Here is a 105,692-nt window from a genome sequence, read left to right on the forward strand (position 1 = left end):
AACCCCAACCCCAACCCCAACCCCAACCCCAATTAAATTAATTGATAAATAAATTGATTAATTTTTATTCTACTTTCAAATTATATAAAAAATGCATATTGTGTCTAAAATTGAGATATCTACTAACAATTTATTTCATAAATAGTTAAGTTAATTATTTTTAATTCAATTTTTATCAAAAATTATTAAATAAATAACATAATTATATCAAATGGAGCAAGAAGAAGATAAAAAGAAACTTTTAGAACAGAGCTTGTTTGGGTAATGCAGATTTATAGGTGAGTTCACTCAAATTCATTAATTAGGAGAAGGAACTTTTGGTAAAGTGTACAAAGCCTAAGATAAAAAAAATAATGAAATAGTTGCAGTCAAGCAAGTAAAGACGTAAAATTATCATGAATCAAGAAATGATTTTAAAATTTATTTTATACAATTAAAAGGTGAAAATCCATGATGAGCGAGAAGGTTTTCCTGTTACTTCTGTGAGAGAAATTAAACTTCTAAGTGAATTACAAAACCATCCTAATATTGTATAGTTTAAAGAAGTAGTCGTAGGTTAAAATTAAAATAGCATATTCTTAATTTTTGAGTATTGCTAAATGGATATTGCAAATCTTATTTTTAGAATGGACTAAGAAAGAGAATATTTCTCTGAATCTGAAATAAAATGCATCATTTTATAGCTACTGAATGGAGTTTAACACATGCATAAATAGTATTAAATGCATAGAGACATTAAATTATCAAATGTTCTTATCAATGACAAAGGTGTGGTCAAAATTGCTGATTTTGGTCTAGCTAGGGAATATAATAAACCAAACAAGCCATACACACCAAAAGTTGTAACTTTGTGGTACAGATCACCAGAATTATTATTAGAAATGGAATAATACACTACTTCAATAGATATATGGTAAATTTAATATCTAAATTTAAAGAAATTATATTAAATTTAATAGGTCTGTTGGCTGTGTATTAGCAGAGTTATTAAATAAAGGATAACCAATATTCCCTGGAGATACAGAAATGAAGTAGTTTTAACTTATTTGTGAATTAATTGGCTATCCAACAAGGTAAATAATAAAAGATGCTTAATTTGTATTAATTATTTGATTTTTGAATTAAGGTATGAGTGGAACGAATATTATTCACAAGTTAAAAAAGAAGTAAGAAAAGAGCTTGAAAAATTTTCTGGATTTAAAACAAATAACTTGTAAAAGTAACTTAAATGCTCAGAAAATTGCCTAAAGCTTCTTTAAAAAATGCTTGCTTGGGATCCAAAAGTATTCAATTAAATTATTATTTTCTCCTTACTAATAATTTAACTTATTTTATGAAATTATAGAAAAGAATTTCAGCTGAAAAGGCTATGTCTCATCCTTATTTTAGTGAAAATCCAAAGCCTACACTGCCAGGATAAATAAAAATTTTGGAAAGATTAAACTATTATGCCAAAAAAAACTAAGAAGCCTAAGAGCGTAAAAAATGAAAATAAAAAAGTTATTTAATAAATTAAAATAAAATATAAAAATATAATTAATGTTGCTACTATGACATCGATCATCTATTGTATAGCTTTATTCAAAATTATTAGTGCTTGATTGTATTCCAAAATTAAATTGTAAATATTTTGAAAAATAATCTATGATAAATCATATGTTTAACTTAAATAACTATTTAAAAAGATTCTTTTCGCCAAAAAATTTTATTTATTTATTTAAAATAAAATTATTAATTATTAATATTTTAAAATTTAAATAAATTTATTTGAGCACAAATTTATTGTAAATAATTTAGATCTATTAAGAATTATAAAAATTTAATATAAATATCATTTTACTAAAAATTAATTTAGTTTTGAAATGGTTATGTATGTTTGTTTTTAGGTGAAAAAACTTTGATCTGATTTAGAAAATAGATCTTTGGTTTTTATTAAATGAGAAAGCTACATCAATGATATAGATTTTTAATCTCGTTTTAAGAATTAATATATTCTATATTTATTAAGCAAAAGAATTAGTTTATAAAGTTATTATCAGAAGGAGATGAAGACACTTTCTGATAACTCCTTATTAATGATTTTTATATGAAAAGAAGCTATTAAATTAATATCTTCTTGATGGCTATTTAGGATACTCAAAATAAAAAATAATTGATTTTACTTATAAATAACTTTTCTATCAAAAATTTAATTCAGAAAAATACAATTAATTATTGTTTGTATATTTACAATTTTTTGATTAAATAGATACTAATATTCAAAATAAAAAAAATAATTATAAATGCTTGGCGATATGTTTGATACTCCTGAGGATATCCTCGGAGGTGTTTCAAATGCATAGATTTTGAATGTCTAATAAAGAAGACCTAAAAATTGCGCTAGTTTTATGGAGTTACCTTAACTTAGAAGAGAAGAAAACGGATTTGTAGGATTGAAAAACCAAGGAGCAACTTGTTATTTAAATAGCTTAATTCAATCGTTGTTTATGTCTCCAGAATTTAGAAATGCGATCTATTAGTTACCTTTATGTGTAAAATCATTTTAGAAATAAAAATATGGTAAAATATTTTTTTATTTAACTGATTAGGATGAAGACATTAGCAAAAAAAGTGGTTTTGTTGATTCGCAAAGCAAATAAAAATTATTGTTAGGATTTTAAAAGCTATTTGGTTAAATGCAAAGTTTAGATATATCAAGCATCAGGTAAAATAGCAGCTAGCTTTTTGAATTAATAATTTAATATAAAATATTTAATAGTACTGAGGAGTTGACTTCTAGCTTTGGATGGGAAGCAAATTAAAGTTTCTAGCAATAAGATATTTAGGAAGCCAATAGGTAGAAATAAAATTACAATATAGAAAAATGTAGTTAAAATTAAATAATAATCAATATTTAGAGTTATATTCGATGTATTAGAAAGAGCCTTATTTGGAACTGCTGTTTAAATAGATCCTACCTCTTTTTATAAGTAATTTATTTAAATCACATATTTTTAGAGTAAATTTTTTAGTTTTATTGAAACTTTATATTAAATGTAGAGGAACTATTGTCAATCATATAACATGCACTGAATGCTAAGTTCCAAGAGAAAGAGAAGAAAACTTTTACGACTTAATGCTTTAAGTAGAAAATATTTCTTGTGTTGAAGAAAGTTTTATGGCTTTTATCACCCCAGAGTTGCTTAATGAAAGCAACTAATTGTTTTGTGAAATATGCAACAAGAAGGTAAAATATAAAATTTTTTATGTATTTATAACTCATTTTTAAAAAAATTTTCTTAGTGTGATACTCTTAAAGGCTAAAAAATAAGAAAGTTTCCAGATATTTTAACTTTGAGTTTGAATAGATTTACTTTTGATTATGATAAACTTGAAAGAGTTAAGTTAAATTAAAAATATGAATTTGGGCTAGAGTTTAACATAGCTCCATTTCTTGAAAACTCTGACATTGATGACAGCAGTGATGAATACAATTACGAGCTGTTTACTGTTCTTATTCACAGAGGAAGTGCTCATGGAGGTATTTTAATTCAATATATTCAAATTGTTATTTAAAATAAAAAATTTTGTAGGTCACTACCATACATATATCAGAGACTTCTTAGGAGAAGGAAATTGGGAAGAAAAAATGAAGCAGTACAGTTAAGAAAGAGAGAAAAGAGAGTAAGAATAAAAGGAAAAGTTAGAATAGTAGCAATAGGAGGAGCTAGAGAAAAAATAGAAAGAAGAGCAGATTAAGCAGTAAAAATAGATTGAATAGCAAGAATAACAAAAGAAGGATTAAGATGAAGAATTATAAGATGTAGATGAGTCAAATTTGAGTGCTTAAGAAAAGAAAGATCTTAAAAAGAAGCAAAAATAATAAAAAAAGCAGTAAAATTAGAAAAGTTAGCCTATTAAAAATGATAAAAAAAAGCAAAATGAAGAAAAGTAAAATGAAAAGAAAAAAAATTTTGTAGCAGAGGAATATGAATTTGATGATTAAGATTTCCCTAGAATGTTCACAAATAGTGATCTTGCTAAAAATTGGTATAACTTTAACGACTCATAAGTAAAGTCCATCAATGTAAACAGATTGTAAAAGTAGTATGGTGGTTCTGGAAGTGAAAATGCTTATATTTTGATTTACAGAAAAAAAACTCTTGCTAAAAATATTCCAAATCCAAGTCTCCCTAAATACATAGAAAAGCTGATTTAAGAAGAAAACTAAAAATTATAATAGGAGAGATAAATTTATGAAGAAGCTTCGAGACACATCGAAGTCTATGTTGATTCTCATGCAGTTTTCTAAGTAAATAAATACATTTAATCCATTTTTTAAAAGGTTTTTTGAACTAATTAAAGGATATTTCATATACTTACATCAATGGATATGACTTTGAAAAAAGCTCTTAGCTTTTAAGAATAAAAACAGATTGCACTTTTAAGCAGTTAATCTAAAATATTTCTGAAACAACTTAAATTAGTCTTGAAAATTTAGCTATCCTAGAACTCTATGAGCATCCAAATAAATACGTTTAAACTGTTAGACTGATAGATGTTTCTAATTCAGTAATTATTGCTATTATTATTTTTTTAAATTTCACAAACATTAATAATATAAAATTTTTAGGATTAAACTCTAGAATAAGCTGAAGTTAGTCATTTTTCATGTTGGGTATACTACGATAAATCTAAGCATTAAGAAATTCTAGACAGACTGAAACCTCATATTGGATAAGATCAAATACCCTTGAAGCTTAATATAATATGCCCAGGAAAATCTTTTAGCATTCTAGCATTTAGCCAAGATAAATTGATTGATTTGAAAATATAAATGTAAGAGTTAACTAACATACCTGAAAATGAATAATACCTTTAAAACGAAGATTTATAACATATTAACGATTCCTTAGAAAAAGAAGAAATGACCCTAAATTAATTAAAAATATAAAACGATTACGACATTATCATCAAGCAAATAGATCATGTATTAATATTTCATTTTATTTATCTTTGTTTTTATATTAAATTTTTTTTTTCACAGAGCCATTAATAGGAAAATCAATAAAATCCTAGCCAATAAGGTAAAACTGCATAACTCTCTGAATATCAATAAGCCTAACTTTAAGGACTTGTCTCCATCTTAGTAGAAAACTCTGATGAACCTGGAGTTAAAAGATTTTGTAATATTTTCATCATTAAATAAATTATTTTTTTATTTTAAAAAGGTGATAAATTTTAAAAAAATAAAAATAAAACAAACAGTTATTCAATTTAATTTTAAAAGTTAAATAACAAGCTTCAAATTCTGATTTTTTTTTTTTTAAATAAATAGTCATTGATTACAAGTAGTTAGATTTGTAGAAACTCCTTGCTTTTATTAAAGAAAAATTTTCTATTGAGTAAACTTCTTTGAGAAGACTTAGAAATTTAGAAAATAAATAGATTTACTTCAAGGATGAATATTCTAAATCACTTGAAGAACTTGGATTCTAAGAAGGAGGTACCAGACTTCTTTTAGAAAGAGGCGAGATACCTGTTTCGGGAAATATTCCTATAAAAATAAAGAACTCATCTAAACATAAAGTTGCAGAAACTTAAAATATGATAGAAGTTCTTATTTAAGATGATTAATCTCTTCATTAGCTGTATTTTAAATTAATAATTTAAATATAGTATTTATTTTTTTAAAAGAAAATGCTAAGCTTGCACAACTCTTAAGTTGGATCCTGAATAGCACAAGCTTTACAAGACTGATTGGATGGAAGAGCCTATTTAATTGATAACAAATGAAAACTAGCTCATCAGAAATATGAACTTTAAACAGTAAGAAGTACTCGTTTTAAGAGATAATGAAAGCGTATATTCTATTCTATTTATTTATTTATTTACTTATTAATCTCTCTACATTTTATTTTAATTTTATAAAAGCCAATAGATAAAGAATTTGAAAAATTCAGCATTTATCATACCATTAATGGTAGCTCTGAAGACACAAAATATGTTGGAGACCTTAAAATTAAAAAAGATGAGCTTATTTAGGATCTCAAAAATACTATCTTAGCCATGCCATATTTCCTGAATTTGAATAAGGAATCAGGCGAAAATGTACATTATAATAAAATAGGAGAATTAATTTATTTTTATTTATTTACTAAATAATTTTATAGAATACTGCATGTTTAAGAGTAAGAGATATGAGAAAAGATGGTCTTTTTGGATAAATCTATAGAAAGAATGACAAGAAGATATCAGGATATAACTATTCAACAAATAATATTGCTGTTTAAGTAATTTCAACTCTTTCAAATTTATTTTGAGTTATTAAATTTTATTTCATTATGCAGTAACTTTCGAAACCAGATAATTTAGAGGAAGATGATCTTTCTTTGATTTTGAGAAAAAGAAATTGTAAAGCAAAGACATATGAAGGAAATACAGAATTTATATACAAAAGCTCTAAAAAGCCAACAGTTGATGAACTCAAACAATAAATAGGAACTAGTCTTGGATTAGCCGATATGAATTAATTTGAAATAGTTAAATATTTCCCATATGAGTTCTGCTGGAAAGTGATTTCAAACAAAGAATATGATAATCTTAAAGAAACAAAAAAGAAATAAGATTAAAAATCTCATAAAAAAAACAAAGATGGTAAAAAATAAGAATAAAGCGAATAGAAAAAGGATGATAAATAGTCAGATGTAGAATAAAACTTGAAAAAGGCTCCTTATTTACTAAAAGATGGAGGTATAAAATAATATTATAACATAGAAATGATTTTATTAATTATATTTATGTAATAAAGACATTATTGGGTATGTTTTACTTGAAGAAAAAGAAGAAAATGATGACTACCAAACTGAAAATGATTAAAAAGTAATTTTAGATTTATTGATACATTAATAAAAATTATTTTGAATTAGATGAAATTATGGTTTGAAGAAGAAAAAAGATAGAAAAGATAAATTTCTACAAGTAAAAGCAAACAGGAATAGCATGGATTTACAATTAACTTAGATTTTTGAATTAAATAAACTAAAAATAAATAAAAAATTTTACTACTATTAAAATTGTATTTTTAATTATTAAGGCTAAGTATATATATTATATATATATATATGAGACAAATATTATAATGATTTATCAAAAACATTAGAAAATAGAATAAATCTGGTTAATATATTCTTGGTTTTTTGAATTATAAAATTATGAAGAAAAAAAATCAAAATAGATATTTCTCAAATTAATTCTAAATTATTCTTCTTGGATATTATTTAATTAAATATTTTTTACCATAAATTGTTTTTTATAATTGATAAATATTTCATTTGTGTATTTTTTTCATAAACTTAAAATGAAATAAATTAATTTAATTTTTTTTTAACAAAAGTATTAAAGAATAATTTAAAAATAAAATTTCATCACTTAATTAATTTCAGGATTTCTTTCTTGTAAATTATTAAATTAATTTCAACTTTTAAAAAATTAAATATTTTTATCAAACATTGACTATTTATTATTGATTTATATTTTCACCTATTTATTTTTTGTTTAATTAAAATCAAAAAATAAAATTAATAAAAAAATTTATTGATTTAAATTTTTTTTAACAAAACTATTAAAAATATTAAAGAAAAACAAAAATTTAATTTTTTGATAAAATTAAAGAGATTAAAGTTATCATAAATTATTGAATGAAATCTATTTTTTTTAAATTTTATATTTTGATAATGAACCTACAAATATAATTTATTTACATATTTAAAAATGTATTTTTTCATATTTACTTAAAATCAAATAAATTAATGCAATTTTTTAATAAAAATATTAAAAAAAATAGAATTTCATTATTTAATTTAATTTATTTATTTACTTTCTTGTAAATTGTTAAATCTAGTTTAATTTTTATAAATTTTGATATTTCTATCACATGTATTTATCATTCATTCTTTCATTTATTCATTTTTTTTTTTAAATGAAAATTCATTCAGCAATTATAAAAAATTTTATTTAATTTTAACAAAAATAATAAATACGAAAAATAATGACAAAATAAATGCAAAATTTTATTTAGGTTCAATAATAAAATTTATTTTTTTTTAATTTTAAAGAATATAATTAAAATAAGTTAAAACTATTTGAATCCAATAATTTTTTTATTTGATATTTTCATAAATAATTTAAGAATTGAATTAATTAATTTTTATATAAATACAGAAAGATATATTATTTTATATAATTGATTACTTTACTTTTCATAAAAATATGTTATTAATTGGTTCAGCTTTTTAGATTTTCACACAAGCAATTCTTTTTTTATTGAATCTACTTCAGCTGATTATTCTCCTTAATTAAATTGATATTGACTATTATCAGGTCCATATTTATGGATCATAGTCATCTGATTTGATTGGTTTAATGCTTGTTACTATGTATAATTTCTTGATGGTTAGGCTGGGATTCTTTGTTCTGATATCGAATATTACTTTTAATCTGAACCTTGTTAGGACTATGGTATTTAATGATAATAACTTTCAGAGTGAGAATTTTGATTTTAAATTTCTCTTTGCTAGTAAAATTGTTGTCTTTACTTTTAGAATTATGAGATAGAGGTATTTTGTTGTTTTTGAATTTCTGGAGATTCATGTTTGGAGATATGGTTAATAATTTGCTCATCTTCTCTGTATCCAGGATTTTGATATTCGTCTTAGCTATGGTTGTGACTCTTGGAAGGGATGCTTTTCTATTTGTTATAATAAAAATTAATTTCAACTTTAAATAAATTTAAATAATTTACATTAATTTAGACCCAATTAGGCTAATAAAAGGCGTTATTAGATGTAGGAACACCTAGTGTTTAATAAACTACTTTATTTTTATTGTCATCATTGTTTTCAGAAAGGTTGTTGGATGACTTTATGTGATTGAAGTTATTTTAATTTTTAAGTCCATTTTATACACGATTGCTGAGATCGTAAACTTCTTTGTGTATATTTTATAAGTTCTAATCTCTCAATTAAATGTTTTTAATTGTATCAAATTCTCTTGGGTATATTTAAGTATAATGAGATCTATCGCTTAAAGACCCATTGTTGGCTTATTATTATAAGTGCTAAACAAATATGCGATTCATTTGTTCGCTTTGATTTTTATCGCTTTAATTATTCTTAATATCATATTTAAGATGGTATTGTTTTTTTGGACTCTCTTAAATTTGATTTGTAGGTAAAGTTGGTATTTCAATAGTCGATTTATAGATTTTTTCATTGTTAGATTTATAAAGGGCTATCGATTTTTACATGTCTTTCATTCCAGTTTCTAATTATTTTGTCTAATTAGTAAGTTTTTAAGTTATTTATTAGTTTTTTGTTTGTGTCCTTATTTCAGAATCAGGTTTTCTGTCCCAGAAAGTACGAGCACCTGCATTATTTGTTTTATCTACGATTGTTTTTTCTTATACCCATTTTTAATTGTTGGAGTAACTTTTGTGATCCTTGTTTAGGTAAAATTACAGATTGTTAGGACTGTAATGGGATTCTATATTTTAATATTTCTTAGGAGTTTTGAATCTTTCATGCTCATGGTTAGCATCACACTAGTGCATTTTAGAAATATGATAATTTTCTAAAAGTGACTAATCATTTAAGAGGATATTGCTGTTATTACTTAAAAAGCTATTCTCATGATTTTAATTGTTTGCGTTATTGGGATAATTTATTGCAGACATATTGTTAAAAAGATTTTATTCTTGGAGTTATTATTAGTTCATAATCATGTGGAATTAATCTTAAACTACATTTTGCGATGAAGAAGCATTCAGAGGTTTGTAAATTTACTTTTAGCTTGCAACTTTATTGAGATGCTGTTGCAAGTAATTATTGTTGTTATTGCTTGCGCCACTATTTTTCATAGATGTTATATTGTTTTATTTATTTATTTGAATTATTTTAGAACCTTTTCTGTTTAAAGCATTAGTACTTGTATTATGTTATGTAATATTGTTTTATTAGCCAGCTTTAACTTTATTTAATTTAACGTTACGGTAGACCTGAATATCATTACCCTTTTTCTAGAGACGCTCTTTGCCAATATAAACATTAACATTATTCTTAGAGAGGTAAGATTCGTTTACTTGTGAGGTATTTTGTGGAACTTAAAGTTAGTAATCTTCTTCATTTTCATAATTTTAAGTCTAGTAATTTTGTTAGTAAGGTAATAAATGAGTACCATCCATGTTCGTAATGTAAGATTCCTTCATAGGTTGGTTAGTATTCATAGAATTCTTCATAGTTTAGATTTCTGAATGTTAGAGAGAGGCTCTTCTTTGTTTATTTGCTAGAGCTACTTCAATTTCTTTTCTGATATTTCTTGTGGTTGCTGGTTAGACGTTTATCTAAGAAATGTTGGGTTATTATTGCTGCTATTAAAAATTTTATAAATTAATTTAATTTGTTAAATCAGATGCGAATACTTATTAACTATTAGGGGTTAAACTTCTCGGATTTGCTGGGATAATATTTACTTGGTAGTTTTGATCCTCTTATTATTACTATTAATATTGATTAAAATTATTGCTTTTATTTTCAAATTAGTTTTGATTAAATTAAGGATTTGAAAGTTAAACTGAGCTTTAGCTGTGAGGTATTATACCTTGCATATTTTAGTTATTATAAGAGGTGAAATTTTAACCAAATTAATTTCTTGTTGAGTTGTTTTAGAATTTACCTGTTTCTTCAATTAAGTTTACTTAATTAATTTAATTATTTTCATTTGAGTTGAACCATTATTTCCTTTATGATTTGTATTCGCTATCAGCAGCAGGATTTTATTAATCCTGTTAATAAAGTTACTATTGATTGAAATTTTATTCCTACTAAAATTAGTTATTAGCAGATTAAAATCTCATTTACTAGTTGGTATTAGCAGAAGATGGTCTAATTTATTCTGACTTAAAAGCATTTGTATTATTTTAAGTAGTGTAAAATTGATTTTAATTTTAATATCTATTTTCTACATCAGGAGAAGTATTATTGCTCACTGGATTACTAAATTATGGAAGATTTTATTCTTAGAAATTATTGTTCCTATTCTATTCAAACTGAGGTTATTAAAGTTAGCTAAAATGGGGTAAACCTTAATTAATAGATTACTGCATTTATTAGTTTATATTTTCTGTTACAGAGTTAGGTTTGGCATTTTATTGGCTTTAAGGATAATAACTATTTTGGCTTAGGTTAGATTAAGCTTGCTAAATGGCAACTGAAGTAGATCCGTTACTGGCTAAATTATGCAGGGAGGTATTTTTATTTTATGAGTTAGCTTCTTGAGAATTTATTTTAATTGTGCTAGCCATAGGGTTATTAATTAAATTAGAGCTTAATTAAAAAGCATATTCTTTTTAGCGTAGTTAATCTTGCAATTATGCTGATGAATTATTTTTTAATTGCGATTACAACTATTGTTATTGTTGAGATAACTGCTTTACAGAGGATTTATTGCCATCTTATGGCTATTACTAAAAATTAGAAACAGAGTTTTAATTAGATTAATGTTTTTACTAAATATTTTTTTAAGAAGATTAAATACCAAATTATTTGTCTTTTTATGTACTAGATTTAAAAGAGTTTTGATACTCAGAGTCAGTATTTTAGATAATTTTATTTAAATTATTATTGGTACTGTTATTATTGTTGCTAATAATGTTATTTGAAAGCTAACTCTATTATGAATTGAGCCTTTTATTACTTTCTTTTTAGATAGGCTCTACTTCAGCAAGCATTTCTTTTAACTATAAATTTGGGTGAGAGTTTTGTTTTTTATGTTCTCCATACTGTGTTTGGCTTAAGGAACTGATATCCTGTTTGAGGATATTTTCTAAAGATTATTCTCTATTTCTTACCTATTCTTTTTCTTTAATTAAACCTGTGTAGTCTATCTAGCTCTGATAAAAAAATTCGTCTTTCTTAAGCTAATCCATAATTTTAATAATTTAAACTGATCTTTCATATAATTTTTATTTTTCGTTTAATTTATCTTAATTGTTTTCACCTTCTTTAGCCATTTTCTGCAATTCATTTTATGATTCATTTCTTAAAAGAATGAATGTCTCATAATTGTTTAGATTTAAAAGCATATTCGCTTATGAATTCAGTTGAGACTCAACCTATAAATAACAAATTATTTAGAAATTAATTCATTCATTAAAAAATATTTTAAATCTTTACATCAAAAAAGTTAACTGCATTTGCATAATTCTGTACAAACTAAATTGCCTTTTTAACTTGGTGCATCTTCTTAAGAGTGTATTCTTTTTCTCTTGTTTGCATAATTTCCTGTTTAATCAGACATAAAATATTATAAAGTTATATATTTCAGATAATAAATATTTCTTCGTAAATAAATTTAAATTGGCTTAAAATTTTTTTTTTCATACATTTAAATTTAAAATTAAAATAAAAACTATTCGTTTTTATCATTTTTTTATAATGAAAAATAAAGATTAAATAAATAATTTTGCATATTTTACCTTCTTTCTTATATTTGACAACATCATTTAAACCTCTTCTTTTGGTGGAAATAATTTATTAGGACTTACACTTCTCTTTTAGTCTACTCTCATTGAGATATCTAATCTAGAGTTATTTTAATTAATCATAGCGCTTTTATACTGCCTGTTTATATTTGCTCTATCTGCAACAGATAAAACATAGCTTCTATTTGGATCTGCTCCTTATTGCTAAAGAGGTTAACCTACTATTTGGTCTTATAATCTGATATTATCGTTAGTTGCTCCATATTTAGACTAACCCATTCTGGGTGGAGGAGTGATTGCAGATCTATTTAATTAACTCTAGTTGAGCATATTAGAGCTATTCATTTAACTTCTTTACATTTATTTTATTGGATCAATTGTTGGAGTTACTTTAACTCCATAAACAGAGTTATTGCTTGATGGAACCTTCAAATATGGGTCAGCGCTTTTGCTTCTTTAAGCATCTTTCATTTAGTTGACAATTTAAGCTTGCTAAGAAATTTCCTTTATTTTCTATTATTTTTACTACTTATTTCCCATTTCTGCTAGTTTTCTATGGTTAAAGCTTCTTCACTATGACTACTAATTTATAAAATGTACTAAGTTAGCTATATACTTATTTTTGAGTTATTTTCTTGTAGCTAAATCTAAATGGTGTTATATGACTTAATAAATAGATTTTAGATTTAATTGATTTATTTTTTTTTAAGAAATTAAAAAAAAAAATTGGGCAGTGATAATTAATTTAATTGTTTATGCATTTAATATTATAATTGAAGTAAGTATAATCAAATTAAAAATATAGCAATCTCCTATTAGAATTAATTAATCAATTATCTTTTTAATTTAATTTTTCAAAACAAGATATTTTCAAATTTATAAGAATTATAAAATTCATAATTAAGATTCAAGTTTTTTTTGCTTTTTTTGAGTAATCCTATTCATTTTCTTTTTTTGTTATTCTTGTAAATCAATTAAAGAATTTTAAATAAAAAATTAATTAACTTCTTCTATCTAACTAACTATCTATCTATCTACAATATTTTCTATCTCTCTTTATGCTTTATAAAAAAACTCTTCTATTTCAATCATAAAAAAAGAGAATAGATAACATTTACATTTATTCTACTCTTCATTACCAAATATGATTATTATTCAAATAAACAAAGCATTTTTTTAATAAAATTAAAATTTTTATTAATTTTTAATTATCAAGTACTCAATCAGACTATATAAAAATAATAAAATCCTCATAAATTAATCTCTAAAAATACTAAATAAATATATTTTTTATAAATAATCTATTTCTTTTAAATATATTAAATCATATTTTACTATTTGCTTTTATTAATTAAGATTTTAAATTTTGTTAAGTTTATTAATTTTATTTTTTTAAGTATTAGGGTGATATTAAAAATATCAATTAATAAATTCATCTTAAGTATTCTTTAACTTATGTTTTTTAAATATAACTATTCAAACAAAAAAGTTATAAATCAAATTTTAATATGAAATTAAATAAATTCAATAAATTAAAATATTTACATTTAAATTTTTTATGAAGAAATTATTATTATTATATTTTTAACAACTTATTTATTCAAAATTAAATAAATAAATTTAATTTTAGCTTAAATACATATGAAAATCATTCTAGTTTAAGTTTATTTTTTTGATTTTATTATTTTTTAATCCTATATTTCATAAAAGATTTTTTAAGATAAAAGACTGCTTGAGAGTTTATTTTTATTTACTAAAAATCAAATAAATAATTTTAAAATATTTAATGTTATATTTGGATATAATTAGAGTTATTATTCTAAATTAGAAATGACTTTTGATTGAAATTTATTTAAGTAGTATTTTAATATTTTAATTAAATATTTTTATAATTTTAATACAAGAATTTAAAAAATTTTTTATTAATTTTAATATTATTTATAAGTTTTGTTTTATATTTAATTTAGATTATTTTCTTTATATTTTTTTATTTGTTTTTTAGACAAATAAATGATTTCTTGATTGAATATTGCTCAGGAACAGTTATTAGAATATCTTTTATTTGCAAGAAAAAAATTATATATTGACCTGACTAAATTTTGAAATACAAGAAAAGTATTTGATTAATGTAAAAAATATATTAAAAAAACAAATAAAGAGACAACCTATATTTATAAGCGATAAAAAGAATATAGTTAGTTATAATTAGAAATGTACAATTAATATTAAAATTAAATTATATATCCCAATTAAAATAGTTAGAATTTTAACAGCTAGTAGCAGTATCAATAAGGAGGTTATTTTTATAATAATATGAATTAGATGTAAGTTTAACCTTCCTTTCTTAATGAAGATTTCTTTGGATTGACTGATCCAGATTTTGGAGCTTAAGATTTAATAAATGAAATATTATTTGATGCATATAATGCATGTGTTATATTTAAAGATAGGAAACAATAAATTGAAAGCTTAATAAAATCATTGTATGAAAAATATGAATAATAGAATATTAAAAACCAAAATAATTTCAATAGTATACTATCTCAAGATTTATAAGAAATTGTAAATGATATAGAGAAAGATACAATCAAAATCATCATTGAAAAAAGAATTATCAATACTAAGATTGTTGAAAAGTTTTAGGAGCTTGCAGATAGCTTTGAAAGATCTAACTTAATTCAAATAGATAAAATAAAAAGTAAATACTAGGCTTTAGGATTGCTGAATATCATTCCCGAAGAGTATGTTGATTGGATAAACATTATCAAAGAGTCTTAATAAAAGCTCAACATTATTACTGGATATTCCAACATAATATAAAATACTTACAATAATATTTTGGAGTATGAATAAAAAATAAACCCTAAAAGCATTGCTTAGAAGTTAGATTAGTTTGAAGAAGACACAATAAAGTTTATATAAAACTATTCAGATTGACTTTTTTAAAATGTAGTTTTTATATGAAATAATTAATCTTATATACAATTAATTTTTTACCTTAAAAGAGTGTGAATTATATATGTCAAATTTTTTAATTTCTGTAATGATTTAGAATTTAATTCAAAAATGTTTAAATTTTATAGAAATTGTTTTTTAAATTATGTTTTAAATATGGAAGGAAACTTATTGAACATTTTAATTAGATTTTACACTGTTTAAAATTAATAACCTTTAGAGATAGATAGATAAATAACTTAGATATATGATTTAAGACACATATATAAAAGCATTTTTATTTATATAAAGGGATTGAAATAAATTCATCATAACTTTTTATTACTTAAAATAAATAGTGAGTAAAAGTCTTAAAGCAACCAAATTCTTTTAAGATTTAATTTAATCTTTAAAACAGACCACATTTACTAGTTGTTTTTCATCACTTTTATTGACCTCTCTTTAAATAGATTTATTTATTCTACTTTTTATTGATTATTTAAGTGTTAATTTTGAATTTTAATCAAAATTAGTTGAATGACTTCAAAATTTTTTTAGATAAGTAAGTTATATTATGAGTATTTGAGTGTAGATAATTATACATTTTTATTTATTTATTTAAATAATCATTTTATTTTTAAAATTTAAAATTTTTTTTATTTTAAGATGTTTGTTTGATAAATTATTTAAATTCATCTATGATTTTTCTTTCATTTAAATATCCAAAATGTTTTTTTCTTTTATGATTGCTGCACACCGACTTCATAATTATCTGCAAATACAGAGTTTCCTCCCACACTTCCTCCTGTACGGCGTTATTTTAATATATTTTTGAGTTTTGTATATTTCTGCTGGAAGTAGTCTTTGTCTTGACTTAATTTAAGCATCTACTCCCTATTTTCATTAGCTATTTTCTCCAATACGCGCACTTCTTCTTTATAGAAATGCAACTCTTCTGTAAGCTACAATTTTTAAGTAACAAACTAAGTTTCAACTCTGTGGCAGTGAGCTTTAAAGGAGTTCAACTCGTTGATCAAATCTGCTTCTTTGTTTGTCAATACTTTTTCTTTGCGAACTTCTTGCAGCTATTTAAGAGTTTGCTTAGCTTCATTCTAGAGCTTTTCAATAGTTACTTCAAGTCCATTTATAGAGCATTCAAGCTTCTAGTTTCTTAGTTTCAAATCTATGTTCTCGTTTACTAAATCTTAAATATTGATGTTTTCTATGTTATAGCCTCTTGCTATTTAATCGTATGTCAGAGTATCTCTTTAAGGAGAATTGTTGGTTTGGTTTTGTTAGGGGAACATAAATTACTTTTTGAATTAGTTTCTAGCGCTGTTTCTCTAAGGCTACAGTGGATTTATAGATGCTTCAGTTATATTAAAGGACTCCTTCTTTCTGCGATTTTAATTGCTAGAAGAAGATTAAATTGATAATTTTTGCTCTGGAAGATCTCCAATCGAATTTTAAGACTCATAGTTGTTAGGTGATAAGTCTTAGTCTAAAATTTCTTGGCTTTTTTCTTAATATCCATTTTATTCTGAGTTTAAATTAGCTTTTTCAAGTTTATCTGTCTTTTCCTCCTCAATACTGAAGTCTTCATCTTCGAATTCGAACCCTAGTTGAGTTTATTTTGGATTTGAGGTTCTCGGAGCGCTAGCGTTAGATTTTCTTGAGGACGATTCTTTGCTGTTAGCATCTTAAGCTTCTTAATTAAAGGACTAAACTTAATTAGATGAATGCAAATGTTCAATCTTTTCCAAATTTTATGAATCTTTTCTTATTTACTGAGGTGTAACTTATCTAAGAATCTCCTAAGAAGGTGTAGATTTTATAGCGCCATTGTTTGAATGAGATGAGTATTTTCTAATACGATCTCCTTAGTTTCTAAGCTCCTATTCTAAAACAGTTTTTTCTTTTTCGTACCTTTCAGTAATCTCTTTGATTCTGTAATGAATATCACGTGAGCTTTCATCAATTTTTTCTTAAAGCTAGTCATTCTATTCTTCCAAATTTCTTATTGTCTACTTACTGTTCTCCAAGTTTTCTTTTAGCCTTTTATTTTCAGAATCTAAATTTATCTGGACTTTCATCAGTTCGTCTCTTTTTTACTGAAGCTTTTCTAAGGAGATTAACTTCTCAGTATTATCTCTTTCAGTTTATTTACGGTAGTCATCAAATTCCTTTGAAACTTATTTTAACTAACGACTAACTTCATCTAATTACTCAGCTTGCTTAGTCAAGTTGCGAATCTTAACCTCATACTGTTCTCTCTCTTTTCTAAACTCTTCGCGTGTATTTTATAGTAACTTTTAAGAATCACTTAAATATTTTTCCTAATTTCTTAACTTTTCTTCAACAATTTGCAATTACTGCATTAAATCAGCTTCAACGCTCTTAGCACTGTCTATATGTTACTGCATATTTTCAAGTACTCTCTCTGTGATTTGCTGTTCTAAATTCATCAATTGTTCTTCATGCTGAAGTTAGTCCTATTCAAGGCGCTAAGCTAAATCCATGCATCTTTCTTCTAAAAACTGTATTCTTTGATCATATTCCCTGCGGATAGACTCAATCTCTTCTTGGTGAATCTCATTGTTTGTATTCATCATATTTTAGTCCATGTTTTGCATATTATATGTAAGTCCATCTAGTTACTCCTATAGCTCAATAATTATTTTCTCCTTTTCGACAATAGTATCGATGGCTCCTCTCTTTATCTATTCTACCTCAGTTTACAATTCATCATTACGTTTTTGCAACTCCATGCATGTACTGACTATTTTATCCTTAATAAAAATAATTAATTAAATTTAGATAGAGCCTTCCTTACATTATTGAAAAAGAAAGTAGCTTAAAGCTTTAATTTCATTACAACATAAAGTAATACAAATAAATTTATTTTTTTTACCACATCTATATCTTCATTTTAATTTTTTTATGGCGAAGAAGACGACAGTCTCTCAACTTCACTCTTTAAATATTCATTTTCTTATTCCATATCTGTTAACTAACGAAGCATTTCATGAGCAATTTACTGCTTTTCAAATAACTCATCTTCTACTATTGTTAATCGTTTTTGTAATTCGTCGGCCTCCTTATTTTCCTTAATGTCAGCTAATTTTTTCTACAGGATATCTTATAATTCTTCTACTCTCTATTTCTCATTTGCCAGCTATGCATTCATCTTTAAAATTAAATGGTAAAAAAGTAAATTTTATCATACTTTAAGCCAACTTTGGCAAATAAATAATTGCCCTAATTTTCATTAAGATGAAAAACTAATTATACCTCTATTTCCTTCTTCTTGAAATCAAGATCCATGTACCTTATTTTTTTGCTGAGCTCTTCTATTTCTGCCTATTTTTGCTAAATCTTCTAGGAAAGCTTTTTGCATAAAAATGATAATTTCAGAATTCATGAGATTTATTCAATACAATTAATCGTAAATCTATGTAAACAGAAAAGTAGAAAAGAGAATGAATTAAAACCAATTTTGGTTCAGTTTGATATCCTGATCATTCAAAAAAAATAAATTAAATGCCTGCCTACATCAAAATCTTAGTCATCCTCCTCAACCTCGCTATCTTGATCCTATATTTTTTTATCCTTTAATTTGTTCATTTTATTTATACACGCTTTCTTTTTAATTTCAGAAAGAAATATATGTTTCTTGTTAAATTCTGCTAAATAAAGTAAATAAATAAATAAATAATATTTTTTTGATAAATGGGTACTAAAAATTTATTCTTCTAGTTTTTTGCAAAAGAAACTTTCACTATAAATTACATTTGTTTTAGTTTCACACATTCACCTCTTAAAATGCATACATATTCATTTTTCATCATATAGTGTAATAAAATTAAGTAATTTTTAAAATAAATTTTGATAATCCTTCAACATTTATATCAATATATGATAAATTGCATAATATTTGTTTATTTATTTTACATTAAAATAATAGAATACTCACTCTGTAAGTATTTATTAACACATCCTTTTAAAATAGTCCATAGAAATTTAATTGTTTCATTAATAAATAAGAAAATATAAGCAATCTATATTAATTTCAAAATCTTCATACTCAGTAATTATTGTATAGGAAGTGATAAATAAAGATGTATTTAAATAATAAAAAACGTTAATAAAATTTTACTGTAATATTTATTAGAGAATAAACTAAAATAAAAAAGAGAAAATATTATATTTTAGGTTGTTTCTCTAATTGTATCAAATTTTTGGATATTTTAAAATATTAAATGTATAAAAAATTATAATATTTTATCACTTTTTATGTTTATCTCCTAATCGTTTTTATAGAACATAATTAACATAAAAAATATATAAAAGTTTAATTTGATTTTAATGCTTAGCATTATTTTAACAAAATTAACTTTTATTATTTAAAATAAAAATAATACATTTTATATTTTTTAAAATAACTTATTTATTATAAAATTCAAAATATAAAATTAATAAAAATAAAAATCGATTTAGAAAAATATTTTAGTTTAGAAAATGTAACTCATTATTTTCAAGCAGCAATTAAATAATTTATCTTGAAATGATTATTTCTATTAATTCTTCATACAAGAATTTAATTAAAAAAATAAAATTAATCTCCCTATTAATAATATGAATATAAAAAAAGAAATGATTAAATTTTTAAATCAATTAAAAATATTAAAAAAATAGCTTATAAAATCAAAAAATAAAATAAATAGATAAATAGATAGATAGATAGATAGATAGATAGATAGATAGATAGATAGTATTTTTATTCTTTTTAATTTTATAATTTAAAAGTTCAAAATATAAAATCTTAAACTCTTTTTTATATATTAAGTTATATATATGTTTCTATTTAAAATAATCAATAAATAATAAAATATATTTTAATGTATTTTTAAAATGCATAATTTTACTTTTAAATGAAATTTAAGAATCAATCAATATAATTTGATAAAAATAATACGTTATTTAATTAATTTTGATGTAAAAAGTAAAAAATTTTTTTATTATTAAGAGTACTTAATAGACAGAAGCTGAATTTCTTAGAATTTTTTTAAATTTAATGATAGTGTATTTATTTATTTTAATTTAAATAAATATTTAATTAAGTAAATATGAGTTCTTTTATAGCTATTAACATGAAATAAATAAATAATCTTCAATTAATTTTCATTTTTAATTAACATTTTTAATTTAATTTTTTAATTTTTTGTTAATTTTAAAGAAAACTTATTATAATAGTTTGAAAGGGCTTATTAAAAGATCTTTTTCAATTATGTAGTCTGTATAATGCTAAGAAGACGCATATTCTAATAGCTTGTAATTAATTATAGCCTATTTATTATTTTCTAACAATTTATCTTCAAACAAAAAATCACTGTGAGTATACAATTCATCATCTAATTGAAGATATTTCTTTAAAGCTTTTATCTGAAGATGATAAAGGATATTATATTTTGAAGATTCGATAAACCTTCTTTATATCTACTATATTCTACCATCAAACTCTTGTTTTAATAGCCCAACTTATGCTTCTATTGAGTGTCCTATAAATTTTTACTATTTTTTTAATGAGAGAAAGTCATAATCTATGCAGATTTAACAAAATCTAAAAATAGACATTCCATAAATAAAATCCTTTTATATTCCATACTCTATCAATTATAGATGTGTAAACTTTTAAAGAAATGCGACTGACTCGTCAAAAATCCCATAAAATTTATTAGAATTAGCAATCGAAAATTGCAAATCATGCTCTTGCATAAATATTTAGGTCAGTTCCTCTTTATTTAATTAATCTTCCAAAGGTTCAATAGAGTAATATATAAAGAAAAACTAATCTAAAGTCATGAAATTTATATCATAAATATCTGCAATAAAATATAAATCAAAATAATTTTAACAAAAGTTTTGCTTAACTTCCTAAGTATATATTTTCATCATAAAATTAATAGCTTCGTCAGCATTTATCATAACTTTGTTTGTTTAAAAAGTTTTATTTTTCATTTGTTGTATTTGCCTGTCATAAGCTTAATACTATTTTAAAGGTATTACTTAAGCAAAGCACGACATAAAAAATTCATAAACTTTTGACCATCCTATAAATATTTTTTCTCCTGTATTTTAAAAAACACCAGCTCCATTCTAATTAGAATCATCTATCTTCTAAATTAACTCCAATAAAAATTTATAATCAATATAATCTATCTCTCCAACCAGCAGATTGAAAAACATATTTACTCTTGTGTGAGAATTTTTTAGCTAATAACAACAATAAACTGTTTCTTTGAATCTCTTCTCAGTAGATTAGCTGTAACCTAAATAATTTATCATGTTTATTAAAACAACTTTGTTGCAAGAGCAATTTTTATCCAAAAAATAAAAAAATATTTTCATTATTTTTTTTTCTTTAAAATAAATTAAAAAAAATCTTTTAACAAAATAAAATTTTTTCAATAAATCTTTGAATAAAAAGATTTTCTTTGATAAATATTGAAATAATAATAAAACAATTTATTAAATTATTTCAATGCATTTTTCTCAATCTAAAAGATAAAATTAATTTTAAAAGAAATTAATTTAAATTGATTTGTATAAGTTAATTACCATAGTTATTGATGAAATAATCAAATGAGAAGGCATGAAAAAATGGGAAGGTGTTGTTTGTATTTTTTTTAAGATATTTCATTAACTCAACCATAATATTTCCAAATACTTTAAGAATATTATTAATCTTTTATTCTTTCAGGTCTAAGGCTTGATTTGGTTTTTTATTTATTTTTTAAATGACTTTTTCTATTATTCTAGTAGATTATCTTGTAATTTTATTAGAATTTATAGAGACCCTAAGTCTCTTAAAAATGTTTTCAACAGGAGTAATTAGTTTTAACTCTCTAAGGAGTTGCTAAGTTGATATTTTTTCGTTAGCTTAATTTTTTTGATTTGTAATTTTTAGAGCTTTTGGAGAACTTTTTGATAATTAAATATCCTCGTCTTCGTTGTTAATTTAAATTTCAGGTATTTTTTTTGGAGTTTATTCCTGTGAAAATGAAGATGTTTTATTCCTAATATCTAAGGTTAATGAAACTCTAGCATTATCTATTATTTAAGACAGTACACTAGACCTTCTTTTTACCTTAAAAAAATAAATTTAACTAAAATACTCACTATAAATGTGAAAATTACATAGAATTCTTCTTCTTCTTTTATTCTTGAGATATTTTTAGAAATACTTAGCTATTCAAACTAAGAAGACTCGTTATTTTTCTTTATTATAAAAAATAATTGCAAATTTTAATTTAATAGAATAATAATTACATCAACTGTGTTTTTCTTATCCAATTTTATTGGACTAAGCGAAATAGACTCTTTTTTCTAATTTTAAGTAAAGTTCATATTTAAATTATTCGCTTCACCCTTTTATTCTTCTTAATTAGTTATAAACTAAAAAAAAGACTAGTTTTACGTATTTTAATTTTATATTTATAAATTTTTTTAACTTTTTAAATTGATTTCAGTCAAAATAATATGACTAGATTTTTTTTAGATTTCAGAAGATTCATTACTTTCATCACTTTGACTACTCCCGCTTGATGATTTCTCACTCTCACTCTCACTCTCGCTATCTGATTAATCTGATTCTGATAATTCTTCTTTATTCTTTGTATTTACAATTTTATTTTAAAAGCTGCTTAATTTTATGTTTGAGGTATTACTTTCTTAAATAAATGATTTTTCAATTTTATTTAATTGAATTAACTTCTCATCTTTTTTTTCATAAATTAACGAGTTTTTCTTTTATATCTCTTATTTATTTTCAAAATCTTAAGCTATTTGTTAGTATTTATTTTCAAAATCCTATGCTATTTGTTAGTATTTGTGATAATTATCAATTTTTTCTTCTTTTTCTTATCCTTTTTTAATTGAAGCTTCTTTTAAAAACTAAAAACCAACTATTAAATTTTTGGATGCTCTCTGAAGTTTGTAAAAAGAGCTCTTTTAATGTGACAAAGAATCTGATAAATTTGAAGGTGATTTGATTATTTTATCCATTTCCAAATTATTAAAAGATGTCACACTTACTTTTTTTGAGATATTTTTGAAAAAATCATCCTAATAATATTAAGGAAAATATGTTTATTTAATATATTTTCAAAGAAAACCTTACATTTTATTCAGAACTGGTATCATTTTATATATAATTCTAAACATTTTATTTAATAAATTTCTAATACATGTGATATAAGACAACTCTATTTGCATTCACTAAAATTTCCATATGATTTTGTTTAACACCAATTTATAAATTTTTTGAAATTTTTGTTTGAGCATTTTTTGTAGCAAAAATTGAAGTGATAAATTTGTAAATTTTTGAAATATTGCCATCAATATAATCAGCAATATTATTAGAGTCTTGTTAGCTGTATTCTTATTTAAGTGGTATCTTAGATAAAATTTATTAACAACCTTCTTTAAATTTTAAAAAATCTAATTAAATAAGATTTAAATCATTTTATTTTTCTAGTTTGCTATAGTTTAAATAAAATTAGTTTTAAATGAAGCCTATAAAATTTTCATTAATTAACTGAATCTACTGCTGATCTTATAAACTTAAACTCTAATTTTAAAATAATCAAATAAATTTTAATTGATTTCTTTATGATTTTAAATTACTTCATTATTTGTAATTAATGTTCTAATATCTGCCTAAATCTCTCTACTCACTATTTTCGGTGCAACTTATATTTAAACGGACACTTGCTTAATTGGGGCAGGAGTAGCTTAGATTTCTGCATTTTCATATTTTACAAGCGATGAAGTATCCACACATTTACTATCAGTTTTAAATAAATCTGAGGTATCTACGCATTTATTGTCTAAAATATTATCATCAACAGATTCTTAGTCCATTTTAAGTTTATTTTTTAAGTTTTTTTAGTACTCTTCGTCCTAAAATAAATCAAAACAGAAGTAAATCAATAAAAATATATTATTTATCTTAAATCCAATTTATTTAATTTAAATTCATATTTAAAAAAAATCAACCTCCTCTTCAATTTTTTGAGCTAAAAGAATTTCCTTTTCTTTCAAATTTTATCTGAGCTGATATGCTTCCATTAATTTAGATTTTTACTCATCGTAAAGATTACTAAAGTATTCAAATAATTTTGTTCTAATTTTTTCTATTTCATCTTGGAACCTATCTTAGATATCATTTCGACTAAACTAATCTAGGTAATCGTTTTATTATGTAAACATAATCCCTTCTATTCTCATTTTTAATCCCTTAAAAAAAGAAAAACTAGAATAAAAAATTGAAAATTTTATTTACTTAATTTTCTTTGACAACATCTTCATACATCTACATATATTATTCTAAATGCTACTATTAATACTCATTTCCCTTTTCTAACTTCTGCCACTTCTTTCTCAAATATCTAATTTAATATTTTAACAATTTTATAATTTATTGTTTATTAATGAGAATTAATAAATTAATTTTTAAAATTAACTAAATTTAAAATAATTGAAAACAGTTTAAAAATTGTGTTTGAGATTAACAAAATAAGCAAGTAATTCAAAAACTTAAAAAGATGTTTAATTATTTTCTTAAAAGTTGATTGGAATAAGTTATTTGAAGAACTTTAAAATTGAAAAAATTTATTAAAATAATACATACCTATTTTCAGACCTCAGCTTATTCATGTAGTTTTCTTTTGTTTCTAACTTTTCATATAACTCTTTGATCTGCTAGTTCTACACAACTATATCATTAAGATACATTTTATGTACATTGTTTACTCTTTTAAAATTTTCTGATTCAATTTTTATGTTAGTTTGTTAAGTTTTTTAGAAGAATTCGCTTATTACTGTTGAATAAATGCTCCAAACTTTAGTTAGCAGCTAAGCTCTTTCAGAGCATGTTGATTTCAATTGGCGAGATATTTCACTAATTATTCCATCGAAAATCAACTCAAATTTTTCATAGAAATCATAATAAGAAGTTATTTATTCATTATAAACTTTATTTATCATATTGTCAAGCCACTCAGATAAAATCTTTGTGTCCTTTCTCTCATCAGGTTTTTTAAATTAGCTATTTTATGAATTATGATAAACCAATCGATGAGATTTTTGCAAGCTATCGGTCATATTTTTAACTTTTTCTATGTCTAAAATAGAGCCATCTTCTAGCTAAATTAAAAAAGGGTTTTTTTAACCTGAAAATTAGTTTTTTTATTCTTATTTTAAACTTTCAAGATATTTTTCTCTTCTTATTGAAGGAAATTCTTTTTCATACTTTGGTAGAGCTATTTCATCATTAGAGATAAGCTGCATATAAAAGTTCTCTTTCTTCTTTAATTTTATACCTTACTATCTCAATTAGATTATTTTCTCCACGTCTTTAGATTTTAGAATCTAACTACTTGATTCATCTTGGTTATTTTTACCTACTGCAAAAGTGATGATATTTCCTTTATTTAAAGGGGATTAGTTAGGACATGATTACTTAGCATTTTCTGAATTGTAAGTTTAATAATATTCATCTTTTTAAAAATTTTATTAAGAATGTGAGTTGGATTTCTAATGTAAATCTCTTAGAATGCTACTATTATTTGGCTAAATCGATTAAGATTGTCTTCTCTTAACACCGTCTAAAATTGAATCTTCACGAAAGGTATTACTATTATATTATGTAAATAAAAACTATCCACTTTATTAGAATCTTGCACTTTCAGATTTTTGAATCGATAGTTATCCACTATTCTGTAAAGTTGTGTTCATCGAGTCTATTTTTAAAAATTTTAAAATGTCAATGTTCTAATTAGTTATTGTTCTACTTTGAGATGTTCCAAATTGGTTTTGATTTAAATACTCTTTTATACTTGAAGAATCAAAAAAAGTGCTTTAGTACTAAGAATTCTTTCTTTCTTTTGTCTGTTTGCTAAACCTCATATGATTTTAAGAAATAGCTTCTATACTTGAATAATCATTTAAAATACTATTTTAATCCCCTTGTTCGATGTTAGTAGATTTTAATCTACTAACTTTTATAGGTTATGTTTTTCTCAGCTCCTAGCTATCAAATGATAATCTACAATTACTGTTTTTCTTTCTAAAATCGCTGATGAATTATCGCGCTGTTAAAGTACTAATCTTTTCAGATACTTTTTTCTATTGGCTCATTATTTATTTTAATTAAAAGTAGAATTAATGTAATTTTTTTTAATTATTTTCAAATGAGAATCACCTAATTAATCTTAAATATTACTTTTTTGTTGTTGTTGTTATATAAGTTCATTCTTACTAGCTAAATTGAGTATTATATAATTGTTATTTTGAAAACTAATTGAGTAGAGTTTTCAAATGAAATGCCAAACAAACTTTTATATGTTTAATATCTGTAAAGAATAATTTAATAGAATTGCAATTGAAATTTTATTAAAATATTTTTGTTATCATTATATATTTGAATTTTTTTAATGTTCAATTAATTTTAAAAATTATCAAATTTCTCATACCACTAATAAAAAGTAAAGACATATTTTAGCTAAACATTTTAAAGTACGTTATTATATTTTTTAATCTCCCATAGTAATGTATCAAAAGTTTACTATATTTTATGAAATTATTCTATAAATATGTTAGTGCTAGATCGTAATTATAAATAATTTTTTTTTAATAAGTAATTTATATTTAAAGCTTTTAAAAAAAAGTAAATTGTTTTCAAAACACATAAAAGTTTTAGTTTAGAATTACTAGAATATATAAGTCTTCTTAACTATAAATACCATGATTGAAATTCTTGTGGATGCTAAGATTCAAGATCTTAATTCATAAATAAGCTTTTAGTAAATTAGATAACAAAATAAAAGAATATTTTTTAAATTTTTACTCTAAAATCTTATTTTAAAAAAATAAAGTAAAATTTATAATTTTGAAATAAAAAATAGTTAAATTAAATAAATTATTTTAAAAACTAAATTGATTTAATTTTAAAAATGTCTCTGTCATTAATTTTTGAAAGTTTTTCACAAATTTAACTTAATCACAAAATAAAAATATGAATTTAAATAGATTATTTTTTATAATATTATTTGAATTAATTAATTTGAAGTAGAAATTCCACTTAATTTTAAGCAATCTAAAATGTAAATTTTTTTAGATGAAAAAAACATGAAAAAATAAAAATCATAAAGCATTTTTTGTTTAATTTTAATTTTTTTAAATTAGATATTAAGATTTCTTTTATTTTTAATACATAATAAGTAGAATGGAAATTGCTATAAGAATAATTTATTTTTAAATTATTAAGAAATACATATGTTAGTTATGCAACAAAAAAAAGATAAATAATTAGAATTTTATATAATTAATTAATTAAAAAGAGTATCTATTGATCAATCACTCAATTTAGTTTTAATTAAAGCGAGTTTTTATAGTGTTAAGATATTTGTTAGAAATAATTAAAAATTATTATGGAATTAATTATTTTAATTGCTCTTCTACAAGCAACTCTTTTGACTCTTATTGCAATAATTTAAATATGAAATGAATTGTCCTAGCTGAATGGCGAGACTTATTACTATCATTCAAAAAGATGTCTATTTCATTTAGCATTTTTCTTCTTTTAATATCATATTTTTTGACCTTAATTAGTCTTAACTTTATGTTGTATTGTTCATCTTACCAAATCTTTTAAAGTTCACTGATGAAATCATTTGATGGTTAACTTAAATATTTAGATTAAATATTTTGTGAAAGTATTTTATTTTATCTACATAATGTACTAAATCTATTTAAACTAAGTAAATTTTCTCCATCTAAAATTTTGTCACTTTCTTTATAAAATAAGTTAGAAACAGCAACTGAATTTTATCCCTGAATATTTTCTAAAACTATTTTAAAACTTTCGAAGTTAAAATAATCTTTTTTATCAGTGTCCTAACTATAATATAAGTCTTTGTATTCTTCATTTTTAATAGTTTTTACTTCATTAATGAAATTTTCCATGATTAGCTCTAAAATTTAATCCAAATCAAAAACAAATTGATTCTTTTAAGCTCCTTTATAAATTAAAAAAATATTTTATAAGTAAGAAAATTTGAAAACCAAATAAATTTGTTTTTACCTTTTATTTTTATTTTATTTACATATTTCTCAATATTTTCAATTTACTTTTGATTTAAATTTTAATACAAGAAATGATTTAATGCCTCATTGCACTTAGATTAGCTTATCAATATTTTATCTTCGCTGGTCTAAAGTTCAGGATACAAATAAATACAAAGTTTCACAAATAGTTAGAAATCACTTAAATCATACTCACCAGTGAGGAATTTAGAAACCAAGTTTATCCTAGGATGCTTTTTATACTTGAAAATTCCATTTATAATTCTAAAAAATTTTTTAAACATCATCTAGCCAGTACCTATTTATTTTAATACAAAAAAGCACAATTAAAACTAAAAAATTATATTGTTTTTGGTTATTTTTAAAGATAAGAAAATAATTTCTATTTATTTTTGTAAATTTTTATTTTCAGTAAAACAAATTATTTTTTATTTTTAGTATTATTGAGAAAGAAAAATTAACATAATCTAAATTTAAATTTAAAAATGAATTTATTACCATATGATGTCATAAGATTTTCAAAGAGATGAATATGGAAATGATTGATTAAATGGTATTTAGTTGGATTTGGATTACTATACTTATTAGTAGGGCTATGGGGAGTAAAAGGATTGCCTTTGTTGATATCTGAAAGAATTGTGAAAATTATTTTTAATATTTGAGTTAATTTAAAGAAAAGATTTGAATTTTTCTTTTTTTTTATTTCCTTAAAAGATTTTATCAAGTATTCAGTTGCCATATCTGTAAATTTACTATTTGAGACATGAATTCTCATTCTTGAGTGAATGTTTGGATTTGGTTAAACTGTGTTGACACTAGAATCTAAATTTTTTAAAGCTATTTCGAATTCATCATTTTCGGCATGTTCACGAAGGACCTCTTCAACTGAAGCTTCATCTAAATATTTTTTATCATACATTTAATCTTAAATTTATTCTTTATTAGTAACATATGGTTTATCTCTTCCATCATCACTATCACTTGATAAATCACTACCAATATTTGCTTCATTATTTTATTGGTTTGATATTGTTAGCTACTTTTTATATTGTAAAGAATTTTAATTAGGTAATTTTTATTTCTGCTTATTGTTCGCCTATTAATTTTAATTCAACTTCTCATCTTCTTCCATATTTTATAAGGTATTTTAATCCTAGATTACAGTTTTAGATTTATCTTCTTGTTGATCTACTAATTTTTTTGAGCTTTCGCTGGTAAATAACTATTTTTCTGTTTTTTAAAAAATATAATTTTTAATTTATTTAATCTTATTTTCCATTAAAAATATTTATCTTTATAAATAAAAATTTAAACAATTATCTTAAGGTAATTTTTATATATTTAAATCTCTTCTCAAAAACTTTTAAATGAAGTTTTTACAATAGGAAATATTGAGGATTTGAAATTTTTATTATAATTTGCTTCAAATTTTAATTAGAAAATTAAAAAAATTATAATTTTATGAAATGAAAATTAATAGCAAAAGTGTTAGTTACTTGATTGAGTGTTTGGGTTAAGTTTATTGATAGGAGTAGTAATAGCTTCGTCTGGTTCTGGTTGTTCTTGTATGTTAGGTAAATTACTATTTAAGTTATTTGGCGGAATTAAAAATAATTTTATTTAATTATTTTTAGTGTTATCAATTGAATTTAATTGTTCATCGATTTAAAACTCATTTAAAGAAGAATTTTTAGATGCTGCTGCTAAGTTAGCATCAATAGATATGTCAATAGGTTTTTCTATTTGAGTTCTTTCTTCAGAGTTGGATTAAACAGATTAGTGAAGGGATGAAGATTTGTTTTATTTATTTTCTAGGGAATTTATTTATTTAGTATATTTATCATTTTGATAGAATCCATCTTAATTGATTGACCCATTTAAATCTTCATTATTAGATTTGTCTAACATATTATTTTACTCATTATCAGATATTATCTGACTTGGAACAGACTTTTAAGCAATTACTTGATCAGTTATGGAAGCAATACTAACTATTTCATTTTGATGGTTTTGATTAATCTGATATTCTTCGTTTATTTTTTAAATTGCATTTTTCATCTTGTTTATAGCTTGTTAATTTACTACTTCTATTTTCTTATTTGTAGCATTCTAACTTTGAATTGAGGAACTACTTATATTTGTTTAACTTTTTTGCTTAAATAGCATTGATCCACTTTATTTTAAAGGTGATGATTACTCATTTTATTTTAGAGTGCTGTGACGTTTTGTGTTTCTTACAAAACCGACATTTAGAGAAGTCATTGATTCAATTTACTTCTTTGAAGGTTTACGATCAGGAGAGTCAGTATATGGCTCTAAGTAAGTTATACTACTTGATTGTTTGCCAAACTATTAATATGGAGTATGTGAAACTCTTCTTCCACTTAAATTTTTGTTTTAATTCTAACTTGTTTGCAATAAGGTTTAAACCTAAAACTAGCTCAGAGTGTTATTTTCTTTCTTAAGTTCGTTGTACTTGGGTATGATCTTCTTTAAAGTTTAAGTTTAAAAATTCATTTTTTCTTAAACAATTTAGTTATCTAATCGCGTTTCAAATGTTTCAATTTTATACTATAGACTTGCTTGTTGTTCATGCTGGAGAGCATTCATAGATTCTGTAATAAACTGCTTAGATTTCACTGCATTTTGCTCTAAGTAATTAAGTAAATATTAATAATCGTTAGGCGTGTATTCATCTTTAGATTAAAAGGCTAAAACAATATCTTTATTTTAAGATGTCCATTTTTAGAACTCGAATTCTAACAATTAATTTAATTTATAGTTCTTATTCTTTAATTAATCAATAGGAAGTTTAATTTCATCAAATTCACTCATTATATCTTGTATTGATTCACTAACTTTTTTTCCTGACTATTTGCCATTTTCTCCAATTATTTTCTTTATGTCAGCTTAAGTGCTTATTTCTTTTGTAGTAGATGTAGCTTAAACTTCTGTTTCTGATGTTTAAATCCAAGTGTTTGTACTTTTAGATTCTTTTTTGAATAAATCTGAAGAATCTGTACATGTTTCTACCATGGTAATCAAATCTTCAGTTGAGGTCTCTTGATCATTCATTTGTATTTATCCATAATTGTCATCTAACTAAATATCTTCAGCATCTGCAACATGGATATCCAAATGACCTTTTTTTTCTAATTTCCCATTTTTAAACTATCAAAAAAAAAATACGTTGATAAATAAATAAATAAATTAATTATTTTTAAAATTAAAATTACTTCAAAATCAAGGTTTTTTTCTACAACTTAAAGTTTTTCTCTTGCAGATTTTCTGATTTCATAAAGCTCAATAAGTGTATTTTTCTAATCTTCTAGTTGTAAAATAAATTAATCACTTAGATTTTGTGCAATTTTGTTTATTTCTTCTTTTATTTTCAATTTAGGATCTGAGTCTTTTATATACAATCTCTCTTGTGCTTCTAAAGCTGAAATTCTTTACTTCATCTGTAAAGTTTGGAAGTTAAATTTATCTAAATATCTCTCAAGAAACTCAAAATCTTCATACAACACTGCGTGCATTAATTCATATTTTTTGTATTTCTTTTTGATAGACTCTTTTTGTTGATATAGTTTTCTTATTAAAACATCCTTTTGTTCAATAACAATTTATTGATCTTAGCTGGCTTTCTGATAAGACTAAATTTAACTTTAATAAGATTGATGGATTCTTCCATATTCTTGTAAGTTAAGCAGTTCAGTAGCTTTGTATTTCTAGGTTGCCTTTTTGATGAAATCCTTAGTAATAAATAAAATAATCTTCCACAGCTTTTCTAGCAATTGACCTCTTTCAAAACAATCGTTGCTTACTTGCCTTGAAATTTCTCCTAAGCATCCATTGTAGATAATTTCAAATTCTTCAAAAAAGGATTCTAAAGTAAAATTTTCTTTTTCAAGCAATTAAAGAGTCATTTAATCGAATAATTAAGATAGCTCAATAACATCTTTTCTTTCACCTCCTTTTTTCATTCCGTTTTATGAATTTTTAATATAACTAAAGTCTTTCTAAATGTGATTTAAGATATCTCTCAATTCACTTTTTGAGAGAATCTCCTTCTTTATATCGTCTTTGATGCATTGAGTAATATAAGAATTTCTTTTAGATAGCTACTCATTTTTTGTAACATTTACTGGTGAAATAATAGATGGCGATCTAAATTCTGAATTACCTCTCACTTGCAAAGGAGATTTAACAAATTCGCTGCTTTAATCCAAAAAATCAGTAAAATTTCTCTTAAATGATCTTTATTATTTTAATAAGCCATTATCTTTATTTTAATCTCTTGAAGCAGACTGTATATTATTCTTATTACTCATTATCACCACTTTATTTATATTATTGCTTAAAGGCGTATGATTTACTGAAATACTTACCTTAAGCTCTCTTGCTGAGGAATTATGCTTTCCTTCATTAGATAATTAAATATTGCTTCTAATCTTCTACAAATCAGTCTCAATGTTAATTTATTTATCTTTTTTGAAAAGCTTTTCAGAGATACTGTCTTTAAATTCAACTTTTTTTAGACCAATAATATCATCAGTGTTTCTTTACAAAATTGGGGCTTTCTAATTATTAATCATCTAAGAGACATTTGTAAATGATTTACCATCACTATTATTCTTAAATTCTGCCTCTGAAATTTAGGATATGTTACTAGGTTTTTACGAAAATCCCCTTTTATTATAATCAAGAAGACTATTGCTCATATGATCATTTTCGTTTCTTATATTTGATTAGAATCCGATTTGTGAATTATGCAAATTGTTAAAAGTATTATTGTTGTTATTTTATCCAATCAAAATAGAATGCTATAGATTCTTATTTGCATTAACCTAAGGACTTTGATTTATTGTATTTAGTGAACTTTGCTTTTAAGCTGGAGTCTAATGCATAAATGACTTAGTACTGTAATAATGAGTGGTGTAATTAACTTTTTCTATCGAATTTCGACGACGTTCTACTAATTATTTGTTAGGATTTACATGCTACCTTTTTTAATATAACTCTTCAAGGATTGAACTTGGAATAGTTTACTTTTAAGCTAATTTCTTTTATCGAGAGCTATCAATTTGAGGGAGTTAGCTTATATTTATACTATTTATTTAGTTTTGCTTTTATACTTGCCTACTATTATCATTAGATTCTACTTACTCAATAAAAGTGTTTGCAGAAAATAATCCTGCATTAAAGCTCTGTGGGTAGAATTTTCCCTTAACAGGTGAGAGATCTTTAAAAGACATACTATAAAGTGAAGTGATAAAATTTTTATTATAATTACTTTAAAAAATAAATATTTTAATGTAGATATTTATTTATTAATTATGAGCCAATCTTCCTACTTTAACACTTATAGCTAAACTACAAACAAACAAACAAACTAACTAACTAGCTAACTTATTAAAAAAAGATAAAGAAATTGATTTTTACTGTCTCTTAACAATTTTTAATTAATTTATGAGATTAAATTAATACAAAAATTTTGTGTTTTTTTTATTTATTTTCTAATTGGTTTATAAAAAGTTAAGTAAGTGGCTAAAATTTATTTTTATATTTTCGTAAGATTCTATTTTAGAGAATTTTAACCAATGTATTAATGTTTATTCCAAATATAATAACTAAATTGAAGCCAAAACCATGTATTCAGTCATTCCAACTTCCGAATGTTAAGAAATATATTTTTTAACTCTAAATTAATTGGTAAAATAAAATGAGTTGGAGTTAATTTTAAACCACAAAATACATTGTTAGAACTGTAACAAACATCAGTAAATTTATATCAAAGATAATAACATACATAATAAAAATAACATAAAAGTAAGCAAGTAAATTTCACATAAAGGTAAAGTAAAATTTAAAAATTAATAAAAACTATTGTGATAATTTAAAATATTTTGTATATTAAAATAAATTTATATTAATGGTCAAGTAAGAATTTAAACCCTCAAAAATAGATGGAAGTAAATAATTATTATTTCGAAATTAAATTTTAAGAAACTAGCTAGATCTAAAATGTTTGAGATTGTATAAATAAATAGTTGTGGTAAATTTTAAAAATATTTGATAAATTAGGAAATTTGATTATTTAAGATTATGGTTATTTTTTACTAGTTAGTATTTATTATTAATAGTTTTAGTTAAAATTATTAAATAAGTCACAATTTATTTTATATTCAAATTATTAATATTTTAGAGAAACTAACAAATATTTAATATGTTTTTATGAATTCATTAACAAAAAAAATTCAATTTTTTTTCGTTTAACTTAAGATAGTTTATTTTTAATATTATTTTCATGAATATTTTAACTTATTTGGCTATTGTTAATTGTATATATTTTTAATTATAAACTAAATAATTTAATTTAATTCTTTTTAATTACTATTTTAAGTTTTAATTTTTACAAAAGCTAATTTTATCTAAACGTTTTTTTATTAAAAATATTCACATTAATTTAAAACATAAAAATTATTATATTATTATTAAAGTTATCAATTTATCCTTTTAAATTTAATACTTTTAATTGTTATCTTAGAATTTAATCTTCATAATAGCTAATTTTTAATCTTTTAAATTTATCCGTCTATTTTTTAAATATAATTTATTAATTATTTAAAAACTGAAATGATATTTAATAAATATTTATTTTATTTATCATTAGATTTAAATATTATTTTAAGGTTTTTTTTGTTAAAAAGAATTTAAGTTACTCGAAATATTCCAAATTTTAAAAGTAAAAAACTAGTTAAAAATAAGGCTTACACAAAAAAAATACCTTTCTAAATTTGACTTGAAGAAAGCCAGCATAAATTAATAACAAATTACATTAATATAATTCTAATTTTTATTATTTTAGAAGAAACAAAGTATTAATGTATTTAATTATTTATAATATTTTTGATGGTATTTATAGCTTCTAATAATTTGCGAAGATATTTATTACAATATTTTTCTTGTTAATTTGATTTTGGTAATTTACATTTGAATTATTATTTGCATCGAAATATCTATTGAAATCGATCTAAATAAATATAATAAAGTAAATATTAAGCTCTATGGATGTGCAAAAATAGATGCAATCAAATAATACATTACAAATTGATTAAAAGCAAAAAACAAGTATAATATGTGGGAAGACATATACTCGAGTAGAAGCAACTTACCGCTCATTCGTATCTTACATAAAAAACGAAGGTTAGCTTATTTAGTTATTTTTATTAATAGATAATATATTTTATATTATTTACAATCTAGCTTAGGTAAAAAAAATAATAGAAAGATTGAAAAAGCTGGAGAAGTTTGACAATTTTTATAAATACTCCTACGCATATCGCTACTAAGTTAAGGATAAAACGAAAGATTAAATTGAAGTAATAAAAAATTAAATTATTTATCAAGGCATATTTAATTTTATATTTATTATTCAATTAAAAAGGAAGAAGTCAATAGCTAGCAATAAGCAGTAAAATATTTTTTTGATATCTAATTTAATAGTCATCTTAAATTCAGTAAATACAAAAAAGTGTAAAAGAATGCTTTGTAGATGAGTAAGGATTATAAACAGTTGGAGAATAACTACTGAATCTGCTTCATAAAAATAGTAGGCTAATTCTTTAAGACTTTTAAAAATTATAAATAATCTATTTCTTTTTTTAAAAAAAGGCCTAGAAAATATATTAATTATTTCAGCAGTTGATAAAAGAGATATTTTGTTAGATTTGAATTAGCAAAATTTAAGTTTTATGGTTGATAAGGCAGAGGTAGTTTTTTCATTTAGGTTTAACTAATAATTAAATATTTTAATATATAGGAGTTATTATCATAAATATTCGAAGCTTCTGATGCTAGTTGTAAGAAGAACTAAAGTTTAATAGCTAAAAAATCTAACAATTCTCCTATTAGAACTAAAGAATTTAAATTGCCTTTGGTTGAAAATTAAGCATTGTAAACCAATTAGAACTCTTAGAGAAATTAATTTTCTCCTTCAACAGACAGTATTCAATAATGTTTTAGAGATAGCTTTGTTAAAGGTCGAATTAATTATGTATTTTAAAATGGAAAGCCTGCATTTTTGGCTAAAAAAATTAAGGGAGAAAAAGAACCTAATTTAAAATCTTTCAAGCCTTCTTTCCTTGAAAAGTAATTTTGTAATAAATTGTTTCAAAATTAAAAGCTTTTTAAAATTATAATTTTTAAAAATCTAAAACAAAACAGAAAGTCAGCTAACAAATTATGCTTTAGAGATGTAAGAAATAATATCTAGTTTCACTTAATAGAGCTACATGAATATGAGATTTTCTATTTTATATGATGACACACCAGCTGTAATTATAGTTTAAATAAAAGCTTAAATAAATAAATTTAATTTAATTTATTTGCAGATAAACAGGTTGCTTTCAGTGCTTAAAATTATATTTGATTTAAAGAATGAAAAAGAACTTGGGCATTAGCAAGGAGACCTTGAAAAAAAATTATTTAATTTAACAGTTGAAAGACTTAACTAGCATAAAATAATGTAAATCAAAGAATTGATGATAAAAGACGATGTTCTTTCAGTCAAAAAGCTTAAAGATGAAAATAAATATCTTGCAAGTGTTTTATAATTGGTTTTAATCCTTATTAAGAGTTATGATGCTTTAGAAAAGCTAAAAGACATGTAGGTATTTCATGAGAAAGTTGATGAAACAAACAGAAAAAGTTCAAATGACTCATAAAATGGTTACAACCCCTCCATATAAATTTATTCAGAATTTTTAGATAGACCATTTATCCCTAGAAATATACAAACAAATCATATCAGAAATTCCTTTAAAGAAATAAAAAACTTAGAAAAAAACATAAAAAAGCTTAATTTTACTCCAAATAACTATAAAGTTCATTCAATTTCAGGTTCTTGCAATTCATCACCTAGAGATAGATATCATCCTACAGCATAAAGTGTCAATAACTATAGAATTTTATCAAAAGCACCTTAAACTCATCGAAATGTATTTTCACAGCAAACAGGTAATAATGATGATTTGAATCTGCAATAATAATTATTTTTACTTAAAATAATTAGCTTTAATTTAGTTTTATTAAAAAAAATAGTCTTTTGTTTTAAAATATAAACAAGTTTATTAAATTTATTTTGTAATAGAAATGGTAGAATAATCTTTAGATTCAGCCAGACTTCCAAAAAATGTAAATACAAGTTTGAACACCTCTTAATATCTGAATTCTTAAGTGAATGAGATGAATTAATATAAACATGAAGAAAAAAATAATATAAATAACAAATCAGACGTGATGAAAGATCATTTACCAAAGTTATAAAAATAGGTAATTTGATTTAAGAATTTGACATAAATTATCAATTTATTTTAAGATTAAATAAAAGTTAAATTGAAATTTGAAGTAATTTATTTGATAGTAATAATAGGATCGCAATTAATTTAACATGAGAAGGCCTATATCTTTGCATTCAGAAATAAAAAAACAGTGATTTTCTATTTTAAAGTCACTATTTTTAATTATTAATTTATTTACCATGTTAGCTTGTTATATGGGTAGCTTATTTTCTAAAAAGTAGAAAGCAAATAAGTAAATAAATATAAAATATGTATTGTAAAATTTAAAATTATTTAAATTTAATGCTTTTAAACGGACAAGATATTTTGCTTAGAAGGAAGGTTTATTTACATAGCTAAAAACGAGAATTTACAAATATAGAAGAAATAAAATGAATATTATTTATTATACATTAAAATTGATAATGTGTTTTAATTCAATGCTGGATGGATGGATAGACTGAGATTTAATGCTATCTATTATTTGAATTAAAAATGTATTTCTCCTATTTCTTTCATTCTTTTTGACTAAATGTACTTTCTTTACTAAGACATTAAATAATATTTTGTCACTTTCGTCTAATAATTACTAGAAATGCACATGCTTCTTCTTGATTTATTGATTGATAATAGTGGTATGTTTTAATAGTTAATAATTGATTAGGATTAAAAATTAATTTGATTTGTTTTAATAGCTATATCTCGTATGTATTTAAATGTTTTGTTATGTTATTAATTGATATAACTTTAATAAAATATTTTAATATTTTTATTTTATTTTCATTTTCTTATTATTCATCACTCGTTTTATTCTTCCTCTTATGGAGGCAAACTATCAATATTCAATGAGCTTCTTCTACGCTTTTATAAAACTTCCACAATATCTTCCTCATCATTGTCTTCTATATCTTCGTCTTACTAATTCTCATTAATTTGATTACTAGCCATATGTGAAGTCATACCACTTGTTTCTGCCATATGAACAAGCTTCTCTCCTTCATGGATAGTATCACCTCTAATTTGTTAAAGCAAGAAAATTATTAAAAGCTTTGAAAACCAATATCATTATCGAAACTACTGTTTCTAAAAATTATTAATAAATAAATAAATAAATAATATTACTTGACTATTTTTTTTATGTATCCCATCTCTTACTCTCTTTCTTGTTTGGCTTTAGAATATTTTAAATATAGAAAAAGGTTAATATTTAGACGAATTAATTAAATAGTTTTTACAATTATAACCAAAAATTTATAATAGTAGAAAATTAATTCTTTTTATAAGATTTACCTGTCTAAAACTGCTTATTTCCTTCGACAAGATCTTCTTCTTTGGTTTCCTCTATAATTGGGACAGAATTTTCCATATAATTAATTCTAGGGGTGAATTATTTGCTTTTATCTGTATCGATTTCATCGACTTTTATCTTTATTTCTTTATGGGAACTAATTCTAGCAACATAAATACCATCAGTCTCCTTTTCAGGATCTTCGGTGATAGTTTCTTCTTTTTGATTAAATTAGGAATACTAAGTTTATGAGCTAACTTTCTTCAATAGCGAAGAGGGCTTAGGGCGAGTTGGTGTGCTGCAATCAAACTCGCCTTTATCAAGAAGAATTGCCTCTTCAATAGGGTGGTTCATAATACCTAATTTGGAAGTGCTTAGCTTACTTGGAGAGTTATTCACCTCAGATTCTTCTTCTATTTTATCTTCCTAAATGCTTTCTCCAAAAGCTTGATCAGAACTAGTTGATCTAATTCGCTGAATTTGTTAAGAAGACATCATGGTATTTGTTTATTCGCTAACCTTGTGCTAATTAAACTCATCACTATCAGTTATGATGTTTACGTGCTTAAATTTTGATTTTGTCATACTTTACTTTATATTTATTAAAATATTTATTATTAGGATTCGTCTTATTTATTGGCAAATTTCGTTAAAATTGTCTTTCAAAATGAGCAAAGACTTTGATTTCATCTTGAAATAGAGCTTTTTGGGTGAAAAACTCGTTTATGGAATTATTGTCTTTAATTAGTTTTTAATATCTTAATTTATTTACTGCCATTTCATCTTTTTCAGATTCATCTTTATCTATTTCTTCTTGCACTGTATCGCTAAAGCTAGAATTTCTGCTGATTTTATTTTAGCTTTTTGTCATACCGCCTACAGTCTTTAAATCCATCTTAGGATAAACTGAATTAATTGCATCACTTTATTATATAATTCAAAAGTTATTTTCTGTTTTTAAAAAACTTTAGATTTTGCTTAAAAATCGATGTTAAATTTTTATGGATTTTCTTAGTTGTTTGTTAACCATGAACCTAAATGATGAAAACAAATCCATTAATACATATAGTTTAGAATAGGTCAAAACTAAGGGAAATTGGTTTAATTTTTGTTAGGTAAATTTGAATAAATGCAATTTATATACTTTCTTTGCTGAGCTTTCAAATTGTCTTCTTATTGATCCATTTTTAATGGTTTTCTGCTACTTATACTTAGAACTTGCTTTATTCGTTGTTTATTTATTTATGCTTATGATTTATCGTAATTTACAAATTTTTTAGTAAATAATATTTCTTATCTTCAATTACTTTATTCAAATCACTAATCTTTATTTAGTTTTCTTTTTATCCGATTGTCAAACAATAAAATACAATAGCTTTATATTTATTTATTTATTCATTCATTTATTGGACTGATTGCATTTTCACAGCCAATTCTAAATCTTGGCTGGCTTGCTTGCTGAACTCATAAAACTACATTCATGTCTCTCTCAATTCAATTTACTTCTATTGAATAAATAAATAGTTATATATAAACATACACACATGCACTGTATAATATTAAAATTTAGAAACTTATTTTGCCTATCTACCCATTCATTTAATATTTTATATCTGCCATTTAAAATTTACATAAATTAATTAATGCCAAATTAATTAATTAATAACTATCAATAAAAGTAGATTTGATATTTTGATAATTTTTGTATGTTTTAAATTTTTGTTTCATATTTAATTCCAATAAAACCAAATTAAAATTTAAAATTTAATAACAGATATGTTTTAAAATAGACAAATTAATATTTGTCAAACAATAAAATTTGTCAACATTTACATACAATCATTATATAATAAAATATAATATTCTTAAAAAAATAACTAACTAATTTTGTATTAATTTAATTTTTTTTATATTTTTAACAAAAAAATTCTATAAATTATGAATAATTGTAATTTAATTTTATAAATTCAATTTAAGTAAAAACATAGATTCAATTATTTCATCTTCAAACACTTCTTCTCTTAACAAGGAATATCCAACCTATTTAGAATATCTACTCACTTTAATAGCTTGTTGAAAATATACTAAAATATTTTTTTATTAACAATATTAAGTTAGGATAACCTTATCTCTAAAATTTTTGAGAATATCAAATATGTTCCAAGAATAATTTTCTAAAATATTCTATATTCTTTCAATTAATGATAAAAACCGTATCAGTTCTAAGTTAAGGTGCTTTTCTAAATTAAGGTGTATTTTTTTTAAAAAATTAAAAATAAAAAGTGAATAAATCTTTTTTTTGCGAATTTAGGGTATTCTCTGGTATATACATACATACACATATACATTTAAATCATAACTTAAAACTAAAAACCCTTAAAATATTATAAAAAAAAAGTTGTTTTTTATTTTTAGAATATAAAAACTCATTTATACAATTAAAAATAATTGAACATTTATTTCATATAATTAATTTAAAAGAGTATTAGTTGAATCAAGAAATAAATATTTAATTTTTATAATAAATTTTAATTTATTTTGATTTTAAATTGTTATGAGATATTTTTTATAATAAATTACAGTTTTTTATTTCTAAACTAAATAATAATAATAATAAATAATTGATTTATGTTTCACTCTTCTTCTTAGTTTAATTTTTATTTGATTTATTCTGGAGTGTAAATAATTGCTTATTCAGCGTTTGTACTAGACAAATCTATATAATCATTAATATCTAAATTGAATTTATCTGCTAATTATTTAGCGTTTTAAGGGATATCAGAAAGCTCATTTCCATTAAAAATTTTCTTTGTATATTCATTTAATTCATTATAAAAAACAGCATATCTTTTTAATAGCTCTTCTAATATTTTTTATTTTAATTTATATCTTTGTTGCTCATCTTAAATCAGATAACGATCTCTAAATAAGATTTCTTTGATTAAAATAAGATTAATTTTAATATTTTTTAAATAAATTAAAAATTTACTCTTAGAAACAGGTGTTTGTAGATTTAGTAAGAATACAAAAGCACGTTTTGCATTCACAATAAGTAATTTGAAACTTTCTTCTTGGTCTTTCTTGTTAACTCTTTCTTAAACATTGTTTTCGAAATTTTCAATTTTTCCTAGCTTGAGAAGCTCATGCAAGTTGCACAAACTTATGAATGTAAGATAGTCGTCTACTTGAGTTTCATACTCGTTTAGTCTTACTTCTAGCTCTCTTGAATTAGCTGCATATTAATTAAGTTCTTAAACTAAATACATATAAACGTTAGCACTAAAAATACAAGTAGGAATTGATTTTTTGCTCACTTTTTATTCAATTAAATTTTCTAATGGATGTAAAAACTACAAAATTGATAAATCTTGATATCTTTATGGTTCTTAGAAAATGATTTTAAAGACATTATTAACCTTTTCGACAAGATCAACAATACATTAATAAGCTGCAATTCTTTGGATATCAAATTTAGTATTTAATAGAATATCAGCTTCGTTGCTCAAGTTGTGCCTAATGAGCGAATTAGTTTGGTTTATTAATTTTTAGACAAGTAAAATACTTAGCATTTTCCTATCATTAGAAAAACTTATCTTTTCATCAGATATTTTTTGCTAAGAGTTTTAGTTACTATTAGAAGATGATGATTACTACTAAAGTTAAGGTACTTAACCCAAAGATGTGGTTCTTTCTCTTAATTCTTACTAAATTAATTCACTATCTTTCAAGTCTTCCTCAGTAATATTCATGCTATTCATAAAATTAATTTTATTTCTTTCCAAGCATTCTCTAATTTTAAACACTAAATAAATTGTAAAAATGTTTAAGTAAAACTAAATTAGATTTTCAATGAATTTTATTATTACTTTCATAAAAATCTTTTTCAACAATTAATGATCTTTCTACTCTTAAAAGTATCTCAACAAAAAGCTCATCAGCTACATCCAAGGCTTTCATAATAGCTTAGTTTTCATCAAATACATCTAAAAAATATTTATATTTTGTTAAAATTTAAATAGCTAAAAATCAATATATATTTACCTCTCATAAAGGCCTTTTCATTCCTAATAATTTCAAAAAATGATAAAAATAACTCATTCAAAAATATGTTCATCTTTGTTGTCATTGAATAATTGATTTTATTTTTTAAAGGTGTTAGCTTCTCTTTAATTATTTATTTTCTGTGTTTATAAAGCACTTCTAAAAATTTCAAATATCCCTCTTCATTTTCTTCTAAAGATTATCTAAATAGCTTCAAAGATTATGGCTATGATTTTTATATGCTTGTATGCAATGCTTTGATCATTCTACTCAAACCAACACTTCTAATTTCATTAAAATTCTTCATTAAACTATTCCTTAATCCTTATTCAGGCGAATCAACTATTTTTTTAAAGTAGAAATTAACAAAAGAATTCAAATAATAAAATAAAATTATAATACCTTTGCCAAGTTCATCATACAGCTATTTAAGAGCTTCTATTGATTGGAAAGCCTTAAAAAACTTCTCATCAATAACTTCACTATGTAGTAAATGCCTAATTAAATCGCTGTCTATGTGAGAATCGTCAAATAATTTATCTAAAATTTTTTTCTTTTCTTAAAGTTCATCTTCTCTCAATTAAAGTTTTTCAATTTTAAAGAGATGAGATCTATTTTAATATTTAAGGACAGAGCTTAAATCATCAATTTTATTGAGACTGTGATTTAATTCTGCAGAATAATCGCTTATTTGCTATATTGTGTCATATAGAGGCTTGTAATTGCTTAAAAACTACTCACAGCTATAAATGAAAATTTATTACAAATTATCATTAACAGTTTCTTTAGACAGTTTCTAAGAAACATCTATATCACTTTAATTTATGTTAATCAAAAACTATTCAAAATCGGAATCATCCAGATCTATATTAGTAAGATCTTCTGTTCCTATTTCCCTAATAGCTGCCATTTATACTATACTTTAAAACCTTTAAAAACAATAAAAACTTGCTAATTTGTATTAACTTACTACTTTGCAAAATATCTTTTTTTATTTGTAATTTGATCAAAACAAATAATTGATTGATCGAATCTAATATTTTATAAGTAAAAAATAAATAATTTCGTGGAGATACTATAATTAATCTTAATATTAATAATTCTAAAATATAAACCTATTTTATATTTATTTTTCATAGAAATATTAAAACTTTAAGATATTAGAGTAAAAAATATTTAATTTCTAGCACCTTTAATTCTATTATTTTCCTAATAAATAAATTTAATTTAGATAAAAATTAATTTAAACAAAACAAAAATTTGAACAATTTTATTGTAGCATATTGAAAGGTATAGTTAATTATTTATTTCAGTGATTTAAATTTGTTTAAAAAAAATAATATTTTAATGAATTTAATAATTAAAAACTCATTATTCAAAAATAAAAATCTAAAAATTTCATTTTAGTTTTATATTTAGATAAAAATAGTTGCATAAAAATATAATTTAATGGTTATAATATAAATAAAATATATTATTGTAATTTTTTGATTTCTTTTTTTATTAAGCATTAAAAAATATCTATTATTTCTTTTTTTCAAACTTTAAATTAAAAAAACTGGCATTCATTTTTAAGTAATAATATTTTTTGAACAAATTGATCTTGTTACTATTTCTTATTATAAAATGAAATACAATACAGCATTAACTATCTAATAAAGACTATTTTTAATTATCTCCTTTTTTAAAAATATAATTATTTGTAAATCATTTTTAACTGTAAAATAAAAAATTTTAAATAAATAAGAATATTTAGATTTATATATTTTTTATATAATTAAAGTTAATTCTTCTAATATATTTTAATTTATTTAAATTAAAACTCTTTGGTAGGTTTTTTTGGATTTAAAAATAATTAGAAAATAAAATTTGATCGAAATTTTAAAAGTTGAGATATCTTTTTTAAAATTGATATGGATTGCTTTTTTAGAATGAAAGGTTAACGATGTAGATGATTGGCAATTAAAATCTTAAGAGATTTACATTCATTTGCCTATAAGTAAAAAAAGAAAAATATAACTACGAATTGATAGATAAAATAATTCAGTTGTTTATAATGTGACTGATTGTTTGTTTGTTTGTATACTAAGAAAATAAATATCATTTAGATTATTTAAAGTAAAATGAAATGATTGATTTGTTTATTAATTAATTGATCAATTGATTGATTATAATGAACGAATGATTAGAATGATCTATATTTATGTATTTGATTTTTGTATTTTTTTTTTTGAAATTTGTTTAGCTGTAAAAAAATCAATCAATCAATCAGTTTTAAAGAGAAACTGTTTTCGAAACAACTAAAAAAATATTTGTAAATAAAAATAAAAATAAAAAGAGATTCTTTATTATAATTCAAAAGAAGACATCACATTAAAAACAAACAAACAAACAAACAAAAATTTAGTAAAGAGTGCAGTTATATAATTTGTAATAGATTAAGGTATAATGGAGAAAGAACTCGATATTCAAGCAGTTATTGGTTTCACTGGTACAAAATCATTTTTTCTCTTTTTAATACTAAATACTTAACTCTTAGTCTTATTTTGTCTCATGCATAGGCCTTCATTGAGGAATAACTAAGCCATTAAATTTGAATTATTAAAATTTTAATCAAATAAATGTCAAATATGATGATAAAATTTTATCGATTAAATGAGTGTTTCAAGGAAACTTATCAAAATAATTAAGAACAATCTATTAATTGCAACCATTTAATGTATTTTGCGTTTATAATTTATAGGTAAAGTCAACGAAGGTTTGATTTTGCACCCTGATAATGAACATTTGATTTATCCCTTAGGTTCAACTATTGTTGTCCGTCATATTATTTCGCGTAGCCAAACATTTTTGAGAGGTCATGACAACCAAATCTCAATTATCACTGTCTCTAAGACTGGTAAATATATCGCATCTGGCTAAAAGACTTATATGGGATTTTAAGCTGACATTATTATTTGGGATTTTGAAACCCGCAGTCTTATGCATCGTCTCAAGCTCCACAAAGGTAAAAATAACAAATACAAATATTTTTTCATAGATAGCTAAAATGGATCTAACAGTTCAACTGATTTATTACATTTAGCAAAATATCCAAAAATGAATTTATTTATTTGCTTATTATTCGCTTCCTTTTATTAGCTTGCATTTTATAATTTCTAAGTTATTTTTTCTAAGAATAATTGTTTTATTATTTTAAATAGTTCTCATTCAAAGTTTGTCATTCTGCTGCAATGAACAATATTTAGCTTCTCTCGGTGGATAAGACGATAAGAATATGATGATTGTTTGGGATGTAGAATAAGGAAAAGCCCTCTATGGAGCTCCCAACAGAGATGTAGTAAATCAAATCAAATTCTTTAACAATTCAGATGATAAAATTATTGCAGTTCTTAACAATGGTGTACAAATTTTAACAATCGATAAGGCAAACAAGAAGGTAATTAAATTCAAACTTAAATTTGGATATTTGCAATAGCCTAGCATAAAAAGCTTTTATTAAATGCAACTATTAAAAAATAAAGTGTTCTTGAATGTAATTAAAATATTTTTGATTATTAGGTCAAATCTTTAGATGTTAACTTTGGTAATATTAAGAGACAATATACCTGCGTTGCTATTGATCCTAGCGATACTTATTGTTATTGCGGTACTAAGACTGGTGATGTTTTTGAAGTAATACTTTTCAAACTAAGTTTTGCAGTTTTTGAAATTATTTTTTTTAATAATAGATTAATATTGAAAGAGCCATCTTCAAAAGACTTGGTCCTGTTAAAAAACTCTTCTCTCTCGGAATAGGTACTCTTGGTCTCCTTCCTAACGGTGATATTATTGTTGGTGCAGGAGATGGTACTGTTGCTAAATTAAGTATTCAAAATATGTAAGTCTTATCTCAATCTGAAGTTTTGGGTGCAGTTACTTCAATTTCATTTACAGGAGACTATACTCACTTCTTCTGTGGTACATCTTAAGTAAAATGAATTACATTTATTAGAATTAAACATAAATTAATTAATAAAATATAAAGTCTAACATATATTGGATCGATACTGAAAAGTTGAATCCTGAATTGAGAAATACTTGTCACTATGAACGTATTAATGACATTGCTTTCCCTTATAATTATTCTGATGTTTTTGCCACTTGCTCCACCACTGATATTCGTGTTTGGAATGCCCGTAATCGTTAGGAACTCCTCCGTATTCAAGTTCCTAACCTCGAATGTTATTGTGTAACCTTTATGAATGATGGAAAATCAATCATTTCAGGGTAATTTTTATTTTCTTTCATTAAATAAAACTTTTAAACTAAAATTATTCTTTTTTAAAAAGTTGGAATGATGGTAAAATAAGAGCTTTCTTACCCTAATCTGGTAAATTATTGTATGTTATTTCTGATGCTCATATTCACGGTGTAACTGCTCTTTCCACTACAAGTGATTGCTAGAGGTATTATTTTTTATTAATTTACTTATCTACATACTTTTAACATGCAAACTTATATTTAAAAATTATTTAATTTTAAAAAAGAATTGTTTCTGGTGGTAGTGAAGGAGAAGTCAGAGTTTGGGTAATCAATAAACAAACTCAAGTAATGAAGGCATCCATGAAAGAACACAGAGGCCGTGTCTGGTCTATCCAAGTAAAGAAGAATAACGACTAGGCTGTTAGTGCAAGTGCTGATGGTTCTTGCATTATTTGGGATTTGAAAACTTTCACTCGTTTAATGTGTCTCTTTGAATCTACTCTTTTCAAGCAAGTTCTCTATCACCCTGAAGAGTCTCAATTGCTCACTACAGGTTCTGATAGAAAGATTACTTATTGGGAAATTTATGATGGCCAAGCTATTAGAATGCTTGATGGATCTGAAGAAGGAGAAGTTAATGCTCTTTCCATTACAAAGTAAGAATTTCTTTTAATTTACATCAAATTTTGATTAATTTATTTTATTTTAAATTTTTAAAGGGAAGGTGAACATTTCGTTTCAGGTGGTGAAGACAAATTAGTTAAGTTGTGGGGATATGATGAAGGTATTAAGTATTATTCAGGTACTGGTCACTCAGGCGCTATCACTAGAGTAAAAATTCATATTAAAAATATTAATTTAACTTATATATTTTAAAATAAAGCTTCAAATCAGCCCTGATCAAAGAACTGTAGTTTCAGTTGGTGCTGAAGGTGCTATTTTTATTTGGAAGATGCCCGAAGAAGTTGTCCATGCCAGAGCTGATAACGAATTACCAACCATTTCAAAGGAAAAGCATAATAATACTTAGAATCAAGGTGATAATAAAAGCTCACACTCTCAATAACACTCTTAAGTATCTGGAGCATCAAAGGGATCTCAAAAGCGTTATTGAAAAATGTTATTAAATTATTTGAAGCCAAGGAAGCACTTAAAACTTTTTAAGCTCCAAAATTTTTATATTCTGGTTTTAGTTAATGAGTATGTCAGGATAATCCATTAATTATATATAAATTATTAAAAATAATTCATTAAGCTGAAAAGGAAATGAGCATAGATAATTAATATCAATTAAATCTCTTAGTATGATACAAAATTTACTTACTCTATTACTTTTTGTATTAATTTATGTAACTCTGTATTATTATCCACAAATATTTTTCCTTTCATCATGAGATATTAAAATCACTAAAACCATTTATTCTATTTCTTAATTTATAAAATTTAAATTTATTCATATTTCAATGAATTATTTATTAAAAATTACCTTATGATTATTAAATCTTTTTAGTATTGAATGCTTCTCAGTAAATTTCAAAATAATTTCAGACAAATCTTAATCAAAAAAATAAAGAGTTATTAAAGATTTTTTAAAATTTTAATTTTCCAAAAATTAGCTTAAATTTAAGTATTACTTGATATATGTATGATAATATTCTTAATTTTAACTCGAAATGTTATAAAAAAACAAATTATGGTATTAATTTTATAATTCCTCTAAAATTATACAATAAAAATTAGTAAATATTTTCAAAATAAAAAATCTATCAATTTTAAATTAACTAAAGTAAATAAATTTAATTATAAATATTTAAAGATAAACTGTGAGATGATTCAGATTGGATATATAAAAGAAGCAAATTTTGGATTAATCAAGTTTAAATTAATTATAAAAGTGATTAATTAAATAAAATATTTATCATTAAATGCTGTTTGAAGTATATTAATAGTAAAAATAAAATCTTTATTTTGGAAATTTCAATTAAAATCTTCTTGATCAGATATTTTGATAAAAATTTTTATTTACTTTATTTAAGATTTGTATCTTATCGTACTTTAATTCAAATATAAACATTAATTAAATTGCCATAAATTAAATTTTTTATTTATTTCTCAATGAACTTAATAAAACAACTTAATCTAAAGTCTAATTTTAAGTTGAAAGTTGATAAATTTTTAGATTAAAATAATTTATTAAAAAAAAATGAAGTAATGAGGAATAGAATTAATATATTAAAAGAATTTTCTTTGAAATGTATTTAGATTGAAGATATTCGATATTCATTTAAAAATTAGATATATTTGATTGGATCCGTTTATATTAATTAATATATCTATCTATCTAATAATAATAATTATTTATTTTTTAATGAATTAAAAGAAAATAACTAAGAAATAGCTTCATATTATATGTAAAATAAATGCGAATTTCTTGTTTGTAATTTGTGTATCTTCTCATTATCATAAAAATATGTTTTGATATTATAAAATAAATGAGTAAATATTCGCCTTTATAATTAATATCAAAATGATATAATGCAGGAGAATGCAATAAACAATATATTGAAAGCAAACAAGCAAGCAAACAAACAAGCAACAGAGGAAAAGAAAAAGAAAAATCAAAAATAAAAGAAGGAAAGGAAAGACTCAGCTGAGATTAAAAAAACAAAAAATAAATTAATAAAATAAAAGCAACAAATTTTAGGAAGAAAATAAATAAGGAAGAAATGTTCACCAGATTCGTTACTTAGCCAACTTTACTCACCCAAACCCAAAGAGCTTTGTTCTCTGCTTTGACCAAGAAGCAAAAAATGGAAGTTACTTTGAGAACTCCCTACAAGGAATATTTAGCCAACTTTGACGGCTTCAGCAGAATCACTGCTAAGACCAACGAAGCTTCTTTAGTTATTCAAAATAAAACCCCTGCTTCCTTGTATGTTTTACCTCCTGGTCCTCTTAAGATTAGATTTACTTCTGAAGTCAAGAATGTTTCAGGTGATTTCCTCCACACTGGTGGTTGGGTCATTGTCCATGCGTAATAATTTAATAAGAGATAACACAAAAACATTCATACAAACATATAAAAATTTATTTCCAATCTGATAGCCGATTTGCAGAAAGATATTCAATAATAGGAAAAACAAATTTGCAATTAAAAAAAGGAAAATTGTGAAGCAAAAGTCTAAAAATTTAATAGTTAATAAATTAAAATGATGAATATAAATATTATAAAGTCTACACAAATGTATGCGAAATTATTTTCATCTTATATCCTAAAAAAATAATTTAAAAAGAATTAATGCAATTTCGATCTTTTAAAAACACTCGAAATGTACAGATAATTTTTTTTTTGAGAAAGGAGCTAATAGAATGAGTAAATAAATGAACAAATAAAAATATTTGATGTTATCTAGAAAAAGATCTGATGAATTTACATTTAAATTTTCAAAAATTAAAACTTTGGAAAAGATAGATTGAAAATTACTAATAAAAATATCAATCGATCGACTGATTTATGTGGAAATAAAAAAGATATCACTTTTATTACAATAGCAATAACAATTGCTTCGAGAAAAGATTTATATGATTAAAATTATTTATTTTTTTATAATATTAACCAAATTTTTAACTTAAATTTTAAATTAAATTAGCGATAATACTTGTGAAATCAATGTTATGGATTTATTCGATAGAAAGGAAGTTAGAGCTGATCAATTCGAAAAGGGTAACATCTAAGATCTTGATACTTTGGCTGGTAAATACGCTGCTAAGTCCAGAAAGAGCACTGTTAGACTTTTTACTAAGGCTACCACTTAATGATCAAACTGTTTGATTAATTTTAAAGCAAATTTAGGCTCATAATTTAAAAATAAATTTCAAGCAATCAGCCATTAAATAAGCACTAAATAACTAGATAAAGGCAAAGATTTATATATATCTAACACTGATCTTAGAATAGTTTATCTAAAATTTTGTGATTATGATTTGTGTTGCTCGTTTTTAGTATTTCTCTGGTTATTCTATCATCAAAATCAATTTAGTCTTCCACCTATATCTACTTAATATTCATTATTCTGCTAAATAAATTCGGAAATAAAGTTGAAAAAATTAAATTAGAATATTAAGCATAGATTATTATCTAAATCAGCTTTAAATTAATATTTTTATTTTCCTATATAAAATTTAGCACTATGTTAAAATATTAAATTAAATGAATCAACTATATTAAATTTAAAAAGGATCATCATAAGTAAATCAAAAAATTAAAAACCATTTTTGACTTTATTTTTAAAATAAAAATAAACCATCCATATCAATATCTCTAATACTAAATTATTTATTAAAATTAAAATTTTAAATAATATAAATAAATTATTTCAATAATCAAATTTTTTAAAAAAAATAAAAATAAAAAAAATTCAATTTTTTTTTTTTTCAGTTAAATAAAATAAATAAATTGTTTAAAAGTAAAAATGTTGCTGAAAGATCAAACTTCTTTATTTAAAATATTAATATTGATAATTATTTTTAATTTTTCTCATTCGCTTTTGGTAAGAAACATAGAAATTTTCTAAATATGGAGCTTTAATTTTCTATATTTTGTAGATACAAAGAAAAATAATAAAATACTAACAAACTCTAATATAAAATTTAAGTTATTTTTTCTATTTTTTAATTGAAATGAGTTTGTTTTCATATAAATTTTTAATTTTTATATTATCACTTATTTTGACAAATATTTTTAAAATACTATTCAACTATTAAATTTGAAAATCTAATTCACTTCATCCAAAATAATATATTTTTACTGGTATCTATCTATCTTTAATTTAAAAAATAATAATAAATTGATAGTTTAAAATGAGTAATTTACTTTAATTTTTCTACATTTCGAATATATGTTTTTTATATTTATAATAATGATTTTATATTCTGTAAATTTTTAATCATAGAATAACAAAAGCAATTTTTGTAAATAAAAGTAGTATCACCTTTACAATTATGTCAGAATCATTTATATTTTATCTTATTTTTATAGAAAGTATTTACTTTTTTTGGATATTTTGAAAAGAAAGTAATTTTAATTTTCTATATTTTATAAATTGAAATTTATTAAAATCAATCAATTTAATCACAATATATTAACAGTTATTTTTACTTGTTCAACCTTTTTTTGTAGTTTTAAAATTAAGTTAAGAATGATGTATGTATATTTTATTTTATAGAAATTATTTACTTTTCAGATACTTTAATTATAAATTAATATAAATTTTCTAAACATTTTTAAACTGCAATTATAACTCTTAAAGAATAAGTCTTTAATCAAAATATAATAAAAGTAATTTTTGCAAGACAACCATTTTTATCAGTTTAATATTTATATCTGCATTTTTTACATTTTATTTTATAGAAATTATTTACTTTTTAGATTCTTTAATTATATATTGGTATAAATTTTGTAAACTAAATAAAAGGCTATTTTATAATCAAATAATAATTAATAAAAAAAATTAAAGTTGGGTTGAGTCTTAAAATAGAATGAAAATACACATTAAATGCAATTTGAAATAGATATTTTAATTCATATAAAACACTTTAAAAATTTAATCAAAAATACATTTAATTACTTTGGTAAATTCAACACAAAAATACGACTAGCAATTATCATTTTTAAATTGTTATTAGCTATGGAAAATTATATATATGAGGCACATAATTAATATTTGAGATTCCTAAATATTCTTTTACCTTTTTTAATTGAAATTTACAAAATTTAAAATAAATAAATATTACTAAAAAAATAATTTAGATTTAATATTCATGAATATTAATTATATTATGATATTAAAATATTTAATAATTTGTGTGCAAAACATAAGATAAAGAAAAATAATTTAATTGTTCAAAAACAATACATTAAAAGTATTCATAAAATTTTTTTCTAGTTTTATTGTAAATCTATTCATAACTTAAGAAATTTAATCAATTAATAAATTAATTTATTCATAGATGGAATAAGGTAAAATATTTTTTGATGATTATAAAAATTGTAAATTAATATTTTTTGCATTTATTAACATTTGTAAAACTTTCTATCAAGTAGAAAAATTAATAAAAAAAGTTTTCGCCTAGAAGTGTTTCTTTTTTTCTTCTACTTCATAAATCTACGATCTTAATTCTTAATATAAGTTTATTATATTTTTATACCAAATATTTAAAAAATTTTTTGTAAATTTTTTACAAACAAGCAAAATAAGAGAGATAGGAAGAAAATATATCTATTTTTAAATTAACTTATTAAAAAAAATAATTTTTTGCTAAAAATATATTTCATGAATAAAATATAATTAAATCATATAAAATTTGTATTTAAATGAAAATTTTATTTTTAAATTAAACAACAATTATAAAACTAAAAAAACGTTTTTTATAAATACAACTAACTTCATAAAAAGTGCTTCAAAAAGAATAAGCTATATTTTCTTCTATTGGTTTAACTCCAAAAACATAATCTTAATTATCATTCTGATACCTTAAGAAAACTAATTTTTTATAAAGTGACTTGCCTATTTTTAAATCATAACTTTGCAATACGTTGGTAAATTAGAGTCTTAGTGTGTAGTAGTTATCTATTTTTTTCATAAACTATTCTGCTGTATATTAGAAATTAATTACTCTTTCTTTTTCTAGTTTTAGTTGCAATCCTAATGTGAATTCGTTAATAATACTTGACCACTAACCAGGATGGTTTACAGTATACACAGAAAGGTCAGGTAAAAGTCGCTTCTCGTTAATAACATCATAGAAACATTAAAAGTATGTGCTACTGAGAATCAAATCTTCATCATCCATAGTAGGATCTACATATGTTCTTATGTTTTAATGAATAATTTTACCACAAAATTCGATGTTAAATTAAAAGTAAGTTTCTATTGAGTTAATACGATAAGTTTCATCTACCATTAATTATTTAAATAGAAATGGAATCATTATTTTTTCATAACCGGAAATCACAAAATGGTATTTATTGTCAGAGCCATAGTAAAATGAAGAATCTCTGTTTTCTATTTTATTTTGCTGATATAAAGATTCGTATATTGAAGCACGTTTAACATTACGGTACTTTCCGTATTAAGCCAAACCTATACCTTAAGAAATGTAAACAAGATCTTTTTCATTTATGTCAGCCTCAATATCTTTGACATACATTACATTATTAAAATAAAACTATTTCTAATTTATCTTGAATGGGAAGTTTATTATATCACCATTTGCAATAAATTAACCTATAGCTTCCTTTTGAAATGTTCCTGTTTTTACACAGTTGTTTTCTTCTTTACAGACAAAATTTATTAATTTCTATTTACTAAAATATTAGCACAACCTGCACTCTTAAGATGTAAAATAGGTATTAAAATCCTGTATATTAAACTAGATATTAAGACTACCAATACCTTCAATGATTGCTTCACTTTTAAATTGATCATCCAATATTATTTCTACCTGTTTAGTAGGATCATCACTATAAGAAGCATTTAGAAAGGTAAGATTACAGCTTGTTATGCTTATTAACAAAGCAAGCAAAATAATTTTTATCATATCTAATCTTTAGATTCTTTCTTATTAAATATTATTATCATTAATTAATTAAGAAAAAAAAATTTTTATTTGAATTGCTAAAGGTATTGTAAAATACAAAAAACCTCAAAGAAATAAATTTAATCTTCTGAGAAAAAATATTTATATTTCTTTTACTTTTAAGCTTTTAATTTTTTTATTTTTATTTAAGATTTAATATTAATAAATTAGCTTATCAGAAATTTTATATTTAATAGATTTTTAATGTTAATTAAATAGCTGATCAGAAATTCCATTTATTTCTGATATAAAAGAATTTTTTGTGTATTAGATTAAAGCTAAGTTAAAATCAGAAAGTATTTTCAGTAAAATAAAATATTAAATTAACAATTACTTTTATGAAAATTATGCAAATATAGCACTTCCATGAATTAAATTCTTGTGAACGCGGAGATGCAAGAATTTAATTCATGGATAAGCTATAAAGTAGATTAATTTAATAAACAAAAAATTATTAAATTTAGCCATTCAAGCCTTTTTTTATTTTTTTTAAAATAAAATTTATAATTTTAAATTACCTGATTTATTTTTTATAATAGTTTTTTGATTTATAATATTACATTTTTAATTTTTTTTTAACTCTAAAATTTTTAGATATATATATAAATTAATAGCAATTAAGGAGAAAAAACTTACAGTGCATTATATTTTTGAAAAAATAATGATAAAAAAATCTACTTTTATAATACAAAAATATTTTTTTTAGTATAAATATTAATTTATTGTTTATTTACTAACATTTTATCTTACAAATTCTACAATAAACTTATTTAATTTTCTTTATTTTAAATTAAATAAAAATGATTCTTTGCACCAATATGAACTAAGTAAATTTAATCAGTATTCATATTCCCTATTTTGAAGTTTCTTTTAAAATAAGAAGAAATTGCTTATATAAAAGAATAATAAACTTGTATTCTAAATATTTAAGTAAGAGTAAGTGAGTACTCATTCTTATCTTAATAAAATTTAATATTTTGTAATCAAGCTTAATTTATTACCCTAAAACATTTAAATACTTAGTAAATAACACTTGTTTTTTTATCTGATACAAAATGGTGAACCAAAATTATAAGCCCTCTATTAAGTGTTTTTGCTTCATAGCAGTTTTTCCTAGTAAAATCAATAATAATATTTATTTTAAACATAAAAAACTAAGCATTAATTTATAAACAGTTTAAATTTGTATTTTTTATACTTTTTTAGCTGTAAAGAAAATAAATTAAATAGTATTTTTATAATTTAGTGTTGAGTAAGAGTTTATTTGATCATTTATTACAGTAATTACTTCAAAATTAAAGAAAATTGGATTTTTATTTTAGATATTTTTTTAAAAGTATTATAAAAAGCTAAATGTTTCTTCATTAATATTTAGATGTTCCAAATAAAATAATCATATTAATTTTTTTTGTTATGTATTGCAATTAAATAATTATTAGAGAGAGATTCTTTAAAAAAATGATCATTACAACCTAAATGAATATTATATACAGTAATTCCTCATTAATTAAAGCAACCTTTATTTAAGGTTATTTTAGAAAATTTTTGGAAAGGGCCATTTTTTTTTCAAAAAACTTTGGGGGGAAAGCAGCCTTATTTAATAAGGAATTACGGTATCTTATAAAAAGGAAAAGTGTAAATAATTTTTAAAGTATTTTGATATATTTTGAAATAAATACGTATTTTTATTAATTAAATTCCTTAAAATTTTAACACAAATATATTTTGAAAAATTTTAATAGCCTCACAATATGTTTAATAAAAATAATCTACCATGTTAAATAAATCAGAAATATTACACAGATAAAAATTAAATCATTAATATTAATTAATTCCAATCCATTCCTTTAATATACAATATTTAAGACTAAGTCTTTCATTTCTTTATAATACCAAATTAATTAAATAAAAACCATACAAATTTGATAAATAAATCAAAATCATTTCATTTTGCTTAAGAGATTTTGTTTGTCCTTTTAGATTTTTTAAAGTTCAAAAACAACTTTTTACTCTGAATAACTCCTCAAAAAATGAATCAACTAATTAAATTTACCTAATTAATAGTTATTTCATTTAAAAATAATATTTATTTTTAAAAATATTTTGATTTTTCCTTATTAAAAACATGGTTATAATTTATTGTTTATATATATACAATAGTTTTTAAATAGATAAAAATATGTGGAAATAGATGATAAATATCAAATATTAAATAGAATTATTTAATTTTATCAATTTCTTACTTTAGAAAACATGGTTTTTATTTGATTAAATCAATATGTTTGAGCTATTTTATTTTTACACATTTATATTTTATAATAATCTCTTTTGTTAATTTATCACTTAACTTTTAGCTTAGATTGATTTTCCAAATAATTTTTACTGAAAGCTTGAAATTTATAATTAACACATATCTTTACTGAAATTTTTCTAAATCAAAAGATTTAAATTAAATCTAAATATATGGTAATGCTAAAGCTGATCAATTTTTAATATTTGACTGTAAATTAATATTAAAAACTACTTTTTTTTATTAAATAAAAGGTATTTAACAATATAAAACTAAAATATCCAATAAATGAATTTATACCATTAAATATCTATTCAACTTAAAGTAGGTTTATAAAATTATTCACTAAAATTATATTATAACTTTAAAATTAATTAATCAAGTAAGTTGATTTATTATTAAGTTTAAGAAGTTGCAATAAAAAATTTATAATAAAATGAGTATAAATTATTATGGGTAATATAGTCAAGCATGATTTTAATTTACTTTAATTTAAATATTGCTAGATAATATTGAATTCCATATAAAATTATTAGTTTAAGTTACTATTTTTGTTTAATTTATTTTTCTTCTTTTATTTAAGATTACAAAAAAAAACAGGCTTTTTATAATTTATTGCTAATTATTATCATTATTTATCATTCAATAATCGTATTAATCAAAATATTAAAACTTTTAATTTGAAGATACAAAAACTAATTAATTCTATTCTTAATATAAACCAACCATAAAATGTATGGTTTTTTAATAATTTAAAGAAGATGTACGATTGCCCATATTTTTTATTTGGTAATTTAAATTTTGGACAAATATATCTTACCCGTTATCAAAAATAAGATATATTTTATATAATTTACAAATATCTTACCCAACTAATATTTTTATGTATCAAGAAATATTTTAAATACTCTCATAAATTAACAAATAATTATAATAAATAATTTATGATAAATTCAATTAATACATTGAAGAAGGGAAGAAAAAAAAACAAACATGCTACTTAGGAAATTCTTAGGTAAAAATATTTATCCGATACTAAGTTATTTAAATATTACCTCTATATAAAGCTGCTATTTTACTATTTGTAAGATATGTCTTTGCCGATTGTACATCTTAAGATTACATAAATTATTTAAGTTAACAAAACTCTCGCCCCTATTATGGTATAAAACATAATGTGTCTTTAAAATTTAAAAAATTTATCATTTAAAGAATATTAGTGTCTGTATGAGTTAAATAGTACCTCTACAAAAGAGTATATTGAAAAAAACTCTAACTTAGCTTTTTTTAATGGAAAAGAGTATGTAAAAGGAGATGTAATAAAAAATACTAGTTGTGGAATAGAATATTTTGGTCTTGGTGATACTAAAATCCGTTCTAAAATTTAAATTTAATCTAGCTTGTAACATTTTACTTTTAATTTTAATATTATGACATAATTTTTAGTAAAAAAAAAGGATTTAACGAGCTACTAATATAAATAAATTTACTAGTATAATTGTTTGGCACAAATAAATTTTCTGGAAAACTTACTATTGTAAAATTAAATGACGCATATTAGTTCTGTAATGTTGTACCTTTAAAATGCAGCGAATAAATGTATTTAATTTAATGCAAATTAAATGGATAAAAGTTTATTGATTAAGCTTAAATTAATTATACCTTAGAATGGGATTAAGTTCAATAATCAAATCTTTACTTAGTGGACTATACAGCCATTACCTATGCCGTTGTAATTAACTATTTCTTAAAAAATTATATTTTATTCATCTATTTTAAATAAATTAAAAAATAAAATAATAATAAAATCCTTTACAAATAATAATTTATCCTTAATCTACTAAATAAAGGTCATCCCCCTAAAATTGTTAAGTTGAATACATTAAATTCGATTTTTAAAGTTTTTAATAATTTAAGTATTTATCATTAATAGAAATTTTATAATTTTATTCTCTTTAGTTTTTTTAAAAGACCAATTTTTTTCAATATATTATTTTTTTTATAAAAGTTTAATTTGTTAATTTTTACAATAAATTTGATTTTTACATTTAAAAAGATAATTAAACCTATTATCTTTTGCATGGTTAAAAGAGAAATGATAAAAATATGATTTATGATTTAACTCTTAATCTAATAGTTAAAATCTAATTAATTTCTCTCTTAAAAAATTATTTACTAATTATCTTACTCTAGCTTATCCTTAATTAATCAAGATTTATAAATATAATTTTAATTTTTTTTATTTTTAATAATTTTTTTATTTAGTGTTAAAATTAAGATGATATGGGATATTGTGATTATAATGGTCTTAAAAGTTGTGTGGATGGTTTTGAATTGTAATCTTAATAAAATGGATTAAATATTTGCTTATTTAATTAATCATAATGTAATAAGGGAGAAACAACTTTTTAAAATATTATTGGTTGTCTTAATTGCCATTCTAGTTGTTTATCTTGTGATGATGGCGTTGGCTGTATTTGCTAATAAAATTAATTTCTCATAAATTATAAATAGAATGAAGATAGTTATGTTGGCTGCTTAGACTGTATGGAAAATTGTTTAAAATGTACAAGCTAATATAATTGCGGATAATGTAAAAAAGGATTTTTCTATGATTATTCATTTAGTAAATGTATCTAATGTAATTCGGTCAATTGTGATTAGTGCTATGATTTAAATACCTGTCTGACATGCTCAAAAGGGTACTTAATTGAAAATGGATAATGTGTATAAAAGAGTTAAATGCAATAAATAAATTCTGGTAATTAAGTTTCTACTATTTAAAACAAAGAATAAACATAATTTTATGAATTTTCCTTATTTTGGATTTTAATATATCAAACCATTTTTTAAATCTTTTTTTAAATTTATGGATTCCATCTTGATAAATAACAAACCATTTTCAACAAATAATAACTAAAAAACTAAAAAAACAGAAATACAAATGATGGAAAATTAAATGTTAGATAGCTATCTTAATTACCATTAAATCAAGTCGAAGTCGGAGATGAAATATTTTTAAAAACCAAACAAAAAAGTACATCTTTATAAATAGAATAATAATAACAATCTCATTAACAAGAAAACTTGTAAACTAATTAAGTTGCAACTGAAAATTATTGTGATTAAATTTAAACTAAAATCGATTTGGAAAAGTAGTATTAACAAACTAACATCCAAGAATAAGTAACTAAACTCAATATTGATAATCAAAGCAATTTAGTCCTCTAAAGCAAGGATAGTAAAATAAATATTGATGTTTTAGGTGGAAACAATAGGCCATAGAATATTCAAGAAGAATAATTAAATGAGCAACAAGGTTAATCAAATCTTGGCTAAACTAAATCTTATGCTGATAAAAATAATTAAAAAGAGTAGGAGAATAAATTTATGATGCAGAATAACCTTTTAAAGTTTCTTTGCTTCCATAACTTTATAAGTATTTTCTTAGTTTTTGACTCAAAAATACCACGCATGTAAAGATCATCAATATTCTACTTAAGAGTTATTCACGCTTTATCAATTTCTAGTATTTTTGGTTAATATTACAGCTCTAGAGAAATGGTATTAACTTGCTTTGTGAGCTCAATAATTGTAGCTATATTTATACCAATCGCCAAGCTAATGTACAGTATTAAAAGAGTTGGTTAATACATTTATATAGGAGTGTTTCTTGGTTTATTAACCTATTACATTTATATTATTTCTTTCATTTTGACTGGTAAAGAGAGTTCATATACCAATTATATAATTGGCTGGTTTTTTATAATGCTTATTTTTGACTTAATTTTAGTATCAAGTATACAAGCAATGTTCTAATTGGCTCTAGTTAATCATATGATCTCAAATAATTATCCAAAAAAATCACTGATTTAGATATTGTTTTACTTTTTAAAACTATAAGATGTCCTAGGAAATATTAATTTATGACTTATGTTTATATATGTTTGCTTGTGTCTTTTTTTAAGTTTATTATTTTTAAATTAACATTATAATATTACTTTAAAAAAATAAGTTTGAAAATTTTAATTTTATTCTTAATCAAAAGGCAAAGCTATCTTAAGGATATCTTGAATAAAACACTCCAAAAATCTTCTTTTTAATTATTATTAGTATACAATTAGAGCTTATGTTAGCTAGCTACAAGTAATTAAGATAAATAGTAAAAGAGAATATAACATCAGTCAGATCTTTTCAAGAGTACAAAATCAGCATATTTGACTCATTTTTATATTAGTATTTTTTAAATTATTTTTTATTATACATACCTTCAATTATCCTTTTATATTTTCATTTATTAATTTATTTTTTAAATTTAATATTTATGATTCTCTCTAAAATTTTTAGATATATTTATAAATTAATAGCAATTAAGGAGAAAAACTTACATTGCATGATATTTTTGAAAAAATAATGATAAAAAAATCTACTTTTAAAATATAAAAATATTTTTGTTAGAATAAATATTAATTTATTGTTTATTTACTAACATTTTATCTTACAAATTCTACAATAAACTTATTTAATTTTCTTTATTTTATATTAAATAAAAATGATTCTTTGCACCAATATGAACTAAATAAATTTAATCAGTATTCATATTCCCTATTTTGAAGTTACTTTTAAATTAAGAAGAAATTGCTTATATAAAATAATAATAAACTTGTATCCTAAATATTTAAATAAGAGTAAGTCAGTACTCATTCTTATATAAAATTTAATATTTTGTAATCAAGCTTAATTTATTACCCTAAAACATTTAAATATTTAGTAAATAAGACTTGTTTTTTTATCTTATACAAAATGGTGAACCAAAATTATAAGCCCTCTATTAAGTGTTTTTGCTTCATAGCAGTTTTTCCTAGTAAAATCAATAATATTATTTATTTTAAACATAAAAACTAAGCATTAATTTATAAACAGTTTAAATTTGTATTTCTTATACCTTTTTAGCTGTAAAGAAAATAAATTAAATAGTATTTTTATAATTTAGTGTTTAGTAAGAATTTATTTTATCATTTATTACAGTAATAACTTCAAAATTAAAGAAAATTGGATTTTTATTTTAGATATTTTTTTAAAAGTATTATAAAAAGCTAAATGTTTCTTCATTAATATTTAGATGTTCCAAATAAAATAATCATATTAATTTTTTTTGTTATGTATTGCAATTAAATAATTATTAGAGTGAGATTCTTTAAAAAAATGATCATTACAACCTAAATGAATATTATTATTCAGTAATTCCTCATTAATTAAAGCAACCTTTATTTAAGGTTATTTTAAAAAATTTTTGGAAAGGGCCATTTTTTTTTCAAAAAACTTTGGGGGGGAAAGCAGCCTTATTTAATAAGGAATTACGGTATCTTATAAAAAGGAAAAGTGTAAATAATTTTAAAGTATTTTGATATATTATGAAATCTTCACGATATGTTTAATAAAAATAATCTATCATGTTAAATAAATCAGAAATATTACACAGATAAAAATTAAATTATTAATATTAATTAATTCCAATCCATTCCTTTAATATACAATATTTAAGACTAAGTCTTTCATTTCTTTATAATACCAAATTAATTAAATAAAAACCATACATATTTGATAAATAAATCAAAATCATTTCATTTTGCTTAAGAGAGTTTGTTTGTCCTTTTAGATTTTTTAAAGTTAAAAACTACTTTTTACTCTGAAATAACTCCTCAAAAAATGAATCAACTTATTAAATTTAATTAATTAAAGTTATTTCATTTAAAAATAATATTTATTTTTAAAAATATTTTGATTTTTCCTTATTAAAAACATGGTTATAATTTATTGTTTATATATATACAATAGTTTTTAAATCGATAAAAATGTGTGGAAAAGATGATAAATATCAACAATTAATTAGAATTATTTAATTTTATCAATTTCTTACTTTAGAATACATGGTTTTTATTTGATTAAATCAATATGTTTGAGCTATTTTATTTTTACACATTTATATTTTATAATAATCTCTTTTGTTAATTTATCACTTAACATTTAGCTTAGACTGATTTATCAAATAATTTTTACTGAAAACTTTGAAATTTATAATTAACACATATCTTTACTGAAAGTTTTCTAAATCAAAAGATTTAAATTAAATCTAAATATACGGTAATGCTAAAGCTGATCAATTTTTAATATTTGACTGTAAATTAATATTAAAAACTACTTTATTTTTTATTATTAAATAAAAGGTATTTAGCAATAATAAAACTAAAATATCCAATAAATGAATTTATACCATTAAATATCTATTCAACTTAAAATAGGTTTATAAAATTATTCACTAAAATTATATTATAACTTTAAAATTAATTAATCAAGTAAAACCATTTTTTTAAAATATTAAGTTTAAGAAGTTGCAATAAAAAATTTATAATAAAATGAGTATAAATTATTATGGGTAATATAGTCAAGCATTATTTTAATTTTACTTTAATTTAAATATTGCTAGATAATATTGAATTCCATAGTAAAATTATTAGTTTAAGTTACTATTTTTTGTTTAATTTATTTTTCTTCTTTTATTTAAGATTACAAAAAAAAACAGGCTTTTTATAATTTATTACTAATTATTATCATTATTTATCATTAAATTCTTGTATTAATCAAAATATTAAAACTTTTAATTTCAAGGTACAAAAACTAATTAATTATATTCTTAATATAAACCAACCAAAAAATGTATGGTTTTTTAATAATTTAAAGAAGATGTACTATTGTCCATATTTTTTATTTGGTAATTTAAATTTTGGACAAATATATCTTACCCGTTATCTATAATAAGATATGTTTTATATAATTTACAAATATCTTACCCAACTAATATTTTTATGTATCAAGAAATATTTTAAATACTCTCATAAATTAACAAATAATTATAATAAATAATTTATGATAAATTCAATTAATACATTGAAGAAGGGAAGGAAAAAAAACAAACATGCTACTTAGGAAATTCTTAGGTAAAAATATTTATCCGATACTAAGTTATTTAAATATTACCTCTATATAAAGCTGCTATTTTACTATTTGTAAGATATGCCTTTGCCGATTGTACATCTTAAGATTACATAAATTCTTTAAGTTAACAAAACTTTCGCGCCTATTATGGTATAAAACATAATGTGTCTTTCAAATTTAAAAAATTTATCATTTAAAGAATATTAGTGTCTGTATGAGTTAAATAGTACCTCTACAAAAGAGTATATTGAAAAAAACTCTAACTTAGCTTTTTTTAATGGAAATGAGTATGAAAAAGGAGATATAATAAAAAATACTGGTTGTGGAATAGAATATTTTGGTCTTGGTGATACTAAAATGAGTTCTAAAATATAAATTTAATCTAGTTAGTAAAATTTTACTTTTAATTTTAATTTTGTGACATAATTTTTAGTAAAAAAAAAGGATTTAACGAGCTACTAATATACATAAATTTAGTACTATAATTGTTTGGCACAAATAAATTTTCTGGAAATGACATTTTTGTAAATTTAACTGATAACGATTAATAATCCTGTAATGTTAGACCTTTAAAATGCAGCGAATAAATGTATTTAATTTAATGCAAATTAGATGCATAATAGTTTATTGATTAAGCTTAAATCAATTATACCTTAGAATTGAATTAATTTCCATAATTAAATCTTTACTTAGTGGACTATACAGCCATAGCGTATGCCACTGTAATTAATTATTTCTTAAAAAATTATATTTTATTCATCTATTTTAAATAAATTAAAAAATAAAATGATAATAAAATCCTTTACAAATATTAATTTATCCTTAATCTACTAAATAAAGGTCATCCCCCTAAAATTGTTAAGTTGAATACATTAAATTCGATTTTTAAAGTTTTTAATAATTTAAGTATTTATTATCTTCATTAATAAAAATTTTATAATTTTATTCTCTTTAGTTTTTTTAAAAGACCAATTTTTTAGATCAAATTTATTGTAAAAATTAACAAATTAAACTTTTATAAAAAAAATAATATATTGAAAGTTTGATCATTCATTCATTCTAATTTTAGCAATTTTAAATTTCAATAACCATTTTTTACATTTAAAAAATTAATTAAACCTATTATCTTTTGCATGGTTAAAAGAGAAATGATAAAAATATGATTTATGATTTAACTTATAGTCTCATAGTAAAAACCTAATTAATTTCTCTCTTAAAAATATATTTACTAATTATCTTACTCTTAGCTTATCCTTAATTAATCAAGATTTATAAATATAATTTTTATTTTTTTTAATTTATTTTAATAATTTTTTTATATTAGTGTTAAAATTTAGATGATATGGGATATTGTGATTATAATGGTCTTAAAAGTTGTGTGGTAGGTTTTGAATTGTAATCTTAAAATGGAATAAATATTTGCTAATTTGATTAATCATTATGTAATTAGGGAGAAACAGCTTTTAAAAATATTTTTGGTTGTCTTAAATGCCATTCTAGTTGTTTATCTTGTGATGGTGGCGTTGGCTGTATTTGCAAATAAAATTAATTTCTCAAATATTTTAGATATAACTCAGATTAGATTGTTGGCTGCTTAGACTGTATCGAAAATTGTTTAAAATGTACAAGCTTATATAATTGCGGATAATGTAAAAAAGGATTTTTCTATGATTATTCATTTAGTAAATGTATCTAATGTAGTTCGGTAAATTGTGATTAGTGCTATGATTTAAATACCTGTCTGACATGCTCAAAAGGGTACTTAATTGAAAATGGATAATGTGTATAAAACAGTTAAATGCAATAAATAAATTCTGGTAATTAAGTTTCTACTATTTAAAACAAAGAATAAACATAATTTTATGAATTTTCCTTATTTTGGATTTTAATATATCAAACCATTTTTTAAATCTTTTTTTAAATTTATGGATTCCATCTTGATAAATAACAAACCATTTTCAACAAATAATAACTAAAAAACTAAAAAAACAGAAACACAAATGATGGAAAATTAAATGTTAGATAGCTTTCTTAATTACCATTAAATCAAGTCGAAGTTGGAGATGAAAGATTTTTAAAAACCAAACAAAAAAGTACATCTTTATAAATAGAATAATAATAACAATCTCATTAACAAGAAAACTTGTAAACTAATTAAGTTGCAACTGAAAATTATTTTGATTAAATTTAAACTAAAATCGATTTGGAAAAGTAGTATTAACAAACTAACATCCAAGAATAAGTAACTAAACTCAATATTGATAATCAAAGCAATTTAGTCCTCTAAAGCAAGGATAGTAAAATAAATATTGATGTTTTAGGTGGAAACAATAGGCCATAAAATATTCAAGAAGAATAATTAAATGAGCAACAAGGTTAATCAAATCTTGACTAAACTAAATCTTATGCTGATAAAAATAATTAAAAAGAGTAGGAGAATAAATTTATGATGCAGAATAACCTTTTAAAGTTTCTTTGCTTCCATAACTTTATAAGTATTTTCTTAGTTTTTGACTCAAAAATACCACGCATGTAAAGATCATCAATATTCTACTTAAGAGTTATTCACGCTTTATCAATATCTAGTATTTTTGGTTAATATTACAGCTCTAGAGAAATGGTATTAACTTGCTTTGTGAGCTCAATAATTGTAGCTATATTTATACCAATCGCCAAGCTAATGTACAGTATTAAAAGAGTTGGTTAATACATTTATATAGGAGTGTTTCTTGGTTTATTAACCTATTACATTTATATTATTTCTTTCATTTTGACTGGTAAAGAGAGTTCATATACCAATTATATAATTGGCTGGTTTTTTATAATGCTTATTTTTGACTTAATTTTAGTATCAAGTATACAAGCAATGTTCTAATTGGCTCTAGTTAATCATATGATCTCAAACAAATATCCAAAAAATTCACTGATTTAGATATTGTTTTACTTTTTAAAACTATAAGATGTCCTAGGAAATATTAATTTATGACTTATGTTTATATATGTTTGCTTGTGTCTTTTTTTAAGTTTATTATTTTTAAATTAACATTATAATATTACTTTAAAAAAATAAATTTGAAAATTTTAATTTTATTCTTAATCAAAAGGCAAAGCTATCTTAAGGATATCTTGAATAAAACACTCCAAAAATCTTCTTTTTAATTATTATTAGTATACAATTAGAGCTTATGTTAGCTAGCTACAAGTAATTAAGATAAATAGTAAAAGAGAATATAACATCAGTCAGATCTTTTCAAGAGCACAAAATCAGCATATTTGACTCATTTTTATATTAATATTTTTTAAATTATTTTTTATTATACATACCTTCAATTATCCTTTTATATTTTCATTTATTAATTTATTTTTTAAATCTAATTTTATTGTTTGGTTTACTTGGAGGTTTTTAATTATAATTTGCATAAGAGTAAAAGAACAACGGAAGCATAGTATATAATAAGAAATATATTTTATTTACATAGTAAGAAAATCTATCTAATTTAAAATTAGCATATAAAAAAAGAATTATTTGCTAAAAATATATATACTTAATGAATAAAATTAATTTAATTTAAATCATATAATATTTAATTTTATATGAAATTTAATTTTTAAATTAAACAATTATAAAACTAAAAAGATGTTTTTTATAAATATTACTAACTACATAAAATGTACTTCAAAAAGAGTAAGCTAATTTTTGTTCAATTGGTTTTATTCCAATAACATAATCTTTATTTTCATTCTGATACTTTAAGAAAAGGAATTTTTTATAAAGCGACTTACCTATTTTTAAATGATAAATATGGTTTATGCTGGCAAATTAGAGTTTTAATGTGTAGTAGTTATCTATTTTTTTCATAACTTCTTCTGCTGTATATTAGAAATTAATTACTTCATTATTTTCTAGTTTTAATTGCAATTCTAATGTGAATTCGTTAATAATACTTGACCACTAACCAGGATGGTTTGCAGTGTAAATAGAATGGTCAGGTAAAAGTCGCTTCTCATCAATAATTTTATAGAAATCTTAAAAGTAAACGTCACTAAGAATCCATTCTTCATCATCCATAGTAGGATCTACATAAGTTATTAGGTTTTTATGAATAAATCTGTCACAAAATTTGATGTTAAATTCAAAGTATGTTTCTATTGAGTTTATATAATAACTTTCATTTACGATTAATTATTTAAATAGTAATGGAATCATCATTTTTTCATAACCAGTTATCACAAAATGGTATTTATTGTCAGAACCATAGTAAAATGAGGAATCTCTATGGTCTATTTTATTTTGTTAATATAAAGATTCGTATATTGAAGCACGTCTAACATCACGATTATATCCTTTTAAAGCCAAACCTATACCTTAAGAAATATAAACAAGATCTTTATCATGTATGTTAGCCACAATATCTTTGACATACATTACATTATTAAAATAAAACTATTTCTAATTTATCATGAATGGGAAGTTAATTATATCACCACTTGCAATAAATTAACCTATAGGTTCCTTTTGAAATTTTCCTGTTTTTACACAGTTGTTTTCTTCTTCACAGACAAAATTTACTATTTTCTCTTTACCATAATATTAGCACAACCTGCACTCTTAAGATGTAAAATATGTATTGAAATCCCATAAATTAAACTAGATATTAAGACTACCATATCCATCAATGATTGCTTCACTTTTAAGTTGATCATCCAATATAATTTCTACCTGTTTAGAAGGATCATCACTATAAGAAGCATTTAGAAAGGTAAGTTTACAACTTGTTATGCTAACTAACAAAGCAAGCAAAATAATTTTTATCATATCTAATCTTTTGTATTCTTTCTTATTTAATATTATAATCAAAAATTAATTAAGAAAAAAAAATTTTTATTTGAATTGCTAAAGGTATTGATAGTAATATACAAAAAACTACGAAGAAATAAATTTAACTCATGAGAAAAAATACTTGTATTTCTTTTATTTTTATTTAATGTTTAATATTAATAAAATAGCTTATCAGAAATTTTATCAATATTAGATCTTTAATATAAGCTTAATAGCTGATCAGAAATTCCATTTTTTTTTTGATGTAAAAGAATTTTTTGTAAATTAGATTAAAACTAAATTAAAATCAGAACATATTTTTAGTAAAGTTAAATATTAAATTTTACAATTATTTTTATGAAAATAAAACAAGCGTTTATTCTTTTTTATAATTTTTATCTTTATTTTAAACATAATTTGTCATGAATAAAAAAGTAAAATTATTTATGTAAAAATCAAAAAAATATAAGAATAAATTAAATTTTTAATATTTATTATTTGTGTTTGTAGATAAATATTAATGATTTTATTTGTATTTTTTATGAAATCAATATTTAATTTTTAAAAATATTATATAAAAAAGAATTTTTTTAAAGAATTTTTTAACTAAATTCAATTAATAAAACACAAAAAATATAAATTAAAATTTTCAATAATTTTTTTAAGAAATTAGAAATTATTTTAAACTAATTAACATATATATTTAAATAAATAAAATTAAATATTTGAAATTACATATTCAAATTAAAAATCATAAAAAAAGGATTTTTATTTTAATTTAATTAATCTTCTTTATTTCATGTAAAAAATAAATTCTTAAATTTCTGCTTTCACAATAATTTAAAACCTGAGAATGGTATGAGGGATCATATTTGTAGTCTAGTTTTAATAATTTGTAATTATAAAAAATATTTTACTTACAAATATATGAAAATATTTTAAATTAGTAATAGTTCAATTTATTTTATTTTGGCTTTGCTTATATATTAAATTAGGATAAAAAATAACACACATAGAATTTTTTATCTTTTTAAGATTTAATGAAGCAATTAAGAGTAGAAGGAAAAATCTGGTTTGAAAATGAAAATGAAAAATAAAGTAATTTATAAAAATATATTTATTTATTTTAAGTTAATTTATTTCTTGCCATATTTATTTTATCAGTTATAATCTTTATCAAAATATTTATGCAAATATTGAAGAATTTTATTAATTCTATGAATTTAAGATTTATTAGCAGAATAATAATAGCATTTAAAAAACCATTTCTTGTTAATTAGAAGTAAAAATAAATCATAATAAATAATATATGAAAATATATTTGTATTTGATGTAATTCTAACCATTTTATTATATGTTATAAGTATTATGGAATTGCATACTATATGATTTTAGGTATTAATAAATTATTATTATGTTTAATAGAAAGCTTTAACGCATTAGGATTTATAACCCTAAAAATTCAGAAAAATAGTTGAAATAAATTTTTGATTAAATTAAAAAAGTTTTATAAATAATTCTTCTAAAATTGTGCTTTTGATCTAATTGAGATAAATCAAAATATTTATCTACAATTTTTATTTTCATATTATCTATGATTCTTAGCTAATATTATTAAAATATTGAATTGATTAATGAAACATAAGCTTTTTCATTTTATTTTAATTTAGAGATTATAGCACTTTGCTATTTAAAAAAATGGCTATTGCTGCTAAACAGCACATAGCCATTAGGTTTTAAAAGTAAAGAAAATCAAATTTAATTTGTAAAATAAGGGCACAATTGAATATTTTAAGATTTAAAAAAGGAGGGTAATTATATAGCAAGATTCCATTCAAAAATTCCGTCGTTTGGAATTAATGGCAAAATAAATGAAAAAATTAATATGAGTCAAAAGTTAATTCTTATGATTTTAATTTATAGGTACCTATTAATTTTTCTCTGAATATAAAATATTTTTGATAGCATAAATATTAATTTATTGTTTATTTACTAACATTTTATCTTACAAATTCTATGATAAACTTATTTAATTTTCTTTCTTTATAATTAAATAAAAATGATTCTTTGCAGAAATATGAATTAAGTAAATTTAATCAGTATTCATATTTCCTATTTCGAAGTATTTATAAATTAAGAAGAAATTGTTTTTATAAAAGAAAAATAAATATGTATCCTAAATATTTAAGTAAGAGTAAATGAGTACTCATTCTTATCATTATAAAATTTAATATTTTGTAATCAAACTTAATTTATTACCCTAAAACATTTAAATACTTAGTAAATAAGACTTGTTTTTTTATTTAATACTAAATGGTGAACCCAAATTATAAACCCTCAATTAAATGTTTTGCTTCATAGCAGTTTTTCCTAGTAAAATCAACGATAATATTTATTTTAAACATAAATAACTAAGCACATAAAAATGATAGAAAAACATACTGTGTATAATCAACTAAAAATAAAAATACAAAATTATTTATTCTAATGTATAAAAGTTTAAATTTTTATTTTTGTACCTTTTTAGTTGTGAAAAAATTAAATTAAAAAGTATTTTTATAATTTAGCGTTAATAAGAGTTTATCTGATCGTTTATTACAGTAATTACTTCAAAATTAAACAAAATTTGATTTTTATTTTAGATATTTTTGTTTAAAGTATTTTAAAAAGCTAAATAATTGTTTCATTAATATTTAGATGTTCCAAATAAAATAATCATATTAATTTTTTCGTTATGTATTGCAATTAAAGAATTATTAGAATGAGATTCTTTAAAAAAATGATGATTACAACCTAAATGAATATTATACACTGTAATTCCTCATAAATTAAGGAAACCTTTAATTAAAGCCATTTTAGTAAATTTTTGGAAATCATGGCCATTTTTTTGAAAAATTTTTGGGGGGGAAGTGACCTTAACTAATGAGGAATTATGGTATCTTATAAAAAGGAAAAGTGTAAATAATTTTTAATGTATTTTGATATATTATGAAATAAGTACGTATTTTTATTAATTAAATTCCATAAATTTTTAACACATATTTTGAAATAAATAATTAGCTTTACAATATATTTAATAAAAATAATCTATTGTATTATATCAGATATATTACACTGATAAAAATTAAATAAAAAAATATTAATTAATTCATTATCATCCATTCTTTTAATAGACAATATTTATGAGTAAGTCTTTCATTTCTTTATAATACCAGAGCAATTAGATAAAATTCATATTTGATAAATAAATCAAAATCATTTTATTTTACTTAAAAGAGTTTGTTTGCCCTGTTAGGTTTTTTAAAGTTCAAAAAATAATATTTTATTATATATAATTTATATCTATTTTTTATATTAAAAATAAAAATTAATAAAGATAATTTTATCAACCAGAATTATTTAAAAATATTTTGCATGCGATAATTATCAAAGTATACATCTTTTACATTTTGAATATTATTTTCTTTTCCTTTATTAAAATTAAGATTTATTATTTAAGTTGTAAAAAATCCTATTTCCTCATTAAATATTAGTTGTTTTTTCATTTAAAAATAATATTTATTTTTTAAAAATATTTTAATTTTTTCTAATAAAAAAATTAGTTAAAAAAAAATATAATAGTTTTTAAATAAATAAAAATATGTGGAAATAGATGATAAACATCAAAAGCTAATTATAATTATTTAATTTTATCAATTTCTTATTTAAAAATACATGGTTTTTATTTGATTAAATCAATATGCTTGAGCTATTTTATTTTTATACGTTTGTATTTTTATAATAATCTCATTTTGTTAATTTATCACTTAACTTTTAGCTTAGATTCATTTATCAAATAATTTTTACTGAAAGCTTTTAAATTTATAATTAACGCATATCTTTACTGAAAGTTTTCAAAATCAAAAGATTAAAATTAAATCTAAATAAATTTTAAAGTTAAAGCTGATCAATTTTTAATATTTGACTGTAAATTGATATTAAAAAATACTTTATTTTTTTTTATTATATAAAAGGAATTTAACAATAATAAAACTAAAATATCCAATAAATGAATAAATATCATTAAGTATCTATTCAACTTAAAGTAGGTTTATAAAATTATTAAATTATTATGGACAATATAGTCAAACATGATTTAAATTTTACTTTTAATTAAATCTTGTTTTTTAATATTGGATTTCATAGTAAAAGTATTAGTTTAAGTTACTATTTTTTGTTTAATATATTTCTATTATTTAACATTACTCAAAAAAAAGTGCCTTTTTATAATTTATTACCAATTATTATCATTACTTATCATTAAATATTTGTATTAATCAAAATATTATAACACTTAATTTAAAATTTGTAAAAAAACTAATTAATTCTATTCTTAATAAAAATCATCCATAAAATATATGGTTTTCTAATAAATTAAAGAAGATATACTAAACTACCGATAATTTTTGTTTGATAATTTAAATTTTGGGCAAATATATCTTACCCATTGTCTATTATATGATACATTTTATATAATTTACAAAAATCTTACCCATCAAATATTTTTATGTATCAACAAATATTTTAAATACTGTCATAAATTAAAATAATTTATGATAAAATTCAGCAGTTTTTCCTAGTAAAATCAACGATAATATTTATTTTAAACGTAAATAACTAAGCATATAAAAGATAATATAAAAACTCTATATAATCTAACTAAAAATAAAAATACAAAATTATTCATTCTAATTTATAAACAGTTTAAATTTTTATTTTTGTACCTTTTTAGTTGTGAAAAGTTAAATTAAAAAGTATTTTTATAATTTAGAGTTAAGTAAGAGTTTTTCTGATCATTTATTATAGTAATTACTTCAAAATTAAACAAAATTTGATTTTTTTTTATTTGTTATTTTTTAAAAAGTATTTTAAAAAGCTAAATAAATGTTCAATTAATATTTATATGTTCCAAATAAAATAATTATATTAATTTTTTTTGTTATGTATTGCTATTAAATAATTATTAATGTGAGATTCTTTAAAAAAATGATCATTAAAACCTAAATGAATAGTTATATATACCGTAATTCCTCATTAATTAAGGCAATTTTATAAAATTTTTGGAAAGTTTTTAATTTAGGCCATATTTAAAAATAATATTTATTTTTAAAAAATATTTTAATTTTTTCTTATAAAAAAAGATGGTCATAACTTATTGTTTAAAAAAAAATATAAAAGTTTTTAAATAAATAAAAATATGTGGAAATAGATGATAGATATCAAAAACTAATTAGAAATACTTAATTTTATCAATTTCTTATTTTAAAATCTATGGTTTTTGTTTGATTAAATCAATATGTTTGAGCTATTTTATTTTTACACACTTACATTTTTATCATCATATCTTTTTGTTAATTTATCACTCAACTCTTAGCTTAGAATCATTTATCAAATAATTTTTACTGAAAGCTTTTAAATTTATAATTAACGCATATCTTTACTGAAAGTTTTCAAAATCAAAATATTTAAATTAAACCTAAATATATGGTCATATTATAGCTGATCAATTTTTAATGTTTGACTGTAAATTAATATTAAAAAATACTCTATTTTTTTTTTATTATATAAAAGGAATTTAACAATAATAAAACTAAAATATCCAATAAATGAATAAATATTATTAAGTATCTATTCAACTTAAAGTAGGTTTATAAAATTATTAAATTTTTATGGACAATATAGTCAACCATGATTTAAATTTTACTTTTAATTAAATCTTGTTTTTTAATATTGGATTTCATAGTAAAAGTATTAGTTTAAGTTATTATTTTTTGTTTAATATATTTTCTATTATTTAACATTACTCAAAAAAAAAAGGCTTTTTATAATTTATTACCAATTATTATCATTACTTATCATTAAATATTCGTATTATTCTAAATTAAAAACATTTAACTTAAATTTGTTCAAAAACTAATTAATTTTATTCTTAATAAAAATCATCCATTAAATATATGGTTTTCTAATAAATTAAAGAAGATATACTAAAATGCCCATACTTTTTGTTTGGTAATTTAAATTTTGGACGAATATCTTACCCGTTATTTATAATAATATACATTTTATATAATTTACAAATATCTTACCCAACTAATATTTTTATGTATCAAGAAATATTTTAAATACTCTCATAAATTAAAAAAATAATTATAATAAATAATTTATGATAAAATTCAATAAATACATTCAAAGAAGGGAAGGAAAATAAAAAACATGCTACTTAGGAAATTCATAGGTAAAAATATTTATCCGATACTAAGTTATTTAAAAATTACCTCTTAATAAAGCTGTTATTTTACTATTTGTAAGATATTCCTTTGCAGATTGTACATCTTAAGATTACATAAACTCTTTAAGTTAAAAAAGCGGTCACCCCTTTTATGGTATAAAACATAAAATATCTTTCAAATTTTAAATATTTATCATTTAAAGGATATTAGTGTTAGTATGAGTTTAATACTACCTCTACAAAAGAGTATATTGAAAAAAGCTCTAACTTAGCTTTTTTTAATGGAAAAGAGTATGTAAAAGGAGATTTAATAAAAAATACTAATTGTGGAATAGAATATTTTGGTCTTGGTGATACTTAAACCAATTCTAAAATATAAATTTAATCTAGTTTGTAACATTTTACTTTTTAATTCTAATTTTGTGACATAATTTTTAGTAAAAAAAAAGGATTTAATGCGCTAAATTTTTAATTAAATTTAGTATTATAATTGATTGGCACAAATAGTTATGATTCAAGCAAAATTAATGTAGATATAAATAATTCTGGTATTTTATGTGATGTTGAACCTTTAAAATGTAGCGAATAAATGTATTAACTTTACTGCAATATTGATGAAATATAGTTTATTGATTAAACTTAATACAATTCTACCTTTAAAGTAAATAATTTCGAATAATATAATCTTTACTTAGTGAACTATACAGCTATTACCTATGCCCAAGTAATTAATTATTTCTTTAAAAATTATATTTTATTCATCTATTTAAAATAAATTAAAAAATAAAATAATAATAAAATGCTTTACAAATATTAATTTTTCCTTATCTACTAAATAAAATTCATCCCCCTAAAATTTTTAAGTTGAATATTTTAAATTCGATTTATAAAGTTTTTAATAATAATTTAAGTATTTATTATTTTCATTAATAAAAATTTTCTAATTTTATTCTCTTTAGTTTTTTTAAAGACTTATTTTTTAGATCAAATATATTGTAAAAATTAACAAATTAAACTTTTATAAAAAAAATAATATATTGAAATTTTTATCATTCATTCTAATTTTAGCAATTTTAAATTGTCAGTAACCATTTTTTACATTTAAAAAGATAATTAAACCTATTATCTTTTGCATGGTTAAAAGAGAAATGATAAAAATATGATTTATGATTTAACTCTTAGTCTAATAGTAAAAACCCAATTAATTTCTCACATAAAAAATTTTTTACTAAATATCTTAAGCTTAGCTTATCCTTAATTAATCAAGATTTATAAATATAATTTTATTTTTTTTAATTTAAATCATTTTTTTATATTAGTGTAAAAATGATATTGCTTATGGATTTTGTGATTATAATGGTCTTTAAAGTTGTTATTAAGGTTTAGAATTAAAATCTTAAAATGGATAAAAAATATGTTATACAAAATCATGTTAAAAGGGAGAAACAACTTTTTACGGTATTGGTTGTTATAAATGCGATTCTAGTTGTTTATCTTGTGATGATGGTGTTGGCTGTATTTGCTAATAAAATTAATTTCTCAAATTTATGTTAGGTTATCCTAGTTAAGTTGGCTGCTTGGACTGTATGGAAAATTGTTTAAAATGTATGAGCTATATAGATTGCGAATAATGTAAATAAGGATTTTTCTTTGATTAATCTGCTAGACAATGTATCTAATGTAATTTGGTAAATTGTGATTAGTGCTATGATTTAAATACTTGCCTGACTTGCTCAAAAGGGTACTTAATTGAAAATGGATAATGTGTATAAAACGGTTAAATGCAATAAATAAATTCTAGTAATTAAGTTTCTACTATTTAAAACAAAGAATAAACATAATTTTATGAATTTTCCTTATTTTGGATTTTTATTTATCAAACCATTTTTTAAATCTTTTTTTAAATTTATGGATTTCATCTTGATAAATAGCAAAGTATTTCCAACAAATAATAACTAAAATACTAAACAAACAGAGACACAAAAAATGGAAAGTTAAATGTTAGATAGTTATCTTAAATACCTTTAAATCAAGCTGTAGATGAAAGATCTTTAAAAACCAAACAGAAAAGTACATCTTTATAAATAGAATAATAATAATAATAAACTATTTAGCAAGAAAACTTGTAAACTTAATTTCAAGTAAACCTGTAGACTGAGTAAGTTGCAACTGAAAATTACTTTGATTAAATTTAAACTAAAATCGATTTGGAAAAGTAGTATTAACAAACTAACATCCAAGAATAAGTAACTAAACTCAATATTGATAATCAAAGCAATTTAGTCCTCTAAAATAAGGATAGTAAAATAAATATTGATGTTTTAGGTGGAAACAATAGGCTATAATATATCCAAGAAGAATAGTAAAATGAGCAATAAGGCTAATAATCAAAGATTGACTAAGCTACATCTAATTCTGACAATGATAATTACAAAGAGTAGTAGAATAAATTTATGAAGCAGAATAGTCTTTATAAACTTTTTTGCTTTCATAATTTTATAAGTATTTTCTTTGTTTTTGACTCAAAAATACCACGCATGTAAAGATCATCAATATTCTACTTAAGAGTTATTCACGCTTTATCAATTTCAAGTCATTTTGGTTAATATTACAGCTCTGGAGATATGGTATTAACTTGCTTTGTGAGCTCAATAATTGTAGCTATTTGCATACCAATCACAAACCTAATTTACAGTATTAAAATAGTTGGTCAATACATTTAGACAGGAATATCTCTTGGTTTATTAACCTATTATATGTATATAATTTCTTCAATTTTAGCAAGTAAAGAGAGTTCATATACCAATGATATAATTGGCTGGTTTTTTATAATGCTTATCTTTGACTTAATTTTAGTATCAGGTATACAAGCTATGTTCTAATTAGCTTTAGTTAATCATATGATCTCAAACAAGTATCCAAAAAATTCACTAATTTAGAGATTGTTTTAATTTTTAAAGCTATAAGATGTCATAAGAAATATTAATTTGTGATTCATGTTTATATATGTTTTTTTATGTATTTTTTTTAAGTTTATAATTTTTTAATGGACATTCTACATTGATTTAAAACAAATAAATATGAAAATTTTAATTTTATTCTTTTGCAAAAAGGTAAAGAAAGCTATCTTACCAATATCTTGGAATTTTAAATAAAACACTCTAGAAATCTTCTTTTTAATACATAAAAAAATACATAACATAGATCTTATGTTAGTTATAAGTAATAATTAAGACAAAAGTATAATATATACAGATAAAAAATATTAATATTTTGAAGGATTTACAAAAATTAAAGCCTAAAAAAATATGCTAAAAAATTTGATACAATTTTCAAAAATTTAACATAGTTAACTTTTAAACAACTCTAAAAAGTTTCCATCTAATTTCATTAAAACTTCTAGGTATACAGCAGTTTCATTCTTACCTATGAGCTTATTGCTAGTAATTATGATTTCTTAATAATTAATAATAAAATCATTTTATTTGTAATCATCTTTTAATAAAGTGAATTTTAATAGTTTTTTACTAATTCTTGAAAGAGAGTTCTAAACTTATAATAAATCTTATGAGAAAACTCATAAAATTAATTTCTTTTATTTAAACAATTTATTTTTAAATTCGCTTTGGATTTGCTAATTTTTGTTTAAGAATTCATTTTATAGTTAAAAAATTATGAATTCTAGAAGATTTATTAAGTTAATTACATAATTTATAAATAAATAATCTTCAGATCTTATTAGCATTTTATTAATTAGCTATCAACCCACTAAAATTTAATTAAAAATAGCAGAAAAATAAATTATTCCGATATTTATTAATAAAAGAAAAATTATATGATGTATTATATATTTTAAAGTTTAATTTTATTTTGTTTATTTTTTGATATATTTATTTATATTTCTTTCTTTTTTGCATTTTTTCTTTGGATTTATTTAATTAATGTTGAGGATATTTTATTTTATAGATATCTTATCTGATTAGTAAATATGTTAGTTTTATGTGATTCAATTATTATATGTTTTTTTATTAAATGTTTTATTTTTATTTTATTTATATTTGTAGATTATTTATTCTTTTTTATTTATCATATTATTTATTTTTATTTGATTGAGTCTCTCTGCAATGTTTTATGCCTAATGCTTAAAAAATACTTTTTATATATATTTGGAAAAAGAACTAGTCTAATCTGCTTTAGAATTTTTTATTTTTTTATTTTAATTTTGAAAATGTTGTGGTATAGATTTTGATGAATTTTCCATTTTTTTAAGGGTTCGTAATTCGACTTTTAAAAACTTATTTGCCTAGGATTTTGGTTGGTTTGGATACAAAGCTTGCTAAATTAACTAGACATTATGTGGAATCTAGTTAATACCGGCCGCCCATGTTAAAAACACCTCTCCTTTGGAAAACTCATCAGATTGTCGTATACCACGATACAATTGCTGTATCAAATTATTTAAAGCTTTTTTTTTTCTTGCTTTTGATTTTAATTTTGAAAAATTAATTATGAAAAAATAAAAGAAATATCCAACTTACAAACAAACAGGAAAATTAATTAAGAAAAAATACAAATTAATTTTTCATTTAAATAATAAAATACAAATATCTTAATTAAGAAAAAATCAAAGTTAATATTGATTTTGAAAAATAACAAAAATAAGAATTTAATTAAAATAAATGTTTTGCTTTTATTTGAAATAATAAATTAATTTTCACAAAAAATCAATCAAAAATTCTATCTATCTAAATTTTTATTTATTGAACATTTCAAATTAAATAAATGAAAATTTATAGCTAAATAATTTAAATTTGCAGCAAAAATATTTCATTTACTTCTGCAGTAATCTAAACTAAAAAAATTAAATTTTTACTTGCAAATTCAGAAGAAAATAATTTCAACAAAAAATTCTTTTAATTTGATTAGGAATCTAGTTTTGAAAAAAGTTTAATGGATAATTAACAAATTAGGTTAATTTTTAAAAAATTCATATTTTGTTTTAGCTTCTTTTGAATATATGGAAATAATTTAAAATAAATAAACTCAAAATTTAATAAATTTTACACAAATCATATTTTAATATAATACACATATCAAAATATAGGTGTTAAGATTTATATATTAAAATCTTTTACATTTAAAATAATTATGAATTTGAAATATTTTTACTAATTTTTCAAAGATTTTCTTTAGATCTCTATAATTTTTAAGCAATTTATTCATCCACTTAGGTTTACTTTTTTATGTATTCTAAGAATAGAATTTATCTAATATTTTAAATAAAGTCTTCCTTACTCATTCCTTCAATAAGAAACTAACTGTATTCTTATAAAATTTATTAGTCAGTAAGTAAATTTTAATTAATAGGCTCTTCTTCGATAACCATATGCGTTTAGGTTTAATTAATTTACTAAGATATTTATTATTATTTTACTTAATCAATTTATTAAGGAATTTATTGATCAAGTATTGTATTTAAATTTAATATATCTTTTTAACTACTAATTGGTAATTTTTCATTATTCTATTGAATATCATTTATTTAATGCATTTCATCATTTACTTAAAACTCTCCATCAACTTATTGCAATTCTTCATTCTGGTTTTTTTCCTCTTGAGCAGAATATTCTTATTCTTCCATTTTCTCATCAATATCTTGATTTTATAAAGATTCTACTTCACTTTAATCAGAATCAGTATTATTAATTTTAATTAGTGGTTCATCTTTTATGATCACTTCTTAAATATTAGGTTAATTTTATTAAGGCTCTTATTGCTAATTATAAGGCTCTGTTTAGATTTCTTGATCAGCTTTGCTTAATGTTTTTTCCTTTTTTTTAGATTTTTCATAATCACTTTATACAATTTAGAATGATTTTTATAAATTAATTACCTAATGTTTGATGAGCCATTATGTTTTTTTTTACAATTTGTATCTTTTGCTTTGGTTTTAATATTTATTTTTTAACTTTATAATATTTTACTGATTTTTACTCTCAAGTATTTTAAGTTTTTTTTTTAATTATTATATGGATTATTAAAGTTTTTAAGTATTTTAAGTATGAGACTATTCAAGATTAATTATTTCTTATTTAAATTTTGAGTTTTCTTATTCAAAAATTTCTTTTTCTTGCTGTAATATCTCATTTTGCTCAACTAACATTTTTATTTTTTCATCTTATTCGTCTATGATCTCCTTTTACTTTTTAGCTACATTGAAATACTTTTAATTATTTTGAAAAAGAATTTCAACCTATTCTTCAAAACCTTGTCCAGGCTAGTTTTTAGATGTTTATTGGATCTAAAGAAGCATAACTTAATCTTCTAAAATTAAAATTCTTTTATCCTTTTCAGCCATAGACTAATTTAATTATTTAATTATATTATCTTTTTAATCTATTAATTAGTTTTTTATTTTTAGCTTATTTTTTTAATGTACTATCTTTTCATCTTTACCATTTAGCAAATCCAAAATAATTATTTCTTTCTTTAAATATTCTTCTACGTTATCATTTTCTTACTCAGTTTTTATCTAATCTTAGGATTCTTCTGAAGAACTAACATTTGAAGGATCTATTTAATTATTATCAATCAACACACCAGCTTTGTTACTGTTAGAATTTAAAGTTTAATGCATTTAATTATTATTTTGTTAATTATTTTAATTTTATTTGTGATTTATTGTATTTTAAGCCACGTTATCCTTAGACATATTTGGATTTGGTTATTGCTATATATTTTTATTTGTAAAAGTTGGTATTTCACTTTCATCATGCATATCAGTCTAATTGACAGAAATACTTTGTTTTTTGTTAGTATTTTGAATAATAGGTTCATTGTTTATCAGAATTTAATTTAAATTTTATCTTTAGTTAAATTATTGCTTTATTGGATCATCTAATTATATCCCAATGCTTTCATCTTCAATGTCAATAAAACTTTTTCCTTACTAATTCTTTATAGGCTAATTTTATGGTGTTCTATATAAATTTGAGTTCTATTGATTTGGATTGCCTTACTAATAATCTTAATAATTTTTAAAAAATTATTTTTCATCTACAATATCTTTAAAACCAGCTCTTTACAAATTCATTTCTTATATTGTGGATTAATTGATAAATTAATTTTATGGATTCCTTTATAAACTTTTATTCTATTGATTTTGTACGCCTAACTAATTATCTTCAAAATTTTTTTACGACTCCCATGACTTTTCATATGCTGAATAATCAGTCTATGAAGAATATTATATATGTTAACTATTTTCAGAAATAGTTTAACTATTTATAGCTAATTCTAAGTTAACTGTATAAATTAAATAATGCTTTTTGAGCTATTATATGTTATATCTCTACTCTGCATATCTATTCTTAAGTTTGATGATTCTTACCATAAATTAATTTTTAGTGTAACTTTTAATATCAAATAGAGTCCAACTAGGCAATTAATTGCTGTCTGATGCCATCTTTAAATTTAATTTGGCTTGCAAAAATTTTCTTTGAGAATAATCCTGCTCAGAGACAAAGTACCATTTATTCACTTAAGGAATTTCTTTTGGATTTCCTGAAATAATCCAATCACTAAATTAGGGGAAATTTTGTAACCACTACTAAGAAAGCTAATAAATTTTTGAATGGAAATCATCTGGGGATTTTAAACTTTTTAATTCATTAAAATCTATGCTTTTAATAAGCTAGCTATAATTTTCAATAGCAAGTTATTGGTAGCTTTAATTTAATAGGTTCATAACTCTTTTTTTTCTTAAATTAATAATAAATGTTCTTCTACTTTCAGATTTCTATGCTAATTATTAGAAATAAAAAGAATATCAAATATAATACTTTCTTTTAATTATCAAATTACCTATCAAATATAATATTTTCTCTTCAATTAATCAAAAAGATAAATTCAAACAAAGATATTTACAACAAAAATTCTTTAAAAAAGAAAATAAAAAGAATTTTATTTTTAATATTTTTTAGATAAAAAAAAACTCATATTTTAACGAAAATTAGTTATAAAGTTAATTGTTTTTTTAAAAAAACAGAGCTTATTATTATTAAAATAATAATTTAGTAAATATTTATAAATGGCGGATTAATTTCAGAATTTTTCAGATTATTATGATTTATTTTTTTTTAATTATTCTTTATTTTAGATGTGATATTTAGTATTCCTTACAAAAACAATAGTCATTATTAAGATATTCATTAAGTTAGAATATATATATATATTAGTAGATGATAAACTTCAGAATTATTGAGTGAGAATAGTACAGTTTATTCTTTATTAAATAATCCTTTATGTCTAGATATCGTTATTATTATTACTCTTAAAAAATCAATAATTATTAAGATAATATTTCAGTCAAAATATTTATAAATAGTAGGTACCTATTAAAATTATTGATATTAATAATGTTCAATTCTTATAAAATTATTGATTAAGTTTAAATTTATATAGTAGTTTCTATTCCTTATAAAAACAATAAGTAATTAATATACTCATAATATCTATAAAAAGCAGATATAATTCATAATTATTGAGATTTATTTAAACATTCCATATAAAAGCAATAATTAAAAATCCATTCATAATATTTACAAATAGCATTTACTTTTCAAAAATATTGAGATTTAAATTTTATTTTGAGATAAAAATATTTTTTGATAAAAGAAATATTAAAAATAAATCAAATTGATTTTGCTCTTTTAAAAATTCATAAATTATTTAGTTTTTTATTTTAAAAATAATACATTTCTTGATTCAATATAAATAAATTATGATTTTTAATTTATTAAATTATGTAAAGTATTTATTAAAAAATGCAAAATATAAATAAAACTGAAGCTTACAATATATAATATCGAGATAAATTATGTTTATTTATGCATAAATATTCTAATATTAAATTATTATGTGGCTTTAAATTTTGATAATCTTGATATTTATTTAGTAAATTAAATTTTTTAAATATTTTAATTTAATCAAACTTTTTTTTTATTATGATTTTTATACCTTTAATATAAGTGATTTAATATAATACATATGGAATTTTTAGCTTTTTATTTAAGCTTTCATTCAAATTAGGCTCAATTACTAGGAGTATTTAAATAAATATTTTCTACATAAGCTGTAAAAGATTGAGTTTTTAAAAATTCTTAAATAAAATCACAATCATCTTTAGATTTGCTATAGACTATGTTTTAGATTTATCTAACATCTCTTTAGTATTTCTAATTTGATGGAAGTGTCTGGATAAAGTATTTCTCTAAGCAAGATCTTATTATTTCTAAAAACAAGCTCATGGAATTATATTATTCATCTGTAACTTAATACAAAAGCTCATCTTCTTGATTTTAAGTTTAACTTTTTTGATTGTAGATAGAGTTTTTTCTTTTGAGTGAAGAGCTTAAAAATTTAAATCTGTTAGAACTACGAGGATTAATTAAATAGTAGTTTTCAATAATCTCTTTTTAGCGACTTATAAACTATGGAATATTCTTTTCTACTTAATTACTGCTTTCGTCTGTGCATATGATAACTTGACGATCAAGATCTACTATTAATTTATCTGATAAATCATTTCCGCTCTACTCTAATTCATCTTTGAAGGAACTATCTTTATTTATACCAATAATAAAAGGCACAGGAGCGTCAAGCATTCCAAGCATTTCAACTGGCAAATTAAATATAACAGGAAATACATATGTAAATGGTTTGTATATAGAATAGAACGTGAGAATTACGCTTGTAAGGAGTGATTTGTTTGAAGAAAAGAATATCATTTTTTTTTCAAGTGCAATAGCAGTGAATATGAAGAGGAAATCTTCAAGTGGTAGACATGACATCGCCAAACAAGCTCCCCACTCTGTTTCTATTTAAACAATTCTATTCTAAGCAGGTACCATGTAGTTTTTCAATGTGTATTCATTGTTATTTCTAAATTTAAACCTCAAATCTCCTTAATATTCTACAATTTGCTTTTAAGAATTTAGCAATGCCTTTCTTATATTTGCAAAGCTCTCTGATTGGAAAGTTTGAATCTCATTTTCAATATCAAGCTCAAGTATTTTAGTTAAAATATTTTTATTTCTTCTGCAAGTGCATTGTTATTTTTATTCGTTGCTTAACTTTCGATTGTTGTCTGAGTTTTAAGTGGAATTGCTATCTCTGAAAGAATTTTCTGAAATTCTTTCTCTAACAGGTGAAAGATCTGTTTTCGAATCTTTCTTTCCACTGTTTCTTTGGCTGTGAGGATTTTAACAATAAGAACATTTATTTTAATCTTACTGTTAATAATAATTAGCATATTAATTTGCTCTTTTTATTTTGATATTATTAGCTATTTCAGTGATAATGTCTAAAAAATGACTGATAAATGGATAATATGTCATAAAGCAATAGGTAATTGGAACTAAATAAACAGCATTTTATTCATCCTTGCCTGCTCCTGGTGTTGCTGGAACTGTTACAAAGTTCTCAGTGGTATGACAAATGAAGTAAAGTGATAGATTTGGATTTGCATTCAAAAGTACTGGGTTTAACTGAGATGTATCAGTAACTTAAGAGGTATCTCCTAACATTGAAAATACAAATGAATTCGGACTATTCTTTGAGAAATTATTTTTAAAAATTTGCAAATTGAGGATGTCATCAACTTTTCCTTCATGGATACTTTTCACCTCATGCTTTTGGAAATTCACATTAAAAGGATAGCAAAAATTTTTCAATGATTGTCTTTGATTTTAGCCACTGCTTGTTTTTCCTGGAAAGCAAACATAAATTTCTGGATTTACAGTATCTTCAGTTATTGAAGGATGATTTTATGCAATAGTTTCAAGTTCTGATAAAGAAGGCCCAATTATAAAAAAATCTTCAAAAAATAAATCCCCAACTTAGGTAGAATTCTAAGATTCACAAACAGGAGAGTTTTCAACAAGCTAATTGTTAAATTAGTTGCTAATCAGCAGGAACTAGTTTTGAATAATACTTGGTGCGTAATATTGAGAATTATGATTTTCGTCTTAAATTTACTGCATGACAAAACTTTCTTTTATATTATTTTTTCTTTCTATTAGAGGTGCTTACCTGGGTTTTTTAAGTAAATTATCACGTTTTAAAGCACTATCATTCTTTTGAGACTTTTATGCACTTTAATTTTACTTATTAAAATTTGATTTTATATAAGTTATTTTTTCAGCTGGTTCATGATGAATATTTTAATCTTCATAGCTATTTTCTTGGTTTTCATCTTGCGGAATAATCAAGTAATTGCTTGATTAAATAGATTTATATAAAAAGTCATTATTGCTTCTGTTATTTGCTGATTTGCCTGTTTTTGTGATCGTTTGCTACTAAGTAGAAAAAGTTAAGAATTATCCTGATTTTAAGTCCTGATCATTATTCTAAGGAGTGACCTCAATACTTGGTGTGGTATTTACTGAATTTATTTTAATCTAATATTATTCTTCAACATCAGCTTTTACCTCTTCTTCCTCTATGATACAGCTATTTATAAGCTCTTTTTCATCTATAAATAATTATTAATTAATATTGAAGTTCACTTGATTCTAGTTCTAAGAGTTATTTGAATAATTTTTCAGAATGGGTTTAGTTTCTTTTTATTTAACTTTCTCGAACTCCTATTTTAGAAAGTTATACTTCTAAGTGAGTATGTCCACTTATTTCTTTAAGGATTCCTCTGATTATAAAAGCTCATTTATCATTTCCTTTTATGTCTCTACTTAATCTTTGTATGATTATCCCAAATGCTTAATTGATTGCTAGTATAAATAATCTTAGTCTGCTCTCTCCTCTTGCATTTAAATAATAATTTGCCTTAATTTGTCAGACTTAAACTTTGAAAGCTACTCTAAGCTGTAATTTGCACTCATTTTTACTAATTCTGCCTTTCAAAATTATCAGAGAAATTAAAGTTTAATCAATGTATTTAGTATAGTAGAGATGATAGAATTCAAATTGATTTGGTTTGTTACTTTTTATTTTTGATATATTTATTATGTATCTCAAATCAAATTTTTTTTAATAATATTTTTATAGAAGAGTAAGAAAAATTTTCAAAGAAAAATAAGTGAAAAATTCATCTAATATCTCATTATTTATATTTTCCTTGATTGATAATGGATTAATTGCAAACATTAAATAATTTTATTTAAAAAAGTCGATGCAAAATCCAAATCAAAACTATATTTTTAAATATAATTTATAAGAGTAAATGAATAATCTCTCTTATAAATTAAACATTTCTTATTTTAAAAAGCTAGTTTTTTAAAAATTTATTCAGTTTATAACTTAAAAATAAACTTTTTCTATATTCAAATCAAGCTAAATCTAAATATTTCAAATCGAAACAATTTTCAACTTTGCTTACATTTTTTTCAATAAGCAAATGTTGTTTAAATTTTAAAGTATCACAAATAAAATTAAATTAGAATTATTTTAAATAATAAACAATACATACAGAGTGCTGCTAATTTCAGAAATAAATCATTTTTTGTATTTTATTTTTAATAGTTCAGTAAGATTTACAAACATTCAAAACAAAAATAGTATTTTTATTAAAGAAATATAAATAGTCATTGTAAGTTAAACTCTATTAACTTACTTAAATTTTTAAATATTTTAGAAATAAGAGATTGATTTCAAGAAAGGCATTTTAATTTCTTATTTTTAGCTTAAATTCAAGCTAATAAATATATCGAAGAAATGATCTAAAATATTTCTAATGGTATAATAGCTAAATAAATAAATAAGAAGTCAAATTTTTATATTAGAATCTTAAATATTTTTCACAAATTGAAGTTATAATGTTTTCTATTTCATAAATTAATATTTAATATAAACACGATATTTCTTTTACAATATTGAAATTTAAACTTTGTAACACATTTATTATGCAATGTAACACAATTTTTTTAAATAAAGATATTTAATAAATTAAATTTATGAAAGCACTTTTATAATAGTGCTTCATTAAATATTCAAATAAAATTTAAAATTATTAAAAATTATAGAAATTTCTAATTCAATATTAACTGATACATTTGTATTTAACAGAGTTAAATGTCTATTTGAAATTTATTCTTTTGATACGCGTTTAAATTTTATATTATAAAATTTTCTATTAAAAACTGACAATATTAAAAACTTATTTAAATTAATTAAAATTTAATCGATTTTTTGATATTAGCAAACAAACAAACTAGGCTTGGTTTATAATAAACACCAAAAAAACCAATAGGATTTTAAAATAATTTTTTCTAAAGAATGAATTTAGATTTAGTTTAGTTATTTAATTTTAAGGCATCAAGCGATTTATTGACAAAGCTAATGGAAAGCTATGACAATGAAATAAAAGAAGATGAAAAAACTCTAAAAGAGCTATCTGAAATAAAATAAAGATATGAAAAGAATGCTTCACCTGATTTGCTTATTCCTTATGACAAGATTTTAAGAGAAGCGGATGACTATAAATCTTTACTCATTTTGGCAGCTAATTGCAGTGAAATTTAAAAAGAAATAACCAATTATAATAAAAAATATAAAGAATTTTTCAATACTTACATTGAGATAAAGAGAATCAAAAAGTTATATGAATTCAACGAAGACACTTATAACTTAATCAATACTACTAAAAATCTTTGGGACCAAGTTAAAGCATTAGATTTATAGTTTTTAGAAACTGGCAAGAGTACATTTTAGGCATTTATGTACAATTAGCTTGAAACCCTTTTTAAAAATTTTGAAACTCCAAACAACAATGTTTTGAATTCTGTTTTAAAAATGATTAATCTGCCTTACAAAAGGTACTAAATTCTTTATTTGTTTGAATAAGAATATTTTTAGCAGTCAAGTAAAGATTGTAAATTTTTTTTATAGTTCAAATAAAAAGGGATAGGAAGATTAAGAGGAAATTTTAATTGATAAAGAATACTAGTAAATAGTCCCTTATTATATAAGGAAACTAGTTCAAATAGATCATGTTATGAATGGTATCATACCAGAGAAAATGTTTTTTACTCGTGTATTAAGTGAATCAATTATTGTTGCAATTAATTTTCACTTTTTAGGAGAAAAAGAAACCAATGAACCTTCAAAGCCAGAGTGGTTCTTTGATTACCTCTAAGACACTTTTCAAAATAATGTTTAGAGATATGCAAGCATTTTCAAAAAAGGAAAAAGAGAAGAATCTGTTTTGCTTTTTATGCAAAATTTGTTTTAAAAAATATGTTTGAATCCAATTATAATTCGTTTCAAGTAGGACAAAGAAACATTCTTGATGGATGATGACCTTTTGAGTCATTTTATCACCAAGCTTGAAACTCTTGAAAGTTATCTTGAAAAGTATTGCTAGAACTTTATAATTTAATAAGAAAACGCTCAATTAGCTGAATAAAGATTCCTTCCTTACATATTAGAAAAAGTTTTATTGACGAATGAAGAAAATATTTTAAATTTAATAATTAATAAAGAATTTAAAATATTTGATGAGAAAATTCTTTAGGTAAAATAAAAGCATCTAAAAATAATAAATAATATTTATTTCAATAATTTATTAGCCAATCCTGAAGGTAGACATGAGAGAGCTTCAGCCAAGATATGCAACAGAAAAAGTAAACTAAAATTATTTAATATAGAATTTAAAATGAATTTTATTCATTAATTAGAATTTTGAGATTTTTCCTATAGTTGAAGATTACACTTTACTATTTGCCAAAACAGTTAAAAAATATGGATTTATTAAAGATGCCACTTTAAAAGACAAAGTCAAATAAATACTTTAAGAATAATTCTTTAACAAATTTATGGAAAATTTGCATACCATTTTTGAATAAATCTTAGACAACAGTGATGATATTACTCTCCAGTTAAGTAAGAAAATTGATATTTATTTATTTTTATGATTTGTTCTAATTAAATAAATATAGATGAATACTTCAGAAAAGTTTATAATATTTTGCGTTAGTACTAAGAGAATAATCCTTTAGGTGGTAAGGAAAATGACTTGAAGGTATTAAAAAAATTTAAATAAGAATGTATAGAGTAAGTAGTATTTAAGTTTAGTGATCCTATTATAAAAAGCAGCTTAAGAGATGCTAAAAAGTTAATTAATTCAACTTACTTTAAATATTTTACTCACCCCAAAATTGTAGAAGAAACAGATGTAGATGTAAATGAGTTAAAAACATAAATATTTGATTCCCTAGTTAATCCACTAAAGTAATTATAGAAAAAAGTTAGCATAAAATCTTTTAAGTACATAATTAATAAATTATTGAAAGACTTCGAAGATTTTGTCTTTAATTAAATCTTCAAAAGCTATAATAAATTCTCTATATTTGGTATGGAATTTTTAATAGACAGTATATTTTTCGTCATACTTGACACAGTTTAAACTTCCATTGAGAATCTACCAAATGTAGACTTTGAGAAACCCAAAGAAAAGTAAATTAATCCCATTTATATTTTTATAATTTATATTCTTTTTTAGATTGACTGAAATAGAAAAGTGTGCCACTATGGATAAAAAAAAGTTAAATCTTATGCTTAGTGCAGAATAAGTCGAAGTTTTAAGTCTTCATTTCAAATTATTGAAGAAAGAAGAGATCCAAATATTAGAAAGAATTAATTTGATTAACGTCTGAGAAAAAAAATTATTAATTTTATTTAAATAATATTTAAATTATTCACTTTTGTTTGCTTTAAAATATTTTTCTCAAATCAAAATAGTATTTTCTAAAAGATATTATTTCATAATTTATTAATTGTTTTCAATATTTGAATCAATTATTAAATCAAAACAATATCAATAAAAAATTTTATAAAAATAACAAATATAAATTTACATTAAAATGAATTTAAACAAAAGTAAATTAATGAGTGAATAATATTCAATTGAAATACTTTACCACGATTACATAAGAGCCCTTACTAATTTATTAAAATTTTCTTTAAAAATATTATCGCCTTTTTTTCATTTTTTAGCTTTTCAATAATAAAATATTATGAATCTTACCTTGAAAATGATAATTTATAATATTTATATACTATACATTCTCATTAATTATTATCTACTTAATTAAGATCTAAAAACTCATTTTATAAAATTATTTTAATTAAGATTTGTAAACAAGGATAAGAATATTTTCAAAAATCTGAATTAATGAGAATATAAAGATAAAATATCATATTTATTATAAGTAATTTAACTAAGTTTAGAAAATTTAAAAAGTATTCTCTTATTATAATTTAATTTATAATTATAAAAATTGTCATAGAATAATAGTATTAATATATTGGTAATTAATTATATTGCTTTTATTTGTTAATTTTTTGATAACCTTATTTATTTTATGAAAAATTATTATCAAGTTTTGCTTTCTTTCTTGATATCTATATTTTAATTTAATTTATCTAAATATTTTCATTCTATTTAGTCTTAAAAAATATATTGTTTGATTTAAGTAAATTACTAATGAATCACGATAGAAAGTATGCTTTGATAATAATTGATCTTTAGAATGATTTTTTAGAGGATAACCATTTCTCTGATTTAAGGGGTGGAGATTTGAAATTCAACAGGTCAATTCTTCCAAGAATAGATTAAATGTGCTAAGTATTTAGAAAAAATTAATTTCCAATTATATGGATACATTCTATTTATGGTGAAGTAGAAGAGTTAAAATTATCACCTCTTTTCTTCAATCCCACAGAAGACAGGATTTAAAGAGTACCATTAAATAACCATCTCTTAAGCGGAAGTCATAACTAAGGTTAACCTACTTGCTGTAAAAGAGATACAACTGGCATATAATTTTACAAAGAAGTTGTTAAAATGTAGGATTAAGAGTATGATAGGATTATTTAAAAATAGTATTATTCAGCTTTTAGAAAAACAGCTCTACTAGATTATTTAAAAGAAAAAAATATCTAACAAGTTGTTGTCTGTGGAATAGCAACCAATTATTGTTGTAGAGCTACAAGTGTTGACGCTTTTCATTTAGGTTTCGATGTAACTATGCTTTCAGATTGCTTAGCTGCATCAACTTAAGAAAGACATAACACAGCTTTGAATGAGCTTAAAAATACAGATTTATAAATAATTGATTCAAGTTAATTTCTACTTATTTTAGATTAAAAAAATAAATGAATTTATTTAATATCTAAAATGATTATTTATCATTTTAATTTAAAATTTTAAAAAGAAATATTTTAAATAATATTTTCTATTTTAGTTTTTGAAACATTTATTTAATGATAAAACAAATAAATATTTATTAAGTCCAGTTATTCATTTTTTTAAATATTTTAAAATATTTTTAATAATTTCTACTTTTTTATCTAATTGATTTATGGATTTTTTACTAATAAAATAAGTTCATTAATAATATTTATTATTTATTTTTAAATTATAAAGTTATCAATGTGAAAAATGTTTAAATTTATTTGTTTAATCTTTAAATATTTATAAAAGTAAAATATTATTTACTTACTGTTTGTTTTCTAAGATTTTATAATCAGTTTGATAGTAAAAAATATTCAATTTTTAATTTGTATTAAATAGAAATTCAATGCCTTTTCTTCTAAAATTGTTAAATATAAATAATAATTTATATATTTCTTTTCATTATATGGAGGGATATTTGCCATCTCAAAAATCTAATTAAATTTTTATTGGGATTTATTTAAAACTATCTCTTTTTAATATTATATAAATAATTTTAATCAATATAGTAAGTTTTATGAATTTTTTTTTAATTTTAGGATATATGAATTATTATTTTAGGTTCTTTTTAGGTTTATTCTTAATTATTTCTGATTTACTTTTTTGTGTTATTATTTTAATTTAGATATTTTAAAAATATTTTTATTTTACTAAATAGTTTGAATATTCCATTATACAGGTATTGTTTTAGTCAAAATATTATTAATAATTTAAAAATTTTTTTCTTCATATATGAAGTACTGCAAGATTAAGAATTTTTTTATCCGGTAAATTAATTAAATATTTGCTTAGTTTTGTATTTTTTCTTAAAAACAAAATCTGATTTATTTATTATCTATCAAAATGAAAAGAAAGAGTAATGTGGTAGAAATAACAAAAAATGAATGAATTAAGATAAATAAATATTTTCATGTAAAATAAAAAGATTTATTAGAATGTAATAAAAAATTTTAATTGATTGAAAAGTAATAAATTAGTTAATGAATGAATAAGAGAAATAAAAAATAAAGATTTGGAGGATATTAAATAATTAAAAAAAAGGATATCTACCTTATTTAATTAGCGGAAAAATGGAAAGAAAACACGTATTTGATAATATTGATTTGAATTGGTAAATAGCTACAATGAAATGTTTATTTTGTTTTTTGCTTGATAAATTCATTGAAGAAAAAGAATGAATGAATGATTGACTGAAATAAAGATAGAAAGAATATATACTTGCTTGCTTTTTTGTTAGTATTTATGAATGTATCTTTTTTGCTTCAATAAAATAGAGATTGATATTTATTAATTAACAAATCAATATATTAAAATAGCATATCTGATATCTTAATTGTTTGAATAAAGAAAAATTAAATATTAATTTCCAAGCATAAAATAAAATAGGAAACAAACACAAACAAACAAACAAATTAATTAATTACTCATCAGCAACTTAAGCAGCGATGAATACAATTAAGGCATATTCATATTTATTCCTTCTAATTTGCTTCCTCACATTCACATAGGCATAAATTTCTTAGGAATATATCAAATAAAGCGAGGTTTTTGTAAGAAATTCTATTGAGAATGGTCTTTTGAACTTTGAAAACTTATACAAAGAAGGATTTAATTATAAAGCACTAGCTGACTTAAACGTAATTTAAAGCGCAAATGCTTGCTCGTTTTTGCAAAAGTAAGGAGATATCCAAAAGCTTCTCACTGATTCTAAATCTATATATTACTTCTTGAAGCTTAAGTAAATGATTCCTAAATGCAACATAGAATACTCAACAGTAATTCATTACTTAAAATGATAAGTTTAATCAGATTTATTTCTAAATTTTATTTTGATTCACAATAATTCTGATGCTCAGCAATATTTTTTTACATATTTTAATAGGCTGCTATCAAGGAAGTCTTACAAAATGAAAGCAGCAGTGTTGATACTCCAGAATAAGTTTACTACACAACAGCTTTGGCATTTGAATTAAATATGGAAAAGATCTACTCTTAAACATGCGGTTTATATATGATATACCTCCAATAAGATGGTACTTCTAGAGTCAGATCATAGGATTAAGTAATTGAATTTATTCTTTCATGAGTTTAAAAGAAATAAATATTTTAGCTTTTTGAGTTAGTAAAAATTAATAATATTTAATAAAAGGAAAATAGAAATAATATTGCAACTGGATATATTTTGGATACCTTGCAACTTTGCTTGTTGTAATAATAGTAAGGTAATTAAAATCAAATCAAAAAATCCTTTAACGAAACTGAGGTTCTCAAGTTTATTGATATTCCTTTAGAAAGTATCTTAGTTAATTCAGTTTAGGTAGAGAATAGATAAATATGTATTTTGGAGAGCACTTTAACTTTGGAAGTTACAGCAAAAATTTATAAATTTTTCACAACTGTTACAGCTATTTAGAATCTTTAATCTTATAAAACATTCCAAAGCAAATTCAAAAATGGAATTCTCAGCTTCTTAAAGGAAAATGCTAATTCTCAAATTCTCAACCCTAGTGAAAAGTTTGAGCTCGTCAATATTTATTTGGTAAATTTAATTTTTTAAAGCTAATTTATAATGAACTAAACATTTTTTCTTTAAAAAGAATGCTAAAGATTCAGATGTTGTCACTGTTAAAAAAGCCCTTTATGATTTAAAGACAAAATAATCCTCTATTTTAGTTCATTACGAAAATATTCTTGGTGAAAAAACCCAAAAAACTCAACCTCTCAAGGCTGCTCTTTACAGACGTGAAAAATTAGTCCAAGCTGATATTTTATCTACAAATAGCACAAATGAATAATGGCCACTTGAATTTAAGATTAACAATTCATTAATTACTGAACCTGGTTTCCATTATTTGAAAATTTATAATAACTAAGAAGAAATACTATCAGAAAAGGTGCTCTTTACTACCACTTTAACAGTTAAAAACATAGAATTTGAAGTTGCTTAAGGAAAGGGAAAAATACCTAAGAAATACACCCACTCTTACAATCTTAAGACTAAAAAGGTTGAAAAAGTTCAGGCAAACCAAAACTCTTTTGTTTATGTTCAATTCGCTTTTTCTTTTGCAAATGAAAAATATTAATTCTCTCCCTCTCAAGTCGCTATTCGTTTGAGACACCCTACTTTTAAAGGTGTTACCCATCTTGTTAATGCAGAATATGATGAAATTTCCAATTCTTATCTTGCAATCGTAGACTTTGGCGATCCTTTAATTATTTTACCTTACTCAGCCACTTATGAAGCTGAATTAATCATTGCTGACCAAAGACTTACTTAATAAATTGTTCATAATTTTGTAACCCTTGAAACCACTTTCAAAACTAACCGTAATGACAAAAACCCACCTAATGATGCAGATTACATACTCCCTAAGCCAATTTCATATGTAATTAATGACGAAATCAAGACTCCTCCTATCCTTTTCATTTATGCTGTTGTCTTTATGATGGCTTGCTGTTTCATTTTCTTCTTTGTTATGCTAAATAAGATAGACTTGAATTGGGATAAATACAACAATTTATCTGGATTATAAAAAATCTATGTTCAAATCTTTATACTTTCAATATTAATAGCTTTCTCCTTACTTCTACTTTTCTGGGTATAGATTAACCTCATGGAAACAGTTACTTATATTTGTGCAGGAATCATCCCATTCTTAATAATTGGTAACTTAGCACTTAACAGTTTAACTGGAAGTAAAAAGTAAAACTGATCAATTAGTATTTCAGATTTCATAATATCAAATAAAATTAATTGATTCTGTAAAAAAACTATATTTTTTATGATTTTGTATCTTTGTATGTTTCATTTACTCATAATAAATACTCTATTTTAAAACTATGATAAAAATAAAAATTTTAATAATAAAGCATATTTGTTCTTCAGACATTTATTTTTTAATATTTTTTATCTATTTATTTTAGTTAGTTTAATCGAACTGAGTATAAAAAAATATATGTTTAAATCTTCCATTTTAAAAATTTACTGATAAAATTTGATCCATACCAAATTTAATAATATCTTTTCATGAGATATTTAATTCTTTGAACTTTCACTATGTATTTTACTAAGAGTCAAATTTTTCCTTTTTACGTTTTTCGAATTCATTTTTTAATTAAAAAATTGAAATGAATAACGCAGACCTCTATGAATAGAATTTATATAGAGCATAATCTAAAGAAATTAATTAAAAAATTAGAAAAATTACCAAATTTGTTGAAAGAAAAAAAAATTTATAGCACATCTAATTTAAAAGAAATAGGTTTGAAAGTTAAAAAAATCTAGTATATAAAATGGATAAGGAAAAGTCATATGATCTATTATATAAATTTATAATTATTGGCAATACAAGCACTGGCAAAACATGCACTTTACACAATTTTCTTGAGGGAAAATGTAATATTATATTTTTTTAATATATTGCATAAAGTATGACAGTTTAATTCTTACAAATATCATGCTTTGTGAGATTAAAAATACAAAATTTATTTTAAATCAATGATAACTAAATTATTCTTATATTAAAATAGTTAAAAAAAACTCTTCTTACACAATTGGCGTTGAGTTTGGCTCAAAAGTAGTGACTGCAAAAAATAAAAACATTAAATTATAAATTTGGGATACAGCTGGTTAAGAGAGATTTAAATCAGTAGCAAGAACTTATTATAGAGGAGGATTAGGTGCTATAATCGTTTATGACATTACAGAGTAGATATTTTATTTTTAGATATTTTTGTTTAAACTAAAATTAATTTTAGTGTAGAATCATTTCACTCTGTAAAATAATGGATAGCAGATGCAAGAGAATTAGCTAGAAGTGACATTTGTATAGCAGTTTGTGGAAATAAATGCGATTTGAAAGAAGAAAGACAAGTTTCTTAACAAGATGCTGAAAACTTCTGTAAAGAAAATAATGTGATGTTTTTTGAAATATCTGCCTTAACTGGTGAAAATGTTGAGAATGCCTTTTTAGAAGTCACTAAAGTTATCACTGAAATGGTTGAAAAAGGTAAAAAATTAACTTAATTTGAATAAATCATAAAAATTGATAATTTTTTTTACAAAAAGGTTAAATTAGTATGTCTGATTTAAAGCCAAGAATTACTGCAGGTTTAGGAGAACACACTAGAAAGCCAGACTTATAAGAATAAAATTAAAATATGTGTTCTTGCTGACTTTAATTTTTAAATTATATTTAGTTAAATCTAATCAATCGATCAATCAACTATGAATATAAAATAATAATAACTTTTTTTGATGAAATATATTTAAAAATGAATGAAATAACTAAAAAAATAAATAAACAAGCATTATTAGTATAAGAATTAAGCTAAAATAAATTAAGTAAATAAACAATAAATAAATAAAATATTTTCCTATCAAATCTAATTATATCTTTAAACATACATACATACATCCATCCATCCATATTTGTTAATATTTCTGTTTAATCTTAATCAATCAGTTTCTCAAGAAAATTTATTAACAAATTAACAATCTTTTATAATTTAATTAAATAATTAACCTTAATATCTTGAAAAGAAATAAACTTATTAATTAATTTGTTATTATTTCTTCATATTATAAGCCAAATTAATTAATCAAATATTTAACTTAATAGTTTATTAGAATTTTGAATTTGATTTGATTTTAGATTTTATGACAGAAATTATAGTTCAATAACTTTAGAATAAATAAATTCATAAATTTTAATTAAACTTTCAGGAATTTAAAATAATGTGAATTTTACTTTTTTAAATGTTTTCATATGAATTGATGATAAAATATTAAAATTTTAAATTTATAATACTTAGAAAACATAAAAATATATATAAAAAGTTAAGCTTATATAAATTATTGCTTTTTTTGATTAGTATTTTCAATAATAGAAAACACATAAAACAATCAGGCTAAAGGTAAATGCAAGCCATGAACCAAATGTACTTGAAACACAATACAATCCATCTGCTGAAGCCAAAGGAGTTTAGGTGTTGCAAAGAGAACAGTCAAGATTAGTCCATTTAATAGTTCTAGCACTACCACAAGTAGCTTATGTTGGTACACATGAAGTACCGTTATTATTTGCCCAAAAATTATTGTTATTGTATTGAATTGCACAAGCAGCACAAATAAAATCGGTAAAATTGAATGATACTTAGCAATTAATTGATCTACTTGAAACACATTTTGAACCATCAAGGCTTGCAAATGGAGCGTATGGAGAGCATAGTGCACAGTCTGAATCACTCCAAGAATTAGGTACTCTATTTATGCCACATGTTGCTGAAGAAGCAACACATGAGTTACCAAGAATATTTACATACACTCTGTTATTAACAATAGTGACATTCTAGTTGCTAGTTGAGTTTGTGCTATTATTATTTTATGGAATAGTACTGTTGTTGTTACTGTCGGTATTATTAGAGTTACTATTCGTGTTATTAGATACCGTAGCATTTTAATTACTCAACTAAGCGCATTCAAAGCATATAGAATCCGTTAAATTGAAATTCGCTGTACAATTACTTGGTGAAAAAGAGAAGCAATAGTCACCTCCACTTGATGCTAGAGGCTTGTCAGGAGAGCAAAGGGAGCAATCTCCGTCATTCCAATTAATAATTCTATTACTACCACATGTTGCATTAGAGGCAACGCAAGCTGTTCCATTTGCATTCGCAAATATTTTTAGGTTTACACTTGTATTATTAGTACTGTTGGCATTATTGGTTTAATTGCCATTATTAGCATTAGTACTGTTGTCTGTACTGTTGCTAATTTGAATGTATTAAGCACATGCATAGCAAATTGAATCAGTTAATCCTTAAGTAGAATTACAATTTTTATTCTAAACACCAATACAAGAGACTCCTGCACTTGAAGAAATGGGAGTCAAAGGATTGCATAGTGCGCAATCTGAGTCTGTCCAAGAATTTAGAGCTCTGTCACTACCACATGTAGCAGAAGAAGCAACACAAGCAGTACCATTTAGATTGGCATACAGCTTCAAGTTCATACTTGTACTATTGTTATTATTAGAATTTGTGCTATTTCCATTATCAGTACTATTGTTAGAATTAGTGCTATTGTTATTGTTAGTACTATTGTTGTTGTTCTGTTAAGCACATAGTGAGCAAATAGAATCTGTTAAACCAGAAGTTGCATTACAAAGGTTCTACTGACCAATTATACATGAAGATTTGTCACCAGAAGCTAAAGGAGTTAAAGGATTACAAAGGGCACAATCTGCATCAGTCCAAGAATTTAGAGCTCTGCCACTGCCACATGTTGCAGAAGAAGCTACACAAGCTGTACCATTTAGATTAGCATACAGATTCAAGTTCATACTTGTACTATTGTTATTATTAGAATTTGTGCTATTTCCATTATCAGTACTATTGTTAGAATTAGTGCTATTGTTATTGTTAGTACTATTGTTGTTGTTTTGTTAAGCGCATAGTGAGCAAATAGAATCTGTTAAACCAGAAGTTGCATTACAAAGGTTCTACTGACCAATTATACATGAAGATTTGTCACCAGAAGCTAAAGGAGTTAAAGGATTACAAAGGGCACAATCTGCATCAGTCCAAGAATTTAGGGCTCTGCCACTGCCACATGTTGCAGAAGAAGCTACACAAGCTGTACCATTTAGATTAGCATACAGATTCAAGTTCATACTTGTACTATTGTTATTATTAGAATTTGTGCTATTTCCATTATCAGTACTATTGTTAGAATTAGTGCTATTGTTATTGTTAGTACTATTGTTGTTGTTTTGTTAAGCGCATAGTGAGCAAATAGAATCTGTTAAACCAGAAGTTGCATTACAAAGGTTCTACTGACCAATTATACATGAAGATTTGTCACCAGAAGCAAAAGGAGTTAATGGATTACATAGAACACAATCTGCATCAGTCCATGTATTATTAGCTCTGTTACTTCCACACGAAGCTGAAGATGCAACACATGCAGTTCCATTTTAATTAGCAAACACAGGTTCGTTAGAATTTGTGCTATTATTAGCATTCGTACTGTTGTTATTAGAATTGGTGCTATTAAACTATTAGTAACAAGAGGCACAAATAGCATCTGTTAATCCTGAAGTTGCATTACAATTGTTCTATTAGGTGATTACAATACACGTAGAATTATCAATGGAAGCGACTGGAGTTGAAGGATTGCAAAGGGCACAATCTGCATCATTCCATGTATTAGGAGCTCTGCTACTTCCACATGAAGCTGAAGATGCAACACATACTGTTCCGTTATAATTAGCAAACAAAATTTAAGTAGAATTGGTGCTATTGTTATTATTAGCATTCGTACTGTTGTTATTAGAATTAGTGCTATTATTGTTATTTTGTTATGAGCATGAGGCACAAATATCATCTGTTAATCCTGAAGTTGCATTACAATTATTCTGTTAAGAGCTTAAAACACAAGAAGATTTATCGCTGGAAGCAACAGGAGCCAAAGGATTGCAAAGAGCACAATCTGCGTCAGTCCATGTATTAGGAGCTCTGCTACTTCCGCATGAGTCAGATGATGCAACACATGCAGTTCCATTATTATTGGCAAATAAAAGCTAATTTGAATTAGTACTATTACCTCCACTTGGATTTGTGCTATTTGTGCTGTTATTATTATTTTATTAGGCACAGGAGGCACATATAGCATCTGTTAATCCAGAGGTAGCATTGCAATTATTTGATGAGGAGTTTGCTTAGCAAGAAGATTTATCACTAGAAGCAAAAGGAGCTAAAGGATTACAAAGAGCACAATCAGCATCTGTCCAAGTGTTAGGCATTCTATTGCTTCCACAAGAAGCCGAAGAAGAAACGCATTAATTACCTGCTAAATTAGCAAATTAGTTATTTATTTATCCACATGATTAACAGAATAAATCAGTTAAACCTTATAATGTAGAATTATAGCAACTGCAGTCAGATATAATGCAAGAAGACGTAGAATTACCAGCACCAGCTGTAGAATTGTTATCTGAATATGCTGCCCATTAGCAACCAGCTCCACTTGGTAAACTTCCACAGTTTGAATCATCACATGGATTAGATGGCTATAAGCATTGGACTGGATTGCCAGGACTTGCAGAAATAGCAACGATGGCAAAAGTCTAAATTAAATAGAGAGCGCTTATTTTAAATTTCATAAGTTTTGATTTGATTTGAAGTAAGGTTTTATCCAAAGTTTTTAATTTAATTAATTTATATAAACCTCAATGAATATAAATAGACATATAAAATCCAGTTGATTCGATAAAGATTATATGTTGACAGATTCTATAGTAATTGGCATTCTTATTGTAAATATAATTAAAAAGTAATTGATAGCTTTTGTAAAAAACTATTTGGGAATAAACAAACAAATTCTAAAAATAAAGTGTAAGCCTTATTCATCTAGGAGGATTAATCTAGTAAATACTACTTCAAATTTTAATAAAAATTTCAAATATTGCTATTTTAGTTTAGAATGTATATTGTGATGTAGAGTTTTAATGCATTCCCTAGAAACATTATAAAAGCAGAAAATACGATGAATTCTAACAACAAAAAAATTTTATTATTTTTATAATAAATCTATAACTATTTAAAAATCTGTTTACCTTCAAAAGAATCATTGTCTAATAAATATATAAAATATCTGTTTATAAAACCTTATAAAAATGTTCTTAATTTCTAACTTTTAATTTTAAAGATTTTTTTTTAAACTGCAAAGATTATAAGTTAGAACTAAAATGTTTAAGAAACTCATATGATTGATTACAGTTATAATAAAATAAGAATCGTATTAATTATATGGAGTGTCAGCTTGAATCAGAATTGATTATAATTTAAATTTTATAATATATGAATTAATTTAACATAAAAAATAACTTCAACATAAAAATTATTTTTTTCTTATATTAAATTTCATTTAATCTAACAGAAAAAATATGTAAATACATTATTTTCATCAAAAATTATTTCAAAATCTAAAAAATTCTATTAAAAAGATATCTTTTGAAAAAATTAATGATTGTCTGACTGACTGAATAATTATAAAATCAACAAATCTTAACAAATCTATTATATGGATAATTTAAATTGTCTACTTTGTTTTTACTATGTTTATAGTAATTGCTTAGATAATTTTCGATACCAGATTCAATAAAAATGGCTTAGGAAATAAATTTAATTCTGCATTCTCTCATAGTATTTACAATTTTACTAAAAAAATCAGAATATCTCACTAAATAGTAAAATTTATCTAGGAATAAGAAAATGTTTATAATTTATTTTATTATAAATAGAATGAAACAAAATTATATTAATTTATATTATAAATATTATTTGAATTAATTAAATAATGTATAAAATATAGAAAATAATTTAACAAGTTAATTTTTAGAACAGCATAATACTTTTCTAAATAAAATATTTACTTCTGTTATTTATTAGCTTGTCTGCGTCAAAATATTTTGATTATAAGATTAATCTACATCATCTTCAAAATTTAAAATTAAACAATATTAGATATATATATTTATATATCATTTAATTTGTAATATAATAGAAAAATTAATTAAATTTTAAATTTGAAAATGAAAATTTAAATAAATTTAAATTATTATTTTATGTTAGTGAATATTTTTGGTTGTCACAATCATTTTAATTCTCTGTTAATAATTGATTTAAAATATATAATAAAGTCCTCTGTTTAATTTTCTGAACTTAAATAACAATAAACTAATCACTTAAATGAATAATTATGAAAAATTCACAATACATTAAAGGATATTAAAGAAAATATTTATTAATTAACATTTAAGAGAGTCTTTTATTATATTTTTATCAAACACTATTTGATAAATTGTTTTTCTATTGATCGTCAAATATTTCAATTTTTAATGTTGTATGAGGCAATTTTAAATTAATTCTAGAATTAATCACATTTTTTACTTACTTTTAATCAAAAAAATATGTAAATCAAAAACATTCCTCATCATCAACAAAATTTAAAATAGCAATTTACACAAGCAATTTTTTTGAATTTTTAATATTCAACTTCCTTAAACAAAAATGCGAATAGAAATATTAAACAAATTAATCGTTAAAATTAATCCCAAATACTTTTAAAAATGAAATGATTTTAACTATTTTTAGCCTTAGATTATTATTTAAAGACTTAAAAATAATATAAATGTTATAAATATAATTTACAATTAAAACTTTAAAGTTGTAATTATTTTTGTTGTTATTATGCAAGTATAAAATATCTTTGAGAACTTAAATAATCAGTAATATATACTGATTAATTGTAATAGCAAGTAAGTCTTTAATATTTTTAGAAATATTTTCAAAATAATTGATAATATTTTAAATATTTAAATAAAAATATAAATTCACTTTGATAGATAATTAATTAACAAATGTAAAAAAACAAATTCAATTGATATTAAATTATTTTTTTTTTATGTTTAATATAATAATATATTTACTCTCAAATTTAAATTTAAAAGAACATACTAAAACTAGTTAATATATACAATATCATTATAATAAAATGTAAATAATAAATTTAATAATTTTTATTTGCTTCAAGATGAGTTAAATTTATTTTAGAATCTTTTTAGCATTACTTGTAAAACACATAGTTTAAAATTCTAAATTTTTAATTCCAAAATTAAATAAACAAAGTTTTTATTTTCAAAAAAAGTTAATTTTTACATTTTTATTATTTTTGAAAACAGATATTTTATTTTTTATAGAATAATGAAAGGCAAATCAAATCAAAAATATTGCTGTTGAAATAATATTCAAATTTGGATTGTTTTTTTAAATAAAGAAAAAATTAATTTAAAATCTACTTCCAAAATATTATGAAATTACGTATAGTTAAAAGAAAGATTATTGAATAAATAATAAAAAAAAAGATTAGGAAAATCAGTTTAAAATAAAATATTGTGGTATACATATATTAGAGAATACAGCTCAAAATAGAAAAAAAAAATCAAATTTATAATAATATCATTTAGTTTCATTCAATATTAAATATTAATCAATACTTTAATGTTTAAATTTTGAAATTACTGTCATTGCCATCATCAAAATAAATGGATTTTAAAATATTTCATCTCATAAATAAGTAAAAAAAATTTAAGATTTTTTAATTTTATAATTTATAAGCCAATTTTTTTAGAAAATATATTGATTTTATTCAAGTTTTCTCAAACTTGACACTTCTAATAAAAATATAATAACACCATTACTATATATTTTTGATCTACATTATCTTAGGTACTTCAGGAGCTTTAAAAAGATAAATGTTTTTTTGAAAATATTACTTTATAATTTATAATAACTAGAATTTCTATGGTATATTATATAAATCTAAAAAACTATTTAAAATTTAAATTAAAAACAATATTAATAATAGTATTAAAATATAGTTTTTAAATTACCTAATTTTTTCTCAAGTTTATATTTAAAAATTAATAAAAATCACTTTTTTGAAAAAAAAAAATTTTTTATTTTGAATTAATTGAAAAATCAAAACACAAATATAAAAAGATAATTAATATAAATATTTACTAAGCTAAAATATTTTTTTTACAAAAAAATTGAATTTTAGGCTTAAAAATTTAAATAGATAATAATCTTAATTATAAAATTAAAAGAAATAAAAATATTTTAATGGGGTTGGGGTTGGGGTTGGGGTTGGGGTTGGGGTTGGGGTTGGGGTTGGGGTTGGGGTTGGGGTTGGGGTTGGGGTTGGGGTTGGGGTTGGGGTTGGGGTTGGGGTTGGGGTTGGGGTTGGGGTTGGGGTTGGGGTTGGGGTTGGGGTTGGGGTTGGGGTTGGGGTTGGGGTTGGGGTTGGGGTTGGGGTTGGGGTTGGGGTTGGGGTTGGGGTTGGGGTTGGGGTTGGGG

The 105,692-nt window shown here is 22.1% G+C and overlaps 24 protein-coding genes across 24 annotated transcripts; 13 read left to right on the forward strand and 11 right to left on the reverse strand. All coding sequences in view use genetic code 6, as the record gives it.

Moving 5' to 3' along the window:
• Positions 1 to 91: 91 nt before the first annotated feature.
• On the forward strand, positions 92 to 1,489 carry TTHERM_01094780 (cyclin-dependent kinase-like Serine/Threonine kinase family protein; the record flags this gene model as incomplete). Its single annotated transcript, XM_001010910.2, has 5 exons — positions 92 to 376; positions 441 to 913; positions 960 to 1,073; positions 1,127 to 1,283; positions 1,346 to 1,489. 5 exons carry the CDS (start codon positions 92 to 94, stop codon positions 1,487 to 1,489), a joined length of 1,173 nt encoding a protein of 390 aa, XP_001010910.2.
• Positions 1,490 to 2,282: 793 nt separating this feature from the next.
• On the forward strand, positions 2,283 to 7,010 carry TTHERM_01094790 (ubiquitin carboxy-terminal hydrolase; the record flags this gene model as incomplete). The annotated part of the gene is made up of 17 exons (XM_001010911.3): positions 2,283 to 2,531; positions 2,589 to 2,704; positions 2,759 to 2,836; positions 2,898 to 2,969; positions 3,040 to 3,226; positions 3,283 to 3,520; positions 3,573 to 4,291; positions 4,345 to 4,551; positions 4,613 to 4,969; positions 5,027 to 5,165; positions 5,318 to 5,630; positions 5,677 to 5,842; positions 5,914 to 6,090; positions 6,153 to 6,272; positions 6,330 to 6,732; positions 6,791 to 6,861; positions 6,909 to 7,010. 17 exons carry the CDS (start codon positions 2,283 to 2,285, stop codon positions 7,008 to 7,010), a joined length of 3,714 nt encoding a protein of 1,237 aa, XP_001010911.1.
• Positions 7,011 to 8,281: 1,271 nt separating this feature from the next.
• Positions 8,282 to 13,057, reverse strand: TTHERM_01094800 (hypothetical protein; the record flags this gene model as incomplete). Its single annotated transcript, XM_001010912.2, has 4 exons — positions 8,282 to 8,728; positions 8,783 to 12,148; positions 12,210 to 12,317; positions 12,512 to 13,057. 4 exons carry the CDS (start codon positions 13,055 to 13,057, stop codon positions 8,282 to 8,284), a joined length of 4,467 nt encoding a protein of 1,488 aa, XP_001010912.2.
• Positions 13,058 to 14,647: 1,590 nt separating this feature from the next.
• Positions 14,648 to 15,454, forward strand: TTHERM_01094810 (hypothetical protein; the record flags this gene model as incomplete). The annotated part of the gene is made up of 1 exon (XM_001010913.3): positions 14,648 to 15,454. Exon 1 carries the CDS (start codon positions 14,729 to 14,731, stop codon positions 15,452 to 15,454), a length of 726 nt encoding a protein of 241 aa, XP_001010913.2. The 5' UTR covers positions 14,648 to 14,728.
• A 707-nt stretch (positions 15,455 to 16,161) lies between these two features.
• On the reverse strand, positions 16,162 to 19,147 carry TTHERM_01094820 (hypothetical protein; the record flags this gene model as incomplete). Its single annotated transcript, XM_001010914.3, has 4 exons — positions 19,004 to 19,147; positions 18,743 to 18,838; positions 18,363 to 18,638; positions 16,162 to 18,240 (listed from the first exon to the last, which is right to left on the reverse strand). The coding sequence occupies exons 1-4, from the start codon at positions 19,073 to 19,075 to the stop codon at positions 16,162 to 16,164; spliced, it is 2,523 nt and encodes an 840-aa protein (XP_001010914.2). The 5' UTR covers positions 19,076 to 19,147.
• A 2,842-nt stretch (positions 19,148 to 21,989) lies between these two features.
• TTHERM_001094821 (hypothetical protein) lies at positions 21,990 to 26,650 on the reverse strand (the record flags this gene model as incomplete). Its single annotated transcript, XM_012796298.1, has 8 exons — positions 21,990 to 22,598; positions 22,649 to 22,729; positions 22,781 to 23,575; positions 23,631 to 24,080; positions 24,137 to 24,412; positions 24,509 to 24,748; positions 24,795 to 24,900; positions 25,143 to 26,650. The coding sequence occupies 8 exons, from the start codon at positions 26,648 to 26,650 to the stop codon at positions 21,990 to 21,992; spliced, it is 4,065 nt and encodes a 1,354-aa protein (XP_012651752.1).
• Positions 26,651 to 27,868: 1,218 nt separating this feature from the next.
• TTHERM_01094830 (hypothetical protein) lies at positions 27,869 to 33,852 on the reverse strand (the record flags this gene model as incomplete). The annotated part of the gene is made up of 5 exons (XM_001010915.2): positions 27,869 to 28,530; positions 28,596 to 28,895; positions 29,096 to 29,827; positions 30,094 to 31,768; positions 31,834 to 33,852. 5 exons carry the CDS (start codon positions 33,850 to 33,852, stop codon positions 27,869 to 27,871), a joined length of 5,388 nt encoding a protein of 1,795 aa, XP_001010915.2.
• Positions 33,853 to 35,664: 1,812 nt separating this feature from the next.
• On the forward strand, positions 35,665 to 38,093 carry TTHERM_01094840 (hypothetical protein; the record flags this gene model as incomplete). Its single annotated transcript, XM_001010916.2, has 10 exons — positions 35,665 to 35,803; positions 35,864 to 35,979; positions 36,045 to 36,071; positions 36,119 to 36,209; positions 36,272 to 36,369; positions 36,420 to 36,756; positions 36,824 to 36,933; positions 36,991 to 37,615; positions 37,749 to 37,930; positions 38,022 to 38,093. 10 exons carry the CDS (start codon positions 35,665 to 35,667, stop codon positions 38,091 to 38,093), a joined length of 1,797 nt encoding a protein of 598 aa, XP_001010916.2.
• Positions 38,094 to 38,736: 643 nt separating this feature from the next.
• TTHERM_01094850 (hypothetical protein) lies at positions 38,737 to 40,411 on the reverse strand (the record flags this gene model as incomplete). The annotated part of the gene is made up of 5 exons (XM_001010917.2): positions 38,737 to 38,953; positions 39,061 to 39,109; positions 39,229 to 39,817; positions 39,999 to 40,149; positions 40,371 to 40,411. The coding sequence occupies 5 exons, from the start codon at positions 40,409 to 40,411 to the stop codon at positions 38,737 to 38,739; spliced, it is 1,047 nt and encodes a 348-aa protein (XP_001010917.2).
• A 1,448-nt stretch (positions 40,412 to 41,859) lies between these two features.
• Positions 41,860 to 44,177, reverse strand: TTHERM_01094870 (hypothetical protein; the record flags this gene model as incomplete). Its single annotated transcript, XM_001010919.2, has 5 exons — positions 41,860 to 42,161; positions 42,216 to 43,028; positions 43,093 to 43,209; positions 43,268 to 43,609; positions 43,670 to 44,177. The coding sequence occupies 5 exons, from the start codon at positions 44,175 to 44,177 to the stop codon at positions 41,860 to 41,862; spliced, it is 2,082 nt and encodes a 693-aa protein (XP_001010919.2).
• Positions 44,178 to 45,715: 1,538 nt separating this feature from the next.
• Positions 45,716 to 48,626, forward strand: TTHERM_01094880 (WD domain, G-beta repeat protein; the record flags this gene model as incomplete). Its single annotated transcript, XM_001010920.3, has 10 exons — positions 45,716 to 45,758; positions 46,011 to 46,274; positions 46,471 to 46,706; positions 46,829 to 46,942; positions 46,999 to 47,238; positions 47,295 to 47,536; positions 47,599 to 47,715; positions 47,797 to 48,168; positions 48,232 to 48,343; positions 48,396 to 48,626. 10 exons carry the CDS (start codon positions 45,716 to 45,718, stop codon positions 48,624 to 48,626), a joined length of 1,971 nt encoding a protein of 656 aa, XP_001010920.1.
• Positions 48,627 to 50,238: 1,612 nt separating this feature from the next.
• Positions 50,239 to 51,331, forward strand: TTHERM_01094890 (hypothetical protein; the record flags this gene model as incomplete). The annotated part of the gene is made up of 2 exons (XM_001010921.2): positions 50,239 to 50,546; positions 51,163 to 51,331. The coding sequence occupies 2 exons, from the start codon at positions 50,239 to 50,241 to the stop codon at positions 51,329 to 51,331; spliced, it is 477 nt and encodes a 158-aa protein (XP_001010921.2).
• A 2,640-nt stretch (positions 51,332 to 53,971) lies between these two features.
• Positions 53,972 to 54,721, reverse strand: TTHERM_01094900 (hypothetical protein; the record flags this gene model as incomplete). The annotated part of the gene is made up of 1 exon (XM_001010922.2): positions 53,972 to 54,721. One exon carries the CDS (start codon positions 54,719 to 54,721, stop codon positions 53,972 to 53,974), a length of 750 nt encoding a protein of 249 aa, XP_001010922.2.
• A 4,997-nt stretch (positions 54,722 to 59,718) lies between these two features.
• Positions 59,719 to 61,370, forward strand: TTHERM_001094910 (transmembrane protein, putative; the record flags this gene model as incomplete). The annotated part of the gene is made up of 3 exons (XM_012796299.1): positions 59,719 to 59,826; positions 59,955 to 60,201; positions 60,496 to 61,370. The coding sequence occupies 3 exons, from the start codon at positions 59,719 to 59,721 to the stop codon at positions 61,368 to 61,370; spliced, it is 1,230 nt and encodes a 409-aa protein (XP_012651753.1).
• Positions 61,371 to 64,373: 3,003 nt separating this feature from the next.
• On the forward strand, positions 64,374 to 67,422 carry TTHERM_001094921 (transmembrane protein, putative; the record flags this gene model as incomplete). Its single annotated transcript, XM_012796300.1, has 5 exons — positions 64,374 to 64,438; positions 64,491 to 64,586; positions 64,636 to 64,825; positions 64,870 to 65,158; positions 65,761 to 67,422. Exons 1-5 carry the CDS (start codon positions 64,417 to 64,419, stop codon positions 67,420 to 67,422), a joined length of 2,259 nt encoding a protein of 752 aa, XP_012651754.1. The 5' UTR covers positions 64,374 to 64,416.
• A 690-nt stretch (positions 67,423 to 68,112) lies between these two features.
• TTHERM_01097890 (hypothetical protein) lies at positions 68,113 to 69,252 on the reverse strand (the record flags this gene model as incomplete). The annotated part of the gene is made up of 1 exon (XM_001010924.2): positions 68,113 to 69,252. The coding sequence occupies one exon, from the start codon at positions 69,250 to 69,252 to the stop codon at positions 68,113 to 68,115; it is 1,140 nt and encodes a 379-aa protein (XP_001010924.2).
• Positions 69,253 to 75,507: 6,255 nt separating this feature from the next.
• Positions 75,508 to 80,019, forward strand: TTHERM_01097910 (transmembrane protein, putative; the record flags this gene model as incomplete). The annotated part of the gene is made up of 5 exons (XM_001010926.2): positions 75,508 to 75,529; positions 75,582 to 75,677; positions 75,727 to 75,916; positions 75,962 to 76,247; positions 76,843 to 80,019. 5 exons carry the CDS (start codon positions 75,508 to 75,510, stop codon positions 78,514 to 78,516), a joined length of 2,268 nt encoding a protein of 755 aa, XP_001010926.2. The 3' UTR covers positions 78,517 to 80,019.
• A 680-nt stretch (positions 80,020 to 80,699) lies between these two features.
• TTHERM_01097920 (hypothetical protein) lies at positions 80,700 to 83,327 on the reverse strand (the record flags this gene model as incomplete). The annotated part of the gene is made up of 1 exon (XM_001010927.2): positions 80,700 to 83,327. Exon 1 carries the CDS (start codon positions 83,268 to 83,270, stop codon positions 80,700 to 80,702), a length of 2,571 nt encoding a protein of 856 aa, XP_001010927.1. The 5' UTR covers positions 83,271 to 83,327.
• Positions 83,328 to 84,615: 1,288 nt separating this feature from the next.
• TTHERM_01097930 (DENN domain protein) lies at positions 84,616 to 87,420 on the reverse strand (the record flags this gene model as incomplete). Its single annotated transcript, XM_001010928.1, has 1 exon — positions 84,616 to 87,420. One exon carries the CDS (start codon positions 87,418 to 87,420, stop codon positions 84,616 to 84,618), a length of 2,805 nt encoding a protein of 934 aa, XP_001010928.1.
• A 1,266-nt stretch (positions 87,421 to 88,686) lies between these two features.
• Positions 88,687 to 91,309, forward strand: TTHERM_01097940 (RINT-1/TIP-1 family protein). Its single transcript, XM_001010929.2, has 6 exons — positions 88,687 to 89,352; positions 89,426 to 90,050; positions 90,106 to 90,159; positions 90,214 to 90,418; positions 90,475 to 90,991; positions 91,038 to 91,309. The coding sequence occupies exons 1-6, from the start codon at positions 88,814 to 88,816 to the stop codon at positions 91,189 to 91,191; spliced, it is 2,094 nt and encodes a 697-aa protein (XP_001010929.2). The 5' UTR covers positions 88,687 to 88,813; the 3' UTR covers positions 91,192 to 91,309.
• Positions 91,310 to 92,021: 712 nt separating this feature from the next.
• On the forward strand, positions 92,022 to 92,696 carry TTHERM_001097949 (isochorismatase hydrolase; the record flags this gene model as incomplete). Its single annotated transcript, XM_012796301.1, has 1 exon — positions 92,022 to 92,696. The coding sequence occupies one exon, from the start codon at positions 92,022 to 92,024 to the stop codon at positions 92,694 to 92,696; it is 675 nt and encodes a 224-aa protein (XP_012651755.1).
• A 1,520-nt stretch (positions 92,697 to 94,216) lies between these two features.
• On the forward strand, positions 94,217 to 96,484 carry TTHERM_01097950 (oligosaccharyltransferase subunit ribophorin II; the record flags this gene model as incomplete). Its single annotated transcript, XM_001010930.2, has 4 exons — positions 94,217 to 94,546; positions 94,654 to 94,833; positions 94,921 to 95,310; positions 95,369 to 96,484. 4 exons carry the CDS (start codon positions 94,217 to 94,219, stop codon positions 96,482 to 96,484), a joined length of 2,016 nt encoding a protein of 671 aa, XP_001010930.2.
• Positions 96,485 to 97,064: 580 nt separating this feature from the next.
• On the forward strand, positions 97,065 to 97,946 carry TTHERM_01097960 (Rab-family small GTPase; the record flags this gene model as incomplete). Its single annotated transcript, XM_001010931.1, has 4 exons — positions 97,065 to 97,167; positions 97,302 to 97,479; positions 97,530 to 97,780; positions 97,840 to 97,946. The coding sequence occupies 4 exons, from the start codon at positions 97,065 to 97,067 to the stop codon at positions 97,944 to 97,946; spliced, it is 639 nt and encodes a 212-aa protein (XP_001010931.1).
• Positions 97,947 to 98,650: 704 nt separating this feature from the next.
• On the reverse strand, positions 98,651 to 101,935 carry TTHERM_01097970 (cell surface immobilization antigen; the record flags this gene model as incomplete). The annotated part of the gene is made up of 1 exon (XM_001010932.1): positions 98,651 to 101,935. The coding sequence occupies one exon, from the start codon at positions 101,933 to 101,935 to the stop codon at positions 98,651 to 98,653; it is 3,285 nt and encodes a 1,094-aa protein (XP_001010932.1).
• Between the last annotated feature and the right edge of the window lie 3,757 nt (positions 101,936 to 105,692).

Source organism: Tetrahymena thermophila (assembly GCF_000189635.1).
Source record: "Tetrahymena thermophila SB210 genomic scaffold scf_8254749, whole genome shotgun sequence".
NCBI lineage: Eukaryota > Ciliophora > Oligohymenophorea > Hymenostomatida > Tetrahymenidae > Tetrahymena > Tetrahymena thermophila.